This window comes from Haemaphysalis longicornis, unplaced genomic scaffold (assembly GCF_048455015.1).
Source record: "Haemaphysalis longicornis isolate Haplotype H1 unplaced genomic scaffold, Haemaphysalis longicornis Haplotype H1 scaffold_10, whole genome shotgun sequence".
Lineage (NCBI taxonomy): Eukaryota > Metazoa > Arthropoda > Arachnida > Ixodida > Ixodidae > Haemaphysalis > Haemaphysalis longicornis.
The window spans coordinates 155,870,743-156,014,079 of record NW_027526204.1 but is presented as its reverse complement, the minus strand read 5'-3'; the positions used below and the strand labels follow the sequence as shown (position 1 = coordinate 156,014,079).

Below are 143,337 nucleotides of genomic sequence, written 5' to 3'. Positions count from 1 at the left end.
AGCTCCTTCTGCACAGGCAGGCTTAGTGAAACTATGTATGAACTCGCTGCACATTGGCTCCAGGGTACCATTTCCGGTCGAATAGCCTGCTGAAAAATACCGAACACTTTCAAATATCAACTTCAGGTTAGTTGTAGTGCAGTGGGAAAGTTTGTCGTGCACTCAGAAGCCATAATGTTTTTCATGACTAAAGCTATGGCTACGTGATAAATCCAACATGTGTAACATGAGTTGTTAGACCAGCGGCCGTCCTTATGTTTCTTCCCCTCTCTTCGTTTCTGTTGCACCGATTCCATCCAAGAAACACCCTCTAATGTCTGCACAGTTTCACCTAAAAACTAGACCATAAGCTACAGTTGAGGCTAACATCAACCATCCGGAGTTATCGTCTGTGGGTGAAAAGTTGAAGAGCATGATCCAGAAAAAAAAATGAAAACAATATGATGCTGTTTGGGCAAAAGGTTTATTGTGCTCAATTTCTTTCTGAAAAAAGTTACTAGCGAGTGAAAGTGGATTTCAGATTAGTTTATCTTCAGCATTTCTTTCAGTAAAGTTTTACTAAGGCTGCTCTCATTTCACAAGCTGACATCACAAGCACGGTGAGGTAGGCAACAGCACTGCCTCGACATTAAAATTGTATCATGTAAGGTGTTTCAACTGTGGTATTTCTGGCACTCAATAAAATGCAACAATAATGTGTTTAATAATCACGCATATGACTCCACATTACTACCCCTCCCTTCGCATAATACCACCAGAAGCTACTGCATTCTACCTGCCCTTGACATGAATGAAAACAATTTCCGGGCACCTTTCTTTGGCACTGATGTCACCTATTTCCCTTTTCATTACAAAATTATGAACAAGGTAATGGTCCGTTTATAGCAACCTGAAACGAAATTTTGTGTTTACTTTTTCCTTTGTGCTGAGTGAAGAGTGGTGTTACTAAGGCACCTATGTCGAAGCAGCCCTGTTCTCATCTTCCTTGCCCTTGTGAAGAATAAAGGTGATTTAAAGGACTACTGACATGAAATTTCCAATTTGAGCAACTATGCAAATAGCTTCCTGTGTATGTAATCTTTTAGAAGTTGGAACTTTACTGTTTCATAAAACAATTTCAAGCTTCGCACGAATTCAAAAGGCAAAACGGTGCAAAAAAAAAAGGCAGAACACCAACCCAAGAAAAGGAAATTGATAAACACCACAACACGAGTGAGTACATATCTTGAAACACTTGCACTGCCTATGGTCTAACAAGATTGGCCCAGTTCAGTCTCGTAGGAAGAACTGAACATTATGAGTAACTACTCTTTTAATATGTGTGCCGTCTCATGCACTGATAATACAAAAGATTAACGGATACATCTTCCCTGGAAATAACTTTTAAAGGCACACACTGTGATGACTGTGATATAATTCCCCTTCTCAAGAGTGAATGTATACACTGGTGGCACAGGTTGGAATTATTAGCTTTTGAAGTGTTTGCTTTTGGCTCTAGCTCCTCTATTACCATATAGAGTATATAGAACAGAAAAATTTGGACCAACACATGATGCACGCACACAGAATTTTTGGCTAAGGGTCAACACATGTCGCATCATGTGATAAAATATACAACAGTGGCAGTGTGTTGGTTCTGCACAACAGGAAAAAACAGCATGGCTGGAACAATGACAAAGGAAAGACGTAACACACCAAGAACTCGTGTGATGAAATACTTGCCAGTGCCCTCTTTGGCATCATAGCAGATCCTGAGTTGTGTACAGTTTTGCTGAGAAGCTTTGTATATCCAAGCCCACATATTGCACATGTGCTAGAATATGCAGCCTTTCCCGGTCCCCCACCTCACCCTGTCTCGTGAAGCTGCATCTATGGTCCGAAATGCACAAACCCCTTCCCTTCTTGCCCAGCCTCGTGTCCACTATATAAATGTAATCCTCCTGCCCCACTTGACCGACAACCAACTGCCCTTCACACCCCACCAGTACTACCCCTCTTCTGGGGGTGCCATCCACTATACCTGCCGCCACACGCTTCCTGGGAAGACTGGCTGAGCGCGGATCATGGAGTGGACGTGAAGTCGATACAAGAACTTCTGGTGGTCATGACATTCGGGTTAGTGAGGAACTCTGTGAGATTTGCAGACTGGCTGTCTTCTAATGAAGATTAGGAGACGGCCAGGCAACCTTGACTATGGCTGCCTATATAGTACAGATTTCTCTCTCTCGCTCTCTCTCTCTCTCGGCATGAATACCGCATTTATAATGCTTTAACGCGCTCATAATAGCAGTGCATACAATGTGCCGCTACCTAGCAAGAATGTGGCAATGATGTGTGTTATTTAAATGCATCAGACTCGCTTCTCACAACAGCAGTTTCCACAAAAGCGAGTGCTTTAAAATGGAGCGCTTGTCATTTCGAACTAAATTTTTATAGGCAACAAGTCGACTGATTTTTCATAAGCAGTGTTTTCGAAGGGTCTTTGACGCCTCATCACATCTAGCACAGCTAGGACATGAGGGGGCCAGCTAGTGGGTAAACCATAATGCTCACAATAAAAAAAACGGGCACATTAAAGGACAGCAAACAGCGCTAGTTTTTTTTTCCATTAGTTGTTTTTATTTTGTGCTGTGAGCGTTATTCTACGTATCTCGTGTTGTTTTCAAAACCAATGCATGAACACTTGATTCAGTATCGCTTTGGCACTGTGCCTGTTCTAGCTTGAAAACTAATACGCGCAGTAGCAAGCAAGCACCAGCAGAACAATACTAAGCACTGAAGGTCTGCACAGAATATACCACACACGCATGCTCAGGTTATCAGTTCCGTGCGATAATCACGTTTTTTTTTTTTTCCTTCAATGTTACGCAGGTAGCAGCTACGTTGAAAGAAAGAACCTCGGGCGATAAACAAACGCCAAGGCGACCGTAGCTGACTAGTGCGACCGCGCATTGCTTGCAACGGCTGCCTGCAGCAATCGCTGCCCATGAAAGCATCGAACTCAGCCGCCGAATGCGCCGACATGAAGGGCGATAGCGCAGAGAACGCACCCTGCACTCGGCCCCACCTCATTCGCGCATTTACCATGTGCTACGCCGTCACCGCAATCACAAGCCGAATGTGGTAGTACGTCGAGCTCTACGCCCCGATGCACACAATCATCTTCACCTCACAGTATTCGCCATATCGCAGCACGGCATTTGCTCGTGTGGTGATCTCTGGCACATTGCTGCAACGTGGCTTGTAGGATAGGAAGTGTAGAACTAGCGATGGCAAACTTCGTCCTCGATTCTTCAGGAGATGGGTCGGTGTCGTCGTGGTCGCTGTTTCTCCGACGAGGGCTTAGCACGCCGGCTTCACCCGTGAGCTGGCTGGCTCAGGACAGCACACAACGCGAAGCCGAGCGTTAGCAGACCGACGCTGCACTTGGTAAGGAAATCATCGTACTTGCGAACACTAAAGTAACCAGACACGACAACGTAACACGCGGGGATAGCATCCAAGTTGTGTGCGGAAGAAACTGGGGCGTCCATAAGGTCTCTTCGATTTGGCCTGCACTTTCTGCATGAGTTCAGGATGAGTTCAGCCAGTTCAGCGCAGGCGCCGCCACTGCAGAACCGGTCCTGCACTTTTGTCGTCTGCTTCTGCACCTCCTCCCTGGGAGGTGCAGGGAAAGCGTGAACTCATCCTGCACTCTCTGCACCGTCGGTAAATCGAAGAGAAAAGTGCAGGCGCCGCGCGCTGCACTCGAAAATCGAAGAGACGAGTGCTGCACTACCTGAATGAGTGCAGCGAGTGCAGTAAAATCGAAGAGACCTATAATAACACCCGGAAAAAGAAACTCGGCACACGGCACTGCGTCAACTGCATTGGCTGCATTCGGGCTCGAGGCGTGCGGACAATTTTAAAAGTTATCCGCGCGAGGCGTGCGGACAGTTTTAAAAATTATCCGCGCGAGGCGTGCGGACAGTTTTAAAAGTTATCCGCGCGAGGCGTGCGGACAGTTTTAAAAATAATCCGCGCGAGGCGTGCGGACAGTTTTAAAAGTTATCCGCGCGAGGCGTGCGGACAGTTTTAAAAATAATCCGCGCGAGGCGTGCGGATAGGGACAGCCAGCAAAGGTCTAGCTTTGCCTGTAGTGCCAGAAAAAGCGTAGTGGCGGCGTCGTGAACTACCCAGTACGCCCGCTTGATGGCGCTGTAAACACGGCTTTGTAAACATGGCGGATGCTTTTTGCACAGGCCGCTTGAGCTCCTTAATAACATGGCTGCCCTCGCACGGCGGCCGCCGGCTCGCTGCTCCACGGCCGGACTCGACTCTCCTCCTCCCGCGCGCGAAAGGGGCGTCGAGTCCGGCCGTGGCTGCTCCTGCTGGCTCCTGGCTGGCACGCTGGTCGCGTGTTTACTTGCGCCGCGCTAGTGAAGTGATGTTACGCCAGGTGACCAGATGGCCTCGACTGGCACAGACCACAGTGAGCAGCAAGTGAGAACAAATCGTTTATTGACATCCGCAAGTTTACAGAGGCCAGGACATCATTTCATTTCGATCGCTGCAATTGTACGTCGCTTTCGTGACAACATTTTTTTTTTTGCCATAACAACTCGTTCACTTGCGCTAAGATTTCGAACGAAGGGCACAAATGAAGTATTGACGGCGACAACGGTTTCCTTTGCACCGTCTTTCTAGCGGAGTGCATAACACTCACCTTCTGTTTGAAGAATCGAATATTCTGGCCCGACAGCTGCCTTCCGATGCGGAATTTCCCACATTTGTCATTCCACAAGCACTCAATTCTCGTGTTTTGCCAGTCCTCTCAACAACTGATGGACGCAAAAGCACATAACAGCAATAACAGTCACGAAACCGGTGCTCCGCGCACATTGAAACGGTCGGCCGTTGCAGCGGTTTCAATTTGAATTGGCGGCTTTGTGGTTGCGAATTCAGAAACAAGGTGGTGCACCAGTCGGCTGTTCGTAAAAAGTTGCGTACATTTTTGCTCAACGGATGTTTGATGCGGAACTTGTTAATAGTATTTTTAAATAACACATTGTAAGCGAACTGTGTGGGCTCTTTGAGTCACGGATGAATGTTTTGTATTCTATACCAAAAGTAACATTTTGCCTGCGCCGTCTGGTGGGCTTGATGGTCGAAAACAGCGCTTTAGGTTGGTCAAGGTTGGTCACGTGGGGCGTCGATTTTTACGCCGCCTATAGGGAAGACAGGGAACGTCCAAGCTTGCGAGCCCTGGTGCGGCGATGCGCCGTCGCTGCAGCAGACGGCGGAGGAAGCAAGGTAAATATAACTGGTAGCGAAGCTTCCATAGAAGCCCATACGTTCAGAAAATGGCGGCTCTTAAGCTGCTCATGGGGCTTAGCGCCATCTGTGTGAGGAGGGAACACTTCCGGCGGAACAAAAAATAAACAGGATGTGACGCAAGATCCGGTCAGAAAGTGACGTCATTTTGGTGGCATTAGCGGGAAAATTTGACTTCAAAATAGCCTTAGCAGGACTCTGATCGCTGAGGGCTCATGTCATTGCCATCTGACGCAAGTTGGCGAGCCCTTGGCGTGTGTGCTTCAAGTCAACGCCAGCTTATACTCGTGACTAGAGAAACGCACTTTAGCATACTGTCGTATGATTCGCCTCGGTGTTTATAAAAGCATCTTGCATCTTCTCTGAACCTTTATTCTGTATTCATGCCTTCCACTGCTGTATAAAAGCAATCAGTTGTTTATTTTGATTGCAGCGGGTGGCAAACGTACCCCCGCCCCCACCCCCCCGACCGGAATTTTTTTTCTGCCTTGGGATACAGACCCCAAAATGACACTTGACCACTCTCCCCGGCCCCCCTTTTATATAAAAAAAGTGTTCACTCCTTACCCCGATACCAATTTCTGCGCCACTGCTAAGTTTAATTGCGTCGCCCATACGCAGGTAGCTAGGCGTGCGTGCCTTAAGTATAGATCAAGGTTATATAATGCTTGCTCAGTTTGTGTACTTCTGTTCTAAGAGAAGAAATAACGCAAAGTCATGCTATAATCAAGACATTTGAATTTTATTCCAGGATGAACATAAAACAAATTTACCACACTGCACAAAATGAGCACGTATACAATAAGTACAAAATGTTCGTGGGCACTACATGCATTATGATTTTCCTTACGCGCTGAAAAATTGGCTTTACCCGTAACACATAGCATTATGAGCAATGAAAGCGTCAACAGCAGAACTACTTCGAAACAAGAGAAAAGAACTAGGCACTGCATCTTGACGTAGAAAACCGGGCCGCAGGAATGCCGATTCATGAAAGTGCAGCGAGCACACTGCAGCTGTCCCGGCGTCTTATCAAGTAGACAAGGGTTTCTACAGAAGTTCACTCAGCATTCACGCCTGCAATTTCCTGGTTGCATTATTAGGCAAGTGTCGCAACAGATAAGTAAAAAGAGAAAAAATGGATCAATGCAAACGAAGCGACGGCAGTATGTAAAAGCACATAGCAGGAAAGATCTGGCAGCAGCGCAGCACGGAGCAGCACAACACAGTACTGCGATGGAAATAATGCTTGCGCATACAAGTGCGGGACGCAACGAGCACTACAAGCGTTGTAATTCAATAGAGAAGACACTGAGATAGACAATTAAAGCGACTCGTTTAAATTCGAGTGGTACTACGCCGAGAAGTCCTAGAGTAATTGACACAACTTGCTCTGAGCCAGCCTGAGGTGAAATCAAGAGATAACTGTGACATAACAAAGCTTTAGACCCATTTTTTTCGAAGCACCACCACGTCCCCTTACACAACCCCCGTGCACATATTAACAGTACAATAGTTTCGCGTTACCTGTGGAAATGAGAGGAAAATGGTGCAGTAAAACGCCAGGTGTACGGGAGTTGCTGTTGCAACTTGTACAGCACATCGTTTCTGTAGGTACCAACGAAAGCGCTCCGCTCCAACCGTTGGCAGCATCGTCCCGTAGTTCACCGTGCCTGCCGGGCACGGTACTAAACGTGTTCACCGACGATACAACGCACCTCGCAAGTCCATGCACGGCAAAAATTAAGTTCACACCAAATTAACAAGGAAAAACGAATGCAAATGCGCACCACCAAAACACACGAGGGGCGTTTCCTAGCAGACGAACTTTAGGAGCGCCTTTCCGATCACTACAAGGACTGCATCACAAAGCAATGACATGTGCCATTCTTCAGAGGGCGCTACAAAAAAGGTTTTTGAGAATGAACAGCATTTTCATAAATTATTTATACACTGTGCCTAAATAAATGTGATTCAGAAATAAATATAGTTCGTAAAATATAATTGTTGTTTTATTGTTGAACAAAACTTGGTTTTTTGTTACTAGTGTTTGTTCCCTCCTCACCTAGTCGCGCTTCAATCGCCACTCCCATAAGCCCCCATGCTGATGTCGCTGGCAATAGGTTCTGAACCGCTTTTTGCCCGAACCTTCGCTACCATTTATATTTACCTTGGAGGAAGCTCCTTTGCCGGCATCGTCCGCGATGCATCTCGGGACTGCACGCCGGCGCACCGTCGACTCTCTCGGTGCGCGGCGGTGCAACCGAAAATTGCCCCGCGACGGTGCACCCCGGTTTATCGAGGACGGACGGTGCACACCGGTGCGGTTTATCGAGGATGAAAAGGCGCACCGGTGTGCCCCGGTGTGCACCGGTGCGGTTAATCGAGGATGCTATAAAAGACAATAAACTCAGGCTAAAAATAAATCTTGATACTGTAATATTAATGTGTCACTGCCAAAAATATATGTAATACTATTGAAGTAATAGCAATGTAATGCAATTACGCAATTTTTTTGTTGACGTACGTCACGTCCGTGGGGCGCAGCCATAGAGTTTCTTAGTAAACTCTATGGGCGCAGCAGCCAGTTCGGGGGGAATCGGCTCGGAAGCCCCGGGTTGCAGCAGACGCAGCCAAAGCGTTATATCCACCCATGCGTCATTTCCGGTTAAACATTTTGCTTACAAGCCAATAACTCCTTATTGTGGTGCTATAATATATAAAACTATAACTATTAAGCTTTAAAAAGCAAGCACAACGACAACATTTGTTAAAATAGAGCAAGTTTGTATCCTAACTTCCGGTTTTAACGACTGCAGTAGGTGAAGACTATATTTACCTTTTCTTGCTTCACAATAGGTTAAAATTGTTATGCGCAGAATTATTTAGCTTATTTTATGGAAAAAGTCGATTTGTTAGGCAGTTTTGAACAGTTTGGTTGGTGCAGTTCTCATGTTGGCCACAAAGGGCAGCGCGAGCGGTATAGTTTGCGCGGCGCGTTCAAAACTGTGCTGGAATTCGTGTGAACGTGTGAACGCAGTGTGCTCCTTATTCTGTCGTAGCTTTGTGATTTTTATAATTATACTGGGTATACTGTTATCTGGATCTGGTCGATGATATATAGACACAACCGCTGATCAATGGCGGGGGGAGGTCTAAGTAGCCACGGCCCACGTACGACCACTTTGCACTTGTAGTTTCAAAGCCAACACGTCGCGCCTAGCCATCTAGGATGGCTGTGCGCAACATACTCGCGAAAACAACGTGCAGGTGTACGGCAATTGGCGCAATAATGTCTATGTTTCCATAAATATCAGTAGAATAAAGTACTAGCACACGTATGCAGAAAAACTTCATTCGAAGTCTCTTTGGAAGCGTCATAAAAACGATCCTCTTTTTTCTTGTAAATTTAGGCGATCAAGGTGACTACCCGGCCTTTCTACCACTCAGCTATTGTAATTTCGTGACGTGCGTGCAGAAATCTGCTGGACGCCAGATGAGCGTTGTCAACCAACGCATCGATCGCCGATCGGGATCGGTGCACGTGAACTATCTTTATAAAGATAGTTTGAGGGCATATAAAGTATACTTACAAACATAACGCCTGAGATCAGCAGTTAGCAAAGTAACGGACAACCTATCTCGCAAGTGATCGCCTATCGCCTAACCGTGTCAACTCAGCAGTAATGGCGATAAAGAGGGATGTAGACCTAAAAATGCGAAAAGGGGAGGGGATGCTAATATATCTTAGTTATTTACGCCAATGGTGCCAAAAGGCGTAAATGTTACTTATTCACACCAATATTGATTATTACTGCGTTTTCTGGTGGCGGCGAGAAACTAAACGCGCACGTACACTGCAGCCTACGCAGCGTACGTGCGTAGGGCAGCGTACGTGCAGCGTACGTATCTAACTTTCGCAGTTTTCTTACAAACACTGTTCGTTATAAAAAAAAAGAAGCTAACGCTACACGTATATTCTTGGCTCTTATCTACGTAGTATATTATTACTAGCAGTTGTTTCCAGTTTCGAAATTTTACGAATTCAGGGGGGCAAAAATTGGGGTTTATACTGCGTCGATTCGGTCGTGGTGGGACAATCAAATCTTGATCGCAGCAAGGAAATATTGAATTGACCCGAGTAAAACGCGTAGCTTTATACACTAATGGGACTCCTAGACTTGATCGAAGCCACGGCCGTACCCAGAGGGGGGGGGGGGGGGGGGAGGGGGGGGGGGTTGGGGGGGTTCGAACCCCTCCCGAAATCTTTTCCAGGCAACACGTAAACAATACTTACTGTTGCCTTTAGCAAAACTACCCCCTTCCCGAAATTCATAACCCCCCTCCCCCCCCCCGAAAAAAAATTCTGGGTACGGCTCTGATCGAAGCAACTGATAAAATCAGACTAAACGAGGTTGAATTAACGATAGTTGACAGACTCTCCATCGTTATTTCAACCCAGGCCTACGCGTGGACCGCTAAAATTTAGTTTAATAAGCGGAAAATGGGACTGACAAAAAATACATGGCTTTGTATACCATTAGTCGGACCTCATAATTTAACTGAAATAAGTTAGCAGATATAATTAAGTTACATATCAAATAAAGAGAGTCGGCTACATTAAAGTTTGGAAGCAGCTAGTGGAGAAATGGGTTTTTATGAGTGCCGTATTTTAGAAATTTCTTTTCTAGTCCCGCATGGAAGAATTAATTACCAGCGACCTTTTGAGATGGCAGGATCACCGGGACAGCACAAGAAAGTGAGCTATGTTTCCTAACGCGCGCTTTTCCTTGCGACGTTTGACAAATGTTCGTATTATAATAAAACGAATATCGCCGGTTTATTTTTTAGTTAACGACAACGCCTGCACTGAGGGTTTATTAATAGCTTGTAGGAAGTGGTATAAAAGTATACTACTTTTCTCGGAAACCTGTGCTCGCGCGTTCTGGACGCTCTCGTGAGCCAAGGTGCACAACTAAAAAAATGCGCGCCAATCCACCCTGTGAAGGTGGTTGGAAAGCGAAGCTGTAAACGACACCTATAACGGTTACCCATGCAACGTCACTTGAATTCATACACGTGGCTCTCCAAAGAGCGAAACAAGAGACAAGTGAAATGCACTTAACCGCTCCCCTTATTACTTCATAGAGATATTCTTGGCTATGGTCAAATGAATGCATGATCCATGAATGGTGTTTGGTCGAGTTGTATTGGTAAAGCACGTGAGTGGAAACTTTTTTTTCATAAAATGAAAGGCTGCTCAAACACGGTGTTAGACGATCGGAGTTCTCCTCTGTCTCTGTCGCCGCCGATGGAGGCGATGAGATCGGCGGCAAAGACGGAGACGTGAGATTCCATTCGTTGGTTTGAGCTTAATGTAATTTTAAGTGCGAATGCACTTCTTAAGCGAGCCTGAATCGTCCGCCGCCGTAGTCCGCATAGCAACAGCTGCGGGTGCGCGCGCTCCTCGTCTTCCCTAGCAACGGGGGGAGATGGGCGCGCGCTGCCTGGCCGCTGACATTGCACATACCCACGTGGGGGATTGGCCAGGAATCGGGCGTGAGAAGGGCTAATGCACCCGCTTAAAGGAGTACTGACACGAAATTTCAAAGCTGAGATCCGCTCTAGCAATCAAGTACAACGAAAACACAAATAGGTGTCTGTGAATAAATGCATCTTTCTTTCTTTGAAGTTGTGTATGTGTGTGTGATCTCTCTTTCGCGAACATTACCGAACAGCGCAAATTCAACTCGTGCATTCGCACTTTCACATTCTTCCCCTCGGGGAAATGCGGGGATTTTTTTTTTTTTGGTAACTCCTAGCGCATGCGCAAGGCACGAACACGATGGCTACACGTGCCGTCGGTGGAGCGCACAGCGGCGCAAGAGTTCGCGTGACCCTATCACGTGCCATTAAAAGAGAACGCAAGGGGTAGATTTGCACATGTGCTCGGTGAGTGCACCGTCTGTCTCCCCGTCTCCGCGTGGGTTCGTGGCTGAATCGGTAAGAAGACGGGCTCTCGTTCCGTTCCTCTATTCGTTCCAGGTTCAATCCTGGCGGTGCCACCAATTTCTTTCATTTATTCGCGGGAGTTTTCTGCTGACACCAGCGGTCGCGGCGGAACCCTTGGGGGGTAGAAGTACAAAGCTCCGCTTTAAAAATATTTACGGGTGAGCATTTGATTGATGGCGGTGCAGTCAGTGCGTGCAATGCAATTCCGGTTGTGTGTAGGACTGCGTTGACGAACTGAATTCGCTTCCCTCCTCTTCGTCCATCCTTCTCGCCACTGCCCACTTTCGCCGAGACTTCAAACCGCGGACGGTGCCGTGCTTGTCTAAAAAGACGCCGAAGCACATACCACCACCCGGGTGCGCGCTTATGCCGGCGTAGACAAGAAATGCTTTCGCGTTAAAACAAAAATTGCAGAAATGTTATAGGTTACCGTTATTTCTGCTAGCTTAAAACTGAATGTTTAAGTTAACATAAGCTCGCTGTGACGCTTTAACAAAATGTAATGTTCATAAGCTGTTTCACTATAATGAAGAAAAAAAATCTTGTAATTCGTGGATATTTTAGTGCGAAAGCCTATCTCGGCTAGGTCGGCAAAAACACGCATCAGGCTGGCGCCAGGTTGGCGTGCGGATATCTGCAAAACGCGTAACCCTCGCCACGCGCTCAAGTCCCATTGGGTGCGACGCGTTCCATAACGCGTGCATCAGAAATCTCGCCCGAAGTCTCGATTAGCATCCAACTTAAATGAAGAGAGTGTTTCAGCCAGTGTTCCTAACATCTGGATTCAAGCAGTACGGATTATGCAAGTATCTGCATTGAGTCCGACGAGGGTAGGCAGAAGACCCGTCCACGGATATATACCGAAACACTTTCTTGCACTCCTCTCATACGAATGCGCGCTTAGAGATCTTCTGCAAATGTTATTGGGCATTATGGCGCGTTCGCTGGGAAATTACTCATGCTGTACATCATGCTTTCGAGAGCCCTCGAAAAAGAAAAAAAAAGAATCTAAGTCTTAACTTTAAAACAACGAACGTCATTCATTTGCCTAAAATCCTGTAGAATATGAGAGCAAACTCCTTGATTGTGTATTTTTGCCCTTATTAAGGCGCCCATGCATAGTTGCGGATTTTCAATCAGCACTGCAATGTCGGATTCTTCCGATACCTTACGAAAAAGTTCTCTATCCACGTTCCAAATGTCTTTTTTTTTTCAGGCAGTGGGCGCGCGTCCCATCCATTAAATTCTCATTGTAACATTATAATAAGTGTTGATTACAGCATTTCTGTATACGATGAATAAATCCGCGCTTGGGAGGCTACTTGGCTCTATATTCCCTATGCGGAAGTATTTTATTATTATTAGGCATAAAATGGTCAGGCCTTTCTACGGCCGGCTGCGCTTTGGCGACCATCAATAGGAGGAGGAGGCAAAACGTTAATTGAGAAAATAAAAAACGGTGGGTGGTACGAATAAAATTTAAAAACCCGCCCGCATCTTCCCACGGGGGGAACTCGAGTAAATGCGTCGCAGAGTGGTGGGGGTATCGCGTGAATGTTGCGTAATTGGGTATGGTTTGGGAATGCTTAATTGTTATTTCGTCTTTATTATTATTATTTATTGAATGAAGGAGAAGCGAAGGCAAGGAGTGTAAAGTTAAAGTCTGTCTTTATTGCTTGGTGCCGTCAAGCAAAGCGTCAAGTCAAGCGAAAGCCAAGCAAAGACGCCCTTGACTGAATTCCGAACGCGCGCTCCGCCGCTTATATACACACCGCCCGCGTTCGAGGGAGAGGAGTACGGGGGAGAGACGCGCATGCGCACACTTCCGTGCACAAGCGCGCGAACTTTTCACGCACTCACCAGCCCACCACGCCGTTATCACGTGTACACGCCCTGCCGCCGTTACTGTTGAGCGCGACGCAGTGCACGGGTAGCTACGACGCATGCGCGCACAGACGCGCCCCCCCCCGCACCGCCGCAGCTGTTGTCGAGAGCGACGGAGCGCACGGGGTACACGCGCTCCTCCCGCACCGCCGCACCTGTTGTTGAGAGCGAGGAGGGTACGGGGGAGAGACGCGCACCTGCGCCTCGACGCGACGCGCATGCGCAGTGAGCGTGTGGACGGCGCCGACAACATCGACGAGTGACATCGCGAGCCTAAGAAATGCTCCGCATTTAAAAAACCGCTCGGCGGCACGCACCGCATGCTGGCCTCAAAATATATATGCACTCCGGCGAAATTCACTTCAAGTTTCTTCTATTCTCCGCCAACAAAAAATTAAGAAATTTGTGCCATCGCGCACTCTGTGAAGGTGGACGACATGTGACACAATTTTTGGCTGCAGGAGGCATAGGGACCGGGCAGCTGGACGGGTGGCGCCACCACTTGGCGCTCCCATCGTCAGTGGAATGAGCCGGTGCATTGGACTACACAGCCTCCCGTTGTTGTTGTCGTGTTTGCTTCGGTGCTTTGTATGTTTTGGTGGCGTTGTGAGCAGACATGTGAGATGAAACGAAGTCTAAACAGATGTGTTGGGTTATTAGATGCAGTGATGACTACGTAAACTTGTCGGACGCGTCTAAAGTTGGGTATCGGCTGCAACGGCATGAGCGCTTTTTGCAGCGATCTGCGCTTGGCTCCACCCGTTCTGAGTACGAATAAAACTACTATTATTAGTATTATTTTCTTCTTAAATGCACTAACGGCTACGCAAACTTATTAGATGCTTGTAAGGTTTGAGAAGGGCTACATTGACACGAGCGCTTTTTGCAGCCCTCTGCGCCTGGCTCCGCGCGATCTAAGTAGGAATAAAACTATTAGCAATATTAGAATTCATTTCTACCACTTAAATTATCTTCACTGGTTTCAATGACTACGGTTTCCACGCCAGCCTTAGCGCTGGGATACCTCGGTACGTGTGCTTTAAATAGAAAGGTACCTGCATACGAGATGGATTACCGTGTAGCCGTAGAAATGTTGCGGTAGTTTACACTTTCTGTAACCGTGAGCTTTGTACCTTCGGTTTTGGTGAGCGACACTGTGACAGCATGGGAGCCTGAAAGCCGAAGTGGAAATCCCACATTTGTGGTGGTCATTTTATCAAGAGCCAAAGTTATTCACCAACTCAACAGCCCAAGCTACAAACCATCCCTCCTCCCCTTCCCGTTTTACCACCTGCGTAGAATAAAGGCTGGCGCCGATAGTTAAAAAATGTGGCAGTGTTACCGCCAGCTGGTGTTCTTTAATGCTTAAGTATTCTTTACAGAGTACCTAAAAAATCGTGTAATGCCTGGTGAAGACACCAAAAACGCGTGATTACTAGTTGCCTCAAATATGGGTGCATGAGCCCGAGTCCTCCACCACAGACACATTTCCGACACGCTGGAAAAGTTTAGATTTGGAGAGGGGGCATGGAAGTTGAAAATTAAACAGCAAAATCATTTAGCCCTCCGTCTAATGATTATGATGGTTGAACACAAAGTTTTCTTCGTGCGAAATCGAATGGGAAATGGTCAAAGTCAAAGGCGCTGCGATCAAAAGACCAAACTGCGCGCTGGTCAAATTCGACGCTTAATTAGTCAAAGTTTAAATACAGAAGGCAACCAAGGAAACCCATACGATAGAGCTTTGCGATAAACCATCATCGTCGTGCATGATTTTTCAAGCGTAGGTGGCAGCTTGTAAACCGACCGCAGCGTTCAGTTGTAAAGCTGAGTACTGGTTTCGGGCACCCTCCTGTCTTGCGTCCTTCAGCCACGCAGGAATTGGTTTTTGAAAAACCATTTACCAACTAGCCAGCAACCATTGCAATTCTTGTAAAGCAATGCTTCTCCACGACAAGCAATAACATTCTACTATCATGCGGTATTTATTCTATCAAGGATTCCCGATGACTGTAGTAAGAGCATTTCTGTGAAATTAAACACGTTTCAGCCGTAGGTAATGAAGTTACGGAAGCGTCGTCCGCCACAATTTCTGTTTTGAGGTAAATCTTCGAAGACACCCTCCAACTTTGTCTTTCGCTTGTGCACGACGTCGATGCCGTTTCGTCATCAACTGCCAAAGGCCAGCGCCGCAGCATTCCTGGATCGGTTGCACACACCGGCTTTGTGGGAGCATTTAGCGGCAATATACTCCTCGATTCGCGAAACTGCATGCAGGCATGAAACAATTGCATGAAGCAACGAACTTTCACTTCCAGCTTTACTTCCAGCTTGGCGCATTGAGCGTCGTCTGCTATTTGTAAATACTGAGTATGGGTGTAAATAAGTAAATAACACACATGACATGCCTCGTAAGCGTCACATCCACACTCAAGATTTACCGATCTGAAAAATGCACGTGGGGTTACGTACGCTTTGCAAGCCGCACCGCAGAAAAAACGACAGAAAGACATGCACAACTACGCTGCGCTGACCGCCACCGGCATTCCACTGACGAGCGGTTCGCCACGGGCGGCGCTGTTCGCTGAAACGACGGTGGTGCCATACAACGGCCGCCCGGTCCCTATACACCAACGAAGGTCGCGCAGGAGAAACGGACCTCATGTGGCCGCGAGCTATGCAAGATGACAGCTAATTTCGCTTTATTACTGCGTCCCAGTGCGGACGATTCCCGCCACCGCGGAGAGTTGGAGGAAAGTAGTCACGAATGTAAATGGAGCGCGGGGGAGAGAAGGGCACATGCGTTTTTGTTGACGGAGAACAAAAATACACGGAATCCTAGCCGTATACAGACAAAATAAAATTATTGCTAGAAAGTATGGGTCAATTGAGATCTCTGCTTGATTGACGTTGTTTATTTGCTGTAAATGACTAACTAGTTTGATTAGTCGTACGTGACCAAACCTTGACCCGATTGAAGGACGACCACATTGAAGAGTGCCATAAATTTTAGCATCATGTCAAGCAGTTTTGAAGTTACTGGCTAGCTCATACTTTTTATTGTGGCTTATTGGTTAAAATTAGTAATTTTATTAGTCATTACATCACTTTGTCCTCTTGTCCAGGGCTCCTTATTGTACAGCTTCAACATTTTAGGAAGTCAATAGGAATTGCCAAAACTGCTGTAAAATTAAGATTTTTATAAAATTGAGAAACACTTGACAATGACAAAGCTAAATTTATTCCGAAGCGGTAAAGTACGCATCCTGTGCTTTTATCATAAATTATCTCTGCCGTTATTTCAATGGTGCACTTTTTCCTAGTGCGATAGGTCTCAGTGCTATGAAAGGTTACTTTGAGACACACTCTGTTGCTTTTTGCGCTTATTTTATTCATAAGATGAGTCGCAAAATACAATAAACTTTTATTTACCAAAACTCAATGACACTGCTTTCTCCTCGTTGAGCGTGGATGTGTGGCTTTGGTATGGGCACGAAAAATACTCCACTCAGTGATGGGTCAGCAGGCACAACTGCATGTGTGAGGGTCCTCTCCTATCTGTCTAGGCATGCACTCTTTTGGCCCTGCTGCCTGATGCACGAGTCTTGCTCTGGCTTTGGATGTCCAAAGAAGGCACTGCTCTCACGCCTTTTGTACACCGTGCCAACTGTGCTCAGCACTCTAACCATTTAAGTGGTCACGTTTGCCCTGTTTAGCAGTGGCGTTGGCTACCCGTCTCTTATGTTGTCCACCAGTGTTGGCTGTCCATGGCTGTCATATTCAGCCTTTCCTTTTTTGCTCCCCTTCACCAGCTGTACACTCCATTTCACACGTGCAAGAGGTGACATGACTCAAAGCCCAAATGAGCCATCGAGATGGCGTGTCCCCGGTATTACAGCACAGGCAGGCGGTGAGCGGTGCTTCTACGTCACACCATTGGCATCTCCCTACCAATGTCGGCAGTGGCACAAAAGCAGCACCACCTCAGCCACGTGCTCCCTTTTAATCTGTACTGATCGCGTTCTAATGACGGATACATGGTAAAATTTTTTGCCAGCATGCTCCACCTATTGCTCACACGTAATGAATTTAAATTATCGATGTGGCTTGAGGACTATTTATTTTGCAAAAGTAGCATGCCAGTATACTCCATTTCATACATAGTGTGCAACACTGCCTAGGCTAAAGACTGTAATAGGAAAATTTCTGCAATGAGAAAAATGCTTGAACAATGAAAAAGTCTTCATATTAAAACATGCATGTTCTCAGCTTGTGTGTAACCTGACAAAAAAGTGAACAGTAGAACAGTGCCCCCAATTTTATTAATGCAACAAGTGTACATCACGCAGATGTCATACATTTCTGGGTATCACACATGTACTCCTACTGTAGACCAAAAAGAAGCCTTGGTGCTTGGCAGGGCTACGCCTGCAGACGGCCACGGCTGCGTGAACCTGCATGGAGATTAAAAGAAACATGGCAGTACATAGAAGAAATGTAGCAATTACTGGAATGAGATAAAACTCGCCTGCAATTATCTGCCACGCAATTTACAAAGAATGTCATGCACAATAAAACAGGTGCGTACGGGCAATAATACTATGGAGCAGCCTTTCTTGGTCCACGTGAACGCAGAGGTTAACACTGCAGCGAACCCACTTGTGGCTGCCAGGTGGACAATTTTGAATAGAGTGAAGGCCATTACAGGCACACAAGGAATGCATTATTATGAGAATTTGGTGTGCATACGATTCCTGCTACAAGCAAGGCCGGAGCACTGCAGTTGGTCGCTAGTGTTGCTTGTATAGCAAGCACCTGCCTAGAGATTACTGCACGAGGTGAATATCACAGAAAGTTGCCCTACGGCTGCCATTCACACAAGAACTGCGACACTTCACTGCTCAGTGAACACCCTATAGACTTCACTGAGCAGATTTTGCTACCCAGCAAAAGCCGGACACAGATTAAAATTTACCTGATTCATGCTCCCTTCCTTCCCCACTTCGGTTCAACAAAATCTCTTTCCCTTCCTTCCCCACTTCGGTTCAACAAAATCTCTTAAGTGTCTGTACAAAGTTAAGGCATAAAGTTGGGCTAGTTGGTTATCTGACTGCATTTTACTAGCGAAAAATAGACGCGGACGAAGAAGAAGTACACAGGACACTCGCTAGACCTTTGTACTTCTGTGTACTCGCTAGACCGTGTCCTGTGTACTTCTTCGTCCTCGTCTATTTTTTGCTAGTAAAATGCAGTCTGTACAAAGGGTAACTTCACTTCGCTGCTTAATTTATGTGTGCCTTGGATGGTCTGCCAGCATACACATTTTACTGTAAAAGGAAAATTTTCCAAGTGTATTACTTGAGCTAGAGAGGTGTAACTTTAGTTATTCATTGGTGGTGGTTGTGGTTTGCGACGGGAAAAGGAAAGGAAAGTCACTGGAAATATTTTGAGCTCGGCCAGGTGAGCTCCCTGCCGAGCTCAAAATATTTTCAGTGAATTTCCTTTCCTTTTCCCATCGCAAACCACAACCACCATATAGCCTTAGCCAGCACATTTATGTAATAAGTGGATAAACATACATCTTTAAGAGAAGCCTAACCTTATGTTTCATCAAGGCTCACCATCATGCCAGTTTGCCACATCTGAAACAAGTGGGCTCAACTTTATAGAAAAAAAAAAAAAAAAAATCCAAAACCAAACAAAAGAAACAATTACTAGACAGAGCTTGACAAAACAATACAGACAAACTTCATTAATTCAAGCTCTAAGGAGACGAAAAATTTGGTCGGTTATGATTATATGGGTTTTAATGACATACGGCCAACTGAAAGCAACGAGCACCAAAAATGAAACTTTGTTCAAATTAACCTGAGTTTGAACAAGCCAAGTACGTTTGATTAGTGGTACAGTGCACACACCAATATTACCACTTTCCTGCCCACGCCTGTTCAAATCGATAGCAGTTTATCAATGCTTTCAAGTTCAAATTTTGATATTTTTCCATTTGAATCTAGCGCTTTCCAAGCACGCACTAAGAGCTGGCTCCATCTACTGAGATATTTACTTCCTCTTCACTTTTGTTTTATTGCGAGGTGTCTATTTTTACAAAGCGCCGCCAGAGTTATGTGATGGGTGCCCTGAAGATAAGCAATGGCTAAGGCATCACCTGCAACCATGCCATGGAAACGCCGCCTTTCTAGTGATTCTGACAAGCCCACATGTGAACGTTTGGATGATATTAGGAGTGCTGACTCCGAGGACAATTCTTATTCATCGTATTTTTGCATGGAAAGCGAAAGTGTAGAACCAGCTGGGAACCTGGTACCCCTGTCAACACAAGCCCCAGAAAAAGAAAAAGCATGGAAACTAAATTGTGCTACAAACAAATAATTGGGCCAGAAAACCATGTTTTCTGCAAGCATGTGCAAACAACTTATGTTTCACAAGTTCGAGGAACTGCTTTCTCCAGAGGCATGAAATCCACTAGGGATAACTCTTTTTTTTTTTGTAGTTCAAGAAATTTTAGTTAGGGATGTCATATTTGCAGTACTGATGTTAATGCATTGGTACCTGTTCTCATACTAGAGAGTTTTAGTATAGCGGAAAGCACCACTTTAGCGCGCCCATAGCGTTAGCGGGCACGCTAACCGTAGCATAACGAGGCGCTATCCGTTTGCGATTGCGGCCTGCAAAACGTTAACGCTACAGCTAAAACGATATACTAAAACTCTCTATTGTCTCTTTTAAGATTAAAAACAGGAGTTTTACAGTGTTCCATGAGACAGACCATTTTAAACTTTTAACAATAACATCACAACTATATGAGTTCCTCAGAAATTATATTTTTCATAAACATATTAGGCATGACTTCACCTTTTTAAACAATATTTGATAATTCTCAATCTTTTCAACAATTTCACAAATCTAAATTTTGTTTGCGCAAACACGAACCGCTATGAACCATTATTTTTTTCGTTCCGGAGCTGAAACGGAACGGAACTTTTATTTATGAAACGAAACAGAAACCAGAATGAAAAACATTCAAAACACGACTTTCAAAGGGTTAAAAAAAGCTCCGCCACCTGACAGCGGATCACATAAACACCCGTGACATGCCTGTGACGGTCCGGCCGTCCGAGGCTTCTTCCTCTGGCCAGCCACGCAGCTGGAGAACCGGTCGAGCTCTCCTGCGAATGCTCCACCCATTTGCTGCCCCGTGCACACATAAAGCTTGTGCGCAGGCTTGCTCCTGAGCTGCTGGCCGCTCGCTGGATGGCTGCAACGTCATTTTAATGGCTGCGCTCTCCTCGATTTCGGTTTCAAAATCGCCAATTTTTGCTGACCGCTTGCAGCGTCCACGTGCGTATTTCAGCTGCTGTATTTTGCAAGCTTGGTTTCTTTTTCAGCAGACTATATGGGAATAGTGTTATCAAGAAGTCGAAATTTTGAGTGCAGTTGGACTTTAAAAGCAGTAGCAACTTTAGTAGCAGAAAAGGGGAGGTGGGCCATTGGTTCATTCTGCAGCCTACTGCAGAACATGGGCCAGACTATGGCAACTCAGATTACTTCAATACACTAGTTGCAATTGCACTTACCTAACCGCTGTGCTTGGTAAGGTGAACACCATCCACTTTAGCGGTGGCCATGGTTCTCCGGGGCCATCCAGGTGGATACAGCCTTTGGGGTACAGGTACTGCAACGATAGGTTTGTCTTCCAAGCATCACTGTTGCAAGCTTTCAGGTGATCCACAGTAAATGCCCAAATTGCCTTCATGCAGGCTCATCTAGCACGACAAGATGGCAGACAGCACAATTATGACACTCTGGTTGACGCTTACATTAGATATGAAAGTTCAGAACTTGTCAACGAGCATTGTTGTAACACCGAATGTTGGGCGAGTTGGTAAATCATCTTGAACGAAACACACACAGCGCTTGTGTTGTACATCCCTCCGTCTTTCGTCCTGTTGTTTTGCGCACTGTGTGTGTTTCTTTCAAGAGCATTGTTGAACGCTCTACAATGTTAGTCCCAACATGCAGCACTAAGTGTACAACATTCAGCCGTTGGGTGCAAAAGAATGCATTTACACATGCACTTGGCACTCGTCAGTAATGCACGTACATATCCTAGCCAGACTCCACTGCCACTGCCCAATAATTCAAAACTACCTTGATTAGGACGTAACTACTGTAACATAGCCCTAGCTCTCCCTCTCTTTCTTTCACACACGCATTGATGCAGTGTTGAAAGACTGTGCTGGGTATTCCAACACTGATAAACAAAATGCGTAATGATAGCACTTAATGGTGAACAGCGGTATGCTCTTTCTCCAGCTAAGAAAAATATTGCTTATGTGGTGACGGTTATTGACACCTGGGAACGGTCACGTCGTCAAGTCAGGCAGAGTTCGAGCGGACGTAGGAAGCCGGGGCTGAGGTTCGAGCTGTGCGAGGACACACTTCGTCTCCTTCCAAAAGCGCTGCATGGCACATAACCTTATCGGAAGATTGTCCACCAACAGGACATGACAGGACATAGCCACTGGAAAATTGTCCATCTGCTAATGTTCAGGTTCTTCGCTACACTTAGAAATATAAGAAATTGTGCATTTAAGGCTAGTCTTAGCCTGTGCAAAAAAGAAAAGAAAAAAAAAAAGCCTGTATAAATATGGATTTTAACTTATAGCCTCTGTACAGATAGTTGTTGGCGGCGGTACCTCGCCATGGATTGAACAGCGTTAAGACGGGACAAAGTGAAGCGAAACAACCACACGAGCTGACTAACCACTGTTTATTTTGGAAGGAAATATTTATAGGGGAACAAAGCGAGCATCGTTATCTGTGTGCACTTTGCGGCACGCGGAGAAACAGATCAAATAGGCTGTGGTAGTGCGTATCTAACATGAGTTGCAGTGTTTTGCAGGTGAAACGTGAACCTCTCCTATCTCGCCAAATATGCGATTTCTCTGCCCACCAGGGCCACGGACAGCGTGCTCATGCATATCTCACATGCGCGCTGGCCTCTGCGCGCCTTTTCGAGACAGGACTCAAAATCAGGCTTAAACAGATCGCAACTTTTCACGTGCTGGGCAAGCATGCTGCTGGTCGTTGATCGCCCTGTCTGACCAATGTATTATTGTGGGATGGTGGAACTTCGTATACGACTTCCTCGTCGCATTTGACAGAGGGTTTTGCCAGATTCTTAGTACAGCTCTTGCGCACTTTCTCTAGCTTAGCTCTTCTGCACAGCCCCCTCAGCTTTTGGTCGATGAGAAAAGCAGACGTACGGGATGACTGCTCTCCTTGTGCCCTTCTGGCGGGAGTTTTTTTGGAGCTGTATACAGTCAAACGCCACTACAACGAACGCTTCAACTACGAAATAGTCTGTACAAGGAAGCATGCCATATGGCCTGGCCAGATTCTTATGTATTGTGAAGACCACTACAGCAAATTTGCCTGTTTAATAGAAGAATTAATGCATTCCCAATTGCTGAATTGTGGTCTGATAACGAATACCACACGTCACCATGTGTGCGGTTGCACACGTGGTAACGGGCAGCTGATAGGTGTGCCGTGAGTCATCCAGTTCAGCCAGGTAGCTGTAGGAATCATTAAACACATACAGTGCGTGTTGCATCGTAGCATCGGTTGTGACGGCCGACGGAAATGTCTCGGTGGAAGACCAGGCCTTGGTTTGCTCTGACCTGACAAGTGACCACACCGTGGAGGCTATCATAGAGAAAAGGGACGCCACAAATGATCAGGTGAGCAGTGAGGAATAGCTTGCAGAGGAGCTGAGTGTTATGACTACCGCGAAGCGGTAGCAGCGTTTGATGTGCTGCAGATATAGATCTCGTCACTCTCAGAACTCGCGCCGCAGATCACTGTGCACTTCAATAGCAGCAGGTCAGTGGTGGGTACGCATTCAGTGCATCTTACTACTGTGCACAAGAAAATTGCTGACTTTATTTCGCCTACTGCAGTTCAATTCTGACAATTATTTCTCTCAGTATGCTTATCTACTTTATTGGGTCACTGAAGTGCATGACGCATAAAATGAATAGACGTGTGTAACGAACAAGTATCGCGGTCCCACACGCTTTGTTATACGGGCATTTGACTGTAGTGCATATCGGCCAGGAGCTTGTTGGCTTGCTGTGCAGCAGCTGATCTGGATACCCAGCAGAGCGGAGATGCTAGATTTGAGCCCCAAAACTGGATTGCACCGAGTGCTCGCAGGACGTGAAGAGGGATGGCTATTGCCTTCTAAATCCAGCGTCTCCGCTCCGCTGGGTATCCAGATCAGCTGCTGCACAGCACAGTCAACAAGCTCCTGAGCGGCATGCACTCTCGGTCCCGCTGGGCAGAGAAATCGCATATTTGGCGAGATAGGAGAGGTTCACGTTTCACCCGCAAGACGCTGCAACTCATGTTAGATACGCACTATTACCGCCTATTTGATCTGTTTCTCCGCGTGCCGCAATGCGCACACAGATAACCATGATCGGTTTGTTCCCCTATAAATAATATTTCCTTCCAAAACAAACTGTGGTTAATCAGCTCCCGTGGTTGTTTCGCTTCACTTTGTCCCGTCTTAGCGCAGTTCAATCCGGGCAACGAACCAACTAGCCCAGCTACAAACACTCCTGCAGTACCTGAGACAAGCGGACACTTGTTTGTTCGCAACCGATGCTGAAGAATTTGCATTGCCACCAGCGTACGCGATATCGTGCGTGGCCTCTTGTAAGGCACATAGATGGAAGAGGGGCAGATATACGCATTAGCGATAAGTTCGAAAGCCACGGGTCCGAACTAGTAGGCGCGTCCTTTGTCTGAAAATTTTCGCGCTCAACTGTGGCGGATCTAAGGAGCATAGGACAAAAGAATGGGAAGTGTATATAATTTTACACATAGCACAAGGTCAAGCGGGTATCGCAGCAAAACAAGCGATTGAACAATAAACAGAACCACTTACCACTGTAGAAAGAACGTTGAACGATGCGGGAAACGTTACGCGGGTACGCGGCCATATCGCTCGCACATGGCTCGCACATCGGCTCGCACGAAAACAACGGTAGCCACACGACTACATCACAGAAAAGAAATAATTGTACAAAACATAGCAGGCGAACGTTCCTAAAATAAAGCCTCATTTAAAATATTTATGTCTGCAAATTTGTAAAACATTTTGATGCAAAAAAAAACAGCCGGATACGGATGTGACGCATGGGTGAAAATAACGCTTTTGGCCGAAAAGCGTTATATCCACCGGGTGGTAGCAGACACTTGCCTTAACTCTATGGCTAGTGTCAACGCGAACATGGCAGCGGCGCTTACGCTTCAATGGGAATGATGGGTAGTTTTGGAACCGGATTGCGTAGGATCGAAGCGGGCTTATGGCTGCGCAAATTGTGTTTTTTGACAAAAAAGCTCTTATTGCCCGGTTCTTCGTTTACAGATTACACGGCGAACAAAAAAGTTAATGACGAAAAACTGGTTTCGTACGAAATAAAACGGCGCGTTTAAATAAAAAGCAGACGCGAAGTCGAGAAGGTTTGTGGAGCAGGTTTGCCATTTTCTGCCAACTACAGCAGGACGCGGACTTCTTTAAAAACTACTTGTAAAAGTTTCGGCGCTGGTGGTCTGTAATAGTAAGGGAAGGTTTGTGCTCATAAGAAAAAAGAAACCGATTACCTTTGGAGAAGTTATTCTTGCGTGAATTAGTGACATCCTTCAAGCTGCGTTCCTATCAGCCGCCGGTGCTGCTGTTCTATGCCGTAGGAGCCGGCGTTCGCACGAAAGGTGTGGCTGTTCCAAGCGATTCGCAACCGTCGTCAGCTTTGACAATACATTGCTCTGCCGAATGAGCAGCGCCGCAACTCCTAATTAGCAGACAACTTCACCGCACAGAGCGCCGTCATTTGTGTTTTCATGCTCGCTGTGCGGCAATGCATTGATAACCCACCCAATTCGCAACTCTGGTTGTAAAACATTCCACTCAGGGCGGCATCAGTGCACGCGAGGCATGCAGTTCAAGGCGAAACGTATTTTTGATCACTCCTCCCAACACCCCGCCTAGGCAAATGCGTTCATGCAAATCCAAAACGAAAACAAAACTGCCTGCAATCCATAGTAAGTTCAACGAGCCATCAAGCGCCAATCCGAATCCACTACTACCCATCACGCCCATTGAGGCGTACGATCGCAGTGCCAGTTTTCCCTTGCAACGCACGTGGAGTAGGAAAACGCGGTGCCTCGATTCACGCGCGTCTTCGCCGTACGGCAGCAGCTCCATTCGATTCAGACGCGATTCCCTGCAACGCCTGCAACGTTGCACGGTGCGCTGCACCAAAGCGCTCGATTCGCCGCTGCAGGAATGGTTCCGTGCACCACGTCGCTCGATTGCTCATGGTGCAGCAGCGTTGCCGCCGCGGTGCAGAGAACCGCTGCACCTGCTACGGAGGAGGTGCAGCGATTCGTTGCCGTGAGCGTTGGGGCGTTGCGGGTTGGCGGGGGGCTACCGGCAGTTGCGGCGACCGCGTGAAAATGTCCGTCGAGCTCGAAGATACGCGGGACGAACTTAGCGTCGCCGCTGATGCGTACGACGCAACCCAGATGGCCGTAAACATCCAGTTGTAGAGGACGACAGGCGAGGATGATTAGCAGACGACTCCTGCACCTCGCTCGATTGTAAACACGTATAGGGGCGCTGCTGACGGTGCAGCCGTGATGCACGGCACCGCGGAACCACGCTGCTGCACTGCACCGGCACCACAGAACTTTCTCTGCAACGTTGCCGTGCACCCCTTCTGAATCGAGAGCAGTGGAGAGCAGTGGAACGCGGGAAATTTAAAATGATTTAAGCAAACCTTTGGTGTCTTTACCTTGGGAGGAGCGCGACGCAAGAGGAACAACATGAGAGGTGAGCGGTAAAGCGAAGGGAGGCATTTACTTGGCAAAATTCGATAAAGACTATCGTCTTTTGACGACATTTGCAACTAAAGGAGCAGATACGCGGCCAATTTTTTCCTCCATGATGCCGACCCAGAAGAGTCTGGCGCCGCCGGAAGTGACGTTTAGGGCTGCCCGAGAAAAACGAATGACCGGCTCTCGCCTCCGGCAGCCCGCGGGCAGCCAGAAGTGGAAAATCGAACAGGCCCTCTAACGAAGTCATAGAGTTTATTTCTCACTAGCTTACCTGTATGGTTAATACCTATCTATTAACGTTGGGTTAATACAACTGTGAGGGCAGATATTCCTCCATGCATGAAAGTAGCAAGAAGTGACGTATTCCAGAAAGATCACGTGGGAACGCCAGTAGATAAAACTTCCGGTAGCGTTGCTGCGAACAATGGCTGCCGCCTGTAAAGTTGACAGGCTCCGAGCGAGTGACGCCGTACTGCTTCCCGGTGCTCCCGCGGGAGCTTTTGTCAGCGAGCGGGGCCCAGCGTTGGAAGGCGACGGCCGCCGTTGAGCGGGACATGCGGTGCTCGCTAGTGTGCGTCGTGCCGCCCAGACAGTGCAGCAGCAGCGGCGAGCGTAGCTGAGGCTGGTGCCATTTCCTGCGACGGATGCCCGTTTCCTGGTGGCCGACACACCCGCGATCCTGACCCCCCCCACCCCTGTCATGACGGCCGACTACAAAAAGTCGGCCGGCAAGCGCGAGCTGCTCAGCCTCTTCGAGCAGCAGGTTAAAGGTGGGTGCGACGGAGGAAATGGGCTCCTGAGTCACGGCTCCCCCCCCCCCCGCCTCGTCGTCGCGCTATTTGTGGATGTGGACGCGGCCGATGGCACCGAGGGGATCTGCCGTTATTTCACCATGGGAGGGGTGCACATCCTGCGTCGCGGCTCATCCGCCGCGCCTGCTGCTGCAGCGCGAGTTACCCACGTAGGATTCCGAGCCAGCGTGCGTTATTTTTGCGAGTCAGTCACTGCTTTGTTGTAGAGTAATTCTTCTTACAACTTGCACAGCTCTAATTGCAGCTTTTTTTCAGGTTTCTCCTGCTTGGGTTATAAATTTATATGATGTTCTAATATAGAGAAAAGGGAAACAAACATCGCCGGAAGGGCAGCATGATTACTCTTTGATTTGGGCTTCTTTCGCGCGCCGCGTTTTTGAAAGATCGCGCAGACGCTTGTCATGTAGAATTCGCAAGACTCGCGGAATGATTCGTTAGCGGCTCGCCTATTTTTCGAGCTCCTCGAACTGAGATACTGCTTTGAATGGCTGGCCATCGCCCCCCACCGCACTTCAGCAGCTGAGACTCTACGTGGGCTGATTCCCAACGGCAGCCTTTCATTTCTGTTGGAATGAAACTGCAAGATGCACGCTGGCACAATCAACGTGGCTCAGTTTGAAGCCTTCCACAGTTTCCACTCTGTCTTCTGGCATTGCTTTCGCTGCTTTCAGAGTCTGCCTGTCGTGTTTTGTAGAATAGGCATACCGTGAAGCTTCGAGTTGCCACAACCATTAGTAGATAGCCCACCTTGAAATTTCGCGAGTACAGCTTCGAGATTTCTTCATTTTCGTGAGTGGGCATTTTACAGTCGTCGTAACATGCCCTGTGCTCACCTGTTCGAAAGGAAGGTCACGGGTGAAAATGAATTGAGGGTCATGTCCCCTTTGGTGGGTGCCTCGTTCCGTCTTGGCGGGCAGGCCTCTTGTGTGCGCAGTTCAATGGCCCTGTCCAAATGCGTAGTCCCGTGTCTCTATGGCCCTGGTAGTCCACCTCACTTTTCAGCATTACATTCCACCCCCTCCATAATCCCTAAGCGTTATTGCTGTCCTTTCTTTCCATGGGTCAACCGGGGGTACTCATTAGCTGCGTAGAGTCGTCGCCGCCGACAGCATGCACTGCTTGTGTGGTACCTTTCTGGCAGAGGTGGCCTACCAAGAAAAAGCACCCCAGCCTATAGGTTGTATTCACTGGCGTGCCGCGCATGCTGGCAACCATGTGTCATCTTAGCAACTGGGCGCGCAGCCACACCATCATGACGGCACGCGTATCAGGCTCTCCCACTCAGATCAGAATGATTTCCTTGTGGAGAAACGTGGGTTTATTCCTTTCACTCAAAGTGACGCACCACAAGTGTCCCTCTGCGCGGCGGAATGCGCCTTCAGGCCTCACGTGGTTCTACCGCGCATATCGATTACGGAGCCGGTGGGTATTGCGTAGCATTGTTTCACCACCGGTGCTCTCGGAAGGAATTCGCTTTGGTGGCCCATTGTCTGCACGGGCCGTAACCCTGCTGGTGTGGGCCAGCTCCCGCTCCCCAGTGCCTATCTGTTGGCCACACTTCATTCCAGCGAACTCCGGAGGGGTTGGAACCGCTGCGTACTTTGCTCCTCGTCACAGCAAGCTCGCTCGCCTCTACACTTCACCGTTCCTTTCGAGGCTTCTCGTCTCCCGGACGCAGCATGACGCCGGCCAGTGGTGTTCGAGGCTTGTTGTGTGCGACGAGATCAGCCAAAGTGGAACTACACTTTCCTGGCTTTGCTGATCTTTACTTTCCTCTATTGTATCCTAGCATCACTTCAAAAGGTTGCTGATATTATTCATATCTGTTGACACCGTGGCCGAGACAACAGATGTGAAGTGCTCGAGGACAAGTACCGTGCAACTTGATAACGTGAGTGCTATTAATTATAGAATCTGTTGACGCCAAAAATTGGTCTGAAGCGTGGCAGACGATGCATGCTTGTGTTTTTTTCTTCCGAGATGCAGCACAAAGTGCATGCACATGCACAATAGCGATGGACATGGCGGTTCTCAGTGTTGCCAAGCGAGGAAATCGCCCGCGAAATTTTTTGCGAATATCACCTATACCATCTTACACCTGATTTCCTTCTCGTGCTTTGGATTGGCACTAAATAAGGTTGCCACCTGCCCGGTTCTGGACCGGCCCGACCAGTTTTTTTTAGACAGAAGGCCGGTTGCCAGTCTGTACTTAAAACCAGCTAGCATTGGTTTTTTGGCCATCGTGCCACGGTCATTTATTTTTGGCGTTTTGTAAGCATCAATTTAGCTAGTAGGTGAATAAATATGTGTTGACAAGCTGTGCAAAGAGACACGAGCAGAGAAAATGTGCGGGTGAGCGCGATTCCCGAGATGGAGGATGACCAAAGGGAGGAGCACACAGAGAAATGCAGCCGGCAGGGTCAGCAAGAGTGGTTACTTTTCAGTGCAGCACACTCAGAGCAATAACCAAAATCTCAATCACTTTCAGTACAACCGTTATGTTGATTTCTCACTACGAAAATGTGACAACAAATGGCATTGCATGTCAAAAAAATATAGCGACTTTTTTTCAACACAGATTTAACCTTGAGTTGAATCGCCTGAGTACAGGTTTAAGCTTCCTACCATTGTTACCGGATTGTTGGGAGTATCTGGAGTCGTGCTGCAATTGTGTGGTGCATTATACAGATGGGCCAGTGAAATTTGAAACAGTGTTGTGTCTGAAAATTTTACGTCGTAAAGTTTTACGAATGTTTGTGCGTTACCTTTGTAAGGCTCTTCACAGAGCCTTACCTTGGCTGAATTGTTCAACTTGCAACTGCAACTTGCATCTGAATTGTTCAGGCCGCATCTTCTTTTAGAGGATTGAGGCTGTGTGGAAGACGAGCGTCGGGCAGGGAGGCCTTCTGGCTCCGAAACGGAAGACGATTCTTGACTTGAGGCGTTCAGTGGTGAGGTGAAATTGAATTCCACCATGAAGTTGGATTCCACCAAGTTTAAACTCGTGGTCTGGCAATGAAGAAAAAGTGTGCCACATACCTTTGTGTTGCACAATGGCCTGATGTCTGTTGGGAACTATCTGACAGAAAAAGGTGCTGTGGCTTTTTCACAGCCCCTGCCAACTGCCACATCTCAATTTCTGCACCATCGTTTTACTCTGCCTCCCCCGTTGAATGGCAGGGGTACTAGTTGTTATGATACCCAGGGGACTGATTACTGAGTTAAAGCGCACGAGAGCAAGCCAGTGTGCCACTGAGAAGAGCCTATTGGAAAGCCACAGTTGCTCAGCATGCGCCAGTTGCCAAACTCTGCTTCCAAGTCCAGTCCGAACTGGTCGGCCAGTGCTCATGACTGTGTTCATGAGTCCAGTGCTCATGACTGCAATGGGAATTGGGTCACGTGTGGAGTTTGGGAGCACTGCCATACCACGTGGAATGGGGTTTGTCGCAGGGTATAAGGGCAGGAGTTCCTCTGCAGTTGGCGGGACATGGTGGCTTTGGCTTTTGGAAGACTGGGATGTGATAGGCGGGAAAGCTCAGCACGTGCCAGTATATCTGTGCACTTTCACAGAGGCTCCGGTCCGTGTGTTGTCGCTTTGGGAAATAACCGGGAGTGCGAGCGTGTGCCACTTTACTTCCCTCGAGGGACACACGTGCGGGGGTGTCCAGAAGGCGTGGCAGCCTTTTTTCTTCCCAGAGCAGAGCCTGTACGTCCTGGGAGGGGATGCGGCTGGCTGGCACCTCCTCTGCTGTCTCGTCGCAGTGGTTACGCAGAGCTGTTACCGTCTCCTGTGCTGCTGACAGCCATGGCGGTGGGGAGGCGTCCATAATATCTGGACTGCGTAAATGCCTCGTAGCTGAGCACCTCCGATGACGCACTAGGCGTTCAGCCACCGCAGCCTACACGCCAGCTAGTTACGGGGCTCTGAATGGTACAACAGTTTGCCTTAAAGGGACCCTGCCACACTCGAGCTGTGCGAGTAAAACTGCGCGACATTGAGATTACACTGCCAGGAACACCTGAGCCAAATATTACACGTGTGCGTGGAGCAGTGGGCGCACAAATCGCCATGAAAGATGCGGAAAACCAACCACGCTGTCTTCAATTTTCCTTATTATGCACCCCTGGCATGGCTGAAATGACGTCATTGCGGCCATGGCTGTCCTATTGGCTGCAGCTGGTCAACTTCGCGGCTTATTTCTCGCATTTCCCGTGACGATCTACCGTTGTCAGCGCTGCGTACCAACCTCTTCTGTGCCTGAACCTGTACGCACAGGTGTGGCGTTTCGTTTTTGTTTTGAGTGCACACGAAGTTTGAGTGACGAATTCAATACTCCTCTTTCAACCAGACCACTCGACAACAAACGTTTACCGCTTCAAAAGCACCCTACCAGCCTGAGCGCTTGCTTTGCGAGCGAGCAGCCATGCTTGCTTTTTTGTGGCACCAGTCCGCTAATAGACCCCTCCACGTTGCGGGAAAAAGGAGAAAACTCCCCGGCCTGTGATATATCAAAGGCTGCTGAAGAGGACGCTTTGCGCCGCCCCCCTCTCCGGGAGAGGGTGCGCAGCTTTCGTTGCACTGTCCAACTTTCTAGGTGGCTTTGGCTGTCCGTGGTCAAGTTGAGAGGGAACAATTATGCGCGGTTTCTCATCGTGCGTATTTTCGGGGATAGTGAACTGATTTTCATAGTTCTTGCGGGAGGAGATTGCTGGCACAATAGACTTTACCCCAAAATACATTTCGAGTAGTCGGTGGTAAGTGCTGCAGGGTCTCTTTAAAGGCCAACCGCATTCAAAATTTCAACCTCTTGAAAACGTTATTTTCGTCTAGTCTGCCTCAAAAGAAATGTGTGTATTCGCAGCACAAACGACCATCAGAAGTGGGAGATTTAAAGCTGAAATTGATTGAGAGGAGCGCGGCCATCACGGCCAGGCTGCAGTGGCGCTCCAAACCTGTGCGCAACGCTTCTCCCTTGCCACAGCCCTGGGAGGCCGCAGTGTCCCTTCCGCCTCATGGCTGTTTGCTCGGTCCGCCGGAAAGCGCAGCGCCGCCTGCAATGGAGTTATTGCCACGGGGCTACGTCGTTCCAGGTGATGTGCTGGTTGCACTTTACGTTCAAAGTAAATTTGAGTGCAGTTGGCCTCAAAAGGGCCATGCGGACAAAATACAAGTTTGTTTTATTGGAAAGATTTCATGTTTTATAGTGCCTCCAGTGCTTGTCCGGCAGCAAATGGTGCCGTAGATACTGAGAAATTAATAAATTTAGGTTAAAATTTTGATTCTCCAGCCAAATCGTGGGTTTTTGTGACGTCTCCAATGAAGTAATGACGGTGCCTATTAAAACGAACTTCCACAGCGTCATTCGGCTTGGCAGCCTTGCTTGCCGTCAGTCCTCCCAGATGGCACTACCATACTCAGCCACAGACGGTTGACCCTCGTTGCTTTGTTTTTGACCGTATTTGCACCTGGCTTGATTTTGTTACGGTAGAAGGTAATCGCTTTGTGAAACATGGGGTATGCTCGACAAAAAGGGTCATGTAAGACGCGCCACCGCTTACGCAAATCAGCCAGTGTTGTGTAAGACATTTCCAAAGTGGCGGACTGCTGTGAAGTTAAAACAAGCATAGGCGCCCAGTACCAACAACAGTGCGCATCAGTTCTTCTATGTTTACGTGTATGTTAGCAACTTTCTTTGTTTACCGCACCGTTCTTACTGCTGTAAAGTGGATATGCATTTAATTTAGGCGCACATAGCTCGTTTGGCAAGCTTACAGGCCCTGCCTAAATTTTGCGTTTGCTTTTGCCAGCCTCAGCCAACCGCACAGCTGGGCACATATGACATCATTGGTTCTGTTGCGGGAAATGAGCTAGTGGGTCGCATGGCCATTCCCTTGTTTCCTCATATAACTTATTTGAGCGAAGTGTGCGTTAAAAGTGGTGTCGGTGTGATTCTAACGAGGCAACCTTTCGAACGAACCAAACTTGTGTTTTGTCTGCATGGCTCCTTTAAGGAAGGGCACCACATTGCTCTGGCGTAATGCGCTGTGCCCGCAAATGCTGGCGGAGGGACCTGTGGGCAGCCGGCAGAAGAGTCTTCGCTCTCTGGTTGGTCTGGTGTCTGAGTGTCCGAGTGGTGCTCGTGAGACGAACGAGTTAAGTTGAGTGCTAGCAGTAGCGACGGTTTTTTGGCGGCATCGGCAGTTCTTTGGTATGGTCATGGTTATCGCACAACGCGATGCACGCCTTTGTTGCATTGGGAATTGGTTGCCGGTCGACTGGCACCCGAGCCAAGCATCGTGCCTTTGCACCTGTGGTGCGTGCAGGACAACCAGGCGCTGTCTCAGAGGGCCGACAGCCTCGATTCGCTGAAGCGCAACTCAAGTTAGCACCTCTACGTCTCGCACCATACCTGGGTTGTCATTTAAGGGGGGACACTGCCCTTAGGCGAAGAGGTAGGCGAAGAGGTTTTAGAATTAAAAGAAATTTGACTAGCAGCATGTACACGTTGAATAGCTCCCGTGTACGAAATATTTTCGCAATACATGCAATAGAAGCGGCGAAATGCGCAAACAAAAGTGGCCCGATGCTCTGCCCCCATCTCTGCGCGCAATGCCGGAAGACCGAAGAGCGCAGGCGAAAACCGGCTGGAAAACGTCGTACCTGGACTTCCGGCCGGATCGGCCGCTCTGCCATGCTCTTTTCGCCGTGTTTCCTGTAGATGCTCGCCACAGGAAGAATGATACTTGTTATTGATAGCACTTATTTGTGCAGTTTTCGTGTTCAGAAAGTATGCACGAACGCTAAACGAGGAATACATTACCATGCCGTATTCCTAAGCAGGATAATACCACGCTGGGATGTTTTATAACATACGGAAGCGACATTTGAGGTGGCTGTGCTTGATGACAGAGAATGTACTACACTACGTTAGATAGTTTGTAAAATGCTCCAATGCGTTTTTCCTATTTTTTCTTTCTTTCTTTTCTTTTTTGATGCGACGGACATTAATGTTCACATTAGATGCTAGATTTAGGAAGGAAGGTGAATACTGCTGTACTTTGGCCCGGAATGTTCGGTTCCGTTCAAGAAACAAAGTCACATTTGTTCAGGAAATACCTGTTTCGTTAAACGCGTCAGTTTTCTTTCCCCATGGGCTTAGAACAGTGTTCAAAAACTCAATTTTTGGGGAAACTAAAACAAGGGGCCAATCCTTATATAAGTTCTCTCCCGGCTAATAGGTGAACAGGATTCCTACAAAGTAAAAGAACCAAGACCACCACATTACTTATTTTGCAAGTATATATGCCACGATAAGGTAATATTTGTCTGGAATGAAAAAACACCGCTCTGAACCACCACCGTAACATAATTTGTGTTGACTGCGGGGGCCTAATTCTTTGCCCAAGATTTCGTCTGCCTGCATATTATAACCTGACAAGCACTTGTTGCCGCTGGACCTCAACTGTGCTCCAGCGATAATCGTTTATATTTGTAACGATGAGACTAAAAAAAGTACCAGTGAAGAGTAAATATATGGCCTTTGTCCGACTAGCGCGGTAAATGCTTAAATCTAGAAATGCTGAAACCGGCCAATGATTCATTACCACAAACGTTTGGTGATTGTTACCTAGAGTAACGTAACTACAACGTAACTGCCTTGTCCGACTGGTCTGTTAATTATAACGAGGTGGCCGTAATATTGTAGCATAATGCGCAATGCAAACGCCAAAAAAAAGCCTTACTGGAGCAGATAATGCTGCAGAGGCACCAGTACGCTACAGTGTTTTCAGAATAAATGCAAGTCAAGCAGTAAGACGCCACTCATCGAAGTGCAGCTAGCGATCGCCCAAATGGCGCGTGCGTGGGTAAGGGGGGTGGGAATTCGGAAGCAGAGTCCGCTTGTTGGTTTATGCGTGTACCGGCAACATATGTCTCGCATATATGTTCACAGCGCATGAACACTATTTTTTCGCGCAGTGCATGTACATGCTTTTCCCTGGTAGATTGTTTATAAAACGCCGCTTAATCTTGGGCTTAAAAGGTTTCGTATATAGTAACAAACAGTTCAGCCAGTACCTAATATTAACATAAGGAATAGAAAACCCCTATGCTGGTTGCCTAATTCAGAAACATTTTGACTGAACCCTCTAGCCGACGCCACAGTCACTGCTTTGGGGTTCTCGGTCGTGTAAAGCAAGCTTAAGCTCCAAGATATTTGAACCAACAGCACGGGAACTTGGTAAATAACCTTGCAGTCATGTGCGAACATTAAACTGCAAGCTAAATTGCCAAAAAGCCGAACCCTCTAGCCGACGCCACAGGCACTGCTTTGGGGTTCTCGGTCGGGTAAAGCAAATTTAAGCTCCAAGATATTTGAGCCAACAGCACGGGAACTTGGAAAATAACCTTGCAGTCATGTGCGAACATTAAACTGCAAGCTAAATTGCCAAAAAGGCAAAGCTGCCGTGCGATTGCTCCCAAGGCTTCCGACAACCCGCGCGGCCGAAGGGTCTCCTCCTTTGACGTCATGACGGGCGCAACCAATCAGAGGCGTCAAGGACGAAAAGCGCGCGTCTTTCAAGCAGGACCGCGCGTTTTGCAAGATGAATGCCGGTTGGACTCATGTACGATAAAATTCAATGTGATATTCAGAGTAAGCGCGCAAGGAACTACAGAAACATGCCTCTAACTCAATTTTTCTGGAAAGCGCTTCAGCTTTCCTTTAAAACTGCTTAATTTAATTTTTAAGCGAACTCTGTGAAACTTGTCAGTCTTGCTGCTTTTTTCCCACTGATTTCAAATATGCCATTATTTTTTGAGTCGGTCAATTAGTTCCCGAGATAATTAGCCATTTTTGGAGGACCAATAGACAAAACATTGTTAGCCATGAAACTGTAATCTTTATATTTTCCAATACTATGAACCCTGGTGAGTGCAATAAGAGAAGTGGTTTTTTGATGCACCACTTGGAACTAATTTCACAGCTCAATAAACTTTGGTGTTCGAAATGGTTCCTAGCCACTGGTGCCACCAAAGTTCCAAGTGGTGCATCAAAAAACCACTTCTCTTATTGCACTCACCAGGGTTCATAGTATTGGAAAATATAAAGATTACAGTTTCATGGCTAACAATGTTTTGTCTATTGGTCCTCCAAAAATGGCTAATTATCTCGGGAACTAATTGACTGACTCAAAAAATAATGGCATATTTGAAATCGGTGGGAAAAAAAAAAGCGGCAAAACTGACAAGTTTCACAGAGTTCGCTTAAAAATTAAAGTAAGCTGTTTTAAAGGCACTGTCCCTTAAGCACTGCTGGCAGGCTTATTCCAGCCCGTTATGGCAGAAGAGCAGCATGATGATTTCTGAGGTATTGAGAGTGCGTGACCCAAGGATCTTTCAAGCCAAGCATGTTGTTGTTTCCAAACTGAAGTCAACGTGGGCAGCTTCTTTAAAAGAAAGAAAGAAAGAAAAAAATGAGAATTACATTCCGGCCCATATACTTGTCGCAAACACTGTAACTGAAGATCTTCATTGAAGAAAAAAAGTTACGTGGACAATTTTAAAAGCTTGCACATGGTCCGGTCACATTGCAAGACCTTTGTGTGTAGCTTTACGTTGCCCCGCCCTTATAAATTAAATTTTTACTGCTTTAGCATCCAGAAGCGTCATGCAAGGTAAGTTTATTTGAGCCAGTCTATGGTTAAGCCCTTTCCCAATCCCAGCAAAGACGGCAACAGAGACTGCTTTGTAAAGACAGCCTCCAGATCAACTACAATGCAGCCTACATTGCTACTTAAGCTCAGAAACAATGCCAGCGGCACCTTTATGCCTACTAACGTTACAACAGTTTTGTTCTCTAGGCAAAATGTGGTGTTATTTGTGTGCCTACTTCTGTTTGCTTTTTAGTCTCCTGCTGATTCACTATAATAGTATCCTATTTGTTCATTTGCAAAACTGCGGCGTGCCTTTGTTAACGTGTCTGGGGCAATTTTATTTTTTTGCTGGCAATGGAGGCCAGGGACCGTTACAATGCTTGTTGATTGAGACATTCAGTTAGAGTGATTTTTTTTGCTGTCGGCCATGGTGTCTGCGAATTGGACTGTAGCCTTAATAGAATGTCCACCTTATGATGAAGTAAGCCAAGCACACTATTCACTTTGCCCACTGTTTAGCAGGTGAGCTGGTGTTGAAGTATAAAAGGAATTTAGAATTACTTGGATGCAAATTTTTAAATAAAATTTATGACGGAGGTCACATTGTCAGAATTGCAGTCTAAGCGAAATGCAAAAGGCCTCTGCCAATATTTTTCTTCGTTGCACATTTATGTTGTTCTTGCTTCAGAAATTGAACAATATTTTGTTGATATTGAGAATGAGGTTGGGCTTAAACTATTATTTTTCATTTTACACGGCAGGCAGACTCGTGTGTGGCCCCTTGCTGCATCTAAGCAGCGCCCTTGTTTTCCCATCACTACTGTGGGATGATGAGCAGGAACTGAATGGGCTGCAATGGAAATGCCAACCCTCTTTCCTTCACATCACACTGTTACGAAACAAACTCTCCTTTTGTGTGGTCTACTGCATCAGTGAATGAGTGCGGCAACAAATACCAGGTTCAGTAACAGAGCAGGTGGCCCCGCGTGTTGTGCTCGTGAGCTTGTTTCAAGAGCTGCGTGCACTGATGTGTTGCCTCTCCATGCCTGGTCCTGAGCAAGTGGTGGTTTGGCTGTATCTTGAACCTGTGGTGGTACAGACGAACAGAAACTCTGAACCGCACAGGTGGAAATCTTGCCCCCACCTGCGCAAGGTGTTTAGGTCACGTGCTTCAGCCTGCATAAACTCTTAGCTTTCTTTCTCTGCTTTTAGTGTGAACAGGGCCTCCGGTTGGGGGGGCCAAAATGTCATTGTTTTATTTTCTCTCGTGGTTGGCGTCGTCCTCATTATTATGTGTTCTAGAGTGCGGTTGCGTGGCCGTTCCTGCTCGTAACTTGTCCCTCCGTGCATTCATGGCACTGTACACGTTCTGCCCCCCCGCATGCCATGGCTGGGGGCCACAAAGGCCTTGCACCCCTGTCGCGGAGAAGCCATCTCAGCATGCAAATTTGGGTTGGCTTCTGCGGCTTGTCTGTACAGTGGCACGTGGGGACGATGCACTTGTGTTGCGCCCTCTATGAAGGAAGCGGATTCTGAGCTCTGAAGGCTTCCTCCCTGCGCTCGCTACTGCCTCACCTCTTGCCAGCTGTTCAGCAAACGTTTGTGGCTGACAAGCCATGTCCTTGCACGGTGGAAAGGAGCCGTGTCTCAGCCTGTGTCCGTCGTCTCGCTTGTCGAAGCGCAAAGGCCTGCTGACGAGGGAAGCTCGGCACAGTGCCCGCTCTGCTTGGGGTGCCTGCACGGCTGGGCTGCACGTGGGGGGACTGTGTGCGCATCGCAGCGAGGATGCACCCACAGTCTGGGGCCATGGGCAGAAAGTGGCAGCATTGGGCCGGTCTCGACCCTGGGCTGCTTCTGTTCAGTGGTGCGCGTTGTTTCTCTGCATTGCGTCGATAGACGACAGATGGTCTGCGGGGGTGAAGAGCACGCCACGGGGCTCGTCACGGAACGAGTGCTCCGAACAATGGGCTCAGTGGTGCGTGCCTGCCACCGCAACTGTCCCTGCCCGTAAAGGGAGAGCGAGGCAAAAAGCATTGCCTCACTTTCTCTACTCTTGAGGGCTCCATTTAGAATGGAAGTGACTGCCAGCCCTGGTCACAGGAGTCTCCCTTCCTTGGCTTTGGCTTCCTGGGTGCAGTGTCGTTGAGGGACACTAAGGGGTGAAAGCAAGTTTGCCTACATCGATAGATTAGAGTGGCGGGAACACAGGTACATGTCTTGCAGCAGCAGTTGTTTATTAATGCACAAAGTGCCAAAAGCATGAAATCAGGCATTCACACCTTTTCCACACTAGGATTTGTGACATTATGAGTCGCCAAGGCATGGCAAGATGGTATTGATGGAGCTTGTTGAAATGTGGTTTTTTTTAAAAAAGTGCTTAGGACAGGACAAATAAATCTAAACTAAAAATCCTCGGGAACTTTTGCTTGTCATGTGCTTTTTACGAGACACAAACCTCAGTTCACATGATGGGCGACTTTGTTTGTGTTTCGCCTCGCGTACTCGTGTAGCCAAAAGATGCATGCATGTGGCAAGGGCCTACCAGTGTGTACTGACCACTGGCGTATGCATATGCAGCAGCCAGTGGCAAGATCGGAGGCTATCAGCGCAATCGGCTTGAAACAAGATGGTCAGCAACTGCAAGCAGCGCCTGCATGGATATTTTCTCCATTTGCTCCCGGGTGGCCCTTGGAAAGCTTTGCCAATGGCCTCCGCGCCGTTGCTCCGGCCGTCCCATTCGGACGGAGAGAGCGCAATTCTGAAGGGGCCCTTCCGCCGTTTCTCGTCCCAGTGGGTGGACTTGACAGCCGTCCGTGCTGCGGCACTCCGCGAAATGGCTTCTGACGGCTTTTGCGCTTCGTATGGCAAAAAATAAACGGCTATGGCTGGTTCTAGGAATGGAAAGCAATATTACAGCACCTGGTGACGCCTTTATGCGAGCTGCGGCAGGCACTTGACGGGTTTTATCGATAAAATCGTTTAGGAATTTCCTGCGTTTAAATGATGTTCAACTCACAGGTAGGTATTATTTCTTGTGTGGTTGTACGGTCTTAATGAAGTCCTGTAAAGACAAGGCTACTAAGGTGAGAGTGGGCTGCGACGGCCTCGTCTCCACAACGAGCGGCCGCTCTCTTTTCTGGCCTCCGAATCAATGTTTGTTGGAGGTAACACTTGTTGTACCGGAAAAGAAGGAAAAACATCGCAAGTGAATTTGTTGAATGATGCCTGACTGAGCTGGTAGTCTGTGACACATGCACGTTGTGCAATTACGTTTTCGTCATTTTCTCTGCCCCTAGCAAACTTTCCAAGCTGTGTCCAATGGCAATTGGTGGGGGCTGAGAAAAAGTGGTCTGCTTGAAGAAGCACGGAGCAGTTTGTTCAGTGTAACGAAGGCGTTGTTTACTCTCTCCCACTAAACTGTGGTAAGACTTATATTGGCCAGATGGGCAAATGCGTCAGCAAGAGGCTCGGGTAACATAAGAATTTCGTGGAAAAGACTGCTGTTTCGGGACACTTGGCTTCGCACTGTAGTAAATGTGCTTGCGTCCTGTTGTTCGGTGAGTGAAAGAGAGAAGGATAAGCACACATGCGAAGTTGTTGAGGCACTTGAAATTGGGTGGCTTAAGGGAAACCGTGTAAGCATACCTTTGGTTGCGCTCTAGCAAAAAGCAAGGGGTTATCTGGTGCAGCATTGGCAACGTGCTGAAGGCGAGAGGATAAGTCGGGTTGCGCTGGCCATGGGGTTTAGGTGGTCTTCTTTTCTGAAGTTGTAGTGCAGTGCCTTGTCCAGTCGTTTGTTCCTTCTGTGTCTCTGTCTGCGTGCACTGGTAACCCTGTTAATATGCATCGCCAACTAGCCCACCAAGCCATCCTCGTGAGCCTTCAAAGCTGCCCAGTATTCAAATCGCTCCAATGCCCTGCACAGGTGCAAGTCGAGTCAGAAGTGGCTATTCAAAGTATTGCTTATATCTAGTTTTCTTTGTGTTAATGCTGGCATCAGCTGGAGTTTTTAATTAGGGCAACATGTTTTAATTGATGAAAGTGTGGTAGGTTCAGTATTAAATGCTAAGTAAAAGCCACTTGAATTTTTTTTTTGTGTGTGTTAACCAGAAATGAAGAAAATGCAAACAAATGAAGTTTGGCCCTGGAAAGCTGCTCTTCAAGAGACTTGCACTTCTCCAACACTAGCCTTATGACGCTCCCAAGCTTCTCCAAACCAGCAGTACTGGAGTGAAAGGTGCATCTTTAAAGGTCGTTTATCGCGCTGACCTTCTGCCGCTGGCGCGCGAGCTGCGCCTTTCTTTCTCGTCACTTCGCTTGCTGTGTACCTCGCTGCAGTGGTACGGTGTGACGGGGCGAGGGCGACACCGCCGCCTGTGCCTTGTCGCCCAGTGGCGGCTGGGGTCACCTGTGCGCGTGGTTCAGTGCAAGCGGACCACGTGGGTGGGCGAGGGCACAGGGGCTGATTTGCGAAAGCATTGCGTTCACAGGGACGGGAAGTGGAGGAATGCATGCGCACGAAAGCCTCAGTCGCCCCGGAGGGGCAGAGGCCAGCTCTGACGGTGCCCTGCTCTGTTGCCTTGGGGTGCAGACATCCGGCAGCAGCTGGGCGAGCAGCTGCGCTGCCTGGACGGGCGGCTGGAGGCGCAGCTGTCGCTGGTGTCGGAGCTGCAGGAGTACTTCCGGAGGCGGGCCGAGGTGGAGCTGGAGCACTCGCGCGCCCTGGACAAAATGGCGCGGGCGCTGGCGGGGCGGCCCCGGGCGGCGGGGGCCGAGGCGGAGCGGCTGTCGGCGCACGGCTGCTGGGAGCAGCTGGTGGCCAACGCGCGCCGCCAGGGCCGGGACCACGCCGCCCTGGCCGAGGTGTTCGGGGCCGTGCTGGTCGCCCAGCTGGCGCACCTGCTGGAGGACGTGCAGCGCATCCACCGCAAGTGCCGCACCATCGGCCTGCAGCAGCACGACGAGCTGCTCAAGGTGGCCACCTCCGCCATGTGCTGCCGCTCTCGCCAATAATTGCTAACCGGCCGTAACTGCAACCCCGAGGGAGGCGGAGTAGGCCGTACAGCAGCACTGCGCGTGGATGTCAAATGTTCCCTCATTTTCTAATTGCGTTTGCGTAATTGCGCCGGGAAACATTAGTGCTTTCCGGTGTTAACAGACACTTTCCATTCCTTACACCAGCTTGTTATTCTGGAAAGAGACTAGTTATGTGTAATCTGATTGCTTTACCGCTTTGTACACGATGCAGTCATCAGCAAACATTTGAACTGTAGCATCAATATTGTGAGTGGGGTATTCAACACCAAGATCGAAAAGGATTGGCACTAGGACCACGCTCTGGGCACTCCTGAGCCCATTTCTAGGTGGTGGTGGGGAGAACATACCTCTTGTCGGGCACACGAAAAGCAGCAGGGGAGGGGCGGAAACGGCCTCTGTGTCATACGGCCTTGTCACCTCCTGAACCCAGTCTAAGACAGTCTTGTGTTGTAGGCATTTGGTTGGGCATGGCAGCCTCCCTCTGCTCAAACGCAGTTACTTGGATGGGTTTAAAAGGCCCCACATTACGGGGTTTTGGTCAGCTTTCAGGGCAGAAGTGATGATTGATTTCTTCAATTAACTGACCAATAACGATCTGAGAGATACAATGCGAGCCTTTTAAAAAAATCACTTTCTGCCCCCACACAGTTGTGCAGCCTGTGAGGAAGCTTAGGATCAGAGGCTTCCTGTCCTGCCGGGGACGTCAGCAGCATTTTTTCTGGCTGCAGGCATCTTTCTGCACTCGCGCATTTCCCAGTGGTCAGAAGCGGTTGAATTCCTGACAGGGCATGAGCAGCAGCTGGCAAGGGGCTCCGAATCACTGTGTCGTCCCTTGGAGGTTCTCCCAGGGGGAGCATGTTGTTCACGTCATTCGAAGGGCCATGGAAGACACGGACGGCGAACACAGAGTAGGCAGGACAGGCACTAACATCAAAAAGGAGCGAAGAGGTAAGGCTGCCACAAGTACGCACACGAGGAGGAGGAATAAACTTTTATTCAAATAACAGTACGAGTTTCGTTGTGGGAGACCTGCTTAGTCCAGGAAGCCTTGGTCCCTGGCTGCCTGGAGGGCCCTGTCCACCAGTCGTTGCTGGTCTTGAGGGCGTACGCACACGATAACAAAGTTAAAAGATGTTCACAGCACTTCTTCGAGAAAGCCCTTTTCAAAGATGTGCTGTAAAGGCCTTTTAACTTTGTTATCGCGTGTGTACCTGTTACCTCTTCCTTCGTAATTTCTGCACGATTTCCCTGAACATAAGCTTAGGTGCATGATAAAATTAGTTGGAAGTTGGCGCCTCTCCCGCTTATTGAGTTTCATACTTATATGTACTAGAGGGAAATCTGTCGCTGCGGTCGTGTTCCGTCGTAGGTGCTGCCGAAGCAGCGAGCGACATTCGTCACCTCCTTGACTTGGCTAGCTGCATTACTTCTTTTTGCATTTGAAGCCAAAATCAACAACGGTTGTAGCATCTTTTTCTTGTTCATCCAGCATAAAGCTTCTCAATCATCCTTGAAAAGTACAGTATTTACTCGCGTAATCCTCGAACTTTTTTTTTTTTTCGAAAAAATCAATGTGAAGTTAAAGGTCTGAAAATTATGCGGGCAAAAGAAAAAAAATTTGGCTTCAATGTTGCCAACCTGCCTTCTGCCAATTCCGCTAAATGTAGCAGTCTTTCTTTGTATTTATAGTATCTATAAGGTTATTGTTGCCCGCAGCAACTACTTGATTAGTTTTTTTTTTTTTACCATGAATTGCTTTGCAACGGCAAATCTGTGCAGCGCTACCGTACTCGCTCGCCGACGCACGCTGGCAGCGTAAACCGCCTCACGTGGATCAGCCATCGTAAAATTGCCGCCCTCGCTCACCGGCGTGCATCCCATCCCATCTCGCAACTCAAATACGGGTGTTATCATATGCATGCCGTACGCCTGAAACTCAACAAAGTCAACCGTCGTGAAACTGCTGTACTCACATGCGTGTCTTTTTCTGTGCACTGAAATTACAAAAGTCCTTCCTAAACTGGCATCGTTTATTACAGGGGACTTTGGTACCCCGAATATTGGGTACGGCGGAAGAGGTATTGGGAAACTTGTTTAGATTTTCGTTGTTTCGCGAGGCAATTTTATTCGTAGTTCTTTCACTGGAAGTTTGAGAGGGGTGGGAAACTGCGCAGTGCATTCTCCGCAAATGCATCACGTCGTTGGCCCTGAAAAGGTCCTTTTTGAAGGAAGGAAAATGCAGCAGGCTTTCTTGACTGGTGGTCTGGAGAAGGCGGAAAAAAAGAGGCCTAGTCTGAGCCAGTGCTGACATAGCTGGTCATTGCCTTGTTGGCATCAGACGCCTCGTCGTCATCCCACACCAAATGAGCTTCTTCTTCTTGAAGATATTGACGACGACTTCTGCGCCGATCATCGCCCAGGCTTCAACTCTCCAGCTGCACAGCAGCTCCACCGACGGTCTCCTGATCTTGCCAGCCGACGTCGGGGCGTGTTGGCCTGTTCAGACGCGTTCAAAGGCTGCAACACTGACGTTAGGCCACCTGCAATGACAGCCAGGTCTGTGCGCAGCGCGAACTTTCCACGCGAACTGGCTCCACGAGATGGCCCCGAGAGCTGTCGACAATGAGGAGCGATGGGAAAAGAAGTGCTCCCGGTCGCCACCCCACACAGTCTTGATCCAGTCGACCTTGAGGTCAGCACTCGTCCACTCTTCTTCTTGCACCTGCACGTGCACACCGGGGAGACAGTTTCCTTTGGGGAGCGTCTTGCGCTCGAAGATGACGTACGGTGGTAGCTTCTGGCCGTCCGCCATCACAGCCAGCATCGCAGTACACCGGTGTTTCTCCATGCCAGTCGTGCGTGTGTGCACCTTTCTGCTCCACAGTGATGTTGCTTGGCGTGTTGAAATTGAGAGGCGTGTGGTCCACGTTCCCAATCTGTGACAGCAAAAAGTTCTGCTGTTGCTGAATCCTGATGACAAACCGGTGGAAGCCCATGATGTTGTCTTCGTAGGCTTCGGGCAGGCATTGGCACAGCGTTGTGTGCCTCCTAAGAGAAAGGCCTTGTGCTGCATGAAACGCGTGGCCCACCGTTAAGGCCGATCCACATAATGGACGAAATCACTGTTTTGGACCGCAATTCGCGTGTCACGTGACTGAATGTCACCAGTTCACGCGGACCGGCGTTGGACCGGGCCGGACTGCAGCCCTCGCGATCCAAATATTCGGCGAAGCTTTTTGGTCTGCAGTTTCGACGGTGGACCGCGATGTCAAGCAGTGTGGTCTGGCAACGTTCGCGTCGCCTGGGTGGAGCCAGGTCCAGTTGCGCCAATAGGAACAGTGTGGGTTGTTTTGAAGCGCTTGAAGGAACCTGTCGATCACCCTCGGTGGGCCAGGCAGCAGGCTAGGCTTGCCACCGCAACGCATCTTTGCTTTTACTAGCGACTCGAATGGCTCTTACTAGTGCAATGCTAGCCATCATCACATTTTTCCACGCATGTGGAATGTTATTTACGGGAAGGGTTCGGTTCCAGCAAGTGGTGGCGAGCGGTCACGAGCCGTATTTGCAGCCTGAGTTGCTGGCTGCTGCCGCTGGATCTCTCCATTGCTGCTGGTTGTGTCACCTTCGTGCGAACGATGGCGGCGGCGGCTGCAAGAGCGCGCCGGTCCGGCATGCATGCGGGTGGCTGTTGTCGTGGGGAGGAAACGTTTCGTGCAGGCTTGTGCGTTTCAACATGTTGTTGAGGCCAAACGGCGCCGGTGTTCAACCTTCTTGTTTCAATTTTCATATAGTCGGCCACTCACATTCCACTGAGCCGGCTCGCCGTGTGGACGTGCTCTGCACTGGATCGGACCGCAGCGGGCCATGACGTCGCCTCACGTGACCGATCGGACCGTGGACTCGGTCCGTCATGTGGATCTGCCTTTACTGGCGTGAAAATCTTTCCTGTTGAGCAATTAAACGTGCCTGGTTGCTTAAGCTCCATGGATACAGCGCACCCATCTGCACGTTGTGCCTCCACATAGTCCAAGAGGAGCTTCAACTCCAAGTCCAACTCCAAGTTCAATTTCAAGTCCAACTTGAGCTCCAAGTTCAAGTCCAAGAGGAGTCTCAATTTGGGGAAAATTGCCCATCTTTGGACTACGGAAAGCCTGGCGTGTCTTCTTGGTTGCCTTCAACTCCTCGTGCTGTTGCCTCCAAATGCGCACGTTGTACTCGTTGATGCTGAAGTGTCTGCTTGTGCCGCAGTTGCCGTGCTCTTCCTGTATTCCATCACAGGCATATTCTATCACTTTCAGCTTGAAAGCGGCTGTGTAGCTGGCATACCGCCTCATGGCAAAGCAGCAAGTAGCCCTGAACAAAGCGATGGAAAACTTCTCAGACTGGCCAAATGGGAGCTTTCGACCGCTGATGAGACGAGACCACGGTGGAGTGGACGAGACTGACTGTGTGCTGCTGAACGACAATGACATCACGACCGCGGGCTGTGCAAACACCGTCTAGTTGCATGCACAGGAAACCAGCTCAACGACAGTGTAAGTAGCGTCTGAGACATGGCGCCAGGCTGCCATGTGGGTAGTGGGAGTTAGGCTGCGGGGATACGCAGTGCTCTGCGCCAAACGGAGCGGTGGCGGAGAGTGTGAGCGGTGGAGAGCGTGTAAATCATGCGGGTTTCACGCGCAGGCTATTATGCGAGGAAACAAGAAAATTCACGTTTTAGTTGCTCACATTGGGGGTGTGAAGATTGTGCAAGTTCGAGGATTACGCGAGCAAATATGGCAAATCTTTCTGGAAGGCCATTTTTGTAATAATGTGCCAAGACACAGGCCCTATTTCAGTCTGTTCATGAGCCATGCCAAGGATAAGTGTAACATGTGGGGTTACCTGGCCAGCAAGGTAGGACACGAGAACTGAAACCACATTGTGAGGACACCACTAAGGTTTCAGTCGACTCACCGGCAGGTGCCAATGGTGCGCTTGGAGGCAGGCGATGCCGGTAAGCCACACCTAATGGCTTGGTCAAAGGAGCTTGGGCTCGTGGAGCCGTACATGGCCGCCGACTCGGTCCGTCCCGTGGTGGGAGGCTCTCCCCGCCTCGGGGTCGAGGAGTGTCCGTGCCTTTGTCCGGCCCCCGCAGTTGCAGAAAAGCCCCAAGCAGGGCCACGCCGTGTTTGGGAGAGAAGAGTCTGCAGTGGGGGAGGAGGGTGCCGAAGTGTGTGCTGCTTGTGCGCAAGGCTGTTAGCCGTAACGGTGCTACACAGCAGGCATGGGGACCCAGGCGGCCCTCACAGTACAGGGCGGAATGCTCACTGAAGCACGGCTCCCAGAGGCAGTGGCACCCGATTTCCCTCTAGCATATATTAGTACGCAGCTGTGCGGTCCCGACCACTCTGTTCGCCGTTGCTGTTGTTTCCAGTCACCCTTCAAGCTGGCCCAGCAGGAGGTTCCGTTGTAGACCTTGGGCATTTGGCTGGTCTGCTGTCTGGGCCAGTTTTGCATTGTGACCGTGTGTCGCCACAGGGATGCAAGCGTGCCGAAAAGCGCTCTCTTGGTGCACCACGCAGTGCACTCACCGTGTTTGCCATTGAAGCGTTGTTAAGAATGAAATTGCTGTGCTAATAAATTTTTATTGACAAATTATTTTACTGCTTGCTTTTTCTCACCTCTATTGTTTGTTTCAGCAACTGACGTAAAAAATTAGTGTTGTCTGCTTGCACGCCCCTTTAGCTCTGGTCATCTGCATTCTGCAGTGAGCAGATGATCAGAGGCAACAGTACTGTTCCCAGCCTGGGAAGTCCCGAGTGAATGTATTTGTTGGAAAAATGCCTCGTCGGTTGCAAACGGGGCCGGTCGGGGGGGCGCAGGTGCTGCACGAGCTGCAGGCGGCCATGCGGACATACCACGGGTACCGGGCGTCGGAGGAGCAGGCGCGGGCCAAGCTGGAGCTGGTGGAGGCCCAGAAGCGGCGGCTCGAGGCCTCGGTCGGTCGGGAGAAGCTGGAGCGGTCGCGCCGCTTCCGGGTGCTCACCAAGGAGCTGGCCAAGCGGGCGGCCAAGCACCGCCAGAGCCGGCTGCAGGGGCTCAAGGCCCGCAACGAGTACCTGCTCGCCCTGGGCGCCGCCAACGCGGCCGTCCACAAGTACTTCGCCGAGGACCTCTCGGACCTCATTGACGTGAGTCCCTCCCGATTTGTCCGCAAGGTTTCGTTCCCCTGTCCTCCCAATAGCACGGGAAGGGTCGTAAATTCCCCCCAAATCTCCCCAACCGTATTGTGTCAAAAAAAGAAAAAAAAAACACATCAAGCAGCACTGCCGCACCACAGATGTCGCAACAAGTTAGGTAGCCAGCCAGAAGTCAAGTCAGCAGAAGTCATATCCTAGCCATTGTGGCCCTGAAGTTAAAGCTTATCGTGTAGGCTAGCCAGGTCACGTATGCTGTGAAAAAAAAAAGGAAGAAGAAAAAGAAGAAGAAGAAAATGAAAGCCCACTCCTCCTGCTTCGCTGCCAGTCTCCCTATTTGCGGGGTTCCCAGGTTGGCAGGTATGCAATACGCTGTACTACCAGGGAGAAGCCTGGCACCCGTGTCTTCAAGGCGAGTCGTTGAGCTCCAGCAAGCATGCCATCTCCACTTGTCCTTCGCATGGCTCACTAACAGGTTTAGAAGTTGCTCCTGGCTGGAAAAAAACAATGTTATTGTAGATAATTGATGTTACTTCATCATCGTCCGCCCCCTGTCCTGCGCTGCTCCAGTCCACCCTTCCATCGGATTAATGGCCTTCTAGACCCGTGTCTTGGTACCCACTCTGTCGCCCTAAATTTCTTCCGGTTGTCGGTTCGTCTCGCTACGTGGCCAGCCCAAGTCCATTTCTTTTTCTGCGTTTGAACTATCATATCTTCAGCTCTCGTCTGTTCTCTGATCCAGCAAGCTTGTTTCCTGCCCTGAGTGTTACTCCTAGCATTATTCGTTTCATGGCCCGTGGAGCCGACCTAAGATTGCTTTCTACTTGTTTGGTAAGACGCCAAGTTTCCGTTCCGTATGTCATAACCGGCGATATACGCTGGTTGTAGATTTTTCTTTTGAGGGACAGAGCTAGCTTACTTTTCATTATTTGGGAGTGCTTGCCGCACGTTCCCAACCAATACGCATTCTGTGCCAGATTTCTCTCTCGTGGTAGGGGTCAGCACTAACCATCCGTCCGGGATAGTTATATTCTTTTGCCTCTTCTAGTGTATCATTTCCTAAGCTGAAGAGGATGTTCTTGGTATGCTTATTCCTCAGTACTTTAGATTTATTCACATTTTTAGCCTTACGGCCGTGCTTTCTGATTGTAGTTCCTATGTCGTCGGCAAACCTCAAATGAATCAAGTATTCTCCGTTTGTCCTTAAGCCTGTGTTTTCCCAGTCAAGCTTTCTAAATACCCCCTCCAGACGTGCCGTGAACAGTTATGGCGAGATGGTGTCTCCCTGTCTTACTCCCTTTCGGATTGGGAATTTGTCGCTTTGCTTGTGAAGTATTATCTTGCCTGTACATCCCTTATATATGTCGTCTAGAAGTCTTACGTTGATTTCCTCTATTTCCTTGTCTTTTAGTGCTTCCAGCATGGCTGCGGTGAGTACGGAATCAAACGCGTTCACATAGTCTATAAATGCTGTAGCGAAAGGGAACGAGGAGACCAGACGTCCAGCTATACAAGATGGCTACGACCGACTGCCGCGAGAGCCGCGCTCGTGGAGCGAGCTCCCGCTGGCTGCGCTCGTGGCGCACTTCGTTCTCTTTATTTAACACACTCCCGCGGCCCCCAAGTTGAGCAGGGACCTGTTGCACCATGACATCTGCGGACCCTGTCGCCGTATCTTAAGTCCCGATGACAGGCGGACGGAAATCCACTGGCGGAAGGAGCATGGTCGCACAACTCCGTCGCGACCGAAAAACCGGTGACGATGGTGGTCGAGTTGTTAGACGGCAGGTATCGGCTTGTCTTCTAAAAACACGACGTCCTCTACTTCGGGCTTGGCTGGCGGCTGTTCTGCCACCTCGTGGGTGAATCGAAGCAGCAGGAGGTATTCCCATATCGGACGGTGCCACAGACGATACCCCTTGGTGGCTTGACGGTGCTGTCACAGTATGCGCAGCTCGCTGCCAGTCAACAAGAGTTCTAGAAGGCAGAGTTTCTGCTGGAGGTACGTGTTCCCTTTGCTTAGCCAGGAGTGCGGTTGGAACAGCGGGCATGGCTTCGCTCTTTGCCACAGGCTTTTCCGACACAAACGTGGTGATATTGTCCTCCCTCAGAACAAGGCTGTCTGAGCCCTTCCACTGCGTGCCGAGCACTTTCATGATGCAGGGGTCACCTCTCTTCGTTTTAAAATCAAGTTTCACCTTTTGGAAGGACGGATGGTTGGCAACGTCGCTTCTTGGCTCTTCCTTGCGAAGCAACGCCTGATCCCGGTGGTTTTCTTTGCGATCCTGAAGTTCGAACGGTTGGACGGCGGGGTCGTTGAACGTGGAGTTTTCCGTAGTGCCCCGAGTTTCGCTGACTTCCATGCGGCACATGGACGATCGATCATTGTCTACAGCGGCGTCTTCCGTGGACGATTCTCCAAGGGACAGAAAGAGTGCGCTCGAGTGAGCGGTCGAAAGGCTTGAGCTGTCGAGGTGAGTACCTTGAACGGTCCAGCCCAGAAGCGTCTCCACGGCCATCAGAGTGGGGGAAATTCTCGAAACGTTTACTGTTGCCACCTGCCAATACGCGTCTGAACCGATCAACACGCTGACCTGGTTCTCTCGAAACGTGGGCGCAAGTCGGGCATCCGCAGCAACTTGACCCTGATCGGCCATCGCACGAACGATTTCTTTGCTGACGGGCGGGCTTGTGATGGTGCAGATGCTGGGAACTTCCAGGGCCTCGACCGTGATGTTCTGGCCATCGTGCTGACTTTTAAGTGTCAAAGAGACTCTGTTGCACGTAACAGGTGCTCTCGGGCGAGTGTCTCCGAACGTAGAAAGCGTTAGACGTTCGACACCGTTGACCGGACAAAAAAGTGCTTGGGACACGTCGCGTCGAATGAACGTTCGCTGGCTCCCGGTGTCCAACAAAAAGTGAATGAGCAGCTGGTGACTCTTGCCGAGGGCCCATGCACGACCTGTCTGGAGAAGCACCGACATGGGTCCTGCACCGCTGGTTGACGCGGATGTCACCGCGCTGGCATTATTGATTGCTGCCCCTTTGCTGCGACTTTGCTCCGACTCTGGACTGGTGGGCCCAAACCCTTCCGCAGGGAGCTGGTTGTCGCACAGCGACGTGAGGTGGCGTCGGGAACAGTGGCTGCAGACAAGACTGTTGGCTGTTCTGCAGTGTCTGGCGAAATGGTTGTGCTTTCCGCACCTGAAACAGCACCTGTTTGCCTGCAGTCGCTTTCACTTCTCCTCGGGTGATACCGCCGATGTGCAGCGGGCGAGGACGTGGTCCTGAGCGCTGCAAAGTTGACACCTGGGCCGCCCCGCAGAGGGACATTGGGCGCTCAGAGTCATTGCCGTTGGAAGAACGACACGCGATGGCGACGACTGACCCCTCTCCTGGACGCGGTGCGTTGACGGCACAGAACGATCGGAGGCGCTCTCCTCTCGAATCTCCACCTGGACGCGGAGAAAGTCCAGGATCACCTTGATTTCCTTGGATCTGGCGGAAGGGGACGCGGACACCTCGGATGCGTCCTGCTGCGCCTCCTTCAGCCTTTGCCGGTACAGGAGGCCCAGGTCGTGCGGCAAGGTCCGCAGTAGTACACGATGGAGAACGACGGAATACTGGTCCGGGGAAACGCCCAGGCCCTCCAACGCGTTTATGCGAAACGTGACCGTGTCGTAGAGGACCCGCAATTTGTTGGTGTCGGCCGAATTCTGCACCGGCTCCAAGGCGAGCAATTTGTCGAGGTGGTCGTCCACTAGTAGGTCTTTCCGCCCAAATCTGTTGGTAATGATTTTGACGGTGAAGTCGTAATTGTCGTCGGCCAGCCTGATGCCCTCGATCGCGTCCTTGGCGGGACCGGTCAAGTACGAGAGAAGGTACTTAAACTTCTCGATGCGTGGCAAAGTCGCGTTCGAATGGATGCTTGACTCGAACTGGTCCCAGAACCCTTGCCAGTCGCGTCGGTCGCCCGAGAAGTTCGGTATCTGGAACTTCGGGAGTGTGGCGAAGTGGGTCCCCTGCGTTGTCTGAGGGGTGCCCGGTCGAGGCTGAGAAGGTGCGCTCCCGCAAGGCTCACCAGACTCGGCTGTAGCTGCGCTGGCTGAAGGGGCCGGGCTCGTGACGGAGCGCACGCGAGTGCGAAGGGCGCAGATGCGCTCGTCGTAATCAATAGCATCCAAAACGTCGGCGTCAAATTCCTCTTCTGTGAGAGTCGCCTGAATCTGGCTGTCCAGTTCGTGCAATGCTCGCTGCTTGTCGAGAATTATGTCCAGCAGCGTCTGAAATTCGAGAGTTGGTGCCCCCGGGTTCTGCAGGAGTGCGTCGAGTGCCGTCATCTTCGTGACGGTGCTGCGAAGAACTCCCCGGCGGCGACGAAGCGATTCCATGGCGCGAGTCGGCGGGACCAGACGGCTGGGGGTTTCGGCACCAGAGAATTGTGTAGCGAAAGGGGACGAGGAGACCAGACGTCCGGCTATACAAGATGGCTACGACAGGCTGCTGCGAGAGCCGCACTCGTGGAGCGAGCTCCCGCTGGCTGCGCTCGTGGCGCACTTCGTTCTCTTTATTTAAGGGGGGACACTGGTCTTAAAACAACTTCTTTTATTTTCAAGTGAACTCTGTGAAACTTGTCAGCCTTGCTGCTTTTTTCCCACTGATATCAAATATGCCAGTATTTTTTCAGTTGGTCAATTATTTCCCAAGATAATTAGAGATAATTAGCCATTTTTGCCCCCAGAATTAACAAAACAGTGTTGGTCACAAAACTGTAATCTTTATATTTTCCAATACTATGAACCCTGCTGAATGCAATAATGGAAGCAGTTTTTTGATGCACCACTTGGAACTAATTTTACGGCTCATTAAACTTCGGTGGCACCAGTGGCAAGGAACCATTTTCAGTGCCCATTTCAAACACCGAAGTTTAATGAGCTGTAAAATTAGTTCCAAGCGATGCATCAAAAAACTGTTTCCATTATTGCATTCAGCAGGGTTCATAGTAATGGAAAATATAAAAATTACAGTTTTGTGACCAACACTGTTTTGTTAATTGTGGGGGAAAAATGGCTAATTATCTCTAATTATCTTGGGAAATAATTGGCCAAGTGAAAAAATAGTGGCATATTTGAAATCAGTGGGAAAAAAGCAGCAAGACTGACAAGTTTCACAGAGTTCACTTGAAAATTAAAAGAAGTTGTTTTAAGACCAGTGTCCCCCCTTAACAAATGCCATGTAAAAAGGTTGAGTATACTCTGGATTTTCCTATCACTTGATTGACGACATGGATGGGATTCCTGGTTGAGTGCTTTTTCCTAAACACAGCCTGCTCTCTGGTTTGTTTGGAATCCAGGCTGTCACTTATGCGGCTAACTATAGATGGTAATCACTGAAAAGTTCAGCTGTAAATTTCTTTGCTTGGCAACACTGGAAATGGCATGGCTTGTGCCACATCGCTTGCACCTTGCAACAAATGAAACCCCGGTTTGCATCATCTGCCCGGTTTCAACCTGATTCTCGCCAGTGGTGTTAAAGGGACACTGAAGTGAATTTGTCAAGGTCCCGTTTTTGCTTGCACTGCATAGACTGGCTCAAATTAACACTTTTCATCGTTTCTCTGCTTGATAAGTCAGTAATTATTTTACAAAGCGCGAAAGAAGCATTGTTGGATGGGCATTCTCGATATCTCAGTAATCGTCGTACCGCGCTTCTGCCAGGTTGTGGGCTGTAAAATGCATAAGATAAGCCTCCCAGGATGACTTCGAATCGTAGCAATCACTAGCCGAGGCCTACACAGTGGCTGAACGCCCTCCGCGTCCCCGCAGACGCTCAAATGCCATGCGCTTTTCCCCCATATTTGGAGCTTGTCTCACTCATGCCTGTATCGTAAAAAGCGTGTTCGCACCAGGCCAAGGGTCTGCTGATTCTGGCCTGTGCCCACTGCCCGCAAGTAGTCGGTGGTTGTGGCAACAGCACGCAGACGAGAACTCACTAGCGTGTCAGCGTCAGCCTGCGAGCGTTTTGTGAACTAGTTCGTGGAGCAGTGAACGTTACGGCCAAAAAAAAGGTGAACACAGTGTAGAAAACATCGTCCAAAAACGAAAAAGTGAACTTATAAGTACCCTCGGGGATTTGAACTCGTGACTTGCAAAACACTTGCGAAACCATACCAAGCGCTCCAGACCACTCGGCCACGAGCGAGCGCAGCTGACCTTGGAAATATAAGGTATATAATGTATAACCAGTTTACACTTTTATTTAGTTTTAGCATTTCAAGCAGCTTAGGTGACTATTTGTTGTTGTATTGCGCTCATGCAGTAAGCGTCCCCCAAATTTACATAATATCTCATGTCTAGCAATTGCATTTCTTAGGCGGCAGATGTGTGGTCGTGCTGCTGACCACCCAGCGCAAAAAAGTGCTTCCTGCTCCCTAGTTTTATGCTGTACGGTAAAAGCTTCAGTTGATTTTATTTCCTTAGTACCTATATTGACTTCGCTGACTCTTCTCCCGCCTTCAAGTGGCCTTAGATTTTCCTACTAGCGTACCAGTCAGTGAAGTGTCGCATGTGCGCTTGTGCAGCGCTTGTGTGAAGCGACCTTGACTTGGAGCTAGATACAGTGTACAAACTAACAAAGTAAAGAAAGGCACATTCTTTCCACGGCCGCTGGATGAAAGGCGCACTGACGTGCGGCCTGCCGCGTGCCACCGAAGCGGCGTGAGTGCGCCTAGAGCCAAATACTGCCACCGCGGCGCCACCGTTCCGGGACTGGTTGCGGCGAGCGCGGCCCGCGGGACGCCGGCTTTTGGGCCGCTTATTTCGAAGAGTGGGCTTATCATCGGCGTTTCACGCTCTACATAAGTCATTTACCAGCACTAATGTTACGCCTATTAAAAGACAAACACGATTAGTGGCGACCGAGCTTCATTTGGTTAAGTTGGAAATTAAATTCCCTTCGCAGCAGCAGCATTACGCGTCGATAGTGTGCCTTGTGTCTCGCTTTGCTGTGTCGTGTCTCGCATCGCCCGGCATGCTATTTGCGACCTTACGCCCGGCAGAGATTTAGGTTTTGTCTGCAAGCTGCGACTGCAGAGGATTGGTCGTGGACACAACCAACTTTTATTTAGGTTTTTCCTCGTGCACTAAATAAAACACCACAATTCGTATAATTGCACGGCACATATGACTTGATTACACGTTGTTTAGTTATGAAGTAATACTACTACCATAGCTATGTCGGCCCGTTTTTATTTTGACAAAATATATATACAGTGTAGACCATTTATAGCGTAACCGCTTATAGTGCGGGACCGGATATAACGCGGGTTTTTGTGACCACCGGTTTGCCCCCCATAGAACTCAATGCATAAGCATACCGTTTAAGATGCGGTTGGCCGAACCACAATACCGTTTATAGTGCGGTTTTTCGGCGGGTCTGCTGATCGACCGGCGCAGCTGGGGCATCGTTTTAGGGTAGCAAAAGAAAAAAAGAAATGATGAAATCGGCCATCTGACGCAGCGCGCACCCCTTGCTCTCCTCTAACTTCGACACAGAAGAAAAAAATAGGCACCCGTACGTGATAACCACAGCTGTCCTTGCTACATGCACCTCGGAAGATAGCGACCGACTCCCCGTCCGCGCGTGGCAAGTTGTTTCTATTAATCGTGAACCGCATGGCCCGTTTTCGCACCCGAATTGTGCACATCGGCGTTGCGCGTGCGTTTTAAATGCAGAGCATTTCTTTAACTCACATGTAGCGTCCGCCGTCCGTCCGCAACAGCTCAGCGCGCAGGTGCGCCCTCTCCCCCACTCCTCTCCCGCATCACGCTACCCTCCTCGCTCTCAACAACAGGTCCGCACCCCTCCCCCTACACTATATAAAAAAATAATACTTACCGGCACCAGGTTTTGATCCCACGACTCTGCGGGCAGAACGCAAAATACATGGTGCTCTACCCACTGCGCCACAAAGCCGACACAGAATGGAAGGCTACGAATGCGCCTTATATCCTTGACTCATTCAAACTACGTCAAGAAGCTGCTGATACAACGCATTCACTACCTGTGGGCGGAACGCGAGGTACATGCTGCTCTTCCCACTGCGCCACAAAACCGACACAGAACCAACACCACGGAACCCCACTATGCTCTGCATTTACACGTGTCCCTCGCGCGGGGGCATGCGACGGAGGATTTTTTTTTCATGCTCGCGTCTACGATTCCGTGCTTGCGGTCGCTTCTTCGCGTCGCAGTGGGAGGAGCCTGACGACTTGCACCAATGGAAAGACGCGCACCTAATGGCGGGAGATTCGAAGCGCCCCGAGCCGGCTAGCCGCGCCAGAGGTGTTTAGGCTAAAGTCCCTCGATCAGATGAAGGGACTTCAGTTTTAGGCTTACCACCGCGGTATTTTTTGATGGGCGCTTTCACAAGCAGCGTGGATGGCAGTTTATATTCCACTTTGCAGTCACATTATCAGCTCTTTCCTTGCATGAGCATCTTCGCTTGCGCCTCGTGCGGCATTTCAGCGAGCGGTTTGAAGTTGTCACTGGAGCTGCCTGCACCGCTTCACGGCCTGTGCCGACGCCATGTTGCCGCCTCTTACTGCGCCGCACACATTACACCAGCTGTATACGCGCCGGCGTCGCCACGCCTGCGGCGTGCGCTGCACGTTTTCGCGAGAAATCGCTCCATGCGGTTCACGCTTTAGAACATTGTGCAGATAAGCCACTGCTCTTTCCGAACAAGCGAGCCGCGCGAAGGTTTCCACCACCAGTACGTTGCGCTGATAAGCAGCCGCCTTCGGCATCGTGAACACAAGGTGGGGTAAAAAAAAAATCCCCCTGGCCTTCTTATCATGTCCTGCGGCATCTTCATAGACGCAAAAAACGCAGCCATGGTCTTTCAAAACACAAACACAACGGAAGTTAAAGCCGCACTCGCCGTTTGTAAGACCGCGCTTTTGCAATGTGAGACCCTGCAGCAGCGGCTGATGTTAAAGGGACCCTGCAACACTTGCCATCGACTACTAGTAATGTATTTTGGGATAAAGTATATTGTCCCAGAAATCTCCTAACGCAAGAATTATGAAAATCCGTTCACAATTAACGAAACTACGCGCGATGAGAAATCGCGCATAATCGTTCTCTCTCAACTCGACCGCAACAGCGCGACGAAAGCTGCGCGCTCTCTCCCGGACAGGGAGGCGGCTCGCGGCGTTCTCTTCGGCGGCCTTCGATATATCATATGCCGGGTAGTTTTCTCCTTTTCTCCGCAACGCGGAGGGGCCTATTTCCGGTCTGGTGCCGCAAAAAATCAGGCATGGGTGCCTGCTCGCAAGTGCGCGCTCGGGCTGGTAGGGCGTTTTTGAAGCAATAAACGTTTGTAGTCGAGTGGTCCCGTTGAAAGGGAAGTATTGAGCTGATCACTCAAACTCCGCGCGCACTCAAAACACAAAAGAAACGGCAAAACTGTGCCTACAGGTTCAGGCATACAAGAGGTTCGTACACAGCGATGACGACGACGGAAATGGGTGAATCTAGCCGCGAAGTTGACCAGTGACAGCCGATCGGGCAGCCATGGCCTATGTGACGTCCCTTAGACCATGCATAATGAGGACAACTGAAGAGAGAGCGGTTGGTTTTTCCGCGTCTTTCACATCGATTTGCGCGCTCACCGCTTCAGGTGGACGTTTAATATTTGGCTCAGGTATTCCTGGCAGTGTAATCTAAACGTCGCGCAGGTTTACTTGCACTGCTCAAAGAGTGTTGCAGGGTCCCTTTAAAAATAATACGAAATAAAGACCCTGCCTTCGTTTTTAGGTGCTGTGCGTTTGGGTGATAAAAAATTTAGGATGACTTGAGAGGTAGGTGGCGATTTGGTTGAATTCGCGCACGTTTTGGTTATAGTGCGGATTTTTGCGGCTCCCGCGACATACGTTATAAGCGGTCTACACTGTATATATATATATATATATACAGTTGTATGAAAAGCGATTCCAGTTTCTACCTGATATTTAATGTTGTTCTCTGTAGCCTCGAAAAAAAATTAAGGAGGGCAGATGTCATGTCCGGGTCGACAAAAACTTTAAAAAATATTTGGCGAGCTTCGGCAAGCTAAATTTTTGCCCGGACACAAAAGAAAAAACCGAAATTGTACAGAAATTCTAAAAATTGCCTAATAATTCGTAAGCATTCAAACACCGCTTTTCCATGTCACATAATTTTCTTTTCTTTGTTATTTTACACCAACAATCTACATCTAGAATATCATAATTATTAAATGTTCTAACTGCGTGAATTACGAATTTTTTGTGCAGATACAAGGCATTACACTTCTTTCATTACGGAGAGATGACGCTTGGATACTCAAAAAAGAAAGCTGACGTATTAATAACGTATTGGAAAATTTCCCTACTCTACGAAGATTAATTCGAATTGAAGCGCAGTATGTTCGCAGAGCAAAACTACCCCATCGTGTTTAGGGCGCGCTAATTTCGGCACGCACTGGTGCTGCTCCAGGAGCCTGGCCGTTAGCTTCAGGGATAAATGCAGATGGGTTCAAATCGGCGATGAAATAACGGAGGAAATGTACCTAGCGCTAGTTCTCAACGCAAAGTTAAAAAAATGCTTAGCAACTAGGAGAGTGGACCGTACGCACTGGCTCTTGAACACAGCACGGTGTATTTATTTTTCTTTCTATACAACCTCTGTAATCAAGTTTTCAGTAGCCTGTTTAAAGGCATTGTCGGGCCTGAGAAAATGAAACAACCCATACCTCTATGCGCGGCAAGATAGGATCGAGCCAGTATAAGAGTATCAAAAGACACGCGTAGCAAAATGTCTAGTCTTTTCAAATCCTTTTGCAACCATCCTATTCGCTGCCCCCGTTTTATGAGGTACGCATTCTGCCCGCCCAACATGTTTTTCCAATAGAAGTGTCTTTAAGACAAGCTTTAATCCGTCGCCGGCAAAGATTTGTCGCTCTTCCGTTTGTCGACAACGCGTTTCCCGAGAAAAGGTGACATTTCCGAAATTTTGGACGGGTAAAGTCCCACCAAATACCTGCCGCTTGAACTGTAACTAATCAACTTGCGGCTTCAAACTGCGCAACGCGGTTTACGTGCTGTGTGTGAGACGTTTTCAGACAATTAAAGATAACCGTTGGTTATTATCTTTTTGCTGAATATTATCTTTTTTTAACAATGTTGTCGAATATGGAGCATCTTTTTAGATTTATTAGATTGAAAATGTATTGCCTATATCTCACTCAATAATTATTTTAACTTCTGGCTACTTCAGTCATGGCCGGGCGGCTGAATCGAGTGACAGACTGACATACATACATACATACATACATACATACATACATACGGACAGACAGTTTTCGCGCTTGAGTAGCCCAGGAAGGACAACAACATCTTTAAAACCCGTGCGCTGGCTGTGTCACTCAGTCGGCGCAAGCGCTTGCCTACAGGGACCTCCCCACTCCCCCCCCCCCCCCCCACCCCCGGGGACCTCCCCCAGTCCCCGAACGCTAGCGCCGCGAGGGAGTCCAGCCGGCAAACGTAAACACCACCACTCACGCCCTCGCCCGTTGAATTCCAGGCGACGCGGCAGGCCGCACCTTGCGTGCGCTCTCATCCAGCGGCCGTGTTCTTTCATTCACAAATGTGTCCTGGCTTCATTTCAACTGAGCGAATGAATTGCGACGACCCGTCAGCAGCCAACGGATGAAACGCTGGGCCGGCTGACTCTGTCGGAAGGTCGGCGAGCCGTGCAGTAGCGCAGCCAATTGCCAGCACATCTCCTCCTGACGTCACACGAAAACGCCACAGAAAATGGGCGAGGGTGCAGAGAGGAGGACAGCATTTGCGAATTGATTTTTCTACTAAATAAATTCACGTAAACGCGCTCAGAGAGGTCGAAACAGGGCCTGGGGACTCCGGACTATAATTTTCGCTAGTAATCCCGCAATGTTTACAAATCACTTCAGTGTCCCTTTAACAGGTGTGTTACTAATCGCACTCACTTTGGAGTCGAGGCATTACTTGGCGCTCTGTGGGGGACAGTTGGAACATCAGACGCACATTTTGTGCTTAGCCCGGACAAGTGACGCCATCTAACGGAGCCCGGCATAGCACATGGTTGCCCGCATGTGCGCCACGCCAGTGAATGAAACTTATAACTTTGGTAAGCAGCTTGTAACCAACTGAGAGTAGGCTGATGGGTCTGTAATTCTTTATCTCCCTTCTTATGAATCAGGATAATGTTGGCATTTTTCCAGGCCATGGGCACTTTTTGAGTCTTCAAGCATTCCAAAAATAGTTATGCACGAACGTCGTTTATTTTATTTCTGTTAATCATTTCGACAGCTTGGCTAATTCAATCTGATCTGCCATACTTTACATTTTCATGTCGTTACGTTTGGAAATTAGTTCCTTCATTTTCTTAGTTTTTCGGTTTGTTCTCTACATGTTGTTTCTCCCACAGCTGCTTCTGATTCACTGAGTGGCGATGTTAGGTTGTCATTTAGCCTGTCTACACTGACCTCTTTCTGCTCGTTCAAAAGCGCGAATTTGTTTTGAAGAGTTATTTTAAACTCCTGTGATCTGGCTCTAGCTGATTCCGTGTGGGGTTTCGTAGTTTTCACGAGTTTTTTTCCTTTCTCTTTTGAGATTCAGCCTTAGCGTGCATCTAACCATCCTATGATCGCTGCTCCTAATCTTACCCATCACCTCTAAGTCTTGCACGATGCCTGGGTTGTTGCTTAAAATGAAGTCAAGTTCATTTTTTGTTGTGCCATTGGGACTTTTCCATGTTCATTTCCTATTATTTCGTTTGTAGAAAAATGTGTTCATCAACCTCAGGTTATTTCTCACTGCGAATCCTACCAGTTTATATCCTCGACTGTTGCCATTGTCTGTTCCGAAGCTTCCCACTGACGGCTCTCCCATTTGCTTCTTACCGACCTTTGCGTTGAAGTTCCCATCACAATTGTGAATTGCGTTGTTGCCTTCATAGACCCTTTGCAAAATGGTCCAAGCACTAGCGGAGGAGCCGTGAGCCGTTCCAGCAGTGCACCGCCATCATGAAGGAAGCGAAAACAGTGAAACGGCAGCAAACGCAGAGCAGCTAATGTCCCCTGCGGCGTAATAAAGGCATGCGCCTCTTGTAAAGTTTTCCCCATAACTGGGTGGAAAAATACCCCTGCTGCTCTTCCTTTACTTGTTTGACGAGCAGCATATTCTGGACTTTTACTCGACTAGATAGTCGAATGACAGACCCTAGAAGACCCAATGTACAATTTCAGGGTGGGGCAAGTCGACTGGCCTGCCATCTGTTGACTCAGTTCTCACTAGCACTCAAACACCGCAAGTCGTGCAGGGGAGCATGGAAACAGGAGTAAGCATTACCTATTGTCATCATCACCACCAGCCTATGTACGCCCTCTGCAGGGCAAAGGCCTCTCCCATTAATCTCCAATTACCCCGGTAGTGTGCTGTGTACGCTGTGTAGCGTGTACGCCCGTTGCGAGGCCCCATGTATCGAAAGGCAGTGGGCCCCCCCCCCCCCCCCAAACAGGGTGGGGCAAGTGGACTGGCCTGCCATCTGTTGACTCAGTTCTCACTAGCACTCAAACACCGCAAGTCGTGCAGGGGAGCATGGAAACAGGAGTAAGCATTACCTATTGTCATCATCACCACCAGCCTATGTACGCCCTCTGCAGGGCAAAGGCCTCTCCCATTAATCTCCAATTACCCCGGTAGTGTGCTGTGTACGCTGTGTAGCGTGTACGCCCGTTGCGAGGCCCCATGTATCGAAAGGCAGTGGACCCCCCCCCCCAAACAGGGTGGGGCAAGTGGACTGGCCTGCCATCTGTTGACTCAGTTCTCACTAGCACTCAAACACCGCAAGTCGTGCAGGGGAGCATGGAAACAGGAGTAAGCATTACCTATTGTCATCATCACCACCAGCCTATGTACGCCCTCTGCAGGGCAAAGGCCTCTCCCATTAATCTCCAATTACCCCGGTAGTGTGCTGTGTACGCTGTGTAGCGTGTACGCCCGTTGCGAGGCCCCATGTATCGAAAGGCAGTGGCCCCCCCCCCCCCAAACAGGGTGGGGCAAGTCGACTGGCCTGCCATCTGTTGACTCAGTTCTCACTAGCACTCAAACACCGCAAGTCGTGCAGGGGAGCATGGAAACAGGAGTAAGCATTACCTATTGTCATCATCACCACCAGCCTATGTACGCCCTCTGCAGGGCAAAGGCCTCTCCCATTAATCACCAATTACCCCGGTAGTGTGCTGTGTACGCTGTGTAGCGTGTACGCCCGTTGCGAGGCCCCATGTATCGAAAGGCAGTGGACCCCCCCCCCAAACAGGGTGGGGCAAGTGGACTGGCCTGCCATCTGTTGACTCAGTTCTCACTAGCACTCAAACACCGCAAGTCGTGCAGGGGAGCATGGAAACAGGAGTAAGCATTACCTATTGTCATCATCACCACCAGCCTATGTACGCCCTCTGCAGGGCAAAGGCCTCTCCCATTAATCTCCAATTACCCCGGTAGTGTGCTGTGTACGCTGTGTAGCGTGTACGCCCGTTGCGAGGCCCCATGTATCGAAAGGCAGTGGCCCCCCCCCCCCCCAAACAGGGTGGGGCAAGTGGACTGGCCTGCCATCTGTTGACTCAGTTCTCACTAGCACTCAAACACCGCAAGTCGTGCAGGGGAGCATGGAAACAGCGAGTAAGCATTACCTATTGTCATCATCACCACCAGCCTATGTACGCCCTCTGCAGGGCAAAGGCCTCTCCCATTAATCTCCAATTACCCCGGTAGTGTGCTGTGTACGCTGTGTAGCGTGTACGCCCGTTGCGAGGCCCCATGTATCGAAAGGCAGTGGGCCCCCCCCCCCCAAACAGGGTGGGGCAAGTCGACTGGCCTGCCATCTGTTGACTCAGTTCTCACTAGCACTCAAACACCGCAAGTCGTGCAGGGGAGCATGGAAACAGGAGTAAGCATTACCTATTGTCATCATCACCACCAGCCTATGTACGCCCTCTGCAGGGCAAAGGCCTCTCCCATTAATCTCCAATTACCCCGGTAGTGTGCTGTGTAGCGTGTACGCCCGTTGCGAGGCCCCATGTATCGAAAGGCAGTGGACCCCCCCCCCCCAAACAGGGTGGGGCAAGTGGACTGGCCTGCCATCTGTTGACTCAGTTCTCACTAGCACTCAAACACCGCAAGTCGTGCAGGGGAGCATGGAAACAGGAGTAAGCATTACCTATTGTCATCATCACCACCAGCCTATGTACGCCCTCTGCAGGGCAAAGGCCTCTCCCATTAATCTCCAATTACCCCGGTAGTGTGCTGTGTACGCTGTGTAGCGTGTACGCCCGTTGCGAGGCCCCATGTATCGAAAGGCAGTGGCCCCCCCCCCCCCCCAAACAGGGTGGGGCAAGTGGACTGGCCTGCCATCTGTTGACTCAGTTCTCACTAGCACTCAAACACCGCAAGTCGTGCAGGGGAGCATGGAAACAGGAGTAAGCATTACCTATTGTCATCATCACCACCAGCCTATGTACGCCCTCTGCAGGGCAAAGGCCTCTCCCATTAATCTCCAATTACCCCGGTAGTGTGCTGTGTACGCTGTGTAGCGTGTACGCCCGTTGCGAGGCCCCATGTATCGAAAGGCAGTGGACCCCCCCCCCCAAACAGGGTGGGGCAAGTGGACTGGCCTGCCATCTGTTGACTCAGTTCTCACTAGCACTCAAACACCGCAAGTCGTGCAGGGGAGCATGGAAACAGGAGTAAGCATTACCTATTGTCATCATCACCACCAGCCTATGTACGCCCTCTGCAGGGCAAAGGCCTCTCCCATTAATCTCCAATTACCCCGGTAGTGTGCTGTGTACGCTGTGTAGCGTGTACGCCCGTTGCGAGGCCCCATGTATCGAAAGGCAGTGGACCCCCCCCTCCAAACAGGGTGGGGCAAGTGGACTGGCCTGCCATCTGTTGACTCAGTTCTCACTAGCACTCAAACACCGCAAGTCGTGCAGGGGAGCATGGAAACAGGAGTAAGCATTACCTATTGTCATCATCACCACCAGCCTATGTACGCCCTCTGCAGGGCAAAGGCCTCTCCCATTAATCTCCAATTACCCCGGTAGTGTGCTGTGTACGCTGTGTAGCGTGTACGCCCGTTGCGAGGCCCCATGTATCGAAAGGCAGTGGCCCCCCCCCCCAAATAGGGTGGGGCAAGTGGACTGGCCTGCCATCTGTTGACTCAGTTCTCACTAGCACTCAAACACCGCAAGTCGTGCAGGGGAGCATGGAAACAGGAGTAAGCATTACCTATTGTCATCATCACCACCAGCCTATGTACGCCCTCTGCAGGGCAAAGGCCTCTCCCATTAATCTCCAATTACCCCGGTAGTGTGCTGTGTACGCTGTGTAGCGTGTACGCCTGTTGCGTGGCCCCATGTATCGAAAGGCAGTGGACCCCCTCCCCCCAAACAGGGTGGGGCAAGTCGACTGGCCTGCCATCTGTTGACTCAGTTCTCACTAGCACTCAAACACCGCAAGTCGTGCAGGGGAGCATGGAAACAGGAGTAAGCATTACCTATTGTCATCATCACCACCAGCCTATGTACGCCCTCTGCAGGGCAAAGGCCTCTCCCATTAATCTCCAATTACCCCGGTAGTGTGCTGTGTACACTGTGTAGCGTGTACGCCTGTTGCGAGGCCCCATGTATCGAAAGGCAGTGGGCCCCCCCCAAACAGGGTGGGGCAAGTCGACTGGCCTGCCATCTGTTGACTCAGTTCTCACTAGCACTCAAACACCGCAAGTCCTGCAGGGGAGCATGGAAACAGGAGTAAGCATTACCTATTGTCATCATCACCACCAGCCTATGTACGCCCTCTGCAGGGCAAAGGCCTCTCCCATTAATCTCCAATTACCCCGGTCCTGTGCTGTGTACGCTGTGTAGCGTGTGTTGAGGAAAGAGGACGAGGAAGGACATAGGATTATCACCATCATCGGTTAGAGAGGAAGAAGTGGGAATAAATAGCGTTCTGAGCGGTGCCATGGCCCGGGGCCCAGTTCCTCAACATTTGGTGCCGTGAAACCCGGGAGGAACGGCCCAGTGGACTACATGACGGCGCAGCGCACCTTCAAGGCTTGCAAGGCCTGGGAAACTCCTGGTTGGGATACTTTGTGATCTCTTCATCTCGGAGGCCTTGCCCTTGGGCAGCGCCCGCCATGGCCGGCTGCTCGACGCTCCACACCACCTACACTGAACCCGGAGACGACGCAGAGGGCGCGGGCCAACTGCTACGGCTCAGAGATACCCTCCGAGTACAGATTTCCGACCTGGGGCGGTATTCTCGAGTTTTGTCCCTTTTGCGTCTCTTTCAAAAGCGTCCCTTTTGGCAAGCCCTGATTGGCTAAAAGCAAACAACCGGAAGTGACGTAACGCAAGCGCGGTAAACCTACTGCCAACGCTCATTGCTTAACCGGAAGTACGTCACGAGAAAGGGGCGCAAAAGGGACGTTTTCAAAAGGGACAGTTACGAGAATACCGCCCCTGGTCAAGGCGGCAGACCATGCATTGGAGCAGCGCCCTGTGAGACCAGGTACGCTGAAAACCCTTTACGAATCCGCACAGCAAAAACAGATCACCCTCGTACAGCTCGACAATCAGGTCAGGAACCTATTGGACATTGATGACTACACAAAGGAATATGAAGAATCTGATTTATACCTCGGAATGATTTTTCGAATTATTTTCCTGCTTCGAGACACGTTAACAAAAAATGGCTACGTTTGTACAACCCCGCAAGACAGCAAAGGCAAGATTTCGTGTAGACCCCCTGAAATCGTCACTAAAGGTGGATCCCTCCGAATGACACGCAGCGTTCCACTCGCCTCTTCAGTTACCTTTGTAGAACCCTTTGTCCCTGCCAACGAATCGCTGACAGGAGCGACCCTGGAGGCACCCACTAAGTCTTCGGTATGCGTCGCAAACTCAGCGTCTTGTGTCGCTCTGAAGCCGCTGAGCGAGCGCATACCACAGGGAAATGAAGAGGCCGACAATCTAGGAACAGAACCCGTCGAGTGTGTGAAGGAGCATTCAGCTCTGGCTCCACTGGATGGGAAAGGATCCCTCGTGAACACCGCGTCAAATCATCGCAGGACAGAAAAGCTTAATCGCAGGGACAGAAGACAACGTAGGACTGGCCGACTTGAGGTTCAGACGGTAACCACAGCTGAATCCAAACAACGAAAAGGGCACTCATTCCCTCGAAGGAGTGGGATGTCGGCTGCTGCTTACTTTTACCGAAGGAAACGGCGACCGAATAACCAGGAACCGAGCGGGAGGCGACAAGGATGGCGACCGAGACACCGGGTACCCCAGTCAACCTGGTGTTGCAAGAAACATGGCCCCAGGATAGCCCACTATTTGGCCGATACCGCCGGACAGAGCTTTGATGGGTTTCCGTTGCCCGCGTTCAACAGAGCAGTTACTAGGAAGCGACACCACAGCTCAAAGCATCGTTGGAGAAGGAAGTGACGGACGAACTGAGACCGACCGGACGAAACGATCACAACTAGAATGCTGAACTGGCCCTCATTTAGTTTAATGGTGTTTCCTCTACAGATTCTCTGAATGTCTGCACAAGAACCGTTGTCGCGGGCGGGAGTATGTTAAGGAAAGAGGACGAGGAAGGACATAGGATTATCACCATCATCGGTTAGAGAGGAAGAAGTGGGAATAAATAGCGTTCTGAGCGGTGCCATGGCCCGGGGCCCAGTTCCTCAACATTTGGTGCAGAATGTCGCGGATAGCGGCGTAAGAAATGAGCCCGACAGCCGGTCGCCCGTTCGATGCGCTGATCACGAACCAGCTGCCCCGAGCACGAGGCGCGAGCTATGCCCGTACCCGCGTGCCCGTGCAGCCCTGCCTCTTTTATTCATTATCCACAACACACTCCCCCCGCCACCAAGGTGCGCATGTGGCTTCCAAAGGGAGAACAAATGTACCCATGAACGATGGCTGAAAAAGGCAGTCAGAGGCGCACTGCGAATTTCAGCAGGGGAGAAACGGAACGAGTCACAGGGAAGGAAAGGTACTTGTAGAGACCATCGTGAACATGCCTGCACCCTGAGTCCGCCGACACAATGAGGATGCGCCGGCAAACGGGAGGCAGGACGCAAACGTAGACCAAGGGGTTCATAACCTGTCGCCTAGTCATCCTTATCCCATCGCACCACGGGAACAGATCCGTCACTATCATCTTACTCAGCTTGTGGTGGCCAGATTCTTTTGATCCTGCCTACAAACATCCCTTCATCATCCTAATTGGGTGATCTTGGTGTGGCTGATGGCAACGGAGCAACGAGGTAGATCTGGTAATGGCTGGCAGCAAGGTGATACCCGGTGTCTTGTCGCCTCCTGGTTCACCGCCGCCACCAGGATCGTACGGGAATTCGTACGGCATCCGAAGTGCCAGGGTGACCACGCAGTAGCCAACCGCGAGCGCGCTCACCAAACGTAGACTACACGAACGATGTCCGGGAACTCCGTGTCCCGTCTGGTCACCCCCTAGCCGTCCGTAGCCACCAGGATCATAGGTCAATTTGCTGTTCTGGCGGCCCAGTCTTCGGTTAACGGGCGCAGTCGTATGCCCCTTCCAGGCACGTGCTTCGCCAGTACAGGGCAGCATGACTGGCAGCAGGACACCAGTGATCACTCCTTGTCGTGAGTTGCACAGATCCTGATCATGAGCTGCGCAACCGTGGGTCCGGAACGGTGATCGTGGCAGTGGATGGTGTGGCTCCCAGGAGCTTCCAATGGGGCCGCCAAGCGCGGCAGTTGAAGCTTCCCGGTTGCCGTTCACGAGCTCGCCGCAACCAGGGTCACCTGACCGTTCGGGAGATCCAACTCGGAAGGCCAGTGCGCCGATTAGAGTCGGGAACAACAGGAAACGCTGACGCCAGCCCAAATTCAAACGGAGAAGCCACCGCCCGAAGCCACCCTGCCACCGTCGTGCAAGTGAGAATGGCGCCCGCTCACGATGCCCAAGAACCACGTGCTCACTCCGCAAGGAACCCCCACGATCGGCAGCGATGTCCGATGCGTCGAGGAGCATCACTCTGGACGGGTCCGCATCACCGTACATCGTGGTCATGGGGTCCTTGGAGAGGTCAGTTCCGTGGCCGTCCTGGACGACGACGCAGTCACCGCTGGGCGGGTGGCTGGGTACACCCAGTTGTGCCTCAATAAAATCGGTCGTGCTCTCCGCTCGCCTCCCTGACGGATCAGACTCGTCGACAGCTGTGAGGACGTTCCGACGGTCAGGAACGCACGGCTCACACGCCACGAGAACGTTCGCCATCTTGTCAGACTCTGCGGTCATCCCGCTGTCACCGGAGGGCGCCGCGGTGTTGCCGTGCCGGATCACGGCGGAGTAATCGCTGGGCGCTCCGGTGCTCCGAGCAGCAAGTGGCGAAGGAGCAGCAGAGGGTCTGGCGAAGCACACCAGTGTACGGATCGTGACGACCTTTTCGTCGTACTCGTAGCTATTGAATAAATCGGCCTCAAGGTCGTCCAAATCAATGGTCTCCTCATATATGCGCTTATCTAGGGACTTCAACTCCTCGTAGCTGCTGTTGACAGCGTGCAGGTGCGAACGGATCTGGCAGGTCGACGAGAGGGGATCCTACAGTAGCAATTGAATGGTAGCTACGCCCTTTGTGACGGCTTCCCTCACAGTGTCACGGTGGCGGCGAAGCTCCTCCATGGCAGACGGCGCGAACGCAGCCGATCGGGTGTCCTAGGCACGAGCACGAGCGGCAGACAGGTTTCGATGACGAGGCTCGCAGAATTGGGTAGCTTCCAAGGAACAGCCTAGCGTCCTCGAAGACTGCGCCGCATCAGGTCAGGTCTGCTCGTGGGTTGTCTCCCGGGTTTAACGGCACCAGAATGTCGCGGATAGCGGCGTAAGAAATGAGCCCGACAGCCGGTCGCCCGTTCGATGCGCTGATCACGAACCAGCTGCCCCGAGCACGAGGCGCGAGCTATGCCCGTACCCGCGTGCCCGTGCAGCCCTGCCTCTTTTATTCATTATCCACAACAGCGTGTACGCCCGTTGCGAGGCCCCATGTATCGAAAGGCAGTGGCCCCCCCCCCCCCCCCCCAAACAGGGTGGGGCAAGTCGACTGGCCTGCCATCTGTTGACTCAGTTCTCACTAGCACTCGAACACCGCAAGTCGTGCAGGGGAGCATGGAAACAGGAGTAAACATTACCTATTGTCATCATCACCACCAGCCTATGTACGCCCTCTGCAGGGCAAAGGCCTCTCCCATTAATCTCCAATTACCCCGGTCCTGTTCTGTGTACGCTGTGTAGCGTGTACGCCCGTTGCGAGGTCCAATATATCGAAAGGCAGTGCCCCCCCCCCCCCCCCCAAACAGGGTGGGGCAAGTCGACTGGCCTGCCATTTGTTGACTCAGTTCTCACTAGCACTCAAACACCGCAAGTCGTGCAGGGGAGCATGGAAACAGGAGTAAACATTACCTATTGTCATCATCACCACCAGCCTATGTACGCCCTCTGCAGGGCAAAGGCCTCTCCCATTAATCTCCAATTACCCCGGTCCTGTTCTGTGTACGCTGTGTAGCGTGTACGCCCGTTGCGAGGTCCAATATATCGAAAGGCAGTGGCCCCCCCCCCCCCAAACAGGGTGGGGCAAGTCGACTGGCCTGCCATCTTTTGACACAGTTCTCACTAGCACTCAAACACCGCAAGTCGTGCAGGGGAGCATGGAAACAGGAGTAAACATTACCTATTGTCATCATCACCACCAGCCTATGTACGCCCTCTGCAGGGCAAAGGCCTCTCCCATTAATCTCCAATTATTTATTTATTTACCGTATTTTCCGGTGTATAAGTCGCGGTATTTTTCTGAAATTTTCGTTGGTGCGTCTTATCCACCGGTGCGACTCATGTATGGAATAAATCTGGTTCGCGGCTGCCGCGCGTGGCCAGCGCACATTGAGACACACCTGTGTGGTGTAAATCAATCCCATGTCCACCGGTACGGCATTTCTCATAGCCCATATGTCGCTTCGGGACATTGCACCAAAGAATTTGCAGCTTTTTCTAGTCAAAAAGAATGATAATGGCCTGCGACAACCACGCGCCACTTTAGGCCATGCGCAGTAACTACGGTTCAGAATAAATTCGAAGTAAGATCAAACTGGGTTGCAAAAACAAAATAGAAACTTCCGTCCGCCATGACACCTTTATTGCGCTGATTTACGACAGCACGCAAGAGACGCGCGACTTTTGGAGACGTGGCCAAATGGGTCTCCGACTCTTGGGACTCCATTTCTACAAAAACAGTTGTAGCCCGGTTGATATAGGCCGGAGTAATCCGGTCCGCGAGTGGTAACGATGTTGGCGAAGAAGACATCAGAGAGTCGGAGGACGACAGTGATGCCCCGGTGGAACTCCCACTGAAGATATTGAATTATTTGTTAGCGAGTCTGAGGAAAAAGACTTCGATGGTTTTGCCTAAACGCCGTCTCTATATGCCACCTATGTGTATTAATAAACCATTTTTGAGAAGTTAGTTTTGTCTAGACTTTAGATGTTATATGCCCGTGTCCATGGGCGGCGGCCGCCGCAACCATGTACTTTCGCTGCACTTTCTAACGATCTGATTCACTATGAGTTTACCTAATGAACAAGTGTGTCTTATATACCGGTGCGACTCATATACGTTTTTTTCGAAAAAACTGTCATTTTGAGGGGGGTGCGACTTATCCAAAGGTGCGACTTATAGACCGGAAAATACGGTATTTATTTATTTAGGAATACTGCAGGCCAATTTTTTGGCCCTGGCAGGAGGGGCATTACATAAACAATGACAAACAGTATTAATTCAAAAAGTATCACAGTGGAATACGCTAGTACAATGGGCAGACATAATGCCAAAACAAAAACAGGTAACAGAATTATCGCCTTGATAAAATGCAGAACACAAAACGCACAAACCATAACATAATAAACCAAGATGAAAAAAGAAAACAGCATAAAATGTAATAGCACCTTAATAACCACAAAATAGCATGCACCGCCAGAACTACGGTTTCTACAGATCACTAAAGAAGCGTTCCAACTCTTGTAAAAAATTGTTGTAATTGACAACATTTGGTGGCAAGTCATTCCATTCACTCACCGTTCTGGGAAAGAAACTATACTTATATGAATTAGTCTTCGCAAAAATAGGGGTTAGGGCATGTTTAGCAGTGTGCCTTGTTTTTCGTGTCAGAGCAGGTTGGATAAGATTCGTCTCGTTTAGAGCAATTTTTCCTGAAAGAAACTTGTTTTTTCCTGAAAGCAATTTTTCCTGAAAGTAAAATTACCCCGGTCCTGTTCTGTGTACGCTGTGTAGCGTGTACGCCCGTTGCGAGGTCCAATATATCGAAAGGCAGTGGCCCCCCCCCCCCCCCAAACAGGGTGGGGCAAGTCGACTGGCCTGCCATCTTTTGACACAGTTCTCACTAGCACTCAAACACCGCAAGTCGTGCAGGGGAGCATGGAAACAGGAGTAAACATTACCTATTGTCATCATCACCACCAGCCTATGTACGCCCTCTGCAGGGCAAAGGCCTCTCCCATTAATCTCAAATTACTCCGGTCCTGTTCTGTGTACGCTGTGTAGCGTGTACGCCCGTTGCGAGGTCCAATGTATCGAAAGGCAGTGGCCCCCCCCCCAAACAGGGTGGGGCAAGTCGACTGGCCTGCCATCTGTTGATTCAGTTCTCACTAGCACTCAAACACCGCAAGTCGTGCAGGGGAGCATGGAAACAGGAGTAAACATTACCTATTGTCATCATCACCACCAGCCTATGTACGCCCTCTGCAGGGCAAAGGCCTCTCCCATTAATCTCCAATTACCCCGGTCCTGTTCTGTGTACGCTGTGTAACGTGTACGCCCGTTGCGAGGTCCAATATATCGAAAGGCAGTGGCCCCCCCCCCCCCCCCAAACAGGGTGGGGCAAGTCGACTGGCCTGCCATCTGTTGACACAGTTCTCACCAGCACTGAAACACCGCAAGTCGTGCAGGGGAGCATGGAAACAGGAATAAACATTACCTATTGTCATCATCACCACCAGCATATGTACGCCCTCTGCAGGGCAAAGGCCTCTCCCATTAATCTCCAATTACCCCGGTCCTGTTCTGTGTACGCTGTGTAGCGTGTACGCCCGTTGCGAGGTCCAATATATCGAAAGGCAGTGTCCCCCCCCCCCCCCCCCCCAAACAGGGTGGGGCAAGTCGACTGGCCTGCCATCTGTTGACACAGTTCTCACTAGCACTCAAACACCGCAAGTCGTGCAGGGGAGCATGGAAACAGGAGTAAACATTACCTATTGTCATCATCACCACCAGCCTATGTACGCCCTCTGCAGGGCAAAGGCCTCTCCCAATAATCTCCAATTACCCCGGTCCTGTTCTGTGTACGCTGTGTAGCGTGTACGCCCGTTGCGAGGTCCAATATATCGAAAGGCAGTGCCCCCCCCCCCAAACAGGGTGGGGCAAGTCGACTGGCCTGCCATCTGTTGACACAGTTCTCACTAGCACTCAAACACCGCAAGTCGTGCAGGGGAGCATGGAAACAGGAGTAAACATTACCTGTTGTCATCATCACCACCAGCCTATGTACGCCCTCTGCAGGGCAAAGGCCTCTCCCATTAATCTCCAATTACCCCGGTCCCGTTCTGTGTACGCTGTGTAGCGTGTACGCCCGTTGCGAGGTCCAATATATCGAAAGGCAGTGGCCCCCCCCCCAAACAGGGTGGGGCAAGTCGACTGGCCTGCCATCTGTTGACACAGTTCTCACTAGCACTCAAACACCGCAAGTCGTGCAGGGGAGCATGGAAACAGGAGTAAACATTACCTATTGTCATCATCACCACCAGCCTATGTACGCCCTCTGCAGGGCAAAGGCCTCTCCCATTAATCTCCAATTACCCCGGTCCTGTTCTGTGTACGCTGTGTAGCGTGTACGCCCGTTGCGAGGTCCAATATATCGAAAGGCAGTGGCCCCCCCCCCCAAACAGGGTGGGGCAAGTCGACTGGCCTGCCATCTGTTGACACAGTTCTCACTAGCACTCAAACACCGCAAGTCGTGCAGGGGAGCATGGAAACAGGAGTAAACATTACCTATTGTCATCATCACCACCAGCCTATGTACGCCCTCTGCAGGGCAAAGGCCTCTCCCATTAATCTCCAATTACCCCGGTCCTGTTCTGTGTACGCTGTGTAGCGTGTACGCCCGTTGCGAGGTCCAATATATCGAAAGGCAGTGGCCCCCTCCCCCCCAAACAGGGTGGGGCAAGTCGACTGGCCTGCCATCTGTTGACTCAGTTCTCACTAGCACTCAAACACCGCAAGTCGTGCAGGGGAGGATGGAAACAGGAGTAAACATTACCTATTGTCATCATCACCACCAGCCTATGTACGCCCTCTGCAGGGCAAAGGCCTCTCCCATTAATCTCCAATTACCCCGGTCCTGTTCTGTGTACGCTGTGTAGCGTGTACGCCCGTTGCGAGGTCCAATATATCGAAAGGCAGTGGGCCCCCCCGCCCCCCAAACAGGGTGGGGCAAGTCGACTGGCCTGCCATCTGTTGACACAGTTCTCACTAGCACTCAAACACCGCAAGTCGTGCAGGGGAGCATGGAAACAGGAGTAAACATTACCTATTGTCATCATCACCACCAGCCTATCTATGCCCTCTGCAGGGCAAAGGCCTCTCCCATTAATCTCCAATTACCCCGGTCCTGTTCTGTGTACGCTGTGTAGCGTCAGAGTCCTTCAATGCTTTACTGGTCACGAAACTGCTCCTTAACTCAATGGGAGAGCTTCATATGCTGCGTTTGGCCGCCGCGCGGTGGCGCCACCCTCTCACTGAGGTCACTCCTCGGGCGGCGTTGCGCTGGCTCGAACGGCGGAGCCGCGGCGAGTTGTTTGTTTTGTGCGGGAAAAAAAATGTAATATGTGCATATCGCGCTCTTGTGATGCGACTTAATTAGTTCAACGACGATGCCGAACATGTGTTGCGTCCCGGGATGTCGTTCCTTGTAAAAACGATACCACAGAAAATGTTTCCTTGTTCTGTTGACCGAGCGACGGGCAGCTGCATGAGAATTGGAGGCGCGCCATTCCAAGGCAAGCAACGGGAGATTTCAGCTTGGATTATAAGTGTGCGACAGTGTGTGTAAATGCATGTGTGTGAGAATGGAAAAAGCAATGTACCATTTTGAGAGCATCGTGGACCTAGAATTGTACAAGGCTAACTTAAAGCCGGATTTTTGTCATATCAGTCAGGTTGTAGCGGTGCTTCGTTACCTGTTTGCAAACTTGTATTACATTGCGCTCAGGCTCGCGTGTAAAAGAGCTTTGGGACGTCCTTGTGCTTTTACTTTTCATATTTCCGCGAATTATCCCTTAGGGTTCGTTTTGTTTGTTTTGTAACCGCGCGTGGCCGATTCCGGTTTCTTATGTGGCGTTTCAACCGGAGCGCCCATTTGCTCTGTTTGTCGCACGTCCCGTCGGGCAATATTGATATGGAAAGGATGCCACCTTGTCGCTAACTTGATTTTTTGTTTCTTCGACAATGTTCTCGATTTTATTTCCATGGATCTGAAATTAATAACGTTCCGAGAGTAATGCATGCATAGCAAACGCCGCGCAACTCACTTTATCGACGTTCATCTCTGCACGTCACACTGCGGACTGCTTCTTCGACGTTTGCGTTTCATTCTAGTCTTTTGTAGTGCAGGAGATCGCTAGCTGGCTGCGTTCAGAAAAGCTTTGCTTCGTTCTTGGCTACGCGGAAACATTCTGTTTCCTCCGTGTGCTGCACATCGCAGCGCGAAAAAATAAATTTTTGTACGCTGGACCACGCTCTTTTGTCTCCCTTCGTAAAATAATCTTTTTGTTGCGTGTGATAAAATCAGTTTTATCGTTCTTTTTTCGCTTCCTGTTTTTCTAGTATTGCAAAGCGTGGATGCAGAAAGACACATGGTGCAACATATACCTCTTCGTGTGTTGATCCTTCGTGTTTCTTCAGCGTTTTTAGATGTTCTCAAGTATGTACCCACTCATCGAAACGACAATACTATTGGGCTACCTCTTTTAGCGTTCTGTGCATTCCAGAGCAGCAATCAACGGATTCATTAAGCGTAGTCTGAACGACGCGTACTTGGTTTCTTTCAGTTTTTTTATTGTATTATCGATAGGCCCGCAGCAGTCCGTGACTACACAGCTACCGTATATGTGGTAATTACAACTTTGCCTTAAGAAAAGAAGCAAAATAGATTTTAAAATCCGTAAACACGACGGCGCAGCGCTTGGGCCAGAGCACACAGAAGCCGTTGCCGTTCGCGGCCGAAGTCTACGGTAATTTACTTCGAAAAACAAAACCCCATTGAAGGCAGGTGATATACACAATGACTGGACTATTCATCGCTAACTACTACAAAAAAAACACTTAATCAGCGCGCAGACACCAAAAGCAGCAAGCGTTTGCACGCCAAGAGCTGGCCACTACGCCGCACGCGCGGCGGCTGGATGACCTTCGTGCGGCGGTGGCGCCTGTAGTGGCGCGCGCGGTCCCTATATGAAACGAGCGCCGAAGTTTCGTGACCAGTAAAGCATTGAAGGACTCTGGTAGCGTGTACGCCCGTTGCGAGGTCCAATATATCGAAAGGCAGTGGGCCCCCCCGCCCCCCAAACAGGGTGGGGCAAGTCGACTGGCCTGCCATCTGTTGACACAGTTCTCACTAGCACTCAAACACCGCAAGTCGTGCAGGGGAGCATGGAAACAGGAGTAAACATTACCTATTGTCATCATCACCACCAGCCTATGTACGCCCTCTGCAGGGCAAAGGCCTCTCCCATTAATCTCCAATTACCCCGGTCCTGTTCTGTGTACGCTGTGTAGCGTGTACGCCCGTTGCGAGGTCCAATATATCGAAAGGCAGTGGCCCCCTCCCCCCCAAACAGGGTGGGGCAAGTCGACTGGCCTGCCATCTGTTGACTCAGTTCTCACTAGCACTCAAACACCGCAAGTCGTGCAGGGGAGGATGGAAACAGGAGTAAACATTACCTATTGTCATCATCACCACCAGCCTATGTACGCCCTCTGCAGGGCAAAGGCCTCTCCCATTAATCTCCAATTACCCCGGTCCTGTTCTGTGTACGCTGTGTAGCGTGTACGCCCGTTGCGAGGTCCAATATATCGAAAGGCAGTGGGCCCCCCCCCCCCCCAAACAGGGTGGGGCAAGTCGACTGGCCTGCCATCTGTTGACACAGTTCTCACTAGCACTCAAACACCGCAAGTCGTGCAGGGGAGCATGGAAACAGGAGTAAACATTACCTATTGTCATCATCACCACCAGCCTATGTACGCCCTCTGCAGGGCAAAGGCCTCTCCCATTAATCTCCAATTACCCCGGTCCTGCGCTAACTGCGACCAATTTATCCCCGCAAACTTCTTGGTCTCGTCTACCCATCTAACTTTCTGCCGTCCCCTGCTACGCTTGCCTTCTCTAGGGAGCTCCTCTGTTACCCTTATGGCGAATTCCATTGGGCGAACAGGAGCAAGTGGAGCGAGCAGCCAGAGCAGCACACGGGAGTAACGGGGACGTGTGCTTTCGTTCCGCGAATGAAACATTCGCGCTGCTCCGGGAGCAGTGAAAAGAAGGGGAGGGCGAGATGTCAAGAGTCATGTGACCAAACGTTTCCTGCGCTCGCTTCCCGGAGCATTTCGCGCGCTCGTGATGTCCGCACGCAGTTATTCCTCGCCAGTTTTGCCAGATACGTGCCGGTGGTTTTGTGGCTGCCTTCCGCATGGCGACGGATGAAGAAGCCGAACGGATGTTCATGTTCATGATAAAGGGGTCACCATTGTGTCTCCCAAAAATTCGCTGCGAACGATAACAGCGTCCGCCGTCTTTTCCAGATACGACTCTACCTTCGGTCACTGCTCCGGCGGGGTGAACAGGTGCTCGAACATAAACTCATGCAATGTCAAATCGTCGTCGTCGTCGCTGCTGCTGCTGTCCGATGATGAGCTTGTGCTTGAATCTGTGGTGCTTTCATCATCTAAAAGTAGCAGCAATTCCTTGTGCAGACGGCCGCGCTTAGCTGCTGTCGTACGCACTGAGCGACTACCGCGGCTGCTGGATTCCGCCATTTTTCCTCCGCCACCCGGTGATAAAACCAGAAGTGACTTCCTCGGCGTTCCCTGTTACTCCGCCGCTGGCGACGGAGCACCGAGAACTGCTCTCGGCTGCTCTCGTCGCCAAAAAAGTGCTCCTCATCGACCAATGAAACACAACACCCCTGCTCCTGCCCGACCACTGGAAGACGCCAGAACTCGCGAGAGCACTTTGGGTGCAGTTAGAAGCGCTCCTGTTCGCCCAATGGAAAGCGCTATTAATGACCGGTGGTTGTCTTGCCTTCGCATTACATGCCCTGCCCACGTCCGTTTATTCTTAATTTCTACTAATATGTCCTTAACACGCGTTTGTTCCCTGACCCACTCCGCTCTCTTCTTGTCCCTTAATGTTACACCTGAGTCGTTCTCAGTTTAAGTTGAGCCCTCTTAGTGGGCCTCCAAGTTTCTGCCCCGTCAGTGAGTACTGGTAAGATGCAGCTGTCATACACTTTCTTCTTCAGTGCGTACCATGGCGCGAGCGTACATTGGAGGCGAAACGGCCCATTGCTGCGAGTGCGAGTGATCACAGTGGAAACCGAGGTGGACGGCGAAGCAACGTCATAGCTGCCACAGGGAAGGGCCTGGTAGACGACACAATGGTGGCCGTTGTGGTCACTAGATACGGTTTCAGAGTAGGGGCACTCGTTTCTCCTACGGCTCCGTGCCGCCGTCAGGGTCATTGGTCAGTTCGTATCACATGACATTTGTTTACACTGCAATGGTTCATGGGCGGCAGGCACCATTTCGTCGTTTATGTGTTTTAATAGGTCAGCTGTGGTAGTCTTAGCGTGTCCTCTCTGCTTTGTGGCTACGTGTGACCGGCATCGTTCTGAACGCGGATCAAAGGTGCCGCGCTTCGCAGCATTTCAGCTGCAGAAGTGTGTCCGAAGATGCTGGTTTGCTGCGTCTTGGGCAGTGTTTGCAAACGAGGCTGTAGAAGTGGCAACCTGGCCACGCCGATAGAGGCCAGGATGGTCGCCGTTGCTCACCTGCGTGCCTCAGTGGTGGTATTTAACTCTAGTGGCCGCCACAGTCCATTCCGGTGATGTGCACTGACATGCTGGCTCATGAGCCTGCACGCGAGTGAGCGGGTAGCGGCGGCAGCAGCCAGTGCAGCCCCTGGTGCGGTGCTGTGGTGCAGTGCATGGACTTTGGCTTCCACGTGTGCCTGTCGCGGGTGCTGCGGACGAGCTGCAGTGCGGAGGAGTGCTTGCAGCGGTCGCTGCAGCAGGGCTGCCAGGCACTGGCGCAGCGCATCGCCGACCTGGACTCGCGCGCCGACAAGCAGCGCTTCCTCGAGGGGCACCACAGCGCCTTCATGGTGCCCCGCCGCTTCGCCTTCCAGCCACACCGCGCCGACGCCGAGGTGGGTGGCGCAGCAGCTCTGCTTCTCCCCTCCTTGCCGGGCAGGGCTGCAGGGGGCCGGCCAGGTGGGGAGAGGTGAAGCTGTGTTTGCACGCGTTTTGTTCTGTGACCAACGGCAGTAGCCCTTGAGTGCCGCCTCCACTTTCTGCTGACAGGCAGGCTTGCCCCTTGCTTGCCCACTGTTTGCCCCAGGCTTTGGATGCATGGGGGTGCCTGTGGGGCGTTTATTGAGACAGCCATTGTTCCTCATTTTCTCCTTCAAGCACCTCAACAATAGGCACACGTCCAGCAGCCTCGTTCACTTGTAGGCCCCGCCTCGCAACGAATGGTGGCATTGTCACGAAGCACGTTTTTGCTCCACCTGTGTGCCTTAGCTTGCTCGTAATTGCCAGTGTACGGCCTTGCACGGCCACCTAGCGTGCAGGAGCGCATGGCGCTCACCACCGACCGAGCTTGTGGTAGCTTTTGGGAAGGACGGCGTGCAATTGCACCCAATTACACCCAAATTACGCCCAAGTTTTTGTGCTGCGTTATGGTGCATGCATGTTGCATTAATCCTGTACACCAATAAACGTACCTTTCGCAACGTGCAGCAGTCAAAGTAGATCGGCTTCATGAGGACCCAACGTGTATGCCATTATGACTCGCTGACTGCGCCCTGTTACATTCGAGTAGGTGTCCCAGAATCGGGCTCCGTTGCCTCCGTCATGCGAGGTAGCGCGGTGGTGTGTGGCCAGCAAAGGAGAAAACTACAAGAAGCCAAAGGCAAACTTAATTGGTTTACTGCATGGCAAGAGATGAGCCGAAGCAGCACAGGAACAACACCCTTTTGGCTGAGGTTACAGTACAGGATTCGAGCAGAGGGACAGCATTGATTGGCTGCTCCAAAACGAATGAATTTTGCGCTCGGAGGCATCCCACCTCGTGTGCGAGCAGTGAGCTCAGGTGGTTAGCATGAGTGCACGTGAGGGCTAATGGTGAGCGCGAGTGAGTGCGACTGGTCACAGCGGGGGGTGAGCGTGAGTGAAATCGAATGGTGACGAGGAGTGGTTAGTGTGAGCGCAACAGGTGAGGGCGACTTGTGAGTGCGAGTGGTGACAGGAAGTGGTGACTGTGAGCGTGAGTAAGTGCGAGGGTGTGTTGAGCATGGTTGAGTGTGAGTGAGTACAAGAGGCAAGGCGACTGGCGAGGGCGAGTGGTGAGTACAGGTGGTGGCGATCACAAGTGAGCGCAAGAGGTGAGGGCGACTGGTGAGCACAAGTGCGAGTGAGTGGCACCTAGTTTTGCCAAGGTATGTGCTGCACAGACGGGGCGGGGTGTTGTTTTCTGTGCATTGCAAATTCACCTACATCATCATTGTTACACCCCTGCTCTAGGGCATTTCAAAGGCCTAAAAACTGAATGTCATTTGACTCAAATGCCACCTTTTTGGGCTGCTAACGACGTCTTTCAAAGGCATTTGGTTGAAATGCTATTTGAGTTATAGGAGCACCACCAATGACCTTTGAGGCTCTCAAAAGCCTTTGGAATGCGAATGGCCGACTCTCGGGTGCAATTTCTGCGTGCCGTGCTATAAAAAGCCTTATTCACCGGCAAAACTTGGTTTTTAAAGTTCACGATCGTCATAATTTTTCTCTTGTTTTTGTTATCTATCACTCGGTCCGAGACTACGAGGTAAATTGGTACTCTTCACACCAGCAGTATGTAAAGAAAAAAAAACTGCCTGTTTTGTGCATGTTGTGTGCATGTTTGTAGGTTGTTGTCAATTTTATCAATAATAATTGTCCATGGTGAAAACCGCGCATGCATGATGAAGACAGAGAAGGGAAAACACAAACACGGCGTTGACTCGCAACTGAAGATTTTAATGAAGAAAAACAGCCATACTTATAGTGTACATCACCAAAAGCACACACAAGAAAGACAGATATAAAACCAGTTATAACTGACTACCATGTTAGGCGATAAACACAGCAGTCATGCACGATCAAGATATGCAACTTCTCTTTTAGAAAGGGCAACAGATGGACAACTGATACATTTTTCATGCTGCGTGGTGCACACGCCTCGATAATCTCTCGCATGAGTCTACCTCGGTGCTTGGCTAGAAATGTTGTGCCATACATACACACACATACGCTAGAATTGTTGTGCCATACACGCATACACGCACGTGTTGTCGTGTCCCTTGTTTTGATGGCACAACATTTCTAGCCAAGCACCGAGGTAGACTCATGCGAGAGATTATTGAGGCGCGTGCACCACGCAGCATGAAAAATGTACCAGTTGTCCATCTGTCGCCCTTTCTAAAAGAGAAGTTGCATATCTTGATCGTGCATGACTGCTGTGTCTATCGCCTAACGTGGTAGTCAGTTATAACTGCTTTTATATCTGTCTTTCTTGGGTGTGCTTTTGGTGATGTACACTATAAGTATGGCTGTTTTTCTTCATTAAAATTAGAGATGGGCGAATATAGATTTTGAGGTTTGAAGCGAATTCGAAGCGAATAGTGGTTTGGTCGAATAATTTCAAATCGAATAGTTCGAATAGTGCACATTGCAAATCACAAAGCAAATGAGCAACTTGTGACCTGACTAATGTACACAATTTTTTCTAATAATTAGAACTCACGTAGGCACAGCATTGTGTAAAACTATTACCAGTTGAACATTTATTGCAAAATCTTACACACAGCTTTCCTTTGCTGTATTCACAAGTTTACATGAAGAAATGCCTGTTGTGCCACATGCTCTAGGTGCAGCAGTTTCCGCCGGCTGCTCATTCACAAGTTTAAGCGCCGCCTAAAAGCTCCGCTAAAAAAAGAAGTATTGTAGCCACTAGTATCCTCGGCCGTAGCCAAGCAAAGCGCAAGTGGCTGGCCGCCATTTTGAATAGGCTCGCTTAGTGCGGCGTACTGCCGCACTGAGCGAGCCTATTCAAAATGGCGGCATGCCTATTCAAAATGGCGGCCTGTACAAGTCTGCTGGCTTGGTGCCGCTATGTTCGGAGCGGTGTCATTTCAGTGCCGCCTTTTTTTTTAACCTAAAGTGTGCTGGCGGCCGAGAGCTTCGTCGAACCCCTAGGCAAGACAGCAACTCGGCAGTGCCGGCACTGATAATAGAAATGGCCATGTTGGTGGGTTTTGAGCCAAGCCTGGGGTAACTCTCGGAAAGCTTGACCGAAAAGCTTGGCTTTTAGCTGCCTATTCGGGAGCATCGAATAATTCGAAAATATCGAATATCTGCATTCGAATCGAAGCGAATAACGAATAGAGAGCTATTCGATCGAATATTCGACAATACCGAATATTCGCCCATCCCTAATTAAAATCTTCAGTTGCGAGTCAACGCCGTGTTTGTGTTTTCGCCATGGACATCCACCAACTTTTGGCCCATTTCAACTCAAATTAAACTTTTTTTTGTCACATTACGAGAAAGAAACTGGGCAGCGGTGGCGACAAAGTGGAAACCTTCATTCAGCTGCCTCTGAGGGTGGTCGGGTAGACAGGCGGAAGAACTGCCCCCCGTGCCGTGCCCCCCCTGCAGCCGGTGCAGGTGAGCGTGGCCGAGCAGCCGCTGCTGGAGGAGGAGCTGGCGCAGCGGCTGGGCCAGCTGAGCCGGCGGCTGAGCTCTGTGTGCACGGAGAACGAGGAGACCTGGAAGACGCTGGAGACGGCCGAGGGCTCCCTGCTGGCCATGATGGCCGCCCGGGAGGCCGACTGCCGGCCCGCCTTCCTCGAGGGCCCCCGGCCCCCGCCCCAGCCCGAGACGCTGGCCCTCAAGCTGCGCGCCGACAAGCAGGAGACCGAGGACTTCTACCTCGAGGTGCCCCTTTTCCTACTTTCTCAAAACCAAATGCTTGTTTAGACACCTTCTCCTGGCAATATCACTTACTCGCATCCTTTTTCAGGTTTTTAAAACTTTTCAAACTGTGGACAGTACCGTTGGTGACTGATCATCTACTCACCGCAGAGTGCAGTCAACCACAGCTAAACACTGCATGTGTGCACACTGCACTAATTTTCCATTTTTAATTGCCAGAAAAAATAATTCCGGCGACAAAAAGTAAGCGAGCAATTAATTTTTCGATAGAAATTTGTGAGAGCAGCAATTTGATTCTTAAAAATGCCTCAATGGCAAACCCTGTGAGTGCACTGCAAGGCGCACTGAGAGGGCGCCACGGTCAACCGGTGTGCTGTTTTTTACGGGCTTTCATCGCTGCGGGGACACACCGTTCTGGTGCACACTGGCCCGGATGGCAGGCTAGCCAAATTTCTAGGGACTATAGCACCAGTCCCGGGCCAGGGTAGCACTTCGTATACACCAGTTGCAAAACTCTCCATAGGCCCATGTATGCAAAAGAGGTCTTCGGCGGGGTAAGTTGACTGGCCGGCCATTTGTCGTCGCAAAGTTGCAGAGTGCGTGCGGCTGCTGCTGTAAGTCATAATGGGGAAATTGTGAAAGCACAGGAAAACTTTGAATGTTTCCTAAATGAAAGGGGAGCTTTGGTTCATTAGGTAGCATTATTTAACAAAAGTTTGTTTCTTTGATTATGACATTTTAACGTGCCAACGCTACGCAGGCGATGAGGCGCACCGTAGTGGAGGGCTCCGGATTATTTTGGACCACCTGGGGATCTTTAACGCGTGCTGAAATCTCAAACACATTGGCGTTTTCGCTTTTCACCTCCATCAGAAAAGCAGTTGGGATTTTAACCCGCGTCCTTGGGCTCAGCAGTAAATGTTTATCAAAGTTCAGGCAAGGCTTGCGCCACCTGTATTCTGAAATGGAGCTTCGCAACCGGTGCACATTGAAGACCTCTGGTCTGGACCACAGACTGCCTGCGAACTGGGGGCAGTTAGCACCAGATTTCATCGTGGGCAGTCTGCGGACGGACTGGTAATTGAGGGGGCCCGCTGACGCTGAAGTGCGTAGGCCGTAGCATGCAGCATCTTTGGCAGACTTGAGCTCAAGTGCGAGTGCTGTAGGGAAAAAATGCCTGCAGGGAGGCGGCCGCCATTGCCTGTGCTCGAGTGCGACGGCGACAGCATTTGAAGGCCTGTGAACAAGAAACTGATGGCAGCAATCTGTGAAGGGCACGCTTTTGTCGGCTTTGAGCTGCTGTGTCTATCAAAGAGGGGCTGCGTGAGCCCTGGTGGTGGGGGGGGTTGCGCTGTGCAGAAGTTCCGGGCGTACAGCCTGGGCTGCAGCGTGGCGGCGCGGCTGGAGGCCAAGGCGGAGCTGCTGCGGGCGGCCCTCCAGCACCGAGCGCCCCCCTCGGAGGAGCCCCCCCGGCCCCCGTCGCAGGCCCGCAAGAAGCGCATCGGCCGCCAGGCGCTCCGCTACCACCACGGCCCGGGGGCCCAGCCCAGGCTCTTTGAGGGCAGCCTGGAGGAGTACCTGGAGGTGCGTGGCTCTCCGCAGTCCCTCTTGCGCAAGTCAGGTGCAGCGTGCAATAGCGGCCCTCCCGAACCTACAGCCTTGTTGGGGGTTAGCACCACCTCAAGCGTGGAGCAAATTGTGAATGGTGAAACGGAATCAGTGGAGCTTGCCCGTGTGTTTTCAAGTGTGGAGCACTCTGGGGGCCGGGCTTGTCGTCGTTGCTCGTCCGCGGTCGTGCTATCTAGCCACCACAGTCACGCTGCACCCAAATAGACGCTGCCGAAGTGAAGTCTGCCGAAGAAAGAAACGATGCTTTCGAAATGGCGCAAGGGGAAGGCAAGCACAAAAAGAACGGCTCGTGCTGTTCCAGGCAGAATAAGACGCAAAAGATAAAGAAAAGGATGCGAGCTGTCCCTGGAGAAGGCGGGGCAATTGGATTGCACTGAACAAACCTCCGTTCAATTCATCAAGAGAGGAGTGAGTGTGAGGGGTGGTAGCGGTGAGCAAATACCGGCGCCACAGCCCGTTATGGCCAATCACCACTCTGCACTTCCGACGGCTTTCTCGTTGAGTGGAACAGCTTTCATTTGTTATTTTGTGGGACAAGTGTGCCGTTTGGTGCAGGAGGTTGCTGGAGCCTACGAGATTATTTCCCACACAGGCCCGTGTGCCAGCTACTCCTCTGTGTTCTAAAGAGACGCAGAAGTTGCATATTACTATAAGCAGGGTTGTTGAGGCCGACACAAATCCATCCAGCGTAGACAGAAAACCCCGAGCGCACATGAGCGTGTGCCTCGTGCCAGCCGCACGGCGTCCCTGTTGTGAGGTGCCGGTCACAACCTTTGCTCTATGGCTTTAACAAAAAGTAGAAGAAGCAGAATAGGAAGAAAAAAAAGACAGCTTGTAAGTGTGTGCCTCGCGGCAACCGCCTGGCTAGCAGAAGAAGGAACCGAGCGTGCCCCTCGTGAAGAGGGGCCGCTGCCCTGAAGGCATCCCTGTGGAGACAATCCACGCGTGGAGATGGCCACTGGACCAGCTGATGAAGTGCAGGTCTACTGACGCGAGGACACGCTGCCCAAGGGTATGCGCAGCTGCGCGGTTGGACGACGATTGCTACTGTACATCCTTAATGGTCTTTGCTTTGCAGTGCCGTCCAAAACGGCTTTGCACTGCTGGGGTCCGCTGCCAGTGCAAGGAGAAGCTGTAGGTCGACCTCCATCTCTGAGCTGTTTCTCCAGCCGTGCACTGCTAGTGCAAGCTGTGGCAGCTTTTGTGCGCTAATCGTGCGTGAGCAGCAGTGGCATCTCAAAGTGTGTGCACGTTTCTTCCTCCCGTCGTCTCTGCTTTGGCGTGAGAAAATATAGGCATTCTTTCGCGTCATGATCGCCAGTTGTTAGCCAGCGCTGTCTTGCTTGCATCTTGTCTGCATCCTTTTTTCTACTTCTTGTTCCACACTGTTCCAATAATGATGTGCCACCATGGCCAAGCCTACGCCTTAGCCTGCTGGGTGAACGGGGCGGCCCCTTGCGGTGTGTGCAGGCCACCAACCAGGAGGTGCCGCTGGTGATCCGTAGCTGCGTGCGGGTGATCAACCTGTACGGTGAGCGCTCCGCCGCTGGTTCGGCGCTTGTCCGGCGGCTGAGAGCCCCGCCCTGGCTGCCGTTTCAGGGCTGCACCACCAGGGCGTGTTCCGGGTGTCCGGCTCCCAGGTGGAGATCAACCACTTTCGCGACTGCTTCGAACGAGGTGCGCCCAGCTTAACCGAGGCTGCCCTGTCCGTCATTTCTCTTGATCTGCAAACAACCAGTTGCACCTGCAGGAGAACTTTTTTTGCGGGGTGTTAACGCGCCGAAGCTACACCTGGTCTATGAGGCACGCCGTAGTACGGGAAGCCTCCGGATGAATTTTGACCACGTGGGGATCTTTAACGGGCGCCGAATGCTCAAACACGGACGTTTTAACTTGTTACCTCCGTCTAAAATGCGGGCTTCTCTCTTTTTACTTTTTCATGCAAACTAAAGCAAAGCAAAAGCTGTCCTTGAAAGAGTAGTTTCGTGTCTCAAACAATGGAGGGGAAGCGCTGCACCACCAAGGTGCTCAAGAACACACCTCAGTCGGGCCCACTTGCAACCAGGGCTGCGCGTTTTGGAATGGTTCTGAGAAAATTCAGAAAAGCACTCGCGGGGAAAGTTTTCGGAAATGCAGATTTATACGACAAACACCGATTTGGAGGTCGTTGTGGAAAAAAATGGCAGTTGAAGTTTCAAGCAAAAAATGGCGCTCGAAGTTGAGACTGTGGAATGCCAGCATAGAGTTTCATACTAATATATACTAGAGGGAAATCTGGCACCACTGTCTAGGGGAGCCGCACTTCAGCGAGCGTGCCGTCATGTACCAGGCAGGCACGTTCCACTTGTCCTTGGCATGGCTCACGAACAGGCTGAAAAGTTGGCTTTGGCTGCAAAAATGCAACAATATTACTGCAGAAAATTAATCAAATTTGTTCTGGTATTATAAAATTAAAGCTCCCGAAAGATTTATTTGTCAGGGATTATTTAGAAGCTTCATGGAAGATGAACAAAAAAAAATATTACCCCTTTTGGCTTCAAGACGAAAAAGAAGCCATGTGGCTATCCAAGCCAAGGAGGCGAGGAACGTCGCTAGCTGCAATGGTGCCGCCCACGGCGGCCCGCGAATGCAACGCCAGATTTCCCTCTAGTATATATTAGTATGAAACTCTATGAATGCCAGGACCACTAATCGAGACCACCCCGCAGGGGCACCTTGTTCGTTCAAGGTGACGGTAGTGGCGACACCGCGGACCCCGAGCCCATGTGGGTTGGACCCACCCACGCTTTAGGCTGTGCGTGGCTTAGCCGTGTCCAGGGAAAAGGGGATCCTGGTGGCTGAGCCGACACCGAGGTTGTTGTGGACCTTAGGGCCCCTTGGTGGAGGCAACACGCCACTTTGGCCCTCGCTTCTTGTAGACGGCACCCCCGGACTGACCCGGCCGAGGGGGAATCAGCCAGTCGCCCTTTCCTGTCCCCCTCTCCACTCTTTCGCTTTCCTGTCTTCTTTCTCCATCTTTCCTGTCCTCTATTTTTTTCTGCTTTCCGATCTCCTCTTCCAGGCGGCAAGGGTTAACCCTGTGTGAATGGCCACCCTAGGTTTCTTTATGCAGGGTTATAGTGGCCACGTATGGCTAACGCAAGTTTGCGTTCCCGTGTTGGGCTCCGAGGTGGGTGGCCAGCATGGCTGCTGAATGTTTATTTGCTAGTTTATGGCTACGACAAAACCTCCTCATGATCGGGCTCGGAAACGAGTTCGCACCGCAGTAAGCTACCCTGTATCAAGGGTCCCATTCCAACTAAAAGAACAAAGCTTTCCAAGATTTCTTGTTATCGAATCGACCGACAGCCAGTGCCCCCTACGAAAGGCCTCGCCATTCGTAGTCGCTAAAGAACTGGAAGCTGTCCTCGGCGGTAAATGCAAAGCTACAAAGATGTCCTCTGGAGGTATCCTCATTGAATGCGAAAACAAAGCCCAGGCTGATGCAGTGTTTGCAATGCAAAGGTTAGCAAACCTAACTATAAAAGTATCGGCTCACCGAAGCCTAAACTCGTGCCAAGGAGTGATTTCAGATCCTGACCTCGCAGACCTCACGGAGGATGAAATCTTAGAGGGCCTGCAAGAGGAAAATGTTACTGCTGTCAGGCGTATCATGATCCGACGTAACGACATTGACATCCCCACTAATCACCTTGTATTGACTTTCAACTCCACCAAGCTTCCTGAATCCCTGAAACTTTGCTATGTAGTCCATCGAGTCCGTCCATACATCCCAAACCCACGCCGGTGCTTTAAGTGCCAGAGGTTTGGTCACACACTGCAGACCTGTCGGGGCAAAGAGACGTGCGCCAAGTGCGCGAGTACTGATCATCACGCGAACTCCTGCGCAGCGCAGGAAGTAAAGTGTGTCAATTGTGCAGGGCCACACCCTGCGTACTCACGAAAATGCCAGAAATTCCAAAATGAAAAAGAAATAATGGCTATCAAGGTAAAAGAAGGTCTGTCAATTCAAGAAGCGCGAAGACGCTTCTCGTTTGTGCAAAAAGGCACTTTCGCCGAGGTGGCGCGCCGGGGGGCCGGGCCGCCTCGGGCATCGGTAGGGACGCAGTTTAGCTCTGCTGACTTGGCCCTTGCCCAGTCTCCCCCCGTGCAGCAGCCAGCACAGCCACAGCCGACTGCATGCGCTCCGGCCCCCGAGGCTGTGCAACCACCGGCCCTCTCTGCTCCGGCTGAGGAGGCCATGGACGTTGTTCCCTCCACCTCATCCCTTTCAGGGCCCCAAAGGGGCACTGGAAGACACTCTACATCTCTCCTACCCGTGCCTTCTAAAGGTACTGGGAAGAATGCATCCAAGATCCCTGCAAGGAGTGAACCTCCTGCAAGGAAACCACCTGACAAAAAGTAAAAAAAAAAAAAAAAGTAATTGTACCTCATCCAAAAAACTAAAATGCCGGTTCCCTTCATACACTGGAACTGTAGAGGTTTAATTCATAACATTGATGATATACATAAGTTGATAGACGAATATGAGCCCCAAGTGGTGGCGTTGCAGGAGACAAATTTAACAAAAAAACATGATAAAATTCTCCGCAGTTATCACCTCCTCAGAAAGGACAGAGAAGAGAGCACCCGTGCTTCAGGGGGTGTGGCTTTGGTTGTGGCACAGGGCACAATTCTAAAGTCAATACAACTTGACACTACACTGGAGGCCGTTGCAGCACAAGTTTATGTCAACAAACTGATCACTGTTGTTTCACTTTATCTGCCACCATCTGATAATGTGTCATTACAGGAACTTAATGACCTTGTTGAGCAACTGCCTGCACCATTTGTTATTATGGGGGACTTTAATGCCCATCACTGCCTATGGGGAGGTGACAAAATCGACAGTCGGGGAAAACAAATCGAACAATGGTTGATGAATAACAGCCTCTTTGTGTTCAATAATGGAGACAAGACATATTTTTCTGCTGGTACGGGAAACTTTTCTGCGCTAGACCTTTGTGTTGGGTCTCCAGAGCTCGAGATGGACTTTGAGTGGAGTGTAGTGAACGATCCACACGGAAGTGACCACTTTCCCGCCTTGTTGCGAGACGTGCAGCCACTTCCAGCCCTCAAAAACTGTCCACCCCGATGGAGGCTCGAGAGAGCAGACTGGGGAAAGTTTAAGGATCTGGTCAGTTTTGAGGGATTTGACATGAGCAGTATGTCTATAGACGAAGCAAACGCCTACATTTGCGAGGAACTTGTCAAAGCTGCTAAAGTAGCCGTCCCACAATCATCTGGCCGAATCCCTAAGCGGCCAAAGCCGTGGTGGAATGATGCTTGTCGCGAAGCCCGGAAAAAGCAAAACAAGGCCTGGGGTGTGTTCAGACGGTACCCTACCATGGACAACTGCCTGAGCTTTAAGGCTGCCCGAGCTGCTGCCAGAAAAATCAGAAAAGAAGCAAAAAGAAACTCGTGGCAAAACTTTGTAAGCACAATAAACACTACCACTCCCGCAAAAAAAGTCTGGGACCATGTACACAAAGTCAAAGGCATCTACAGACGGTTTACGGTACCACTTTTTTCTACCGACGGTGGGAATGATTTGTTGCAAACGCAAGCGGATGTTTTAGGTGCCCACTTTTCAGATGTTTCTAGCGATAAAAATTACACACAAGAGTTCATGAGACATAAGGCTAGTGCTGAAAAGCTCAGGATTAAAAATACTAGCAACAACACTGAAGACTATAACCAAGAATTTACATTGTACGAACTTAAAAGAGCACTAGCTCAGTGCAAGGCTACTTCTGTTGGCCCTGACCTTATTCATTACGCCTTTCTACAACACCTAAATGTTAGCTGCTTAGAAGTGCTTCTGAAGTTCTTTAATGAAATCTGGAAAACGGGTAGGCTGCCCAAAGCATGGAAAAAGGCTGTCGTAATTCCGTTACTGAAAGATGGCAAGCCACCCGACTGTCCATCAAGCTACCGACCCATAACGTTGACCAGTTGTCTGTGCAAGACATTTGAGCGGATAGTCAATTTTAGATTGGTCTTTGTTCTCGAACGTTCAGGTTACTTAGATAGGTTTCAATGTGGTTTTCGGCAGTTTCGGTCTACAACTGACCACCTTGTTCGGCTTGAAACAATGATACGAGATGCTTTCGTTAACAACCAGTTTTGCCTTGCCGTCTTTTTTGATATGGCTAAGGCTTATGATACCACTTGGCGGTATGGAATTCTGCAGGATATGGCAGCAATGGGAATCAGAGGGCGAATGTTTTCATGTGTACAAGATTTTCTTCAAGAACGAACCTTTACTGTGAGACTGGGCAATGCAGTCTCCCGTTCTTTCAGCCAGGAAAATGGAGTACCTCAGGGCAGTGTGCTAAGTGTGACACTCTTCGCCATTAAAATAAATTCCTTGGCAAAGGTTATTCCTCGACCGGTTATGTACTCCCTTTACGTCGATGACCTGCAGATTGCCTTTTCGTCATGTAACCAATCAGTCTGTGAAAGACAAATCCAGACTACAGTCAATCGGTTGCAACGATGGGCAGATGAAAACGGTTTTCGCTTTTCTCCTGAGAAGTGTGCATGTGTGTGTTTCACGCGGAAACGAGGTATTCATGCCAAACCTACAATAAAAATCAGGGATATGCTCGTTCCAGTACACAGTGAGCACAAATTCTTGGGCATCATTTATGACTCCAAATTAACGTTTGGGGCTCATATAAAGACACTCAAAATGACCTGCATGAGGACACTTAACATATTGAAAATTTTGTCGCACAAGTCATGGGGGGCCGACCGTGCGTGTTTGCTCCGAATTTACGGCTCACTTGTACGGTCTCGTCTTGATTATGGCTGTATTGTTTATGGGTCAGCTCGCCAATCTGTTCTCACCTCACTCAATCCAGTGCACAACTTGGGCCTCAGACTTGCATCAGGTGCATATCGTACCTCCCCTGTTGATAGTCTTTACGTTGAGTGCAATGAGTGGCCTCTGCAGTACCGTCGAGCGTACCTAAGTGGAGTATATGCAGCCAAAATAGCATGCATAAATGACCATCCTTGTGCCAGAGAATTGTTTGAAAATAAGTACAAGAAGCTCTATGAGAACAAACCAAGAGTGGTCCGCCCTCTTGCCCTCCGTTTGGAGGAGCACATGACTCTGTACTCTTTCAAGATATGCCCGACAACTCTTCTGAGTTTCTCGGACGCTTTAGCCCCTTGGGACTATAGTGCTGTCAAATGTGACCTCTCGCTGTTAAAATACGACAAGAAAGCTTTTCCACACCAGCTTTTGCGCCAAGAATTTCTTGCACTTAAGGATAAATACAGTAGCTATTGCCACTACTTTACTGATGGTTCAAAAACTGCTGGTCACACCGGTTATGCTTTTCTAAACTCGTCGGCAGTTACTGTAGCTGAGAGGATAGTTGATGAGGGCAGTGTCTTCACTGCAGAGGTTTTTGGTATAACCTCAGCTATTGAAGACGTAATAGCAAATGGACTACAAAAAGTGGCAATTTTTACAGATTCCTTAAGCGCCATACGTGCTTTGACCTCCCTTGTCCCTTCAAAGAATGCGGCTGTAGGTATGCTAAAAAATCGACTGTGCTGCCTCACATCGGCAGGGGTTAGTGTCGTCTTTTGTTGGGTACCAAGCCACATCGGCATTCCAGAAAATGAAACTGTCGATAGAGCAGCATACCATACTAAGCATTGTGCAATAACGAAGTCCAAGGTTCCTTACCAGGACCTTCGGAACACCATACGAAAGTCCATTACAATGTACTGGCAAACTGAATGGGACAGACAGACTGAAAATAAGTTACACCTAGTGAAGCCATACCTATCTGAATGGAAAAGTTGCAGACACAGAAATCGTTTTTATGAGGTTATTTTATGCCGACTGCGAATAGGTCACACTGTGCTCACACACGGCTTCCTGGTCCAGAAAGAACAGAAACCCATGTGTGACCACTGTGGAGAACCTCTTACTGTACTTCATGTTTTAATAAGCTGCCCACACCTTGAAGCAGCACGCATCAGACATTTCAAAGCATTATACACCTTTTGCATCCCTTTACACCCTGCGCTTTTACTTAGTGATGAACCGTTGGTGGATTTTAGTAACGTTTTCCAATTTTTTGAGGACGCCGGCCTTCTACACCGGTTTTAGATATGTGCCTCTTTGAGTCCTTTTAAAATGTTTTTAATCCTCACAACACCCTGAATAACATCGTTTAATCGTCGCTTAACTATTCTACCCTGCGTCTGGCGCATTATAACCGAAAGGTTGCTGTGCCAAAAAACCACAACTTACTTACTTACTTACTTACTAATCGAGACCAGTCGCCATTGGCATTTGTCGACAATACCGTATTTTTGCATTTATAACCTGCCCCTGCATATAATCCGCACCCCCACTTTCAGCCCACCGGGAAAGAAAAAAAAAATCCTTACGTATTGCTTGCACATTGGATACAGGAAAGGCTGCACCAAAGCTACTACTCAAGCAACACATCGCATACTATGAAAAGAGAAAAAGTATATACAGTGGAATCTCGATGATACGATTCTGGGTGATACAAATTTTGGGATGATATGAATCTCTGAAAAGTTCTGGCAAAATTGCATTGTTTGCAATGGACAAAATTTCGGCTGTTGCGAACGGACCTGTGCGGCCCGGCGGATGGTACAAGCGAGCCGGCGAGGCGCCTGACTGCCGAGCGAACAAGCGACGGCGATGTACGGGCTCTCTCTCCCCTCTTTGTCACTCTTTAGCGGGGGACACGTTTGTCCGAGCGGTCCGGTTTCCGACGCGGCGCATCAAAATCTCTAGCAGGTTGGATGCACGCGGGAGCGGCCGGGCAGCGGGTCATCCGGCGGACGAACCGGATCTCGGGGCAGAGACGCATGCGTCCTTTTCCGCTCATGTGTTCAACCCTTTTCTCCAGGAACGGCCAGGCTGTTGTTTTCTGCTCGCGGAAACGCGCCTCACACGCCACAGGCGCGGTGACGCCGCCACAGAACCACCCGCACAATGCGCGCGGCCAGGCCGGCCAGCAGCGGCAACATGGCAGGGCTTCGGCCACGAAGTGATGCGGTGCGCTCGAGCGACCGCTTCTAACCGCTCTTTAAAATGCCGCTCAAAGCACGCACGAAGTTGCTTGTGCGGCAAAGGAGCTGATAATGTGGGCGAAAACGGTACTATAACACATCTCCGGTGGAGCCAGCCGGCTGTCTCGAGCGCTTCGAAACTGCCGCCGTGAGATGCACGCCTCCCCATTGGCGCAAGTCGTCAGGCTGCTCCCACTGCCGCGCGCGTCGCACATCATTTTCTGACCGAGGCAGAAGCTGCCGCGGGGACGCGGAATCCTCGACGCGGGCGTGAAATGATCGCATGCACAAAGTCAACGCGCACAAATCGCATGCAAAAACGCCATGAGGTTCATGCCTTGACTGTCGGCATGTGGTGAGCTTGAAAACTGCGAGTGAGGAGATGAGTGCCAAGTTTTATGCGCTCCAGAAAGGACTGCTCGGCGACATGGAGGTTAAAAAAAAAGCAGAAAAAATCGCAGATTTCTTCACGAGAAAGTAAGAAAAGATATAAACGAAAACTTTTTTTAGTGCTCCATTTTTTGGTCTGGGTTGGTTCATACGAATTTCGGGTGATACGAATATTTTTTGCAGTCCTGCGAGATTCGTATCATCGAGATTCTACTGTATTAGCAAGAAGAACACACTGACTGCAAGGCAAAAGTCAAAAATCACTTGGTGTCGCTGCTCTTACTAGAGGTATCACTTGAGCCGCGGTCCTCACTGTTGTACACAAGCGTCATCTTCATGGCACAACGTGCAGTGCAGCTTCACAGCACAGCGCGCATCGCCGTGAAGCTGCACTAAATGAAAAACCCTGCGTATTATCCGCACCCCTACTTTTCCACTGAAATTTTCACATTTTTGGTGTGGGTTATACACGCAAAAATGCGGTAAGCTTGAAGGGCCGGTGGTATCTGGGAAGGGCTGTTCTACCGTCCGCACAAGAATACACGGAAGGCAGTTCTCACACGAGAGAAACAAGATCAGACGTTGATGCCTGCGTGGGACAAAGAGAAAGTGTGTTGGCATCGCCACTCTGGTCTGGAAACATGTTCATATTTCATAGTTCGTATTTCTTGAGCCAGATGGCGATTTTAAAGGCTGCCAGGAGAAACTGAAACTAGGTGGCTGTGCTTGTTGAGACCTAGCAGACGAATGAATGAATGAATTTGTTGTCAAGGAAAAGGAAAGGAAAGTCCACCAGCAGGCATATAAATTGTCACACCTAGGGGTGGACACCGGAACGCCCACTGGTGTGGGAGTTGGGGCAGAGGAGCCACAAATTGCGCGATTCTACGCAACCTTTTCTGGATTTTCACGATATCAGTAGCAGCAGTGAGTCTGTGGATGATGTAGAGTTGGCAGACCTATGCTCTGAAACTGATGAAGAAGAAAAGCAGCCTGGAACATCAGCAGCGGCGGATTTTTTTACCCAGAGTTTCGAAGCGCCGTAAAAAAAATTTTGTAGCTAAAAATCTGCTGAATCTAGTAGCTTTATTTTTACTTAAAGTGCTGCTAATTAGCATACAAAGCTTTTGTATATTTGAAATGTTTTGAAAAAATTTTCTTTGAAAGTATAAACACGCTTCGAGCAATCTTGTCGAAAACTTACCGAAAATTTTGGATTTGCCTGTCCACTTGGTATTTCTTAAAACCGTTTCCTCAGTAAAAACACACATATTGGGCTTCATCTTGTGTTTTATGTATCTTTGGTAGAAAGCCTCACTGGCCCAATCCCAGATGAGTGCCCCCTTAGTGAGGAGGAGGCGTGTGCGCAGGCGAGGACCCCCTGGCCGAGGTGTCGGACGCGAGCGACATCAACTCGGTGGCAGGGGTGCTGAAGCTGTACCTGCGGGAGCTGCGGGAGCCCCTGTTCCCCATCTTCTACTTCGACCAGCTCATGGAGATCAGCCGTACGTGGTGTGGGTCCCAGGGCGCATGGGGCGGCATCCAGGGGACAGAACTGAACAATGGCGCAGCTTGCTTTCCAGATGATCGGCGGTGTTGTGGCTTGGGGCGGCAGACTTGATCATTCTGCCGACAATAGCTGGCAGGCTAGTCGGGCCTTGCTTGCCCTCAGCGCAGGGGGCCAGCCGTGGATTGGTTTCTGATACGTGGGGGAGCCCGTGGGGAGATTCGCAGCGGCGGGCAACGTCCAGTGTCACCAGTGCTGTTGCCGTTGTGGGCAAGGGTCTCACTCGGCCCATCCTCCACACGCGTGGGAGGCAGGCCTCCGGGGGAGTTCCCGCCTGGTGCGTCGTCGACAAGTCCCGCGTGGCTTGAGCGGCGGCCCATGCTGGTCGAGGCTAGCTGGGAAGGGGGCACCCTTTGTTCCTGTGCCTCTGGCCTCTTCGAGTGCCCGGCTTCCTCTCCGAATGACGTCCCATGGGACGTGACCTGGCTGCTGGGCGAGGGGGCCTGCTGCGGTCTACGCCCATTGCAACGGACCCTCTTAATCAGGGAAAAAATGTGTGCTGTGTCCGGAGCATCAAGTGGGAACTGGGCCATTATTGCACACAAATTCGGCAGCCACTCTTACTTTTTCTGTGCACGTGCAGCATTTATTCGCAGCATTTGCAGTTTCTAAAGCTTAGCACCTGCGCTTCTAGCGCTAAGCTGAGCAAAAAGAAAAAGAAGGCAAAGTGTTATTAGGCGCAACCACTAACCAGGTGTCCAAATCGGTCATGGCCAGCAGAATTGGCGAATGGCCTCTTAGCTCTTTCGCTACCGCCGGAAAATTGACTAATTTTAGGGTTCCAAGAAAACATTTCTTTTTCTGCTAAAAAATTGGTTAGGCACTAATTGCAGGAGCACAAAATGCAGATTGTTTAATGGCATTTCCAATAATACCACTTTTTTAAAGGTTTTTATATATCATAGTTGTAAAAAAATATCAAAACCAAAACTTTTGTCAAGTTGTCGTAAAAAATGATAAAAAAGGAGTTGTGTATATCAAACCACCGGTAGTAGAAAAAAATTAGAATATACATTTTGTAGGAAAACATTTCAAAAACACGCCCTAGAAAAAATGTCGACTTGCGCGGAACAGTTTGTCAGATATAAAAAAAAAATTCCCCCGCATTTCCCCGAGGGGGAGAATGTGAAAGTGCGAATGCACGGTTGTCGGCCCGCTTGCGGCGCTTGCGCTCGGCCCCCGCAGCCCACCGCCTCGCCGCCTTCTCTTCCATCTCTTCCATCGGGTTTGTAGTATCACGTGTACACCACGCAGTTATCAAGCCGCTATAACGCCGCTGAGTCGCCAACGCACGCCGCTGACGACGTAGTTTGAATGCGTTAAAGATATAAGGCGCGTCACTAACACTGATATCAGCGTCGCGTCCGTGGCTTGATCGGTAGAGCGTCGCGCTGCGGCCGCAAAGTCCTCGGATCGAAACCTGGCGCCGGATGCTGTTTCTTTTTTAAATATAGAGGAGCACTGCGGATGCCGCCGCCGCCGGCGGCGGTGGATGGTTTGGGGTCGCTTATAAAGTGCATTCGCACTTAAAAAATGTTAGCATGCACGGTGCTCGTTTCATGCGGTGAAGCCCAACCTCCAATTCAAAATGTGCAATTTCGGGTGGTTTCCTGGAATAAATCTGGCGGTTTGTCATTATCACAGGCACCAATTTGCCCCCACATAACGTAAAAACATCTTGTCAATGGCTGACTTTGCATTTACAGCCAGCACAATATTTGGGACAAGCACGCGATGCGGAAAAACATGCATGAAGTTGAAAACGGAACGCCGTGGCTGACGCTTGTTGTCGTTCACGGTCAGTTATCTCTCAAAACATAAAGCTGAGCTTTATTATCATCTTCTTACTCGCAATTGTAGCCTTGCTCCCAAAAATGAGGTACGATGAGCTAGAATCGTGCCCTGCGATCTTTGGCCGAGTAGCAGTTGCGCGCTGAAAAAGATCAGCACAACGAGCCTCCTCTATTGCAGCGCTACCTAACATTTTTCAAATGAAACAGTACAAAAACTTATCAAAGACTCCGTCCAAATAGACAGTTCAACTAAGCAGCAACATTAGACACCCGGATATACCCTCGCATGAAAATGAAACTGGAAGGCGAACAGCTGGCAGTGCGTAAGGCCGGTTTGAAGCACTGTCCTCGTCGGAACAGATATCTGGCGACTGGGTGTGATCTTTTGACTTGGATCTGAAGTTCTTATTCCAGAAATCGGGTTAGGGTTCAGTGAAATCAGAAGCAGCATGCTTTGTTCGAGGATCAGTCACGGATGCTCAAGGCACCTTGGCAGGTAGCCTTGAAGTTGGGTAACTGCGTAGTAGCGCTAAATATGAATTTCGCGATGCAGAAACGAAACCGAAACTGTTGTAAACTGTTTGCAAATGGTCCTGGGGTAAGTAGAACTACCACAGTACTTAGAACAACGTGCGCAAAGGCAATAAAACTTCCTAAAATCATAAAGTAGCTTTGCAACCAGGCACTGCTTGACATTTTCAGCCGATTTCTGGGATTATTACTGTCAGAGCGCGAACCTGACGATTGAAAATCATTTGCTAGTTCCCCATTCACGCCCTGATAGCAAAAAACAAGCGCTGGTGCAGAGTAATTACGAGTTGCACGCATTCTTCATTGGTAGCCGTGACGCGCAATGACCACGCGGTGATTCAAAAGCATGTCAAAAATCACGTTTCCGTTGCAAAAATGAAAACAAAACTGATTTTGAAAGGCCATTTTCTGATCTAACTCCGAACAGCTTTACTTGTTCGAGAAACGCCTGGAACGCTATGAAATGGCGCTCCCAAAAGTATCGATCAAATTGATCGATTTTGATAGGCGCGGTAGCGAAAGAGTTAAACGCTTAGCCTCGTGCCATTGTAGGTCTTCCCGAAGCCCATTCATCGAATCATTCGGATCGCCACTTGACATACCCCTCACCCCCCCCACCAAAACAGCTCATGCAAAATCTGAGTAGCCTGACAAAGTACTGCTAAAAAACGGAAGATTAAACCAGTTGGATGCCACACGGCCAGCGGCAGATTGCGTACAATGGACAGGAGACAAGGTCGCCACTTGAGGCAGTTCTTACAATTTTCACTGAACTGGAGCAATGCATGCGTGAAAATAATGAATGCCGACCTTCATGAACGCGGCTTCTCTTTATTGCGTAAAATACTGCGTGATGAGGGCCTGCCCAGCTCCTGCAAGTGAAGCTGCGGTCACTTTGTGCTGCTTTTGCATCAGTTGCAGAACTCCTGCCCAGCAGTCATGCTGTTGCTGTAACAAATCACTAGGGATGGGCGAATATAGATTTTGAGGTTCGAAGCGAATTCGAAGCGAATAGTGATTTGGTCGAATAATTTCGAATCGAATAGTTCGAATAGTACACATTGCAAATCACAAAGACAAATGAGCAACTTGTGACCTGACTAATGTGCACAGTTTTTTCTAATACCGTATTTACTCGCATAATCCTCGCACTTTTTTTTCGGAAAAGTCAATGCAAAGTTAGGGGTGCGAGAATTATGCGGGAAAAAAAAAAATCCGGTGCACAGTGTTGCCAATTTGCTTATGCCATTCCCGCTAAATGTAGCGGTCGTTTTTTGTATATGTAAGCCTAGTGTTGCCAACAGCAGCTATTTCTTTTTATTTTATTATTTACAATGTAAACAGTCTCCCGTCGATCAGCGATCATGAAATTGCCGCCTTTGCTTTCTGGCGCGCGCCCTATCTCGTCGTCGTATGTGCGTAACGCACGCTGAAGTCGGTGACGCCGAAGCGCCTGCCTGCGGCACGGTTGCCGTGTTCGATCGCGTACTCTTTCGCTTTCAATTTGAAAGCGGCAGTGTATCTGGCGTTCCTCCCCATGGCGAAGCGGCACCACGCACAAAACAGAGATCAAAAAGTTCTCAAAATGGCAGCGAGCTATCCACCACTGACGCGAGTAACTCACTGACTGCTGCCGCTCAACGGCGGCACCACGACGGCGACACGACGACACGACAGCGGGCTGCGCGAACACCGTCTAGTTGCGCGCACGCGAAACATGCGCGAAACCGGCTCAAGGACAGTGTGAGTAGCGTGTTAGGGCGCCTGTTAAGGAGTAGCCATGCAGGTTGTTAGGGCGCCTGGATCAGGCCTGGATGGCCTTGGATACACAGCGCTCTCCGCCGAACGGAGAGGCGGCGGGGGAGGGCGCGCGTTGGAGAGCGCGTGCACCATGCGGGTTTCGCGAGCAGGCAACTTTCGCCGCTGCAAAGTTGGGGGTGCGAGGATTATGCGAGGAACCAAAAAATCCAAGTTTTGGTGGCTCACATTAGGGGTGCGAGGATTACGCGAGTGCGAGGATTACGCGAGTAAATACGGTAATTAGAACTCACGTAGGCACAGCATTGTGTAAAACTATTACCAGTTGAACATTTATTGCAAAATCTTACACACAGCTTTCCTTTGCTGTATTCACAAGTTTTCATGAAGAAATGCCTGTTGCGCCACATGCTCTAGGTGCAGCAGTTTCCGCCGGCTGCTCATTCACAAGTTTAAGCGCCGCCTAGAATCTCCGCTAAAAAAAGAAGTATTGTAGCCACTAGTATCCTCGGCCGTAGCCAAGCAAAGCGCAAGTGGCTGGCCGCCATTTTGAATACGCTCGCTTAGTGCGGCGTACTGCCGCACTGAGCGAGCCTATTCAAAATGGCAGCATGCCTATTCAAAATGGCGGCCTGTACAAGTCTGCTGGCTTGATGCCGCTATGTTCGGAGCGGTGTCGTTTCAGTGCCGCCTTTTTTTTTTAACCTAAAGTGTGCTGGCGGCCGATAGCTTCGTCGAACCTCTAGGCAAGGCAGCAACTCGGCAGTGCCGGCACTGATTATAGAAATGTCCGCGTTGATGGGTCTTGAGCCAAGCCTGGGGTAACTCTCGGAAAGCTTGACCGAAAAGCTTGGCTTTTAGGTGCCTGTTCGGGAGCATCGAATAATTCGAAAATATCGAATACCTGCATTCGGATCGAAGCGAATAACGAATAGAGAGCTATTCGAACGAATATTCGACAATACCGAATATTCGCCCATCCCTACAAATCACCAGTCAAGTAGGGGTGTGCGAATGCCAAAGAGTAACTTTCGAATCGAATTCAGAAAAAAAGCCGAATATCGAATCGAATATCGAATATCAATTTTTTTTTTTTTTACAGGCCTCGATTTTTTATAGGTTTTTGTGCAAAAGCAGAAGCTACTTTGCATTTTCGGGAGACTCGACATTCTTTTTTAACCTGGAGAACGCACTTTTCAACTCACATTGGCGGTACTACGGGAATCCGGAGTGGGCACAATAGTATACGCATTTGGAGAGGGGGGGGAAAAAAAAAGGACTTGCAGTAGAGTTGCTGTACTGCAATCATAGGCAACGACTATTCAGAGCCTCGTAACTCAGAAGCAAGCACTTGGCAGGCATGAACAATGGGACGCGAAAGCAATCATGGACCCCATAAGGCACTTCTTCGGAAGCGCATAAGCAGCGTGAAGCGTGAATAATATATATGTAGTAGAAGGAAAGCTCGCGCTACACTCGCCGTGGACAAGCCTGCGCTATTCTATAAAGTGGGAAAGAAGAAAAACTACCACGCATGGTCTGTGGTGGCCGCACAAACTAAAGGCTGCGACGACAGGAGGAGATGCACCTTGATTGGACGATATCCAATGTTAGCATTCCAACGAGTTTCCGTTTCGGTTCTGTAAAACAACATGCTTCACTTCTGACGGCATCGTTGGATGGGCATTTTTGATATCTCAGTAATCGTCGTACCGTGCTTCTGCCATGTTGTCGCCTGTAAAAGGCCTAAGATAAGCTTCCAAGGACGGCTTGGAATTGTAGAAATCACTAGCCCGAGGCCTACGCAGTGGATGAACGCCCTCCGCGTCACCGCAGAAGCTCAAATGCCATAAGCTTTTCCCGCATATTCAGAGCTTGCTTCACTCATGTCTGTATCGTAAAAAGCGTGTTTGCACCAGGCCAAGGGTCTGCTGATTCCGGCCTGTACCCACTGGCCGCAAGTAGTCGGTGCTTGTGGCAACAGCACACCAACGAGAACTCGCTAGCGCGTCAGTGACGGTCTGTGCGCGTTCTGCGTACTCGCTCGTGGAGCAGTGAATGTTACGGCCCAAAAATGATGAACTCAGTTTAGAAAACATCGGCCGCAAATGAAAAAATGAACTTACAAAAAAAAAAAAGAATATACCCTCGGGCATTGGAACTTGCGACTTACAATTTTACATACAGTTGAACCCCTTTATAAGCGACACATACCGGGGAGCAGTTTCTGTCTCTTATATGAGATGTCTCTTACAAGCAGGGAACCATGTTTTCACTTATTAATCAGACCCTAGTTCAATGTGGGCACCGTGTGACTAAAATAAGCTCAAAAGAATGCTACAGCGTGTTTCAAAAGATTCATTCTAATTTATGTTCGGCCCCCAGAATTTATGAAAAAGTTCTGAATCTTATTTGCTTCATGACTGTATTTACACTGTTTTTTTACAACCGATTTTGCAAGCTTTTTTTCCTTTCCTTGTTTGTGGAAGATGAATCGTAGATGTTGAGTTCACAAGCCTGATGAATAGGCAGAGCGCACAGCTTCTTCCGCTGTGTGCTCAGGCTATTCATTACGCTTGCAGGACTCAACATCTGTGATGCTTCTTGATTGGGAGCTACGCGAGTGGGAGAGCCCGTATGTGCGATCACGCTCCATCCAATGGATGGCAGTAAGCTTCAACCCCTTCTGTAAGTTGCATTTCCATTGGCAGGGCTTCTTATCGTCATTTCATAGCTGACTGAACCACCACTTTGTGTTTGCTGGTTATAATAAATAGCGACTGCAGGCGTCTGTCGTCATCCTGGAAGCAACTGCAATTAGTGGCTGGTGGCACTGCAACTGAAGCTAAAATGTCTGTTACAAGCAAGATTATTGATTAAAGTTCAAGGATGACTCGTCCCTTATAACCAACCGTCTTCTACATCCGATGTCTGTTATAAAAGAGGTCAATTTAATGGGAAAGATAGGGCAGCCAACCATGTGGGTCAATAGTGCCTGTTATACCCATTTGTCTCTTACATCCATGTCTCTTATAACGAGGTTCAACTGTACCTAGCGCCCCAAACCACTCGGCCGCTGGCCAGCACTGCCAGCATGGGAAATATAAGGTATATAATGTATAATGAGTTTACACTTCTATTTAGTTTTAGCATTTCAAGCAGCTTAGGTGACTATTTGTTGTATAGCGCTCATGCAGTAAGCGTCCCGTAAATTTACACAATATCTCGCGTCTAGCAATTGCATTTCTTAAGCGGAAAAGCGTTCGCAGATGTGTGGTTGTGCTGCTGACCACTGTGCTTGTTCACCCAACGCAAAAAAGTGCTTCCTGCAGCCTAATTTTACACTGTACGGTAAAAGTTTCAGCTGATTTTATTTCCCTAGTACCTATATTGACTTCGCTGACTCTTCTCCCGCCTTCAAGTGGCATTAGATTTTCCTACTGGCGTACCAGTCAGCGAAGCGTCGCATGTGCACTTGTGCAGCGCTTGTGTGAAGCGACCTTGACTTGGAGCTTGATACAGTGTGCAAACTAGCAAAGTAAAGAAAGGCACATTTTTCCATTCACAAATGTGTTGTGGCTTAGTTTCAACTGAGCGAGTGAATTGCGACGACCCGTCGGCGGCCGGCGGGCTAAACGCTGGACCGACTGACTCTGTCGGTAGGTCGGCGAGCCGTGCATTAGCGCAGCCAATTGCCAGCTCATCTCCTCCTGACATCACACGAAAACGCTACAGAAAATGGGCGAGGGTGCAGCGAGAAGGACAGCATTTGCGAATTGATTTTTCTACTAAATAAATTCGCGTAAACGCACTCAGAGTGGTGGAAACATGGCCTATGGACTCCGGACTACAGTTTGCGCTAGTAATCCCTCAATGTTTACAAATCACTTCAGTGTCTCTTTAAAAACAACCAGAACCGCTTTTCATTTTAAATTGGCGGAAGCACTGTCAAAACGGCGGCGGTCTTTATCGGAAGCTGCCCTAACATGTAAACATCCGGTCGCACGATTCAAAATGGCGGCCAGAGTCAACGGCGACGGCTCAAAAAAAGATCTTATCGACGCAATCGCTGATTACTCCATGCAGCGAGATAAAATTTATGGCCCCTGCGAGGCGCGCTCGTCAAAAGCGCGATTAGGATGAAACTTGCCGAGTACACGGTGTAGCAGCAGTGCGTTAGCGTGCGGCAACATCTCTCGCTTTCGCAAAGCCAGGGAACGTTCGGAAACTCCACTCGGAAACTCCACTCGACTATTTGAAAAATCGAATAGTGGATATTTGATTCGTGAATCGAATTATTTGCGGATGTACTATACGATTCGTATTCGAATATTCGAGTATTCGCACACCCCTACTTTCTTGGCCTCGGTGTTCTCTGGGGCCTGAGAACTAGTCAGCTTTATAGGGGCTTCCGCCTCTTCGCTGCTGTGCTCTTCCGATTGCGGGTTAGGGGAGCTCCTGACTTGTGCCATGATCTCGTCGTCAGTTAGCTCCTCGTTGCCAACGACGTCATCGTCAACACTGATGAAGTCGGCAAAGTTTCCTGCCCCAAAAGTGTCTTAAATTTGGGGCCACTCAGTTTTTCATTTCATTTATTGAAGCCTTAAGGGCCCGGAGGCATAAGGCAGGGGCAAACAATATATATGGGACTCTAAATCACACAAGAAGCCAAAACAAGGAAGAAAAGACGAAGAAAGGAGTTTGTTTTTCCCCTGCTTTGTTGCAGCGGATCACCTGTGCACTGATGCGAGTGACCGAGCAGCTGTGTCCTGCATTTTGAGGGTTTTTGGAAAGTACCGTTTACGCTGTGTGATGTACCGTCTACCAATGTGCGCCGGGAGCAAGAGAAAACACCAACTTGCACAGGATAAGCAGTTTGCGGGTGCACGAACTTCATTTGTGACCATGCTAGGACGGAAGTAGAGGGTGGCGGTTTCAGTGCATGTTGTTGGGAACTCTGCTGGCCTCAGGAGCTGTGTGCAAGGGACACTCGAGGCAGTCAGTGGCGCTGAGTGCACAAAGAAATTCACTGTGTGCACAGCAGGCAGCTGTACAGTGGAGCGTCACTGTCGTTTTGCTGCAGCTTGGTCACAGCAGTGTGGCACATACTGTGGAGGTAAGGTGTGTAGTCGTGCAAAAAGTGAGCAGTGTTTTGGCTGGCGTATTCGCCCAGTCCAGTCTTCCACGGTTGCCAGGCTGGGAGTGTCTCTCCGCTAGAAGAGCAACTGCAGGTGGTAGTCAGTGTGGCGGGTACGCCAGGCCAAATGCTGCCGAAAAGTTCTCCCCTTGGCACCGGAGTGGTCAGGTTCACCACCGACGGTTGCAGAGCTCGAGTGCCGAGAGGAGTTTGTGGCCAAGGTGCGGGACGTGGTGCAGAGCTTTCCGCGGCCCGTGTTTGTGGTGCTACGGTACCTGTTTGCCTTCCTGAACCACCTGTCGGAGTACAGCGACGAGAACATGATGGACCCGTACAACCTGGCCATCTGCTTCGGCCCCACGCTGGTGCCCATACCGGAGGACAAGGACCAGGTGCAATACCAGAACCTGGTCAACGAGCTCGTCAAGGGCATCATTGTGCACCAGGAGCGCATCTTCCCCGACGACGGCGGCCTCGTCTACGAGAAGTACCTCAGCGCCGACGAGGGGCCCCCCGACGAGGACACGTGAGTGGACGCAGCAGGGAAACTTCCCACACTGCCCTCGCTACAGTAGCTGCACTCGCATTAGCCAGTGGCCTCTACAGCCGCCCGTTAACCACTTGGAGCTGCACGCTTCCCCCGCGCCAGAGGAGTTCCCAATAAAATGAACTCGAACTGCTCCCGTCTTCCACACGTGGCCCAGAGGGCACGACGGTCTGACAGCAACCCCACCCTGACTGTGCAGGGACGAGCCGCCCGTCGAGCCAGCGGCCGAGCCGACGTCGCTGGGATCCGACGAAGGCAAGTGGTCCGTGCATCCGGGTGCCGATAGGGAATGCTGACGCTGTGGGTGCACATCAGGGCCGAACCCGTCCTGTGCTGCCCATTCGTTCCAAGTGGTTATCGCAACTCGGCCGTGTTGCTGACGTACCTGTCGACAAATGGAGGCCAGAATGGAAACGCGGACAGCTAAACTAACAACTAAAATGTTGATTTAAAAAAAAAACGACTTTTAATACCCCACAGCACTGCGTACAACAATGCAAGAGAAACAATTCGACGGCGCTAACATCAAAACACAGTGTTCACTCTCAGTAATTTCATCTGGTGTCTCCTTGTCTAACAAAATGCTAAGGATGGGTGGCTTACGCAATCTTCATTGTGGCGGAAAATGTGCAAAGCCTGTACAATCTCTCTTGGTGCTTTGTTAGGACAGGACGACATTGTCATCAAAGAGGGGTGTGGTGCCACACTCTGGGCAGTGCGAGGCCAAATGTGTGCATGGGCTTCCTCGTGTGCGCTGTTTGTCCGGACGCATCAGTTCCCACTGGGCTGGCTCCGTGTAGGAGCAGTGTAAGGATTGTTGTCCCGTTGGTACAGTCTCGTGTGCCCTCCCCGTGCAGATGGCCTGTCCAGTGAGCCAGACATCTCGCTGTTTGGAAGTAAGTGTGGCGACTGGGCGGGTGGGTGGGGTGAGGTCCCGTGGCAACCCCTCCTCCTCCTCCTTGCCAGGGTCGGACGTGCTGGAAGCGAGGGCCCAGTACGACTTCGCCGCTCGGTCGGAGCGGGAGCTGTCCTTCCGGCGGGGCGACCGGCTGCAGCTCTACAGCCAGGTGTCGGCCGACTGGTGGCGGGGACACTTTGGCGGCAGGGACGGCCTGGTGCCGGACAAGTACATTCTGCTCAGCATCAGGTCAGTGCCCGCGCAAAGGGCGTCGGCAGTCGCGCACCGAGGCTGCTTCGATGCCGAGTTTTTCAGCGTGTGCGCTCGTTGCGAGGCGCCATGTATCGAAAGGCAGTGGCCCCCCGCCCCCCAAACAGGGTGGGGCAAGTGGACTGGCCTGCCATCTGTTGACACAGTTCTCACTAGCACTCAAACACCGCAAGTCGTGCAGGGGAGCATGGAAACAGGAGTAAGCAATACCTATTGTCATCATCACCACCAGCCTATGTACGCCCTCTGCAGGGCAAAGGCCTCTCCCATTAATCTCCAATTACCCCGGTCCTGCGCTAACTGCGACCAATTTATCCCCGCAAACTTCTTGGTCTCGTCTGCCCATCTAACTTTCTGCCGCCCCCTGCTACGCTTGCCTTCTCTAGGGACCTCCTCTGTTACCCTTAATGACCAGTGGTTGTCTTGCCTTCGCATTACATGCCCTGCCCATGTCCATTTCTTCTTCCTAATTTCTACTAATATGTCCTTAACCCACGTTTGTCCCCTGACCCACTCCGCTCTCTTCTTGTACCTTAATCAGGGGTGAGACAGCTGCGCATATTGCGCAGATTTGATACAAATTTGTTTTCCTGCTCCAGGCTGCTCCAAAAGCTTGAAAATTGGTAAAATTGCGCCAAACTGCTCCAAAACAGTCTGAGAGCCAACGGTTTTAACGGTCCCATCAGTTTCAGTGGGGAAAAATGCTTACTGACCACATAATTTTCCATTACCCCCAAGGTGATGCTGTTTGTAAAAATTAATTTACTGATCATTCAATAAAAAACCCACATAAAATGGTCCCCGAAATAGTTTTTTCGGAAGTCACAATGTCGGGTTGCACATGTTATATTCTGTATGTTTTTAAAGCTTTCCCATCGAAAATCATTGCAAAGTCCTGTATAAAAATACTAATGCTTACTGAGGGGACAAAACTTGTTCAAGTTAGTGATAAAACGGCAATTTTCTGAGCGCCGTATCTCCAGAACGACATTACGTACGTACACGGGGCGCCGCCATCTTGGTATGGTGAGGATCGGAAAACATGGCCAGCGGGCGAAGCAGTTGCTCGTAGTTCAGGCTAGTTCACTCTAGTTAAGGCAGACCGCTCTTCGCAGATTTCTACCGTGCTTTTGGTTATGGGGGTGGCTAGGTTTACATTTAGTTTGATCTGTTACGGGAAGTTGCGCCACTCGAAAGGTGGAGTTCATAGAAAGCAACGCGGTGCCCGCGAATGGTTCGCACTTGAAGTGAAATTTCGGACTCATTGCGTTGTTATGAAACGCGGAGTTATTGCTGCCTTTGACAGCGTGCTTGCGAGCGGCGGGAATGGGACGGTCGGCACTTCAAAAGGGGCGGCGCAGGCCACATCGCCGCAAAATGTTCAAGCAGTGTCCGATAGCGGGACGGGCTGTTATTGCACGCTAGTAATAATGGTTCATCAGTCTGAAGTGAAATTTAATGCCAAAAGGGAGATGGCTAAACATATCATCGTTACTCAAATTACGAATGATCGTAGTGAACGGGCACCTTAGTGTTTGAAATGGGAAAGCTGGTGGGGTGCGACGACTGTCACCTCGCTTTGAGCAACTTTTGCCGTGGCTCTACACTTGTGCTTAAAGCCGAGTCTGGGATTACAAAAATAATAATTTCGGCATTCCCATGATAATAAAAATGACTTACAATTGCTTAGTTTTTCCATTTGATATTTTCAACGGAACTCCATGCTATCTATACATAGAGCCTAAGAATTTAAAAATGGTTCGTAAAAAGGTAGTGCATTCGGTACCTCGTGATATTCTGGTAGAAAAACTTTATTAAGAGGCTGTTTCAGTGTTAAATACATTCAAAACCGATTAAAAAGTGCTCTTTCCCCTCCCGAGTTGCCAAAAATTCGATTTTTTGGGCACCTAAGGTGACATAATAAATGTCGTTAACTGCTCCAAACCAAGGTTCTTCTGCTCCAAAATCGAGATTTTGCTGCTCCAAAAACTGCTCCCAAACTTGATTCAGCTGTCTCACCCCTGCTTAATGTTACACCTGAGTCGTTCTCAATTTAAGTTGAACCCTCTTAGTGAGCCCCCAAGTTTCTGCCCCGTAGGTGAGTACCGGTAAGATGCAGCTGTCATACACTTTCTTCTTCAGGGACAATGGTAAGCTGCCATTCATTATCTGAGAATGCCTGCCGTACGCACGCCACCCCATTCTTATCCTTCTAACTATCTCTGCCTCATGGTTGGGATCTGGGGTCACAACTTGGCCTAAGTAGATATATTCGTTTACCGCTTCCACTGCCTCGCCACCTATCTGAAACCGCTGTGCTGTCCCGAGGTTATTGATCATTACTTTGGTTTTCTGCGTATTAATTTTCAGGCCCACGGTTCTACTCTGTTTGTCCAGTGCGAAAAGCATGCTTTGGAATTCGTCCCTCGAGTTACTTAGCAAGGCATCGGCAAATCTGAGGTTACTGAGGTATTCTCCATTATTCCTTACTCCCACCTTCTCCCAATCCAATGTTCTGAATACTTCTTGCACACATGCTGTGAATTAAGTGACCATATTTGTCGAGCGAGCACCATGTTTTACGAAACGATTATTTTCTGCGTTAACCAAAACAAGCCAGGTACAAATACGTCAAAAACAAAACAAAGGCAGAAAATGGCCCGCCGCGGTGTGGTTGATTTTGATTTGATTGTAGGGTTTAACGCGCCGACACAACGCAGGCAATGCGCGTGGAGGGCTCCACATTAATTTTGACCACCTGGGGATCTTTAACCCTTGGTGAGTCAATTTTTTCATCAAATGCGACACCCCATGGTGGATTTTTTTTGTTTCTGATTTAAATTCTTCGGATGAATCTATTTTGAAAAAAATATTCGTAATTTTTTTAGGGTGACCATAAAGTGACAAAAAAAATCATTTGTGTTGTTACATACATGTGGTTTATTCATGAGTAACACAAAAATAATTCTGAATAAAAACGAGAGAGTAACAAGCCGGCACCTTTTGAGTGAATCGAAATCAGGTAGACAGTTTCGCGGGCGCAAAAAGCGGGAAGCGCCCGGAGGACAATACCAAAGCCAGCCGCTGCGCCTGCGCGCGTGCGGCCGGATGCGTGAGCGATAGACGGCGCACCGCTCCTAAAAAATACAAAAATAAGGAGAAAAGAGCCTCTTCAGTTTCGCAGGCGCCCTTGGTCTGTGACAGGCGCAAGAAGCGAGGCGCCCGGTGGGCGTAAGGGGCCTTAGGTGGGCGATACCCAGCGCGCCCCCTCGTTACCGGATGCGCAAGCAATAGCCGGTGCGCCGCTGAAGTAAATCATAAAAAATAAAAAAAAAAGAGCCATCGGCGCAAGAAAATAATTTGACGTATTTCCGCAGTGTGGCAGCACATGCCAAGCAAGAGAAGTTGGCGAAAAAGGCGCGCGTTTTAAACATACAAGCGCTGACGTACATATACGTTATTGACCATTTTGCAGGTGTTTGCAGGGGACATACACGTACGTCCGTGACCCTGAAAGGGTTAACGTGCGCCGAAATCTCGTACACACGGGCATTTTTGCTTTTCGCCTCCATCAGAAAAGTGGCTGCTGTGGCCGGGGATCGAACCTGCGTCCTCGTGCTCAGCAGCACAACACCTTAGCCACTGAGCTACCGCAGCGGGTCCCCGTGGTATGGTGGTGCCATCTAGGTTGACTAGCGGTAAACAAGGCTCCCCAGCACATTGGACGTCATTGCAGACGTCACGAAAACACTGGATTTGGCGGGAGAATCAAAATTTTAACTTAAATTGATTAATCTGTGAGTGAATAAAGCATCGTTTGCTTCTGGACAAGCGCTGGGGGCACTACAAAACATGAAACCTTTTGAGTGAAACAAACTTGTATTTTGTCTTCATGGCCCCTTTAAAGATTCAGTCGGCATTGGTCCTCGGGGCACCTTTTTGCGCAGCCTTAATGACAGACATGCGAGTTGTGGCACGACTTCTTATATCCTTTCACTGCCCCTCCCCCGACTGGGTTGTGTGCAGCTGGGCTCGGCAATATTCCAGGGCACTTCCTTTCCCTCGAACCACTAGTGCTACTACTGCGGCTAGTTGAGCCTGCGAACAGCGGCCATGCGGTTGTGTGGTAGGTTGTCTCGAGCAACAAAGCCACTCCTTCGTGCAAGATCCTTCAGGCACCGCTGTGTGGCTGGTACGGTTACGGCGGCCTAGTCCTGTCGACCTTTTTCTGCACAAAATTGCCCACCTAAGAGAGTTCTTTGCTAGGAGTTCAGCAGTGCACTTCCATCGGGGCACCCGTGTGTGCTGACCCTTTGCGAGCCGGCCCTAGGCCGCCATGCTGTGCAGGCGGGAGGACGGGCCTCTGTGTGCGCCACATCTCGTCCAGAACGCGAGGAACTGCACTTCCTCACCACGTGTGGGCTGATCCAGCTGGGCGTAGTTATGGACACCCATCCGAGACAGACTTTGGCAGCATCTCCCCACGACCTTTGAGGGAGACTTACTTGGTGGGCAGCTGTACTGTCGTCGAGCGCATCCCTGGCTCAGTTTAGGTCACGTCTAATGACTGCACCCCCCGGTGTGCGGGAGGGCCTGAGGGGCAGCAGGCACGGGCGTCGCAAAAGAACAAGCACACGGAATGCACCACACATGTGCATCGTCTTTCATGCAGGGAAAAAAAGCATACTGACCTTTGCTATTCATTACAAGGGACCAGGACTTAAGGCAAAATGCCCATCTTTTCCTGGAGTCCGCATCAAACCTATTTAACAAATAAGCATTAACGAAGGGAAGGGGAGCATTTTAAGCAATAGTTTATTGTGCCTGTAGGTGCCTATTTTGACTATATGGGCCTATGTGGGCTTTTCAGCGCCTCAAATTCCTTTTTTGTGTGCTGTGGTCCGCAAGGACGATGTTTGTTGTTAATCTGAAGTGCTCACGCACCAGATTTTAAGGTAACGCCACGCACAAGTGCACTGTAATCCGCCGGTCACGTGTACACCGCCAGCTGGCAAGATGCAGCAAGTCTGGGGTGAAGGAGGAGAAATGCAGCTTATAGGAATGAGCATCTCGGCACTTTTCGAGCACTCTAGTCGTGACAGCAGTCATTTGCCGTGCCGGGTAGCCTTCAAGGGCATTTGGAAACCTTGCATTAAGGGGATTAGTTGCACTGGATCTTGCCTGCTGTCGAGTACTGATAATCGGTATATATATAATTACCGAATGTTGTTGTTCCTGTAGTTTCGCTACTCATCTGCTTCTGCAGAACCAAATAGCTGAGTAATTTGTACGGAATTATTGCACTTCCCTGTACTATTCGTGGGGTTCTTTGTGGTTGTGAAGAGCTGCTCTGTCAACAAATAAACACCTGCACTTTACATCTTTCTTCGAGGTGCAGTTGTGTCTAGAAGCAGCAGTTACCGATCGTGCCTCTTCTACCAGAGCCCGTTGTCACACCCCGATGCCAAGGGCAAACAACTTCAAAAGGACTCGCCGGTGGCATTGACAGCTTTGCAGTCGACAAAAGCGCTGCGGCCCAAATTATTTACACCACGCTACACTTGAATGTGACGTGGCACATTCGTGTGCTTATTTCACAGTCTTTGCAGAAAGCGTTTCCGCAGCCGAGAGCTTGGGCACCGCTCCAACTATGCAAAGGTCCAGGACAGACCCGCCACCATCCCCGAAGGATCGGTTGCTGATAGAGCCATTTCTGTCAGACATAAAATTCCAGGATTACCTGTGCTAAAGGAACTGCCGAAGGTTCTGAGCAGCAAACATTGCGATATTCCAGGTGGAATCGGGTCATGGAGCGTCCCGAAGTACAAGCACACTCCCCCAGCTATAGTGGACGTTGAACGTTATTTTTTTGCGCGCAGTTATCGACTGAAAGGAGGTACAATTCGAGCAGCAAATCATCGAGACGGGTCAGGTTTGTAATGGCTTTTAATTAAGCCTCCTTTGTTGTCAGATCGCCCTGCATTTCATGTAAATGTGTTAAAATAGCAACCCTCGTGTGGCTTATTTTCACGAAGAAAATAAAATTACTTTACTACAGCAAAAGGCTTGCCCACTGTTTTCACTTATATCCAAAAATTTGCCGTAAATAATGCTGCCAAAGTAAATGCGACAGTATTTGGTGCCTATGTTTGCCTAAACAGCCGTGTTCAGTGCCTAAAACCTGGATTTGTGCCTAAAGTTAATACTGAATTTTTAATTTTATTAGAAAATTTTAAATACTGAAATGCTCATCAAAGCAAATTCCCGATTATGTATTGCTTGACTGAATGTTAGAAATCCTTTTTTTTTTTTTGGTTTGTGGCAAAAGTGTGTTGAGATTTTGGCACACACTACCTAAATATTCCCAGGTGGTCGAAAATTAATCTGGAGCCTTCCACAATGGCGCTCCTCACAGCAGAGGTGTAGCGTTTGCTATTTAATGTCCCTAATTTATAAAAATGGCAGCATCTCCACTTTGGGGATGATGGCGAGGGTGCGCAGCAAGGGGACTCGAAATGACATCCAAGTTGCACCCCGAGTGACATCCGATCCGCGCCCCAACCGTCATTCAGTTGGAGCCACGAGTTGCACCTTGATTATTTGCCAAATGAAACTGCAACTCCTGGCTCAAATCGAATTTTGCTGGGTGGTGGTGTGCGTGCGGGCGGCCATTGGAGGTCCTAAGGTACTCCGCACCGTTACAGGCGAGGGAGTGAGCCGTGTGACTCTCCAGTACTAACTCACGGTCGTGGCCCAATGGGCAAGACAGCAGACACTAACTCTGTCTGGTCTACCAGACAGGCTTGAATCCTGCCGGTGCCTGTGCGATTTTTTGAGATTGTAAATGCTATGCGCACGGACGCGGACAGACATTGTGCGGTCCTAGGGTACTGCGCACCTAAAGAAAGAAAAGGGCAACTTTGCGACTGCAGTGGTGCGCGTTGAGTGCAATGATGGAGTTGTTAAACATACATTCCGGTGTGTGCATGGGCTGCACAGAGAAACAGATCAAGGCAGCACTGCTGAATGGCCATCCCTGCAAGGGCAGCGTCAACTTTGTGTAGGTGTGGATGCGACAGTGGCAGATGAGCCAAGCTGCGGTGTGCCCCAAGCACGCCCAGTGCAGACTATCGATGCTCTGTGCTCATCCCCGCCAACTTGGCGGCACAGCCGAGGAACTTGCAGGCCAAGTGGTACAAGTCCCAGCAGCTGTTCAGAGGTTTATGTTATCTGCACTCCACTAGGTGCTGGAATGGTTGTTTCGTTATCCCGCTCAATGACCAGCCAAGTGTAAACATAAAGCAACATTGCCCTGTTTACAAGAACTAGCTCCTGGCAATGCAATCCAGCCAAGAATATACATTTTTTTAAAGGAGTACTGGCACGGAATTTCAGAGGTCAGATAACTGTAAGAAGGCTTCTTTCGTATATGGAGATATCTTCCAGCAAGTTTCAATATAACAGTTTAAATCCATTTTAATGTTTGCACGCCCAAGAAAGTTGGGAACAGATACCCTTTTGGCATAGGCAGTGCCATCTGCTCCTGGCCCCGACATCGGGGTTCCTGTGGATGCACGCTGAAGTTTCAGAACCGACGACATGTGTGCGTGGTGACCACGGCCAGTTTGGGCGTCCATACCGGCAGTGGTGCGACATGAACGGTGGAATCGCAAGCGCCGTCCTGTCGTGGCAGCCACGTCGGTTTCATTTGGTGGAAACTGATATGAATAAATGAGGCTGCAAATTATTCACACTGCGATGGACCTACTGACGTGCCATTCTACGATTACTGGGGTGGTAGGCAGCCATGGCAGCAAAAAACCGCCATACGAAAATTCTGTGTTGGTACGCCTTTAAAGGGACACTGAAGTGAATTTGTCGCGCTCCCGTTTTTGCTTGCACTGTGTAGACTGGCTCAAATTAACACACTCTTCGTCGTTTATCTAATTGACAAGTCAGTAATTATCTCATAAAGCCCGAAAGAATAAAAACTACTATGCGATGTCTGCGGCGGCAGCACCAACTAAACGCTGCGACGTCGGGAGGAGGTGCACTGTGATTGGATGATGTCCAAGATTAGCATTTAAACAGGTTTCGGTTCTGTAAGACAACATGCTTGACATCAGACGTTATCGTTGGATGGGCATTCTCGATATCTCAGTAATTGTCGTACCGTGCTTCTGCCATGTTGTCGGCTGTAAAATGGCTAAGATAAGCCTCCCAAGGCGGCTTGGAATCGTAGCAATCACTAGCCGAGGCCTACGCAGTGGATGCTTGCCCTCCGCGTCACCGCAGACGCTCAAAGGCCATGCGCTTTCCCCCCATATTTGGAGCTTGCCTCACTCATGCCTGTATCGTACAAAGCGTGCTCGCACCAGGCCAAGGGTCTGCTGATTCTGGCCTGTGCCCACTGCCCGCAAGCAGTCGGCGCTTAGGCAACAGCACGCCAACAAGAACTCGCTAGCGCATCAGTGTCAGCCTGCGCGCGGTCTGCGAACTCGCTCGTGGAGCAGCGAACATTACAGCTTAAAAGTGGTGAACTCAGTACAGAAAACATAGGCTGAAACCGGGAACCCCCCCCCCTCCCAAAAAAAGAGACACTTCGCTCATTCGAACTTGCAAAATAACATGCCTAGCGCTCCAGACCACTCAGCCGCAGTCCAGCACTGCTGCAGTATAACCAGTGTACTTTTTTGGTTTTAGCATTTCAAGCAGCTTATGTGACTATTTGTTGTATAGCGCTCGTGCAGTAAGCGCCCCCCAAATTTACACATCTCATATCTAGCAGTTGCATTTCTTAAACTGAAAAGCGTTCGCAGATGTGTGGTCGTGCTGCTGACCAGTGTGCTTGTTCCCCCAGCGCAAAAAAAGTGCTTCCTACACCATAGTTTTACGCTGTACAAAAGTACCAGTTGATTTTATTTCCTTAGTACTTATATCGACTTCGCTGACTCTTCTCCAGTGTTCAAGTGGACTTAGATTTTCCTACTAGCGTACAAGTCAGTGAAGTGTTGCATGTGCGCTTGCACAGTGCTTTTGTGAAGAGAACTGAGTGAACGAATTGCGACGACTCGTCGGCGGACTAAATGCTGGGTCGACTTGACTCTGTCGGAAGATCAGCAAGCCTTGCAGTAGCGCAGTCAAATTTCCTCCGGAGTCATACGAAAACGCCACAGAAAACGGGTGAGGATGCAGAGAGGGACAGCATTTGTGAATTGATTTTTCTACTAAATAGATTCATGTAAACGCAGCGTGGTCAAAACATGGCCTATGGACTCCAGACTACTGTTTGCGCTAGTAATCCCGCAATGTTTACAAACCACTTCAGTGTTCCTTTCAAACGAAAAAAAAAACACCGGGCCTGCGGGCAGCTTTAAGTGGTGGTGCAGTTGAGCCCCCCAAGGGAGGAGCAGTGCTTTGCTTGCAGGCTTTATTCTCGGGGAAGCCTGTGTGGCCCTGCTGTGCATCCAGGCACCCTTTGGGAATTGGCGAGGGGCATTTTTGGCGATTCTGCGCCTGGAGCAGAGTGCGCTTGCGTGTGCAGGGGTGAGGAGGAGGCGGTGGGGGCGGCGGCGGCGGCGTGCGGCAGCCTGGAAGCGTACGACATCAGCCGCGAGTCGTCCAACCAGGAGCTGGCGCGCGACCTGGACAGTGCCCTGCAGCGGGTGCACGTGTCCATCGACAGCATCGAGCGCAGCCACGCGCCAGACCTGGTGCAGGACCTGCCGGCAGACGACCTGACGGCCGCCGAGCGCTTCGCCCTCTCCAACCAGTGCACGCTCAAGAAGGGCCCCCTGCGCGGGGGGGGCCAGGGGCAGGGGCACGGGCAGGAGTGAAGCGGCCTTTATTCGCTCAAGCGCGGGCCTCGAGCGCGGGCGGCCCCGGGCTGCCGCACGTGGGCTCCTCCTTGCCGGCCAGGGAGCCCAGGTGGGGGCACAGGCGCTCCCAGAAGGGCAGCTCCCGCAGGAAGGCGCTGCAGCAAGGGGGAGAAGAGTACATTGTACCAAGTATTTCAATAAATGAACACATTAGTTTGTCACAACAGTAATGTGGCACTGGCGTCACTTTTTAGTTTGACGGGAAGGTGGCCTCGTTGCCAACTTCGATGCTGTCTCCGTGAAGACAGCAACGAACAGGTCTAACTGGTCCATTGGAATGCACCCAGAGTCTCGCACTAAAGGAGGGAAATCTGGCGCCAGCGTCTGTGCAAGTCGCGCAACGGGTAGAGGAAGGCTCCACTTGCCCTTGGCATGGCTCGTGCACAGTCTGAAAAGGGGCCTGTGGCTGCAAAGGAGCAGCAATACTGTTGCGAAAGATCGCTCAAAGTTGTCTAATCATTGCAGCTCCAGAGATTTATTTCTCGGGAATTATTCGGAAGCTCCATGCAGGGTGAGCGAGAAGGAAGACCCCTGGCAGAGGCAGCACCCACCTGGTGGCGTAGGTGAGCATGTACTTGACCTCGGGCGCCTGGAAGCCGTTGAAGGTGGAGGCCGCGCACAGCGTGTAGGCGCCCATGTTCTCGAAGACGACCCAGTCGCCCGGCTGCAGCTCGGGCAGCAGGGCGTCCTCGAGCACCAGGTCCATGGAGTCGCACGTGGGGCCCCACAGGGAGCAGGCCACCAGGGGGCCCCCGCCACGCAGGGCAAAGGGCACGGGCTCGGCGTGGTCGAAGACGGTGCAGTTGAACGAGCCGTACACGCCATCGTTCAGGTAGTACATGGGCCGCCCCCCGGCCTCCCGCTTGGCGATCACCGTCGTGTACAGGGTGAACGCCGACGCCACGAAGAAGCGCCCGGGCTCCGCTATCACCCGCACCCCACTCTCCTCCGGGAAGTGCTCCGCCAGGCTGTCATTGATGGTGTGCGCAATCTGCACAGTACACATACTGTCAGGCGAGGACACAGCTCGCAAAGCAAACGTGCACTCGTCGTATTAACAAAGTCGCCAAACTGGCACCGCTGAGACCGTTGACTGCAGCAACCTCCAGCGGCAGAGGAAAGAAGCTGCCCGAGCGGCAGCCACTCAGGGGCATTAGGATCTTCTCAGCTCCTTGTCGGGCCTTCTCGGCAGTTTCCGTAACCAGTCGTCTGCTCGATGCCTGCTGGCTGGTGGAGCAGACGATAATGTGAAGAAAGCCGTGCTGGCCATGTGTTTGAGTCGGCGACAATCAAAAGGAGGTATAAAACACTAAACCGAAGGAAATGTGTGCCAAAGTAGCCATTGAGCATTCGCACAAGTGAGATTTCATGCTTGCGCAACAAAAAATTGGGATGGTAAATGCCTCGTTGAGTACGTACTACAAGGGCTGGCAAAAAAACGTGACATTAACGTTCCCTGCAATCCTAAACCGATGAATGTGCACTCTGCAGCCAGACCCAGCATTTCTCCGAGAGTGTGGTTGCGCGAAAGGGTACTTTTGGGAGCTTGGAGGAGAAGTGCTGCCGAACGTGGAAGAGGTGCACGCTCCCAAACGTTACGAGGCCGTCGATTTTGCCGTTGGCCACAGCCCCCCAGCCACTCGGTACAAGCGGCGGCAAAAAGGAAGCGTCCACTGCCCGAACAATGCCCCGACATACAAGGAAGGTAGCCCAGTTTCTGAAATGGATTAAACTAGCGGCGAGTACACCGATGTTTCTTTGTCGTAAATGACATTGCGCAACTCGAGTAAGTTCCCGCACAAAGCAGTGGAGATGAAGCGATGCCGGTGTCGAATGTTCAGAGGACCTGCGCGCTCGTCTAAGTGAACTTGATGATGATTTAGGGTTTTATGGCGCAAGGCCCACCAGGGCAAAGAGCGCCATGACAATGGTGGGATGCTATGAGGCGATATTAAAATGGGACCTAAAAAATCCACTGCATTAAAATTAAACTATGGAAGTTGGTGTATAGGGGTCTAAATGAACTTGGGACACCCAAACTCTAGCAGCAGTTTTAATTAACAATGCCATAAATTGCGCGTTAAGATCACGTGTGAACTCGCATGGCGAGCTTACACAAACAACGTTGTTTTACGCGCATGCCGCACAGTGCCTAGGATGCTGCGAAGTTTAGAACTTCTGCCACCAGATATCCTTTAAATCAAAGGTCTATGCGCTGCCCCACCAGATTTTTGGGCTGTTGTGTCCACACCGTGAAGTGTATCTTACACCATGGTACAAACGCACACACGCATAGGCCGCGCCAAGTCTCGCAGCAAAACATTTGCTCCATCCCTTCCTAAAGAAAGTTGAGAGAAGCTTCATCAACCTTCAAAGGCCCAAATTGCAAACAAAGAACGAACCCATACGAAAATTTTTCGCGCACTAAGTAAACGCATCTATGGTTGATCCAAATATACGCACCATACTTGCCCGATTCTAACGCGCCCCCGATTATAACGCGCACCTAATTTTCTAGGGGGAAAAAAAAAATTAAAGCCGTTCCACTCAACGTGAAAGCTGTCGGAAGTGCAGAGCAGGAATTCGCCATAATGGGCTGTAGTGCCATTATCTGCTCACTGCTACCACCCATCACGCTCTTCGCCGCCCTGCCTCACCCTCTCCTGGTGAATTGAACGGAGGTTTGTCTGGCGCATTTCAAATTTCCCGCCTTCACAGTGCTCGCGCCCTCTGCCTGAAACTGCGCCAGCGGGAGTTCTGTTCTTTTTGTGCTTCTTTTTCATCCCGCACGTGTCGGCGCCTTAATGCGCAGTTTGGAGCGCGCCATTTTTTTTTCTTTCACTGCCACTTTTTTTGTCGCGTACTATCGTAAATGGTGGTAGGGGCAAAGAAACATCCCCCTCGCGAGGGGCACGATCAAATGCAGAGCATTTCCGGGGCACACGACGGGGGCGCATCACTTCTTCCGAAAGAACGTTACGGACAGGGGTCCCGCAGGGATCTGTCCTTGGTCCTTTGTTTTTTATTCTATACGTAAACGACTTACCGCTGGCTATCAATTCTGCTGAGATGCTTATGTATGCGGATGATGCAGCATCGATAGTTACTGGGGAAAGTATAAAAGAAATCGAGATAAAAACAAATGCTGAACTAGCAAATATATCGAATTGGTTCATGTCAAATAAACTTACTGTAAACATGAAAAAAACGAAATACATGATAATACATTCACGACACAAGCCGATAAATTTAGACAGTATTCAAGTAAAAATAAATAATTTTGCACTCGAAAGTACTACCTCATTCAAATACCTTGGGGTAGTTATTGACAACTATTTGCACTGGCAAGCTAATATAAACTCGGTTTGCTCCAGGTTATCTTCCGGCTGCCATGCATTGCTACAAACAAGAAATTATTTTGACCATTAAATATTGAGAATTTTGTACTTTTCACTGGTTCACTGTCATTTATCATACTGCATAGATTCATGGGGTTGGACATACACCACATACCTTGAGCCATTACGGAAATTGCAGAAGCGGTCGATAAAAATAATAACACACTCTAGCCATGATCACCCGAGTGCACCGTTGTTTCACAAACTTCAGATTTTACCCATTGACAGTTTGCGTCAGCAGAAAACAGCCATTGCGATGAATAATGTAATAAGGTATAATCGCCCTTTTAATGCATCCACACTGTGTTCCTCATCCCGCCCCACCAGAAATGCCCTAGCCGGTAATTACAACCTACCCCCTACCAATAACGTATATGGAGAACGACGATTACAGTTCATCGGAGCCAAAATATGGAATAATTTGCCCCAGGAAATAAAATCGGCTTTCAATTTTCCCCATCAAATTAAAAAACATTTTCTATCTCTTCTTAAGGAACCTCCGTAACCGGTAAAAGCTCTAGAATATAGGATCTGCACTTGGTAATCCTTTATATCGTGGTTAGGAGGTCTTGGGAAATACTATTTACCAGTTGCTATTCTTCTGTACATTTCAAACTGCTTGTATTATCAAAGTTGTATATTCACTGTTGTACTCTTACATGTGTATAAGTATGCAAGTGTATTAGTCTGAGATCACACGTGATCGTGCATATCAATAAATATATGCGTATACTATAATGTGCAAACCAAATATGCAAGTGTAATGCCCTAATTTTTTTGTAGTTTTCTTTACCACATTTATTTTGTGCTTAGATTTTGTTTGAATGCCCTGTACTCCTTGTTTACCACTTTTATCTTGTGCTTTTTTTTATCATTATTTTTTTTGTTTTAGTGCCTTGTACTCCTAGATTGGACCCTATAATAGCCTCTGGCTACGGGTCCAAACAGTTTTTTGGCTTTCATGTATGAAATCTAAATAAAATGAACAATGAAATGAAATGAAATAAGTAGTTTCCGTTACGTTAATGTTGTTGCACTTGTGGCAACTGCTGACGAGAGAGCGCGGCGATGAGTGCGTTCCAGCCTCGCCGACACCCGCCTTTATCACGCCACAATCGCACCGAGAGGGCGCACCTGCGAGCGATACGGACTACTACGGACGCCTAGAACGGGTGACATCGTGAGTTAAAGAAATGCTCTGCATTTAAAAACGAAAAAACTTGCACCTCCGATTGTAATGCGCACGGAACTTTGTGAGCAAGAAAAACGAATGCGAGAGAAATGGGCGAAAATCTCACTCATTTCACTCCTTGTCGCTTTCCGAGAGCTCCTTGTCGCTTTCCACTGACCACAACATCTCGTCCTCGGTGCCGTCAAGCGCGTTCGCAATGCCACACTTCTGAATGAACGTTCAACCATGGTTGATGGGATCGTGGCCCACGCCTCGCACGGCAATCCCGCGAGCTTCTCCACAGGCACATGACTCAGCCGACCGCTCGTTTTGAACGCGTGAGAGCAGCCGCCGCCATTGCTGTTATCAAGCGCACAAGTGGAACAATTTGACGATTTGAGTGAACGCCGATAGAAAAGCCTAGACCCCTAGGTTCCCTGCGTCGGAAAAATCGTTGCTACAGTGAACTAGAATGTCGATCCAGTGGTGCGAACGGGAGCGCTCTGCTGCGTTCGGCTGAAGCAAAGCGCGTCTACCGCCGCCAGGGGCACCACTGCGCCTTCTCCGAAAACGGTACCACGGTTGAACGGGCCGTTGCTTGGGGCGCTCGCCAGCTATTGCCGCTGCCGTTTTTTAGTGTGGTACAGTAATGAACCTTTATGGAAGAAAGATGCTCACTTTTGTTGTCCCTGTACCTTTCGAGGAACGTTTTGTTGCTTATCAGACCCGTTTCAGCCATCGGGTAACGGCTACAAATAAAGTAGCGCTGTGTCATCTGTTAGCGGTGCAGACGATCCGAGCGGATGTGCGATGCGTTGGCGGCGTGCTGTCAGACACACTGTCCGCCTGTTTATGGTCGAGGCCGGCCTTTCATTTTCTGCGCGTTTTACGTTTCCGTGATGTTCCCCTCCTAGCAAGAGGTGTGCAATCGTCAGGAAAATAGTTATTGCGAGTGCTGTCGAATAGAGGTTGGACAGGCCCGCTGACCACAATGTCAAAACGAATGACGGACACCTATTGCTTTGCTCCCGGTTGTCACAGTGGTTACCCAGGTGCTCCCAAGGCGTCTTTGTTCGCCGTTCCCTGGACGATGAACTGCGCAAGAAGTGGGAACAAAATTTGGGAAGACTGGACAAACCCTTGACCATATCTTCAGCCGTCGGTGAGTGCCACTTTGAGCCCGAGTGCGTATTGCGGGATTACACCCACGTAATAGACGGCTGTGAAGTGCGACTTGCACGCGAGAAGCTGTCACTGGCTCCAGGTACAGCACCTACCATCCTGCCTGACTGTGCGTCGAATTCTGTACGGAGCACGCGGAAGCGGCAAAGGAAAAGGCGGGCAACAACAAGAGTTTCAGTTTCGGCAGCCAGCAAGAAGCCACGACAAAGCTCGAGAGCCGAAAAAGATGAGGTGCACCAGCTGCACCACGAGGCTTCTCTCTCTCTCCGCAGGGCTCATCAAATGAAGTCGCAAGTTCTGTGGAATGGGATGCTTTCACAATGAGCCATCTTCAAGCAGTCAAGCTTCCTTCAAAGCTCTGGTGCCGGCTAAATTGTGCCGACAATCGAAACGTTCTTTTCGCTACCACATCGATACGAAGAGAAGAAAAGCTAGGAATTTTTCACGAGAAATCCGTGCTCTTCGGCCCACATGACGACAAAGTGTCGGCACAAACATTTTTTCGCCGTGTGTTATGCACAGCGGTGAAATAGATTCCCTAGCTGTTGCGAACAGTGTGCTGCAAGAAGCTGGCAGCAGTTTGGCCTGCAATGACGGCTACGGGGTTTAGTGATGTATACTGCACGTGCTAACACCAAAGCTGCGATCTCAAATGTCCACATTTGGAGACGCTGCCTTCAGCACTAAGTGCCTGGGGAAAGTTTCCTCTGAAGGTAATTTGTTCACTGCAAACTTTGCTGCCGAGAAAATCAGCCGGGTGCTACTGGACGCGTGAATACTGGGTATAATTTGGTTCTGTAGAGGCAAATTCACAAGTAGGTTCATGCCGGGACTTTACTACAGTAAATACAAAAAAGTAAATCCATTCGTAAAGAATTAAACATAGCAGTTGTCCGCCGGCAGCACATCGAACGCGTACGCTCGTATCGATCGTCTGCGCAGGTAGCAGACGACACCAAACAACTCGATTTATAGCCGTTCCCCTACTGCTCAAACGGGCAGATTTGCAACAAAGCGTTCCTAGCAAGGTACGGGGATGCCAGACACGAGTAGCCTTTTTTTTTTTTTGTAAAGGTTAATTACTACCCAACATCGGAACGACGACAGCCATAACCACTGCCGATCACCTGAAGTACAGCGACTGCCGCGGCGGCGCCACCTGGTGTTTTCTACACAGAAGAGCATGCCCCTTCCTCACCGTTCGCGCCACTAGATCATTCTATACTCGGGGACAACTTTCTGTGGCAATGCAGTCAAGGCTACGGAGCCGGACCACGCCTTTTCACTGCGCACCTGGAAGTAGTTCAACAAAAATAATTGGCCGGCGGTAACCTCAGCAACTCAAGAATATTTAGTTCTCAAGTTTTAGACTTGCAGTGATAATGCTACTAAATTGCTAGCCAGAGTATATGAAACAGAGCATTTTTTTACATTTTCGGATATTTTTGGTTGCGGCTGTCGCCGCTGGTGTTGCAATGGTTCCCTCCCCCCCCCCAAAAAAAACAAAACAAAACACGGCGTTCTTGTCGACTGCTTTCGGCAGCTCGCCACTTCATTCTCCGCATAGGGTTTGTAAAGCTGCGCTGTGTAAACAAACGAAGCGAGCGGTTTGCAAAGTGTACGCCCAAGTGAGACTGATGCAACCGGGACTCTCCGCTGTTTTCGCAATCCGTTCGGTTAGCCAGTTTCCCGGCGTAAGCGAGCGTGTGCGTAAGCATGTGTGCATGCTGCTCTTTCGGTATACCGCGACCGCGCTAGGCAAGTACGCCGCACATGCCGGTGCTGCTGCCCAGTAGAAGAGTTTACAGATTGGTGCATTCAGTCAAAACTGCAGCGTTTACAAAATTCACTTCTTTTCTGAACGATACAGAGTCCACAGTCGGTCTGAGTTCTCCACTTCATGGACGCTCGGGCCGTGTCCAGTCAAAACATTGGCCTATGTTTACAAATAAATGAAGTGTGTGGAAGGAGACGCCAATATGCCTGCATGCTTGGTGATCGTGGTTCAGCGCACTCAACTGTGGAGCTTATGCGAAGAAATGAACTGTATCAAATGCGTATCGGTCACGCCGAAACTGAAACCGAAACCAGTTTATTGGGAACTACTTTGCGCAGTAACACAGAGCAGTTAGCTTCCCCCTCCGCCTCCCTCCGTCGCTTTCGCTCCATTGCCACAGAAAGTTGTCCCCGAGTTATAGTTCACTATAATTGTTGTTCAAAGCTTTGGCGCCATCTTGAGATGGCGATGAGTGGGACGAAATTTCCGCTGTTTCGGCAGTTTCGATTTCGTATCCGATTCTACCGTGCGTGCGATTTTTCGGCTCGTTTTTCCGGAGAAACAGTGTGCGTTAGAATCGGGCAAGTATGGTAGTCTATGTGATAACCATATACTAGTGTGCTCCTCCTTGTAATGTCTCATCGAGAACAGTTTTTCCACGACTTTCGAGCAGCCATTTTGACACAATGGAAGCCCGGTTTCGTGCACACGCCGTGTCCAGAGACGACGTCAGAGCTTTTCAGTCTGCCAACTGGTCTTTGGAGAAATGCACTGGCCTTTTGACAGGATGCCATCGGTCCCACTAAGAAAGCTTTCGCATGAAAACGTGGCCAAATTCAAAGTTGTGTTCGGCCAAAAATGTCGGTTCCAAGATGCTCAGTTCTGGTTGAGAGGTGCACACTTGAGCCCCGGTCGCTACAGGCTGGGAGAAACAAATTTCGGCCCGCTTTGTTCGTGCCAACGCTAGCAGAGCAGACACATGAAACGGCTCCAGTAAATCACAGCCTCGTGTCTTCACGTTAGGGGAGCGCAAGATTTTTCACGAAAGTAATGGGACGCCTTCCTGCAGCAGCAGGGTGGCTAGTTGACGCAACACTCGAGCCACCGGCGCGCGATACAGGCGCAGTGAGGCGGCCTTTTCAAAAGATGGACTCCAGGTGGAATGCTAGTGCTACGAGCAGAAATTTTGCGCAGTGAAATGGGGCAGCAAATGTCTGGGAGGCGGATCTGCGATGCCAAATATTTTGACGCCGACAAAAAAGAACGCAGCATTGAAAAAACGCTGAGTGTCTAACCTGCCTAGGTGGCAGGCAAGGCGTGCTTCAATGAACATTTCAATGAGGCGAGCATTCAAGAGGGTAGAGAATACGACGAAATTGAATATCACTTTCTCAAGAGTGAGCGTTTATGGAACTCCCTAGGTCTCCTGCACCAAAGGCGTTTTTCGGGCTACTTCCACAACAATTGGTTGCTCGTTGGCTCGGCCAACGTTCCTGGAAATGCCTGGAAGAGACGGCCCCTTTTAAATCTGCGTTCTTGCAGGTACTTGAAAACCCTTGAAATTGAAAATTGATTTTCAAAAGCCTGGGATTTTTTCCTTCTTGAAAACCTTTGATTTCTTTAGACAACAAAGAGGAGACCCGATTATGTGACCGGGTTTCCCTGGCTTACATCAGTGTGGCCCTGCACACTTACGTTAAAAGTGGCGTCAGTACGATTTTAAAGAGGCAATCTTTTTAACGAACCAAACCTGCATTTTGTCTTCGGGGCCCCTTTAAAGCACAACACAGCTAGCCTGAGAACTTGGCCCACTCCATTCCTCCCAGCCTTGTTGGCACTCCATTCCACCCGGGGTCGCGAAGATCTGGAGTTGCTGCCCAGCTACTGGCTGCCCGTGGGCTGGCTGTCCATACAGGGCACCAAGCACAGAACGGGCTCCTGAAAGGGCACCACAGGTTGGACCAGCCTTTTCATCTAACAGAATGCACCTTCGTCGTAGCTCGCTTGGGTTCGGTTCGACAACCAAGCGGTGCATTGTTTGTCGACAAACAACTTCAGCTGGCATTTCCCCCTCCCTTCACTGTACCGCAATGTCGTAGGGGATGTCGCAGCAAAGGGCCTGAAGCGAGCCTGGTCTCCTTGGCACAATGGCACAAGAAGGGGAATGGAGGGGGCGGTACGGTTTTCGCATTTCTGCATTAATAAACTGTATTTGTTCACTCGGCACCCGGGTTTTCAGTGCTCACCAGGTCGCAACTAGAATGCATCATCCAGCTAAACCTTTCCCTGGTCGCCATTATTTAATTTCATCAACTGTTTCACTCTGCACCTCTTTTTCTCCTCGTTACGGTGGTGTAGTGCACGGTGTAAGATATACTATTAGGCGAGGACACAGCTTACAAAACGAACGTGTGCTCACTCTTGTGCTCTTCGTTTTGATAAAGTCGCCAAACTGGCGCCGCTGGGACCGTTGATTTGCAACGCCCTCCAGCGGCAGAGAAAAGAAGCTGCCCGAGCGCCGCCCACTCGGAGGTGTTCGGATCCCTTCGGCTCCTTGTCGGGCCTTCTCGGCAGCTTCCGTAACCGGTCGTCTACTCGATTTCTGCTCGCCGCAGCTTAGCTGGTTCCGCCGGCCGGGGGTGCAGACGATAATTTGAAGAAAGGCGTGCGAAAGCCTTTGCGCTCGCCCCAGTGTTTCAACGTGTTCTAAGCATGTGTTTTGAGTCGGTCACAATAAAAAGAAGGTATAAAACACCAAACAAAAGGGAATGTGTGCCGCGGTAGCCGTTGAGCGCTCACACAAATGAGATTTTATGCTGCGCTTTTTATGCTTGCACAAAAAAAAAAGGGGGTGCAAATGTTTTATTGAGTACGTACTGCAACGAAGGCAAGAAAACATAACCGTAATTAGCGTTACCTCCGATCCTAAATGAATGAATCCATGCTCTGCAGCCATCCCCAGCAGAAAATGATACTACTTGCGGTCAGCATTTTTCCGAGAGTGCGGTTGCGCGAAAGAGTTCTTTTTGGTGCTTTGAGGGGATGTACCACTGAATGTCAAAGAGGTGCGCGCTCGCAAACGATGCAGTGCCGTCGACTTTACCATTGGCTTCAGCCCCCCAAGCTACTCCGTACAAGCAGCGGCAAAAGAACGCGTCCGCTGCCGGAACAACGCCCCGACATACAAGGAAAGTAGGCAGTTTGTGAAATGGATTAAACTGGCGGCGAGTACGCTGATGTTTCTTCGTCGTAAATGACGTTGCACAACTGGGGTAAGTCCATGCACGAAGCAGCGGAGACGAATTGATGTTTTCAAACTCACTGCCGGTGTCCAATGTTCTGAGGAGGTGCGCACGCGTCTTAATGAACTTAGGATGCCCGAAATCTCGCAGCTGTTTAAACAATGCAATAAATTACGCGTTAAGATCACGTTGTGCGAGCTCACACGGTGAGCTCAAACAATGTTTTACACACATGCCGCTGGTGCCTCCGAACCACCTGGCTTCAGACAGTCGTTCAAGTCACTTGAACCCTCGGTCGCTTCGAAGCTTAGTTGAAAGTTCTGCCACCAGATGTCCCTTTTAATCAAAGGGACACGCGCGGCGCCACGGCGCCACCAACTCGATTTTCGTGCTGCTGTGTCCACACCGTGGTGTAGTGTTGGGCATACTGCAGCAATTTATTTATTTTCTTTATACAGGTACTTACATCGCCCTCACAGGCATTATTATTGTAGGGGGGAGAACAAACAAAGGAATACAGTACAGTTGATATAACAATAAATATGGTTGCGGGTAAAAGGCTGCATGGTTGAAACAGCAAAGTGTTGATTTACGCTGTCATAAATAAGGAATCAGATTGTAAATACAAAGAAAAAACGCATAAAGAGGAGCGCTATTGGTTACACAGGGAAAAAAAAAAAAAAAAGTACGGAACGCATCAAAAATATACAATAATGATTACTTCAACAAAAAATTGTGCAAATTTCTAACAAAAGACGTGGGAGGCGCAGAGACAATTTCCTCTGGCAAGCCGTTCCACTCATGCGTTGTCCTTGGAAAAAGGTGTATTTGAATGCGGCGATCCTGGACGCGTATTCACGCAGTTTTAAAGAATGGTCAGTACGGGGTGACACACAGGTAGGTTGTCTTATATAGCGTTCCTTGTCGATGCCTGTTCTGTTCATGAATATGCTGTAAAATAGGGAAAGTCTTTCCCGGTCAGCTAGCAGAGGCCATCGTAATCCTGAACGGATGTCGGCTGATGTTACGGTGCCTGCCACAAAGCGAATTCAGGAAGAAAAACAACCCGGCTTAGCAGGACTGGTTTTGGAAAAGTGCAAACTACTTGAAAGCGAATGGGCTCACCTGGTCGAAGAGCCCCTGGAAGCCCCGGTCACCCGGGTATCCTCCGCCAATGTCCAGCAGGGTCATGGGGAAGCCCAGGGCCAGGCCGTGGTCAAACACCTCCCGCGCACTCGCAATGGCACGCGCAAACGACTGCGGCTCCCGGCTGTTGCTGCCCACGTGGAAGCTGCACGCAACGCCGCCGCCCGTGAGCGCGCGGGTGGCCGCCAACTGCGGCACTACCACATCAGTCGGCCAGTCTTGCAATGCTAGGTAGGCGTGCCATCAGTCACGCGGTGATTTGGGTGTACTGTGACGAGGAGGCGACTGGCTGCAGAAGTGTCCCACAGGGAGTGAGTGAATAAACTTGCAGCTCCCCGCATCACCCAGACGGCGGCCAGGCACCCAGGGGTAGCCGGCGGTGTGCAAGGCGACTGTCGGTGCCCTGATGCTGTCTATGCAGGCTTTGCTTAACTCTTCTGTTACGGCAGAAAGACGGCCAGTTTTGAGTGCTTCCACAGAAATATTTCTTTCTCTTGAGCTAGTGGACACATTTAGCCTTGCTGTGCATGAAATTGTAGCTGGTAGATTGCTCTTCCAAACACACAACGACAGCATTGTGAAAGGTACAATTATTTAGTTTATTGGTCAAATAATCAGATTAAAATGCGTGAAAAAGGTATACACACAATGTATATAGGTGATTGTACTGAGCCAAAGTTTTTTTTTTAGAATTCTAATATATACAAATTGTTCCTACATGCCTTGGCTATGATTCAATATATAAATCAACGCTGTACACGAAAGCTTTGGATCTTTGCAAGCCTGTCAACCTAGCAGAACTGACGTCTGTGCCACTCTGTGAAGCAAATCGAGGGTTATTCAGTCTCTCTAAAATGTGCATCCAAACATACTTGCTTGTGTTCTCCTCGCACAAAATCCTTATCACTTAGTCGAAAAAAAAAAAAAAAAAATTGGCACTCTTGAGAAGCGCGACACATCGCTCCGTAGCGCTAATCTGACACTAGCGGCAGGCTTTCTTGAAGGTGATAATGTGATAGGGCGTGGTGCATTTGGCAAAATATCCCTGCCGTACGTTGTCCAGACACATCAAAGTAAAACCACAGTCGTCAGATAGGAAGCGCGTCTTTTTTTGCAAATATGTTGCAAAGTAAAAAATGAACCTTTACTGGCAGCACCTGTCGAAGTCTGAGGCATTTGAACGGGAGCGTCTTCATCAGAACTAAGATCTACCGAATCCACATCATTAGTCGAGTCATCACTGCTGCCGGGGTCACAAAAATCAGCAGCAGCAGCTGCCGAAGTCCTTGCTACAGCTGTCCACTTTTGCGGAGCGCGCCGTGAAGCGGACGCCATTTTCACGGGTTCAAATTTCACTCTCAGCGCTGTCTCCGCACGCGAAATGTCAACAAAACATACTAAAATCGAAAAAGGAGTTGTCAATAAATACGCCATATGGCATTAGTTGTCCTCACGGCGCCGTTTTTAGCTTTCGCAGGACATTTGAAATCATAGGAACTATGTCTGATGGCCTATGGCGCCGTAAGAAAAGTGTTAATCCACACAGTTCGGCGGCATTTTTGGCCAGCTGGGCACTCTTCCGACTGTTTTAAAGTGCAGTCTCTAATAAAGTGCTTGTTGGTGCACCTGTGCAATGCCACAAGATGTGTGCACTCCGGCTGCAGTGCCTACCCAGAGTGTAGCTTCCTTTGCGTTTGAGCTACTGCCAAGCGGAGCCAGCGGAGGCTGCCCTTCCAGATCCAGCCGCATTTGCACTGTCGGGAGAAAAACGCAATCTCCCGGAGAGCAGTCACAGGCCCTGGCCATCGCCCACCATTGCTTCCAAAAATGAAAAGGCCTGCCAATCAGCAGCTGCCCATTTGTTCAAGTAGCACAGTGAATGGTTCAATCGCGGCACTTGGCATCGACACAAGTGATGGTCCATATCGGCCTAAAGAAATTATTCGCAGACGTCTGCTCACGAACACTTTTTTTTTTAACTCCAGCAGTCTAAGTGCCACTGCAAACATTGCTCAAGTTACCATGCTGGTCCCAAACACTATAAAGACCATTTTCAGTCTTGTTTGGGCCATGAGGAATGCACATTCATCGCTAAGACATGCTTAACCACTTTACAGAGAACCACCGCCTATGGAACCATCTCCACTTGCTCCTCGAGCAAGGCATGCCACCTGCGGCATGACTGCACCTAATTTCCGCAGCACAAGCTTCAGCTACAAACCAATCCTGTGACAGGAAGTCTCTTTCTTGCACGCACGCACACAAAAAAGCGTTCTGGTGAAACTGCTTGCACACCTTTGCGCATCACAGCACTGTTTTAGTCGGGTCATTTCGACGCTGTATAGAAGCACCCTGGCTTGTGTGCTGAATACTGGCCACGTCGATTCCACGCAGGCAAGATGCAGGCCCACTGCCATTTGCTCACAACCGCCTCACAATGGGAGCACAGCTTGGACAGACCTGCTGCGGCTCAGGTCGCACAATCGCGCACATTGCCAACTCTGGGTGTGTGCTATGCATGCAGCACGACAATCACCTGGGCAGGACAGCCCTCAAACTACAATGAGGTGGACACTGAAATCGCAGCAAGACATTCAAACGATACATTTAATCTGCCCATCCAGTGGGGAAATTAAACCTCTTATTTTAATTTACCTCTTACATTAATTTTAATGAATTGAAGATCAAACTTCTCAAATCGTATAATGCGTAAATATTTGGGGGAAAAACAAAAAATTCAGGAGTCTTTTTTTTTTTTCTCTCTCTCCAGCACAAGTTTTTCATCCACCGGAGCCACCAATTGGACGGCGGGCCCTACTCGTCAACGCCTTTTGGCTGCTTCTGACAAGAGCAGCTCGGCACAGACAGCCCAGCTGCCCGAATAAAAGAGGCACGAGACCAGCTTGGCTGGAAACTGATGCTTTGGACTCTCGGCCCGTCATCCTGTCACGCATTTAACGACAGCGTGCGTAGCATGCTGTCACCCCGAGTAATGGGCCCTACAGCTGCAGCGCAAAGCGAGAGCTCCAAGTACGTGTACTCAGCAGCTGACCTCGCACACCATGCGTCGCACAAAAGCCTCCGAGAGCGCACAAACAACGGGGCCCTGCAGTGCGCAATGACGGTTAGTCCTACACAGGATGGGCACAAGGAAGACCTCTCGGGGGGGGGGGGAAGCAGGGGAGCAAGCAGCTTAGGGGTGGAAAAATAACGCCATTCTAGAACGGCATTGCACCGTTGCGAGTCACGCAGGCCAAACCTGCTTGTTAACTGCAATATTTCATTTGATAGGAACAGAGAACCACAACGTAGGCACCTTTTATCCAACATTCCACTATCTGCAGTGCTAAGACTGGCTGGACATCAGACAAATGCAAAAACAAGGTACACTCATGTCATTACGATACCAGGAGAAAAAAAAGAAGTGTGTTTGTAGGGGGGGGCTTGAGCCATTGAAACACCGTGTGGCTGAGATCACAGTTATTTCGTGAAAACTAGAACGCAGGCGAAATGTTCACTCTTTCACAACACAAAGTAACCCTAAGGTTGTCTCCATAGGCCGGTGTGCTCCTAGCCCGACGAGTAGCCTACTACAAAAAGCGCTACTACACCGAAGCACCGGATGCCCGTCCCCTGAAGAGGCAGTTTTCCACAGAAGAATGGTTATTACTTACCAGTTTCGAATTTCGCAGTTAGAAATGTTTGTCACGAACACGCCTGCATACGAACCTCAGGTTTTGAGACATTTAATCCCCAAGCACAGTAAAAACCTGCCCACAATGCCTGTGTCAAATCTGCCTCGTGTCTAGTGTTGAAACTATTAAACACATTCGTCTGCAAACGCAGGAGCAGGAAATGGACATTGGAAAGTCCTGACGGGATGAGAAAAAACGAAATTGACTGTATTTTGTGTGACTACTGAGGTATTGTGCAGGATGTGGAGGTCCTAAGCAAGATTTGGTGCAGTGATTATAGCATGTTTATGTGCAACACAAGGCTAAATCTCAAAAGGGAAAGAAGGAAACTCGTAAAAAGTAGGAAACCCAGCATCAAGTCAGTCAGAGACTGGACGCACGAGTTTAAAATGACCTTTCAAAACAAATTCGTGCTTTTAAAGGCCAACTGCACTCAAAATTTCAAGCACGCAAAATCACTGTTCCTGCATAGTATGACTAAAAAGACCGTGATGTACGAAGTATGACGCCTAAAATGTGCGTAATTGCGCCGCAAGCGACCAGCAAAAATTGACAATTTTGAAAACGAAACTGGGCAAAACGCGGTCATCACGGGCAGGCAGAAGTGACGTATCAGCCGTCGGCGCGCGCGCCCAGACGGGCTGGCCTGACGGCGCAAGCTGTGCGGACCGGCCGACGCGGCCAGCTCAGCCAGCCAGGAGGAGAGTGTGAGCACGCTCGTGCGGGGGTGTGAGAGGAACGCGGAAAAGTGGGCGCTTGTCCTGCAAGCACGACACTATTTGTGCGCTCCGACAGCAACACACCGCGTAGGCATGATGTCGCGACGACACTCGAAAAGGGGAGAACCGCACGGTTAACGAAGGGAGCCTCTTCGGAGCCATGAAAGCAGCCAGGCTACGCGCAAAATACGAGTTTCCTGGATTCTCCCGCTGCGAGGCCGGCCGATCGGCCTGGACGGCTGGCATGTCACTGCCGCTAAAGGGCTGTTTGCGCGACACGCCAGCAGGTGCTTTGTCGTCTGCAAGGGCGTTATTTTGAGTGCCTGAAACTGAATAACCACGCATTTCACCGAGCTACTCGTCGCGTCGCCGTAGTTCTCATGGTACCTACTACACATTCCGAAGGCATTTCGCCAGGGTGAAATTTGAGTGCAGTTGGCCTTTAAACGATGAGAACGAAGACAGCATTGACAGCCTAACAACAGCAATTACAGAGTCAGCAGCAGCTATTGCAGAATCAGCATGTAGGAAACAAACTGGAAAACTTACATGGCAAACAAAGGAGCTTATTGCGAAGTGTCAGAACATGAAATTGTCGAGTACCGTGGATCAAATTGAATTAGCGGAGCTCTCAGAATTGATTAACAGAAGTAAAACAAATGACATTCGTTCATACAACATGGCGGTCATCGAGGAAACACCGAAAAAAGGACGAAGCTTGAAGGAAACAAAGAGGAAGCTGGCTATTAGCCGAGGCAGAATGTATGCACTCAGAAATGAACAGGACAACATTACGCACAACAAGGACAAGACAATTAGAATAGTGGAATGATTCTACATCACGCAATACGCCAGCGACGTTGGACCAGGGGAAGCTAGTGAGCCTACAAACTTAGCTTGCGATGTTTAGCCAACAACTACAGGCGCTAAAAGGCATGAAAAGAGGGAAAGCTGCAGGCTACGACAGCATATACAGGGACCTTTTAAAGGAGGATGGAGATATACTAGAAAAGCTTGCTAAACTGTTCTCAGTGTTTAGGTACTGTAACAGTATCCAAAAAATTCCCCACTTATTGCGTGGCTGCTTACAACCCTTAGCAGTAAGCAACACTCGCTAAAGAGGCTTCCCTGCGCACACTGCCAATGCACGAGCCCACAGCTGCCACCTGCCAGAGCAGGATCTGGGGAAGTGCTGCTCCACTACAGGCCCCGTCACTCAGCACAGCCATTGGAGGGGCGAGGACTCTCAGGGGCTGCTGGCGTCTCCTGTCATCGTTGTAATAATCGTCTCATGTACTCATGGTACTGAAACACCGGGAAACTTGTTTACGCCTCACACTAGAACGCAACGCGTACTAAAAAAACGCCGGGACACTTGTTTACACCTCGCGCTAGAGAGCTTCGTGCCTCAAAGACAAGAGACTTTTACAGCAAAGCTGTATACCTCTACCCCACGCGGTTTCATCTCGGCCGGCAAAAACGCCACGGCACCAGGAATACATTTATACACTGCATGCTTTGCCCCTTCCCAGGTTTCATGTTGGTCGAGATGGCCCAGGACTTTTTATGTGGGGCGTGCCACTACTGCTGCAGCACCAATGCCCATCTCTCAGTCCGGCAGTCTCGCGTTCGGCCCTCCCCTGCTCTCAGCCGCCAGTGGTACAACACAGCAGCTCGCACCGGCCAGCAAAAAGCTGCATTCTGCTACATTTGGAGGCGCACCGCTTGGGCGCAATAGTGCAGGTGGCAACAGCACCTCCCTCTGGTGCAATGTTTGGGCCCCGTAGTACCGGGGACAATTCCAAGTCCCCATTCCAATGGCTGTGGGGGGACAACAAGGCAGCTGCTGCACACCGCACCACATGCGAGGCAGTCCTTACAGTGAACAGCCGCAGGTGCGATACAACAATTTCACACAACCACTGCAGCGCGCCCACAGGGGCGTTGAACCAAGAGGGCCACCCGTTCGCACGCACAGCGGCTGCAGCCCAGCGCCCCCATGTTGGCCGGCACTTTCAGTTTAGCAAAGGTGCCGCCCCTGCTGAACGAGTGCAGGCAGAGCACTGACCTGACGCCGACCACGGCCAGGCCCAAGGAGCGGGCCCGGGCGAGCAGGCGGGGCGCGTCGTCCAGCTCGCAGCCGAACTTGAGGCCCAGCTGGCAGACCGAGCCCGAGTCGTCCACGCGCAGGCGCAGCACGAGCCGGGCCGCCGGGTACAGCTCGTGCACCTTGTGCAGCTCCAGCTCGTTGTCGAAGGTCATCAGGTCGACGCCGAGTGCGGCTGCGTGCTTGATGAAGGAGCGAGTCTTGCACGGGTTGGCATAGATGATGCGGCCGGGCGCGACGCCCAGCGCACGCACGCAGTCGATCTCGGCCTTGCTGGCGCAGTCAAAGCCCAGGCCCAGGCCTGCCAGCAGCTCGAGCACGGCCGGCTCGCCGTTGCACTTGACCGCGTAGAAGGGCTCCACGCGCGGCATCTTGAGCTTCCACAGCTTCACCTTGTACACTATGTCGCCCACGTCGACCACAAAGAACGGTTGGTCATTGTCCTGCAAGGAGTAGTATACCACACAGCGCGGTTTCGGCGGGCGACTCAACGGGTACAGTGGACAGGTAGTGCGGGCGACGAGCGTGAAAATAGTCACACTCTGCCAACCGGGGCCCTCTGTGGCCCCGGCTGGCGACATAGACAGCGGGCCGGCAGTCTTCTGGCGCTGCCGGCGGGCTTAGCGGCAGTGTGTTAATTTTCTCGCTCGTCGCGGTCGCACACGTACACTACACATTTATTGTGCCCCTTAATCTGTGCGCGAAAACTTGCGCACCGCGGAAGCAGCGGACAGAGTTTCACAGCGAGCCGCTTCGAATTTCAGCAGCGCGCGGCAAGAAAGAATAGGGGCAAAGTGCCAGCATCCAACCCTTTCATTTGTTGACCTACGGTGACGGACACTAATCACTACTAGGAGGCACAGATCGGGGGAGCAGGGTTCCCCCCCTTGACGCCTTGCCTGGCTGCAGGCTTTCGGCGCCGAGGACGCGATGCGCACTTGCGGGCCAGCCGTTATCGTAGCGTACGCAGGTCACCTACCGGGTTGGATGTGATGGTGTGGACCATGCGGACGTCCCCGTCCATGGGGCCCACCACTTCGCAGGTCTTCATGGCCTCAGCTCTCGTCCCAAGGCGGTCCGCTCCCGCTCACGCGGATCTTGGGCAGGCGGACCCGTGCGGTCAGGCCCCCCTGCGCAGGCAAAATGTCGTCCGCGGTCGATAGCGCTGCTGGCCGCCTTATCGGGCTCCAATGCATAGTTTCCCTTTTTTCACAACCCCCCGCGACCAGGCGGGTCGGCGATCGGGAAGGCGATCGAAATTCGTGGCGCGCCAGTTTCCGCGCGCGGCAATGGTCTAATTAGTGTCGCATGATGGCCGCCATGGGAGCAGTCATAGTTGATTTTACCCAAACGGACCAACCGTTTCCGCTCACTGAGTACCCAGAGTCACTGTTAATTATTTATAGTGACGCTGGCTAGTTAGTGAGCGGAAGCGGTTTGGCCGGTTGCGTCGAATCAAGACATACTGCTCTAATCAATGCAGACTGATCACTTGTAGTTGCGAAACTACACCTGCGAGGATTGCTGCACTGGATTGGAGCAGTATGTCTTGATTCGACGCAACCGGCCAAACCGCTTCCGCTCACTAACTAGCCAGCGTCACTATAAATAATTAACAGTGACTCTGGGTACTCAGTGAGCGGAAACGGTTGGTCCGTTTGGGTAAAATCAACTATGACTGCTCCCATGGCGGCCATCATGCGACACTAATTAGACCGTTACCTCCGCGCGCTCCGTACCTTGGGAGAAGCGTCCCAGCCGCCGGAGATGGTTTGGGACGGAATGGTTGGATTTGGGGTGGCAACAACGACGAAATAGCTTGCTCGCGGAACCCGGGGCCTTTCGAGACAGTTGGCAGGGGCGTCGCAATGGCGAGGCGGCGGCTTTTATACCGCCGAGGCGAGGAGACGCAGGTCACGTGCCCCTGCGTAGGGGCGCTGTGCGAGGGTGGCGCGGGTTTTGAGCGCCGAGAGCGCGCCTTATCAATCACAAGAGCGTGCACGTGCGCGTCAGCCGCCCTCGCGATAAGACAGTCGCTGATTCACGGGCAGCCGGCGCACGCCGGCATTTACGGGGTCCGAACGGCGAGGCCGCAGGTCCAAGCGGATGTGAACTATTGCAACTACGGCCACAACTGAGCCCTCCACCCGTCTGCGTGGAACAAGGATCAGGAGGCCGTACTCGCACTCCACGCGCCGTAACGAGCGACCGCGGCTGTCAAGAGATACGGAGAGTAAACTTGGATGCACAATTGGCGTGCATAACGCTGCTTGTAGCTTTCAAACAACACACGTGTGGCCAAAGTCGAGTCGGTTGCGCCGCTGAGAGCCCACCGCCACTTTCACTGCAAAATGTGCCTGCAATTGCACGCTAATGGGCTTAGGTAGACGAGTTTCTTGACCAGCTATCGCACCCGGTGCCTGATGCGCCGTGCCAACGTTTTGCGCAGCCCGCACTATGTCGCCGCTTCACGGGACAAAGAGGGAAGTACAGGCTGCATGGGTGTGCCCTTCAGACACAGCGGCTGACAACGTGCTGACGAGAGAAAAAGATAAAACTAACATTTTTGTTCGATTTTAAAGAAATGAATTGAGGATCCCGGACGCGGTGTTCGTCAGTGAACACCTGCGAAAACAAAGCCTGACTGGACATAGCCGCCGCGAAAAAAAAAAAAAAAAGCAGAACTGGAAATTTGCTTGGGTTACCGATTCAAAAATTCCCGCGAGAAAAGCAGCAAAGCCGGGGCTGTCCAAAAAAGAGGATCTCGCGAAAATTGTGCAAATTAATTAATTATTGCTATGCTAGTTGTACGGAATGGATAACAGTGCTCCGAATGCCGAATCTTCTTCCAGTAACCGCACGATTAGCCTCGTACACTGCAAAATAACAAGCATAAACAAAAATTATGACTAACTACTTTTTCTTTTAGCACGTCAAAAAGTTTCAGTGTGGCATCATATAGCTTTATCAGAAACTTGGTTGAAAGATAAAGAATTTCTATTTACCGAACTACAAGTTTGTATCACTTCCGAGAAAAGCTGATATGCTACAGGCGGTGGAGTTGCTCGCTATCTTCACAAATTATCTACAAAAATCTCAGTCTAACCGAAACATGATTAGGGGAACATGAGGTGGTGTTTGTTGAACTAGAAAACAAAATTTCTGACAACGTACGTAGTTTGTGGGTCACCAGGTTCTCAAGACGTATTTCAGTACTTTGCAAACAATAACAATACAGCTATCGTTTGCGGGTGCCGGAGTACCAGCCCCTCTGTAAGGGGAGGGGGGTGCCACTTGTGCTCCTCCAATGTGTAGGGGACGTCGAAAACCGGAAGAGTCTGTAACGAGGCCGCAGCTTTGGCCTGTTCAGTTTACATCTCCACCAGCCTATCCAAATTTGCTTCCTAGTGTGGTGGAAGAAAGCTAGGCGAATTCTGGCATCCAATATTGTCGCGGGAGTCTAGGATAGGCGCGGCTTGAGGTGGCAGGGTGAGCGGAGGCGAAGAAGGAACTGTTCCTGGAAAGGAGGTGACGTCGGTATGCCTGCGACGCGAGGAGGGGTGTAGCGAGCGAGCTTGTTTTTCAATGGGACGACAATACAAAGCCCCTTCATCACGTCCAGGACCACTTTTAGGGCGGCGGACGAGAACAGTACGGGGTGGGGAGGCATGATGGCCAAGGAGACTCTGGTCATGTGTCCTCGGCGGCTTTACAAGCGGCGTTTTTTTTTTTTTTTTTTTTTTCCGCACATGTGTACGCGTTCATGGTGAATATGTTTTTTCTGGCGTCTTTACGGTGACGCGCGTCGGAGACCGCGCACTTCAATCCGCTTGTCAGATTTTCAGAAGGAAACAAATGTGAAAAATGACTTGAAAAAAAAAAGGGGGGGGGGGGAGGAGCGGGGAGAGACTGCATCTTGAAGGAGCTGGGACGAAAAATTAAAACGAGATGAAAGTAAGTGTGAAACATGAAATGGGTTGGTGCGAAGGAGGCATGCGTGTGGGGCGCAAGGCGAAGGGGGGCAGCTCAGGTGTCCAACAACGGGTGAGACAGTTGGGCCATCGCGATTTCCGCCAGTTGCACTTACCAAGCAATCGCGAAGGATCTGAAATCGGCTGTTGATAGCTCATATTTTTTAAGCCGTTGAATTTCGTTCATCGCGCCCAACGACACAGCCAGTGCATGGTGATTGTACGAAGATGACAATATATCGTATCCCATGCCCTGTGAAATTAAACTAAAAAACAACAACGGAGGAGTACCTTGTCGAAAAAATTATGCAAGAAATAGAACAGTTATGTTGGCATTTATTTTATTTACGTAACAGTTAATCCGGTAAATCTACGTTTTTTTATTTAGTCTCCTGTCAGTTAAAAGCAAAATAAATGAGTATTTGCGTGTTTTCTGTGTTGCGCACATAAATAAAGCGGATATCCTTGTGCCATTTTTCTATTTAATCGTGGTTTTCGTGTGCCACGCACTTCTAAGTAAAGAAATATTTTAAGCTTATGACCTAAATATTTTGCTTAGGTAGGTTCATTTTTAAAGGTAGAGGACGAGTAAAAAAAGGACAGGGCAAGAAAATTAACTGCGCAACAAAAACATAAGCATTTGGTACGTTATCCATTTCCAATCTTTGGCCGTTCGATCCGCTGAGTGTTGCCCACCTCCGAAGATGGTCGGGTAACCATACGATAACTGAGGTGGGCGAGCGGGACAGTTTCTGTGCCAGGCGAAGCGTTCTACCGAGCGCTTTCTGGACGTTACTTGAAAAAAAAATGTTCCAGACTGTGGGACAAATGACAGGGCGCCCGGTGTTATGTAAGAACGGAGCCATGGCTGCCCAAAACAGGATGATCCCTTCAATGCACGGTCTACACGATCATGGTGATGGAATGGCGCATACCCATCGGGAGATTCGACACACTCGATCCGCGCGCGCAACGTTCAGGTCTGCCTTTAAGAGTACACGCAGCGTCCTTCAATGTTCCGGCACAATCATCATCATTATCACAGCCTATCTACGCCCACTGCACGGCAAAAGCCATTCCCATTAATCCTGTGCCAACTGTGACCAATTTATCCCCGCAAACTTCCCCATCTCATCTGCCCATCTAACTTTGTGCCGGCCCCTGCTATGCTTGTCTTCTCTAGAGATCCACTCTGTTACCCTTAATGACCAACGGCTACCTTGCCTTCGCATTGCATGCCCTGCCCACGTCCATTTCTTCTTCTTAATTTCTACTAATATGTCCTTAACACGCGTTTGTTCCCTGACCCACTCTGCTCTTTTGTTGTCCCTTAATGTTACACCTATCACCTTCCGTTCTATTGGCCGCTGAGTCGTTCTCAATTTAAGTTGAACCCTCTTAGTGAGCCCCCAAGTTTCTGTCTCGTAGGTTAGTACCGGTAAGATGCAGCTGTCGCACACTTTCTTCAGGGACAATGGTAGGCTGCCATTCATTATCTGAGAATATCTGCCGTATGCACTCCAGCCTATTCTTATCCTTCTAATTACGTATCTCTGCCTCATGGTTGGGATCAGGGGACACAACTCCGCCTAAGTAGATATATTCGCTTACCACTTCTACTATATCGCCGCCTATCTCAAACTGCTGTGCTGTCGCTAGGTTATTGATCATTACTTAGTTTTCTGCATATTAATTTTCAGGGCCACGGTTCTACTCTGTTTGTCCAGTGCGGTAAGCATGCTTTGCAATTCGTCCCCCGAGTTGCTTAGCAAGGCAACGTCATCAGGAAATCTGAGGTTAATTACTGAGGTATTCATGGTGGTCAGCGCGAACGGAAACAACACACAGAGAAGAGAATAAACGACACAGGCGCTGCACATGTAAAAGAGCCCGTTGAACTAGTAATGAACTGTAACAAGGTAGCAAATTGGGCGAGTTGGATAGTGGATTCATGGTGGTCAGCGCGCTCTTCTCTCTTCTCTTCTCTGTGTGTTGTTTCCGTTCGCGCTGACCACCATGAATGCTATCCAACTCGCCCAATTTGCTACCTTGTTACTGAGGTATTCTGCATTAACCCTTACTCCCACTTGTTCCCAATCTAATGTTCTGAATACTTCTTGTAAACATGCTGTGAATAACATTGGAGAGATTGTGTCTCCTTGTCTGACGCCCTTCCGTATAGGTATTTTACTGCTCTCCTTATGGAGGATGATGGTAGCTGTGGACCCATTGTAAATATCCTCTAGTATTTTTACATAATGCTCGTCTACACCCTGGTTCCGTAATGCCTGAATGACTACTGAGGTTTCGACCGAGTCAAATGCTTTCTCATAATCTACGAAGGCTATATATAGGGGTTCAGTACACTCCGCGCACTTCTCTATCACCTGATTGATCGTGTGAATATGGTCCATTGTTGAATGGCCTTTACGAAACCCTGCTTGTTCTTTAAGTTGACTGAAATCTAAGGTGGCAGAAATTCTGTTGGCAATTACCTTGGTACGCACCTTGTAGATGACGGACAGTAAGCTGATCGGCCTGTAATTTTTCAAGTACTTCATGTCACCTTTCTTATGGGTTAGGAGGATGTTCGCGTTCTTCCAAGATTCTGGAGGTACATTCGCGGTCGCGGTCCGGCACAATCGCTGCTGCGAAAACCGAACTTTCTGGCTGGCGTATTGATCTTGTTCCTGCGGTATTCTCTAACATGTTTCTTATGGGGCGATGCTCGCTCAAAGAGCCCCGTTAAGTGGCGCCTTGAACTCCTCGTTGCGTTGCGAGCTGATGCGCTGCTCCTGGTTCGTTTAAAACTTGCGTATACGCTGAGTTGCGGTTCAGCCTTGAACGCGCAGATTGTTTACCTGTCGTTCGTAACTACACGGGTCACTTTTCATCTTGCACCTCGCGGCAGCGTTGCTTTCTTGAAGACCCCTGGCCTCCGCTCAGGCGTCTCGCGAGAAGAGCGAGACGGTGTCAAAAGACAGCCTGCTGTATTTTCATAAAAGTCACCGGAGGACGTCACTGTGATCGCCCGTTTCAACGTTTCAAGGGCTGGTCGCATTCTCCCTCCCGCCCGTGAGAAAATCGTTGCGAGGACGAACAATAAGCCCACAATCCTAAAATGGTTGGTTTCCGGTCCATAAGGTCAATCCTTAAAGACCTGTCGGGAAATGCTGTCCTTTTTCGTCTCCAGCGGTGCATGCGCCGTCGTGCAGCTATGAGCACAGCCTGGCGTCGCCAAAGCGAAGACGTCAACCAATCTCTGTACCGAGCCTCTTCAATGGTTTTATATCCCAAAGTCTTGCAGCCATTTCCCGAAAGGCGTTGCCGGGAAACTTTCAGTGTCTCGGTAGGGACTCCTGTATAGCTCGTGTGAAGACAGTCGAGCCGCGTTCTTAGAAAAGTCTTGTAGCTACTTCGGATGGGCCTTTCGGTAGTTTATTCTCCTGAAGAGCTCGTTTTTTGTGCTCGTTGTCTGCTCACTGTATGGTTCTTGTGGTTCTCGACAAGTCCTCGTGGTCTCCTCGCAATGCAGAGAAGTTGTACGCAAGAGTGGTGCAAATTTCCTATCTCCAGGAGTACGGAAGGACTCATATCTGTGTTCGGGTGCAACCTTCCGGAGTACTACGATTGCTGCTAGCCGGCCTTTACGAAGGTCCGATAACGATTCCCTCTTCATGAAGTCGGGAACAAAGGTGTACTCGAACTCAAAATCACACCGTGGCGGCTCTATACTTTTGTTCACGTCCTTAAATTCACGTGTTGCGTCGTTTACTTGAACGGGATCCACTAAGTCGTCCTTGTCTGCGGCACGCGTGGCCTCGCGTTCTTCACGCTTAGTTTTCTTTGGGACACTCGAAGCTAACTCGGTGCTGGCTACCACATGCATGTCCTCGCACTGAGGATCATCTTCGGCATTTTGGCACCCTGAATCCAGCACTGCAACGATGGCGTGTTTCTGCACGGAAACGTTTCCGGGCAAATTAGTCTTGACTATCTTCTCTTGTCAGAGTTTGGGTTTGGGCTAGTTGGTAGCGGTAATCCATGACTTCGTGTAGCGCAAAAAAAAAAAAAAAAAAACAACAGAGGACACAGGGAGGCGACGGGCACAAGCACAAGCCCGCCGCCTCCCTGTGTCCTCTGTCGTTTCTTTTTCTTTTTTGCTCCAGACGAAGTCATGTATCTTCTCTTGTTCTGTCTGGGGCAATTTGAAATTACACCATCTTCCCGTGGGGAGCCCTGATGAGGATGCGAAGCATCATGGGGGTTCCGTGTGGTTCCATTGTGTTGCCGTTATGTTGAGTGATCTGGTGTTTAGTAGCGCCAGAGGGAATTCCGCGTCCGGGTCCACACCAGTGGCAAAGGCACGCAAGTACTGTTGTGTGACGGTGAGTAGACGGTGGTTCTCGAGGCGCCGAAACTCGTCCATCATGCTCTTGTCGATGTTGTCGTCTCTGTGGTAGAATCGGTAGACTCCGTCAGCGTTGGCGAGGTAAAAGTTGTTTGCGTTGGTGCACCGGCTGAGAGCAACGTACACGCCCTCCTCTTCGCAGCTTTGTCTTCTTCTCATTCTTCTTCTTCTGCAATTCCCCTACGGGAAGATGACGCCGGTGGTTGAACGCGAAGCTATCTCGTGATGGATTATTTGGTTGGCCAATGCCTAGGGGCATCCTGCCACAATCATCATCAGCGGTGTCTGGCCAGGCATGCGCAGTGGGGGTGCGGACGGCGGACAACAACGACAAGGGAGGGAGGGACACAGCCCCGAGCATGAGATGCTCCGCATCTAATAAGCTCTTCGCGTCCCGCGTCGCGTTAAACAAAACTGGTTCTTGCATCACCATTGTGTAGCAGTTGTACTCCGACAGACCTGCTGGCCTCGGCTATCCCGAGTCGATGTTCCGTACGTCGTCATGTGCACAACGCGGTGTGCGCTCTCCCTTCGTTTTCTCGGCGTGATAGACGTTTACGACCGCGTATCTGTCAGCTCCATCTCGGACAGGCACGCGCGTTCGCGCGTAGTTCTTTCGAAATTGTTCCCAAGTCCCTGCAGTTCACGCAACCTCCAAACGTTGGTAAGGAAACTATCGAGGTCGATGTAAGTGAGTGCACTTCGGA

The 143,337-nt window shown here is 50.0% G+C and overlaps 2 protein-coding genes across 13 annotated transcripts; one reads left to right on the top strand and one right to left on the bottom strand.

Moving 5' to 3' along the window:
- The first annotated feature begins 26,108 nt into the window (after positions 1-26,108).
- On the top strand, positions 26,109-130,828 carry LOC144159717 (SLIT-ROBO Rho GTPase-activating protein 1-like). Of its 12 annotated transcripts, none has more exons than XM_077691408.1 (14): positions 26,109-26,131; positions 41,194-41,576; positions 47,504-47,812; positions 78,255-78,479; positions 82,024-82,302; positions 83,659-83,883; positions 85,399-85,459; positions 85,528-85,605; positions 94,803-94,937; positions 104,408-104,744; positions 104,965-105,020; positions 105,623-105,661; positions 105,732-105,912; positions 112,933-114,305. In XM_077691408.1, the coding sequence occupies exons 1-14, from the start codon at positions 26,125-26,127 to the stop codon at positions 113,225-113,227; spliced, it is 2,610 nt and encodes an 869-aa protein (XP_077547534.1). In that variant the 5' UTR covers positions 26,109-26,124; the 3' UTR covers positions 113,228-114,305. The 12 variants fall into 12 exon arrangements, with proteins under 12 accessions (XP_077547534.1, XP_077547531.1, XP_077547541.1 ...); XM_077691405.1 differs by lacking the exon at positions 26,109-26,131 and adding an exon at positions 26,533-26,906; XM_077691409.1 differs by lacking the exons at positions 26,109-26,131; positions 112,933-114,305 and adding exons at positions 26,534-26,906; positions 130,498-130,627.
- On the bottom strand, positions 115,761-136,146 carry LOC144159721 (ornithine decarboxylase-like). Its single transcript, XM_077691419.1, has 6 exons — positions 135,988-136,146; positions 135,228-135,378; positions 134,210-134,691; positions 127,707-127,872; positions 116,363-116,802; positions 115,761-115,906 (listed from the first exon to the last, which is right to left on the bottom strand). Exons 2-6 carry the CDS (start codon positions 135,297-135,299, stop codon positions 115,786-115,788), a joined length of 1,281 nt encoding a protein of 426 aa, XP_077547545.1. The 5' UTR covers positions 135,300-135,378; positions 135,988-136,146; the 3' UTR covers positions 115,761-115,785.
- Between the last annotated feature and the right edge of the window lie 7,191 nt (positions 136,147-143,337).

Excerpts from the sequence above, each read along its gene's own strand:
- LOC144159717 (XM_077691405.1), top strand. The coding sequence starts at position 26,837 with ATGACGGCCGACTACAAAAAGTCGGCCGGCAAGCGCGAGCTGCTCAGC. Across the intron at positions 85,460-85,527 it reads GCGGGTGATCAACCTGTACG|GGCTGCACCACCAGGGCGTG; the intron begins GTGAGCGCTCCG and ends CTGCCGTTTCAG. Across the intron at positions 105,662-105,731 it reads AGACATCTCGCTGTTTGGAA|GGTCGGACGTGCTGGAAGCG; the intron begins GTAAGTGTGGCG and ends CCTCCTTGCCAG.
- LOC144159721 (XM_077691419.1), bottom strand. The coding sequence starts at position 135,299 with ATGAAGACCTGCGAAGTGGTGGGCCCCATGGACGGGGACGTCCGCATG. Across the intron at positions 134,692-135,227 it reads ACACCATCACATCCAACCCG|GACAATGACCAACCGTTCTT; the intron begins GTAGGTGACCTG and ends TACTCCTTGCAG. Across the intron at positions 127,873-134,209 it reads CTGGCCGTGGTCGGCGTCAG|CTTCCACGTGGGCAGCAACA; the intron begins GTCAGTGCTCTG and ends CGTTGCGTGCAG.